Source organism: Trichoplusia ni, unplaced genomic scaffold, assembly GCF_003590095.1.
Source record: "Trichoplusia ni isolate ovarian cell line Hi5 unplaced genomic scaffold, tn1 tig00000182, whole genome shotgun sequence".
In the NCBI taxonomy this organism is placed as follows: domain Eukaryota; kingdom Metazoa; phylum Arthropoda; class Insecta; order Lepidoptera; family Noctuidae; genus Trichoplusia; species Trichoplusia ni.
The window spans coordinates 275,210-417,033 of NW_020799994.1; the positions used below are offsets into that span (position 1 = coordinate 275,210).

General features: G+C 35.9%; 14 protein-coding genes and 1 non-coding gene across 19 annotated transcripts in view; 7 read left to right on the forward strand and 8 right to left on the reverse strand.

Moving 5' to 3' along the window:
• Window positions 1-1,837: 1,837 nt before the first annotated feature.
• Window positions 1,838-3,324, reverse strand: LOC113506973 (phosphatidylinositol N-acetylglucosaminyltransferase subunit P). The gene is made up of 3 exons (XM_026889822.1): window positions 3,048-3,324; window positions 2,582-2,710; window positions 1,838-2,472 (listed from the first exon to the last, which is right to left on the reverse strand). Exon 3 carries the CDS (start codon window positions 2,351-2,353, stop codon window positions 1,871-1,873), a length of 483 nt encoding a protein of 160 aa, XP_026745623.1. The 5' UTR covers window positions 2,354-2,472; window positions 2,582-2,710; window positions 3,048-3,324; the 3' UTR covers window positions 1,838-1,870.
• A 1,788-nt stretch (window positions 3,325-5,112) lies between these two features.
• LOC113506991 (zinc finger BED domain-containing protein 1-like) lies at window positions 5,113-7,253 on the reverse strand. The gene has a single exon (XM_026889840.1). It carries the CDS (start codon window positions 7,061-7,063, stop codon window positions 5,144-5,146), a length of 1,920 nt encoding a protein of 639 aa, XP_026745641.1. The 5' UTR covers window positions 7,064-7,253; the 3' UTR covers window positions 5,113-5,143.
• Window positions 7,254-9,789: 2,536 nt separating this feature from the next.
• On the reverse strand, window positions 9,790-18,410 carry LOC113506981 (vigilin-like). Its single transcript, XM_026889830.1, has 17 exons — window positions 18,370-18,410; window positions 18,223-18,287; window positions 16,769-17,033; window positions 16,088-16,303; window positions 15,798-16,004; window positions 15,470-15,685; window positions 15,160-15,343; window positions 14,944-15,074; window positions 14,547-14,730; window positions 13,515-14,471; window positions 13,152-13,438; window positions 12,491-12,736; window positions 12,258-12,395; window positions 12,053-12,147; window positions 10,976-11,189; window positions 10,658-10,870; window positions 9,790-10,579 (listed from the first exon to the last, which is right to left on the reverse strand). Exons 3-17 carry the CDS (start codon window positions 16,985-16,987, stop codon window positions 10,295-10,297), a joined length of 3,792 nt encoding a protein of 1,263 aa, XP_026745631.1. The 5' UTR covers window positions 16,988-17,033; window positions 18,223-18,287; window positions 18,370-18,410; the 3' UTR covers window positions 9,790-10,294.
• A 418-nt stretch (window positions 18,411-18,828) lies between these two features.
• Window positions 18,829-26,763, forward strand: LOC113506978 (splicing factor 3B subunit 1-like). Its single transcript, XM_026889828.1, has 21 exons — window positions 18,829-19,007; window positions 19,616-19,887; window positions 20,069-20,195; window positions 20,343-20,422; window positions 20,944-21,135; window positions 21,245-21,437; window positions 21,614-21,864; window positions 21,945-22,134; window positions 22,542-22,825; window positions 22,899-23,102; window positions 23,186-23,384; window positions 23,461-23,619; window positions 23,733-24,025; window positions 24,152-24,310; window positions 24,389-24,577; window positions 24,713-24,895; window positions 25,019-25,197; window positions 25,278-25,523; window positions 25,641-25,853; window positions 25,971-26,187; window positions 26,327-26,763. The coding sequence occupies exons 1-21, from the start codon at window positions 18,980-18,982 to the stop codon at window positions 26,483-26,485; spliced, it is 4,017 nt and encodes a 1,338-aa protein (XP_026745629.1). The 5' UTR covers window positions 18,829-18,979; the 3' UTR covers window positions 26,486-26,763.
• LOC113506980 (tectonin beta-propeller repeat-containing protein) lies at window positions 26,758-33,287 on the reverse strand. Its single transcript, XM_026889829.1, has 6 exons — window positions 29,486-33,287; window positions 29,203-29,399; window positions 28,913-29,122; window positions 28,394-28,480; window positions 27,999-28,320; window positions 26,758-27,885 (listed from the first exon to the last, which is right to left on the reverse strand). Exons 1-6 carry the CDS (start codon window positions 32,289-32,291, stop codon window positions 27,704-27,706), a joined length of 3,804 nt encoding a protein of 1,267 aa, XP_026745630.1. The 5' UTR covers window positions 32,292-33,287; the 3' UTR covers window positions 26,758-27,703.
• An 82-nt stretch (window positions 33,288-33,369) lies between these two features.
• On the reverse strand, window positions 33,370-35,116 carry LOC113506983 (mpv17-like protein). Its single transcript, XM_026889832.1, has 4 exons — window positions 34,772-35,116; window positions 34,530-34,663; window positions 34,251-34,382; window positions 33,370-33,923 (listed from the first exon to the last, which is right to left on the reverse strand). The coding sequence occupies exons 1-4, from the start codon at window positions 34,899-34,901 to the stop codon at window positions 33,729-33,731; spliced, it is 591 nt and encodes a 196-aa protein (XP_026745633.1). The 5' UTR covers window positions 34,902-35,116; the 3' UTR covers window positions 33,370-33,728.
• A 414-nt stretch (window positions 35,117-35,530) lies between these two features.
• LOC113506982 (mpv17-like protein) lies at window positions 35,531-37,434 on the reverse strand. The gene is made up of 4 exons (XM_026889831.1): window positions 37,029-37,434; window positions 36,822-36,955; window positions 36,523-36,654; window positions 35,531-36,100 (listed from the first exon to the last, which is right to left on the reverse strand). The coding sequence occupies exons 1-4, from the start codon at window positions 37,159-37,161 to the stop codon at window positions 35,906-35,908; spliced, it is 594 nt and encodes a 197-aa protein (XP_026745632.1). The 5' UTR covers window positions 37,162-37,434; the 3' UTR covers window positions 35,531-35,905.
• A 1,018-nt stretch (window positions 37,435-38,452) lies between these two features.
• Window positions 38,453-46,706, forward strand: LOC113506992 (UPF0505 protein C16orf62). 2 transcript variants are annotated; one of them, XM_026889841.1, is made up of 18 exons: window positions 38,453-38,618; window positions 38,704-38,794; window positions 39,214-39,318; window positions 39,477-39,621; window positions 39,797-39,966; window positions 40,208-40,380; window positions 40,561-40,903; window positions 41,037-41,212; window positions 41,292-41,395; window positions 41,527-41,708; window positions 42,176-42,322; window positions 42,756-42,925; window positions 43,872-44,034; window positions 44,491-44,662; window positions 44,951-45,090; window positions 45,263-45,431; window positions 45,694-45,959; window positions 46,202-46,706. In XM_026889841.1, exons 1-18 carry the CDS (start codon window positions 38,599-38,601, stop codon window positions 46,289-46,291), a joined length of 2,826 nt encoding a protein of 941 aa, XP_026745642.1. In that variant the 5' UTR covers window positions 38,453-38,598; the 3' UTR covers window positions 46,292-46,706. The 2 variants fall into 2 exon arrangements, with proteins under 2 accessions (XP_026745642.1, XP_026745643.1); XM_026889842.1 differs by having other exon boundaries at window positions 39,812-39,966.
• LOC113506993 lies at window positions 46,702-50,075 on the forward strand. Of its 3 annotated transcripts, none has more exons than XM_026889844.1 (3): window positions 46,702-47,502; window positions 47,585-47,687; window positions 47,793-50,075. In XM_026889844.1, the coding sequence occupies exons 1-3, from the start codon at window positions 47,482-47,484 to the stop codon at window positions 49,688-49,690; spliced, it is 2,022 nt and encodes a 673-aa protein (XP_026745645.1). In that variant the 5' UTR covers window positions 46,702-47,481; the 3' UTR covers window positions 49,691-50,075. The 3 variants fall into 3 exon arrangements, with proteins under 3 accessions (XP_026745645.1, XP_026745644.1, XP_026745646.1); XM_026889843.1 differs by having other exon boundaries at window positions 46,702-47,006; XM_026889845.1 differs by having other exon boundaries at window positions 46,702-47,006; window positions 48,312-50,075.
• Window positions 50,076-51,088: 1,013 nt separating this feature from the next.
• LOC113506995 lies at window positions 51,089-55,692 on the forward strand. Of its 2 annotated transcripts, none has more exons than XM_026889846.1 (3): window positions 51,089-51,266; window positions 52,588-52,778; window positions 55,481-55,692. In XM_026889846.1, exons 2-3 carry the CDS (start codon window positions 52,602-52,604, stop codon window positions 55,640-55,642), a joined length of 339 nt encoding a protein of 112 aa, XP_026745647.1. In that variant the 5' UTR covers window positions 51,089-51,266; window positions 52,588-52,601; the 3' UTR covers window positions 55,643-55,692. The 2 variants fall into 2 exon arrangements, with proteins under 2 accessions (XP_026745647.1, XP_026745648.1); XM_026889847.1 differs by lacking the exon at window positions 51,089-51,266 and adding an exon at window positions 51,601-51,706.
• A 192-nt stretch (window positions 55,693-55,884) lies between these two features.
• Window positions 55,885-68,130, reverse strand: LOC113506996 (nipped-B-like protein). Its single transcript, XM_026889848.1, has 26 exons — window positions 67,671-68,130; window positions 66,433-66,601; window positions 65,788-66,356; window positions 64,781-64,989; window positions 64,441-64,672; window positions 64,195-64,356; window positions 63,932-64,119; window positions 63,607-63,848; window positions 62,872-63,094; window positions 62,102-62,338; window positions 61,795-62,013; window positions 61,535-61,717; window positions 60,690-61,454; window positions 60,267-60,587; window positions 60,022-60,160; window positions 59,818-59,942; window positions 59,426-59,660; window positions 59,167-59,321; window positions 58,826-59,090; window positions 58,356-58,546; window positions 57,722-57,918; window positions 57,485-57,608; window positions 57,262-57,408; window positions 56,692-56,885; window positions 56,233-56,410; window positions 55,885-56,153 (listed from the first exon to the last, which is right to left on the reverse strand). Exons 1-26 carry the CDS (start codon window positions 67,735-67,737, stop codon window positions 56,019-56,021), a joined length of 5,871 nt encoding a protein of 1,956 aa, XP_026745649.1. The 5' UTR covers window positions 67,738-68,130; the 3' UTR covers window positions 55,885-56,018.
• A 1,317-nt stretch (window positions 68,131-69,447) lies between these two features.
• LOC113506976 (dehydrogenase/reductase SDR family protein 7-like) lies at window positions 69,448-71,997 on the forward strand. The gene is made up of 6 exons (XM_026889826.1): window positions 69,448-69,779; window positions 69,861-70,010; window positions 70,229-70,372; window positions 70,789-71,008; window positions 71,085-71,330; window positions 71,403-71,997. The coding sequence occupies exons 2-6, from the start codon at window positions 69,873-69,875 to the stop codon at window positions 71,591-71,593; spliced, it is 939 nt and encodes a 312-aa protein (XP_026745627.1). The 5' UTR covers window positions 69,448-69,779; window positions 69,861-69,872; the 3' UTR covers window positions 71,594-71,997.
• LOC113506977 (transmembrane protein 11 homolog, mitochondrial) lies at window positions 71,986-73,362 on the reverse strand. The gene is made up of 3 exons (XM_026889827.1): window positions 73,268-73,362; window positions 72,899-73,119; window positions 71,986-72,626 (listed from the first exon to the last, which is right to left on the reverse strand). The coding sequence occupies exons 1-3, from the start codon at window positions 73,297-73,299 to the stop codon at window positions 72,346-72,348; spliced, it is 534 nt and encodes a 177-aa protein (XP_026745628.1). The 5' UTR covers window positions 73,300-73,362; the 3' UTR covers window positions 71,986-72,345.
• Window positions 73,363-101,801: 28,439 nt separating this feature from the next.
• The window catches only part of LOC113506985, a 98,509-nt gene continuing 58,486 nt past the window's right edge, over window positions 101,802-141,824 (forward strand). The window contains exons 1-27 of the mRNA XM_026889834.1: window positions 101,802-102,189; window positions 118,078-118,139; window positions 118,258-118,459; window positions 118,577-118,681; window positions 118,768-118,884; window positions 119,136-119,267; window positions 119,497-119,612; window positions 119,775-120,024; window positions 120,507-120,772; window positions 120,849-121,584; window positions 121,674-122,846; window positions 122,941-123,150; window positions 123,237-123,530; window positions 123,638-126,625; window positions 126,773-128,152; window positions 128,242-128,433; window positions 128,978-129,160; window positions 129,316-129,447; window positions 129,536-130,256; window positions 130,358-130,533; window positions 130,616-131,524; window positions 131,808-131,945; window positions 132,656-133,429; window positions 134,286-134,429; window positions 134,691-134,765; window positions 134,874-134,954; window positions 135,849-141,824. The exon at window positions 135,849-141,824 is cut by the window's right edge and continues 1,737 nt beyond it. Of these exons, the coding sequence (XP_026745635.1) occupies window positions 118,083-118,139; window positions 118,258-118,459; window positions 118,577-118,681; window positions 118,768-118,884; window positions 119,136-119,267; window positions 119,497-119,612; window positions 119,775-120,024; window positions 120,507-120,772; window positions 120,849-121,584; window positions 121,674-122,846; window positions 122,941-123,150; window positions 123,237-123,530; window positions 123,638-126,625; window positions 126,773-128,152; window positions 128,242-128,433; window positions 128,978-129,160; window positions 129,316-129,447; window positions 129,536-130,256; window positions 130,358-130,533; window positions 130,616-131,524; window positions 131,808-131,945; window positions 132,656-133,429; window positions 134,286-134,429; window positions 134,691-134,765; window positions 134,874-134,954; window positions 135,849-141,824 (17,527 nt within the window). The 5' untranslated portion in view covers window positions 101,802-102,189; window positions 118,078-118,082. The remainder of the gene's footprint in view (window positions 102,190-118,077; window positions 118,140-118,257; window positions 118,460-118,576; window positions 118,682-118,767; window positions 118,885-119,135; window positions 119,268-119,496; window positions 119,613-119,774; window positions 120,025-120,506; window positions 120,773-120,848; window positions 121,585-121,673; window positions 122,847-122,940; window positions 123,151-123,236; window positions 123,531-123,637; window positions 126,626-126,772; window positions 128,153-128,241; window positions 128,434-128,977; window positions 129,161-129,315; window positions 129,448-129,535; window positions 130,257-130,357; window positions 130,534-130,615; window positions 131,525-131,807; window positions 131,946-132,655; window positions 133,430-134,285; window positions 134,430-134,690; window positions 134,766-134,873; window positions 134,955-135,848) is intronic.
• Trnam-cau lies at window positions 128,656-128,728 on the forward strand. Its single transcript has one exon. It is a non-coding gene; the product is annotated as a tRNA-Met (tRNA).

Genomic DNA, 141,824 nt, shown 5'->3' on the forward strand with positions numbered 1-141,824 from the left:
AATTTCTTGTCCTAGGCCTGGCGTTTGTTTTTGTTTTCCGGAGTGAAACGCTAATGACTCTCACACAACTCAAGTCGAAGGCATGGCGTGGAGATAATATCCCCTTCTACTGCTTAAGCCAAAGTCACGGGATCGCTAGCGCATACTCTGCGCGACTCTAGTCCTTTGGACTCCTTCACAAGGGATGATGGACAACGCAACGCACGTTGAGTGCTAGGGTGCCCTCCCCGCCTTCTCAGGCCCGACCTTAAGGCGGCCTACTTGAGAAATTTGACCTTAAGCTTCGATGTTATTCATTAGTTTTTTCGTAGGTCCTAGCTTATTAGTTTCGCAAAGAGTCTTAACGATTTTTAAGCTCAAGGTTCTGAGCAAAATTAATCGGGAAGAAAATTACAGTTCTCACCCTGAGTCCAAACAAAAAGTAGTAAGAGGCTTCCTTTCACCACCACTGCACTGGACTCGATAACTTTTTTGCCATACTGTACTCATCATTAGATTTCTGATCTCAGATTTCTGATCTTAGATTTCAGACGGTTACTTACTTGTTCTTGTTAGAAGCGACCTGCATTTTCTGATATCTCATCTTCTTGCATCCTTAGGAAGGGGATTTTGGTTCTTTAGGTATATTAAAATTATAAGAGTTATAGCAGCGCAGACTTTTATGGGTAGTTGAAAAATCGATTACGCTTTTCCTACCCTGCACGTTTAATAGTGAACTACCTAACTGCCATATTCTAATCACGGAGACAGTTCAAAATAACTCATACTATCTCCTCGCATAATCTTATTGAGAGCAATGTCGACGGTTATTAGAAATGAGTAAAATAATCAGGGCCCGATTTTTTATCTAAATGCTTTGCGTAATGATAACTGATTCATTGTTTTTAGTAAAATTATCGATTTTGGGCCGAAACAACAAACGTTTCGCTAGTATTGCAGTATTTTTATGGCGATGAGAAGTTGGCGTTAATTATGAAGTCAAGATTTCTGCAGTGTCTTTTTGGGCCTACTAGATTTTATTTCAAACTAGCTATGAACGATTCATTCGCGTGGAAAAGCGCCTTTAAAATAAATTGCCGTGATTGTTTGTTATATATGAGCCGATTGTCATGAAACAAACATTAAATATTAAAGCTTACCCCAATACATCAGAGAAAACCAGAATGGAAAAGAGCCGAGTTCACTACTCGGAAAAGCAAAGACAAAAATTGAATATAATATTTATCTTTCCAGATTACAAAGAATATTAGAAATGCGGAATAACTTGTCTCCGATTGTCACGGTCAATTTGATAGGTAAACTACACTTTTTCTGTTATATAAAAATCTCGTATCACATTTTGAACACATTGAATCATCACATTGAACTCTTCCGAAACAGCTAGACCGATTCTCATGAAATTTTATGTGCATATTGGGTAGATCTGAGAATAGGACAACATTTCTTTTTTATGATACGGTATACCCTAGAGCTATTTTTTTCCGGCAAAACATAGTTTGCCGGGACAGTTAATTTTTTAATAATGTCATATTTATATTGACGCAACATCATGCTACATCCCTATAGCCTTTAAGGATACTGATACATTATTAACCGTAAGTCCACCTTCGGGCCGAAGGTAGAAGGTATTGAAAGCTCGTAAAATATTTTTATGGTGTAATAAACGGCTATCAAAAACTTATTTGATTCCTTATCTACGAACGACTATCATGTGTCACTAAAAACATGTATGCATGTTGCGTCGCCTTCATACAATATACATAGGTAGGCTTTTGTTATAATGTTTTAGGGTCCAGCCAATAAATCAGTTCCAATAATGAAGGAAATTAAAATAATATTATAGTAATAAAAGATTTTATTACAAGAGCACCTAATTACTACATTTGTTAAAGTACAATTTCTTACATACAAATCGAATATTCAAATCATGTAGTTGTGGCACCGTATTCTCTTCCAACTCATCATGTGCCGTCACATGACTGTTCTTAGCACATTTGTTTACATCTGTACAAATGCAACTTTTCAGCATATTATTATTGTTCTCTATTCTTTTACATGTATAATGAGAGTGAGAATCACTTATTGTACTTATACTGTTTGTATTAGCAGTTAATATCAAGCCAGAACTGGGATATATTACAAAAGCAAAAATTGTCAATGCTACTAAACACTGTATGGGTATGGCTGTTGACCAATATTTTTGGGGATAATAATAAATGTTGAAATAATGCAAATAGTAGTCAGGAGTGATTGCCCATATGAAATAAATAAATAACATTGTTTTGCTAAATAAATACATGAAAAAACCATATAAAGACCTGGCTGGTGTTGGGGCTGGAGTGTGTTCAGGCATTTTGCTGTTACTTTTTTGTATCACTCAATAGTTCAATTGTTTTTAATACTAGCACTGCATTCTTAATAAAAGCATTCACACCTACTCTAAGTTTTCTAAGATCATCTCCATGAAAGGTTCTGAAACAAATTATTTTTACAATAAATAATTATATTCCTCTGTTATTTCCCATTCTTGTACTAGGGCCAAAAAATAAGCTGGTTTTAACTAGATGTAAGAGCTACTTACATTACTAAGCTTTCAGTTTCCCTAACTAGATTTCTCTTTACTTGGCTTCTTTTCAGCTCTTTGTCAACACTTAACACTTCATAAGCCAATATGGCAGTGTCAACAGAAGGAAAAGGAATAGTCAGACATCTGAAAACAAAGAAATAAGTCCTGTTATACTTTTAAGGCATACTAGTATCAAAATGCAGGCTGGCTCTATTATTGAAATGAAATATTTTGAAGCGGGATCAGATAGCAAAACATTTATATGCTCTCAGTTACTTATAGCTTTAGTACTTTTGGTCAGTATTAATGTGAGAGTAAAAAGCACTCAATAATAGAAATAATAAGTAAGATTCATTTGCGAATTTGATGGATCTAAAACACGTGAGTTTAAAGCTGGTCACTGAGTACAATGAAATAGCATCACAATATTTTACAAAACAAAAAATATTTAGATAAAGTGATATAGTAAAGTCATGCTTACACCTCCATGTTCTAATTATAAATCATGAGATTTCACAATATTCTTATAATTAAAAGCCAAAAACGATGTTTCCTACTTTTGTTGATATGTTATGGTTGATTATAACCTAGAACATATCTGAATTTCAATATCATCTAGAAAGAAAGTTATTTTTTTAAACATATATTCTAAGCAACTGTTAATAAGATAAATGATCACATTAAAATTTAATAAACCACCGTGGGCACTGCAATACATGGGCAAACAATAACCACACAGATATAAAGTCAAATCTGTCAAACATGAAACAAACATTTTGATTCGTCAATCCTTCTCGATTCGAGCACAGAGTAAATAAACTATAATTTGATCCATAAAAAGTGGTTCGCATCAATATAGAATTAAGCTGCGGCCTCATGCAGCCGCTCGACGCTCGTTTGCAGCAAGAAAATATTGAGCTACCTTTGTGGCTGGGAAAAGGTAGAGAGTGAGTGGTGACACGAGTCGACATAAGTGTAGTGCTGCAACGGTTTATAAATTAATTTATATAAATAATGGAATCAGACAAGGTAATGCTCTTATTTCTTTCACATTTATCATTAGCATGGGGTACGAATGGATTGGACCAAATTTATCGCTACAAACGAGCGACGAGCGACTATGTGTCGTAGTAACTTTTCGAGTCGCGGAAAATTTAAAATGGGGTCACGCGACCAGATTTCTCGCTGCAAACGAGCGTCGAGCAGCAGTATGAGGCCGCATATTTAGCGAAAAAAATTAATATGAAATAAAAATGTAAAGGCCGAACTTATTATACAATTTAGTCCACCAGTGAATGATAATTAAGACTTTAAATCACTTTATTCCATCGCCATCGATACCGGAATCAGACAACATTATAAATTAGTTGCAAATAATTAGAGCTTTATAAATGTTTTCAGTATGAGCAGTAATATTGCAAGATATTATTATCATCGCTGATAATTTTACCAGGAACTTGGAAGGATGGATGGTAAAATTGTATAATAAGTTCGGCCTTTACATTTTTATTTCATATTAATTTTTTTCGCTAAATATGCGGCCTCATACTGCTGCTCGACGCTCGTTTGCAGCGAGAAATCTGGTCGCGTGACCCCATTTTAAATTTTCCGCGACTCGAAAAGTTACTACGACACATAGTCGCTCGTCGCTCGTTTGTAGCGATAAATTTGGTCCAATCCATTCGTACCCCATGCTAATGATAAATGTGAAAGAAATAAGAGCATTACCTTGTCTGATTCCATTATTTATATAAATTAATTTATAAACCGTTGCAGCACTACACTTATGTCGACTCGTGTCACCACTCACTCTCTACCTTTTCCCAGCCACAAAGGTAGCTCAATATTTTCTTGCTGCAAACGAGCGTCGAGCGGCTGCATGAGGCCGCAGCTTAATTCTATATTGATGCGAACCACTTTTTATGGATCAAATTATAGTTTATTTACTCTGTGCTCGAATCGAGAAGGATTGACGAATCAAAATGTTTGTTTGTAGTGGTGGGTCGTTAACGATTTTTGGGTTAACGCAACGAAGCCGTTAATTTTATCCTGTTAACCTGTTAAAAAAGCCGTTAACGTTATTAACAGGTTCTCATTAATGTAGCAGATTTGTACCAACGCAGCAGTTAATGGACGAAACTTTGTTCAAATTGAAAAAGGAGTTGATGTTACGTCGCGTACTGCTAAAACTATAACAACGTTTTCGTGTTTTTAAGTTAGCTTGTTTAAGTGACGAGTAAATTTTAAATAATGATTTAAGTCGTCATTTAAATGAAATAAACTTCCCTTCATACTTTTTCCAGGCTTAGGACTGGCTGGCGTAGTGGCGAAAAAAGATATAACATTACCAGGCGTATTTAAAAGTTTAATTCATTTTATGTACAGAATCATTTTATTTTTTTATATACGTAATCATATTAGTTATTTATATTGTTTTATTTCTTGCAATACTTTTTTTACTTTTTTTTTATCATTTTGTGCTATTTTTTATCATGTTTTGTTATTTTTTTTTTCATTTTTTGTATTTTTTTTATCATTTTTTGTTATTTTTTTTTTAATATTTACACAATCTTAATTTTATTTAAACCTATTAGGGTTCATATTCACATTTAAATACATCAATTTTTCGACTTTACTAGTCGTCAATCGTGTCCGGCGCTGATTTATAATAAGTCCAGTTTTTGAGAACATTCGCTCGCATGGTACTGACGTCGCGACGATGTTGCAGTGTTTAATAAATAGTTCTACTAAATTTGGGTACACGTATTTATGGTTTTTCCACCACTCCAAGGGGCAGTTCCATGCACCTGTAATGTTTTTCCTCGGAAGTAATTCGTCCGACAAAAACATATCTACTTCCTTAATAGCCGCAGAGACTGGTGTACCTTGGCTCTGACCTTGGCTTACTATCGAATCGAATATCTCCCAAGGACTTAATTCATCTCTCTCACTAGTATTGGATTCCGGAACGGTTTGTGCAGTATAATTATCTTTTTTGGAAATAATTCCTGCCACTAGGTTTCTAACTTTCTCCTTCGTTCTAACGGCTTCATTCCGATCGGAAAAAGCTTGAATTTTAAATCGGGGGTCCATAAATGTGGCTATTGACAAAGTTCCACTTTGTTCAATATTCTTGAACCTTTCGGTTAGGCCTGATTTCAATAATAGGGCTACATCAGACACTAGGCTTGACAAATCAGGTTTTGCCAATATTTTATTACAGGATTCAATAAGACATCGCGTCATAACAATGACATAGCTTCCTGTTAGATAGTTTTGTGCACTCATCATGCTTGTTACTTCTTCAAACGGTCGTAAAATCTGACAAAGCTGTGACAAGGTAGACCATTCATCATTGGTGATTACTGGCAGGTTTTTATTAACTAACGCTAGCGTCGAACGTACAGCCTCTTGCAATTCTATAAATCTTCGTACCATATAAAAAGTTGAATTCCACCTTGTTTCCACATCTTGTATTAAATGCTTTGGTGTTTGTTGTTGTTGCACTTGATACTTTGAAAGTCTCTCTGAAGAAACAGTACTTCTTTTGTAGTGTGCAACAATTGTCTTAACCTTTTCAATAAGGCCCTTTACCAATACTAGCGCATCATTAACTATTAAATTAAGGGTATGTGCGAAACAACCAAAGTGCTTCCACCCTAAGCCCTCTTTTATTGCTTTGACAACATTTGTCGCATTGTCACTGACCGCGAAATTTATTTTGTCTTTAAGTCCCCAATTATCAATTAATGCACTTATTTCATCGGCAATATTCGTAGCAGTGTGGTTACCAGAAAAATGGCAGCATCCCAATAATACCGTTTTAAATTCTAGGTCTTTTGTAATGTAGTGACCTGTCACAGCAATGTAGCTTTCCGTTACTCGTGACGTCCATAAATCTGTAGTTATACACATAGTCTGTACTTCTTCAGCAACTTGTTTTTTAATAATATGCTCCGTCTGCGTGTAAGCCTCTTGCAACAAAGAATTAGATAAAGTTTTTCGAGTCGGCAATTTATATCCTGGTATCCATTGAGAGTATTTTATAAAAGAGCGTTCTTCTACCAAAGAAAAGGGATGAAATCCATCAATACATAGATCCAGTAAGTCGCGATCAATTTTTTTTTTCTGTTCCAAGCTTATTTTTTTATGAACATATGAGTCCAAAGCCCTTTGTCGCTTTGCAGCTGGTGGTGAATGAGATTGGCTGGATCTAATACTTGGCAAGGCCAAACTAGTACTTGGCTGGTTGGAACATGTAGCAGGCTCACCTTCATTTTCGACAGCGCTTGTTGATTCCGACACTCCTTTTTCCTCGGATACAAGAGACGTAAAAGTAGAAATATGTTTTCTTTTTAAATGACTTCTTAAATTTGAAATCGTTGTCTTATAACTTATTTTTTCCCTACAAATATTACATAAAGCTTTCCCACTCTCACTGTCCTTTTCATAATGACGCCACAATATACTTGTATTTTTACGTGCCGCTGCTGACATTTTGCAAATTAATTAGAATTATTTTACCTTTTAAAACAATTATTTATTTTTGTACACTTAACAATACAAAAACTATATACCTAACAACGTCAAAATAAAAACCATTAATTAACTACAAAACGAAATCTACACTTTCACGAAAATATTAATAAAATCTTTTACATGAATACAACATTATTTATTGTTTATTTTATTCGAATCCTGTTTCGATCAAATCAAATCGTTTATTTGTTATACTTGCAGCTATTCATCCCTACTAATATTATAAATGCGCAATAACTCTGTCTGTCTGTCTGTTACGCTTTCACTTCTAAACCACTGAACTGATTTTAATGAAATTTGGTACAGAGATAGAGTTTACTTTGAGAAAGAACATAGGATAGTTTTCATCCCGGACTTTTGAAGAGTTCTCTTGGGAACGAGATATAACCGACCTCGACGCGGGCAAAAAAAGCTAGTTAAGAATAATGTTCATTCCATAATCAGCCACTTGGGCATATAAATTTTATTGAATATTAATATGATGAAACATAGTATTCTAGTGATTACATATATATATATATAATGTAAATATTTACTTTTTTTCGCTAGCATGTATAAATGTGACATACTTTTTTAAAGTTTAGAGATTTAAGATATTTAAATATTCTCATGAAGTTGACACCTAAATCGTGCAAGCCCACTGATAGGTCCGATCAGTTTCATCTTCTATCTTATTAAACATTTTGTAAACACGATAATAAGAAATTTAAAAGGGGGCTAGCCACTCGCTATCAATGCGATGAATTTCCAATTACCTATTGTGTTGGCAAAATACTTAAGAGAATACGAACAGTGTCATATTTTAATACAATTTACATTGATTCATTGGCAATTGTAAATAGCGCAATCGGGGCCCTGTGTAATGCAAAGTGGTCTGCCGGACACTTACCGGCTAAAAATATCAAAATATCGGAATGGTTTTCTCTCCTTTCCTTATAATCGGGGACCAAACGTCTACTTTTGGCAGACTAACGCGAGATACAACTTGAGTCTACTGTCTAGGCTAACCTAAATGATTTATAATACCAAAAATAACGTCGCTCGATGAAACATTTATAATTTTAAGTATAAAGTATACCTACTTAATTAAGCTTCTATCAATATTTAATCAATTGTTTGGATTATCTCAGCAAAAAATGTAATCAACCATTTTCTTAAGATTTTTTTCCATTTTCCAGATAATTATTTTATAAAATACTAGGTATATGTACCAGTAACATTTACCTACATACTATGTAGACTTCAGTTTACAAGCAAAATATTTGTTTCCAAGTTATCGTGGAGGTAGAGCAGCGTCCCTTACTGGCTATGCATGTTTCTTAATATCGAACAACTTGGAAACAAATATTTTGCTTGTAAACTGAAGTCTACATAGTATGTAGGTAAATGTTACTGGTACATATACCTAGTATTTTATAAAATAATTATCTGGAAAATGGAAAAAAATCTTAAGAAAATGGTTGATTACATTTTTTGCTGAGATAATCCAAACAATTGATTAAATATTGATAGAAGCTTAATTAAGTAGGTATACTTTATACTTAAAATTATAAATGTTTCATCGAGCGACGTTATTTTTGGTATTATAAATCATTTAGGTTAGCCTAGACAGTAGACTCAAGTTGTATCTCGCGTTAGTCTGCCAAAAGTAGACGTTTGGTCCCCGATTATAAGGAAAGGAGAGAAAACCATTCCGATATTTTGATATTTTTAGCCGGTAAGTGTCCGGCAGACCACTTTGCATTACACAGGGCCCCGATTGCGCTATTTACAATTGCCAATGAATCAATGTAAATTGTATTAAAATATGACACTGTTCGTATTCTCTTAAGTATTTTGCCAACACAATAGGTAATTGGAAATTCATCGCATTGATAGCGAGTGGCTAGCCCCCTTTTAAATTTCTTATTATCGTGTTTACAAAATGTTTAATAAGATAGAAGATGAAACTGATCGGACCTATCAGTGGGCTTGCACGATTTAGGTGTCAACTTCATGAGAATATTTAAATATCTTAAATCTCTAAACTTTAAAAAAGTATGTCACATTTATACATGCTAGCGAAAAAAAGTAAATATTTACATTATATATATATATATGTAATCACTAGAATACTATGTTTCATCATATTAATATTCAATAAAATTTATATGCCCAAGTGGCTGATTATGGAATGAACATTATTCTTAACTAGCTTTTTTTGCCCGCGTCGAGGTCGGTTATATCTCGTTCCCAAGAGAACTCTTCAAAAGTCCGGGATGAAAACTATCCTATGTTCTTTCTCAAAGTAAACTCTATCTCTGTACCAAATTTCATTAAAATCAGTTCAGTGGTTTAGAAGTGAAAGCGTAACAGACAGACAGACAGAGTTATTGCGCATTTATAATATTAGTAGGGATGAATAGCTGCAAGTATAACAAATAAACGATTTGATTTGATCGAAACAGGATTCGAATAAAATAAACAATAAATAATGTTGTATTCATGTAAAAGATTTTATTAATATTTTCAAACACAATTTACTATATACACATTATTTTGTAAAAATATTCATTCTTGTCTTATTATTTATTGATTCATTATTTTTATAGGCAACATTATAAACATGATAAAAAATCGTGAAAACTATTATGTATGAAAAATAGAAATTTCATTATAATTTTATTTTAAATAAGTACACGGAATCAGTTTATTATGCATTCTATAAAGATGCATAAATTAAAAATACATCAACGTGTATTTATTATAAATATCAAAGTAAATAACAACTTATTAGAATGGCATTACTCATAGATACATATAATAATAATATTTCATAAAAATAACGAAATAATGTAACCGAATACTTATTACAATAAAAATGGTTCGGCTCAACCTCATATTATTAATAATTCGAAAAGATCGCCATCAACAATGACAAACTTATCGAATAAATCACAAGTAAATCGTTATACAGTAGACTCCTCTATTCCATATTATTATGAGTGAGTACCAGATACATCTGTAAGTTTCAAGATTACATGGATGAATAGCAGATGTCGCAAAGCGAAGACAATGAGACGTGATCAGTCGCATTATCGTCGCGTTGGGACGTTACAGCCGAAATAAAACGCGGCGCACTCCACTTTTACACTATAGGCTTAAAAGTATGCACACATGCGAGTACATAAGGCGAGCTGATTAGCGCAATTAACGGCGCGGGCCCCAGGCGGCGGTGGGCGCGGGCGCGGCGGGTGCGGCAGCCCGCGGGCCCCCCGGCATTGTGGGGAACTCCTGCGTGGACGCCGTGTCGGGCGCGCGCTGCTCCCACGGCCCGCCCTTTACCACGAAGCCGGCAGTGCCGGGCGCGGCGGCCGACGCCGCTGCGGCCGCTCCTGCCGCAGCATTGGCGGCCTCCCGCTCCCCTAACACGTCGCCGAAGTCTCCGAGCGACGGTGCGGCCGGACGCGTGTAACGATCAGCCACGTCCTGCATCTGTTTACGAGTGCAAATAATGTGAATAGGTCTCTTTCATTGTTACATTATTTCGGGTAAAATATTGGCAACACTTACATATTCTTCAGCTAAGTTTAGAAGATGGTCCTTAGCATCAAGTACATTCTCTTCGTCTCCTGTTATAACAACGATGCTGTCGTCACCCTGTTTCGGGAACCGAATATCAACCTTATAGTCATCCATAATACGTCGGATGTTTTTGCCCCTGAGACCAATGAGCCTCCTGTGAACTCGTGGATCGATATCCACCTCTTCGCGGCATTGGTTGTCCTGTATAAAAGATTAGAGTTTATATATGTAATTCGTTTTGAAATAAACATAATATTTTTATTCGAAATACTGAATATTTTATTAGTTACATGAATATGAACTGACCAGTTGATGGACAATAGCCATAATGGCTTCCTTGGCTTGCTGAGCTTTGTCTTCATAACCCTGAATTGTGATTACATCATCATCAGGCTCGCCACGTTTAGGCAAATTTATTTGTACTCCATAATCAGTGCGAATTTTGGTAATAACGGATCCTCCTTTACCAATCACCAAAGGATGGTATTCAGGATCCACTTTGAATTTCAGTTCATAAGACCTAAAAGTAAAATTTTTGGTATTATTATGTTGTTTGTTTATACTGAGTCTGATCTATCATGACCTTTTTGAATGACATGGTTGTCAAAGAACAATTAAGTGACGTGAATTCAATTTTAAGCTCGAACATTTCCCAATTGATTTACTTAATGGACCGAAATAATTTTAGTTTTAAACAAAATACCGCTGGTTTACGTGTGCCATTTTCGAGCAATTAAATTACTACGGCTAATATTAAATAAATAAATGAAGTGGTAATGGCATATTTGGTTTGGTAATCTTTGTGTTTGTTTTAATGTGTTTTTAGGCAAAAAGATACACCACCTTTGTTAACCTTCTTTTCAGTAACAGTAACTGAACTAATTACACTGTAGCTGTTTTTATTTCGTCAAATTTTAATAATTTATTGATGGTAATAATTTACATATTTTATGTATCACGCACATAAGAGACAAAAAAATCCGATATATCTCATTCGAGGACATCAACCAAAAAGGCCAATTTATTGTAGGCAGATTATAAAATGTCAATCCGACCTTATGTAATAATTTTTGTTTTGTTAAAAAATATATATATATTATTGTGTCAATCTATACTTTTAATAATATTATAAAGTTGAAGAGTTTGTTTGTTTGAACGCGCTAATCTCAGGAACTACTGCTTCGAATTGAAAAATTATTTTTGTGTTGAATAGACCATTTATCAAGGAAGGCTATATAACATGACGCTGCGACTAATAGGAGCGAAGATACAATGGAAAATGTGGGAAAAACGGTTCAAGATCTTCTAACCACGTGGACGAAGTCGCGGGCAACAGCTAGTAAACTATAAAGTTAATTAATCGAAAGTTAATCTAAGTCTTACCTGAGAATTCTATCCTCTTTCTCTTTTTCCATGTCAACAATTTTTTCTGTCAGGGCAACTTTGGCTTTCTCAACATTAGTTGGTGTGCCTGTCACCTGTATAATCATAAATTTGAGATATAAACAACATTTTTTTTATAAATCATTTATCATAATTTCTTATACAAACTTAGCATAAAAGACTAACAAATGATTATTTTAATTACCTTAACCAAGTCACTGGTGTCGTCATTTGGTGGGAGCAGAATATGAACATCATAAGTCTGCATCAGTTCTCTTCTCTTCTGTCCAGCAAGCAATCGATGCAGTTCATTCGGAACTTCAACATCAATTGTAATTGGCACCTAATTCAAAGTAAAAGAAATATGTTTTTTAGACAGCACTAGTAAGACATACTAATTTTGTTACAAACAACAAATAAAAACATAAATTACAATACCTGCTCAAGTAGAGCTTTTTTAGCTGCCTCGCAATTTTCTGGGCGGCCAGTAATTCTAATTATATCATTAGGGCCTGGTTCAGAATTATCATCGTCCTTGACAGGCACGTCAGCTCCTTCAGTTGAGTCGCGTTCGGGGAATTTAATTTGGACGTCGTGTTCGGCGGTAATATCCTTGACTTTAGCACCACGGGCCCCCATCACTGTACGATGGTGCCTTTGAGGAATTACACACTCGATAGTCACCTGATAGTAGAAAGTAGAAATCAGTACTTATGTATATTTATATCCAAAAAAATCTCATGTCACCATTTCTGTTACTGTCTGTCACATGTCTACTCTTTTGACATGGATAGACCAATTTTTAAATGCAAAACAGTAGGTCTGTGAATTATCATTTAGGAGTATAAAAATTATGTAACCGACATAATTTTTATACTCCTAAATGATAAGGGCTGTCCATCATGAACAATTTTTTTAAACATTTTTTGTTTTGTACACAAATTTTTCAATACAAATAATGTTTATGGAAAAACAATGTTTGTCAGTTCAATCAGTAATATGATAAAATATAGCACGTTTTGAGTTGCATAAAGTCAATCTCGTATTAAAATATCGAGAAATAAAAGTGTTCTTAGAATACTACTCGATAAATGCGTACCTTAGCTTCCAAATCTTCAATTATTTCGTTGATGCGAATCTTGGCGGCCTCAATGCAGTCCTTCGGTCCCTTGAGCACGACTCGGTCGCTGTTGACGCCCTGGCGCGGGAAGGAGATCTGCACGCCGCCGCAGTCGTCGGCGATGCGGCGTAACACCTCGCCGCGTCGTGCCACGAAGTGGCGGTGATGGCGCGGGGCCACCGACATCTCGCCCTCGGACACGTTGCTGATTTCGGCCACCGCTGACTCTAGCTGCTTGCGGGCTGCCTCAACTTGCTCTTCGCGACCTAGATTATAAATATTTATTAGAAATTACTCATAACAAGTTTGGTCTTTAAATCAAACAGAAAATGCGCAGCTTACCAATAATGAATATAGCTTCCTTATCTTCATCTTTCTCAGTCGGGAAGATGATTCGAGCGCCAGTCTGCTCCCGAATCTTCTTGATGTTTGCACCATTCTTGCCAATCAAGAATTTGTGGTGTTCAGGCTTGGCGCGAACGTGAGCCGTGTGTGACGTCAGTTCACGTTCGGACGCGTGGGCCAATAATTGCTGTTTAGCTTTCTCGACATCTTCGATAGGTCCTTTAATAACAACCTTGTCGCTGTCACTCTCTGCAGGTGGGAACTTAATAAGAACTCCACCACACTCTTCCATAATGGAATGAATAAGTTTGCCACCAGCTCCAATAAGAGAATTGTAATACTTAGGCGCAATAGTGACTTCCTCTGTTACAACATTGGCTTTTTCATTGTGTATCTGTTGAATCCTTTTAACAGCATCTTCAACATTTTCACGTTTACCTCTCACGGTAATAACATCGCTATCATCGCCTTCGGCTGGAAGATCAATCACAGTTTGAGTTTCATCTCGGATTTTCCTTAAATTAGCACCACCTTTGCCGATAATAAACTTGTGGAACTGCTTGAAAATCGGTACTTCTTGGACATAGGAAGACTCCGCTATTTCTTTGATGATCTTGTGCAAATACTTTTCACATCTCTCAATGTCTTCCTGAGGTCCCCTTAACTTGATAGGACTCCTCTTTTGTCCCTGATCGGGCAAGGAAATAAGCACGCGCTCGAACTTCTCACGAAGTTCCTTAATCTTTTCTCCTCGGACTCCAATAAGAGATTTGATGTATCTATGGTCGACATAGACTTCCTTAGTTCTTTCATTTTCCAATTTCATGACCATTTCTCTTAGTTCCCTCTCAGCATCGGCAACTCCTTGATGGCTACCTTCGATGCGAATAATATTGTTGCCTTCGTTTTCAATAATGTTAATAACTACCCCAGTCTCATCCTTCAGTCTATTAACTGTAAATAAAAGGTTACTTGAGTATTTGTATCACAAAATGAAACATAATTGAATTAATTTATTAGTAAACCTACTGTTAGTTCCATTCTTGCCAATAATATGCTTGAAGAATTTGGGATCAACCGACAGTTCGACGTAAGTCAGGGTAGCAAGCAAGTTCTTCACAAAGTCATCTAACTCAACTTGTGCACGTTCCACTTCCTCAGGGGGACCATCAATCTTCACCTTATCTTCAGAGTGAGTTATATCAACATGTACCTGCAGGCAAATTTAAATGTAAATAGAAGCATCTAGAAATGAATATTAAAGATAGACTTGCTATAACTTGAGAACGGCTAAACCAGTATTTGTCTTATTTTAGTCTTGAAATATTTGTATTTGTACCAATTTTTGTCTGCCTTCATCGTCGACGGTTGGGCAGTACGTAGTTCTCCTGTACAGGTAGTCACTTAATAAAGACAATATACTAACCTTTGAGAAGTCTTGAGTTATCTTTTTAATGTTAGAACCATGCTTTCCAATTATATACTTATGGATCCATGTGGGAGCATCAACAGTTGCAGTTTTAACAGAGTTCGCTTTTTCACAGACTTTTGAGAGAGCTGTTAAACAAAAAAAAAATGAAGTGCTAAGACACATTCTATATGTAGGTATAAATATTTTTTTATACAATGACAAGTTATTTACCAAGGCCGATTTTGTTGTGAGGGCCATGTAGAGTGATAGTTCCAGTAGGTGAGTCTGGAGGAGGCATCTCCACAGACACTTCAGTCTCCTTCAAAATCTCTTGGATAGTTGTTCCACGAGCGCCAATTACGTATTTGTGCTGAGATTTGGGTACTTCAACACGCACTGTTGAACATTTCTTGACCTGATAATAAATATTTACTATTAATATTGCATTGCCAAGTAATAAAGATCAATCTTCGAAAGTTGCAATGTATTGTCTGTGGGTAACTCATATAAAAACAGCAAATTTAACAGTAGGTATATTTACCATCTCCTCATAAATTTGCTCGATTTGCGCTTTAGCAGCAAGCACTCCATTTTTCTCGCCAGCAATAACGATCTCATCGCTTTGCGTGGACGCGGGCGGGATGTGAATGCGAGCTCCGGTCTCAGCGCTAAGCGCCGACGCACGCTCGCCGTAAGGGCCCTGGATGAACGGGTGGTAGATCTTCGGGATCTTGATACGCTCCAAAGCTTTGCGCGACTAGAGAATAATAATAATAAATTAAATAAGTGATACTTGCTAACTATCATTTTTAAGGTAAAAAGTCTTGCAAATAAATAATAGTCATAAAAAACTAAATATATATATTCACCTGTTCTTCAGAACAGACTCGGATTTCATGTTCAGCTTTTTCAATGCCCTCCTTGGTGCCAGTTATAGTGATAGTCTCACTAGTGTCTGCAATGCCAGGGACACTGATTTTAGTAGCGGTGACCTTTTCCAATTCCTTCAGCTTTTGGCCTTGTTTTCCTAAGATCCATCGGTGGTGTTCCTTAGGAATGTTAACCTGCTTGCTTGCCTAGAAATAATGAATTTGAATATAAAAATTCGAAATGGCTGTAGTAAATACAAGTTATAGACTTTTTTTCATGTTTCTTGTACCTGTTGTTGGAAGTGGGTCAAGATGAGGCGCCGAGCATCAAGAACAGCACTATGTTTGCCAGTTATCAGAAAAGTCAAACTGCCATCCTTGCTGGTAGATATTTCAATATGGGCGCCGGTATCTTTAGTAATAGATTGACAGGTTCTCAATGACTCGCCTTCGCCGAAAGTGTTAGCATTATCAAGTTTTCTCTCTTCATATGGCACATGGAACACCTAAAAGGAAACCATAATCTTGTACTTCTTCATAATTACTAGCTTGAGATAAATATAATATAATTTAGTTTGATTTCAGTAGTGTCAAAATTGATAAGATAGCTTAAAAATGAAATGTAATTAGACAAATTAGTAGTCTTATAATATTAAAACTTAAAAGAGATATTTTACTTATCAACTCATTTGGTTTTTATTATCTGAAAGAACTGTTATATTATTACAAAACATACTACTTATCAATAGCTATTACTGATTACGTAAGATTTAACGCACATGTGTCGTCCACGTGTACCTACTTTGACTTATGAGTTTAAGTGAAAGTACAAAGTAATGACTTTAAAATAATATAACATTTATACGACGTGTTTTTCCTCTACACAATATGTCAACTTCACATTCGAAAATATGGACTTCTTGACCTATAAATGAGTGTTATCTATAAATTTAATCAAGTTTAATGTTCACCTGGGTATGCAGTGACGATCCAACGCGAAGCTTGTTTGTAGTTTGTTGAATGCTGCGTTGAACCGGCGGCTGCGAGTGCGGCAAAGCCGGGAATAGATCGTCGTATGCGTAAGAAGCATTATTTTCAAAGTTTGCGTTATTCATCTCCTCAACATGCACGGGTATCTCAGAGTGTACAGGAATCATATCGCCAACCATCATGGATTGCTGATGCATCATTTTCGTCCCCTCCAGCAGTCCTTGTTCGCGCCAAGTCGTTACAGTACTAAACAAGTCAAATAGATTACATTTTACTGTTAATGAAGTCAGCTTACACAAATACACACAGTTCTTATTTGCATTGATATATTTGAACAATTGTTTTTAACCTATTCATACTAAACTTGTGCTCATTAAATACATCATTGAATAGAAATTACATTGATTGTACTGTTAAAGTATAATAAAGGACACTGCAATATATTGTGTGGCAAGAATCACAACTGAAAAAACTAGATTATACAATTTTACAGGCTGAAGATACTTAATTAGCTGAATAATATGAAATTAAATAAATACTTAAGTACTACAGCGGGACATTATTTTGTTCTGTGTTATCCGTTACTCATATTCTCAATTCAAATACTAAAATCATAATATAATATTAAAGATTTTTAAAAGAGACAGTTAGATTTGACAGTCCATTTATTACATTAGAAAAATGTCCCCACTGTTTATAAACGCTAAATCAATAAACCTTGCGCTAATCTTAACAATTAGATTAGGCAGATCAACAAGTTATTGAGATTTCAATATGATTAGATTTATGATTATGGTTGCCCAGTGTATTTCAGTAATAATCATAAACTAATCAACAGGAATAATTCATTACATTACATTGATAAATAGAAGTTGAATAAAAAGTTACTTTAATTTTAATATTTAAAGTAGGTATGCAGACTGAAATATCTTTAAGTTGAGTTTCATAAGTAACATGTAGATAAACATTCTTATTACTTCATAACTTCATATTACTCAAAATATCATACCTACAAATAGGATCTAAGGTACAAAATCTAATAAGAATACTGTAATCAGTGAATGGGTAAATAAAACCCTGAATATCACATTATATCATAACAATAAAACTTTGTACATAAGATCACAGTGAAATTGGTAGATGAGTATAGGCATAATTCATATGTTTTATGGTGCACATGTAGAAGAGTGGGTGTTCATACACACTACGATAGCAAATATTTTTGTATGTTGGAGTTAAACTAAGGCGATCTTTCAATACATACACGTGATTACAGAGTCCTTTTAATTGTACCATATATTTGAGTATAACTCTTGTGAAAATAAGTTAAAAAATTAAGACTTCATAAAAATTGGCATCCCGATTTTGATAATACGTGTCACCTTCCAGCACATTTGACGTGGAACTCGTCTTAACAAAATACAAAAACACTCACCGTAAGTACTGTAGCTAATCAACCTGGATGATTATCCTTAAGCCGCCAGGATCGCTTATTTTCTCCTGCGCAGAAATTAACATTAATTAATAAATAACTAATTATTAAAGCAATAAATTTATAATCTACGAACAGACACACACGTACCCAGCTGCAGTAGCGAGAGAAATATGCAGTAATGCACAGACTATAAATGGAATATCTACCGACAATATAATGCATAGACAATTATAAGTGGTAACTACACCTACATAATTTAAAGATTGAATTGGACTTCGATAGACTGAATTGATTGATTGATATTGAATAAATATTGTGTAGGATTAATAACATATCTTTAGAAAAAATCAGTACTTCTGTTACTGAATTCCTTCGTTTGCCACAAAACTTTCAACAACATCATTGTTTTCTTTTCTAATGAATTGTCGGTAAAAGTGTAATATCTTTATCGATTTGTTTAGTAAAGAAGATCACATACATTTCAGGTATACCTACTAGAGTTGAATAAAGGTTGATATTTATTCCGTTGATAAAATCAATTTGCGACTATTTTTAATTTCACAGAAATGTCTATGTCTATGGTAAGACAAAATAAATTTAAAGACTGGCAACATCATCCTATCTTGAAGGAAGGCTAGGTTGTGGATGGCTTGCTAAATAAAATCCACGAATTTACAAAAGATATTGTGAAGAGCATTTACGTGTTTGTACTCAGATTTTGTGATCGCTGAGCTTCTACTCTTTTGACAAATGAATAATGGATAAAATTCCTAGAACTCACGAAGGTAATAATTTCGTTATGTTGTGCCAGCCATATTTTTGTGTGTATAGCCTATTTTGTAATATTTATTGCTTTTTTCGAAACCCACTTTAAAGTATTTATTAACTTCATACACCGACTACATTCAATGTTTTATATGGTTATACTTAACCAGTGCATGAAGTTATTGATTACCACGCCTTATGTGAAGTGGGCTATAAAATGTCAATACTAATGTCACAGTGTTTTTGTTTTCATACTTTTTGCTGATGTTAATTATTCTTTATATAAAGAAATACTGCTAAATAATATAATGAACTATAAAAAATAAGTTGCATAAAAGTTAGTTTTATATCTTAGGTAAATATTGCACTATCGAAACCTAAGTTTGCTTTTACTACGTAAAAACTACATTCTTATCGAGAAAGAAAACGAAGAAAATTGAAACACTGTGTTATACGTTGCAAGTTTTAATAAAGTTTTACAAAGCTCTCACTTTTGCAAGTATGCACTGTGATACAGTTGTACATTTGATGATTTTTCAATTTTACCTATCATTCCTCATTTCATAATTTCAAGTATTTATAGGAGATTTAAATACAGTAATTGTTAATTGTTCTTTCACATTTACAGCTATTGAAGCTCAGATTAGAGAAATCCAATCAAAGAAGAATGAACTGCCAGAAAATGGTGCAAATAAGGGAGTCTCTCTGGGTGAGACGTACTATGATAGTGACATCTATGACAACGCGGGAACGGGTGGGAAGTCCAGATATGATGGTTATGTGACATCTATTGCGGCTAATGATGAAGTAGAAGATGATGATGTTGAAAATGTACCAATCACTCAGAAGAGATCTAGTGGATACACCGCTCCTGCTTCTCTGTTAAATGATATTGCTCAGGTATGGTTTTTTTAAATAAATATTGACAGTTATATCTATTTATGTTTCACTAGTAAGAAACTGGGATAGCATTGCATTAACTTTATTTTTTCATTAATTTAATTCTAATTTCTTGCTTCAACTACCATTTATGTGTTTATTAGACAAACTAACAATATTTTATTCCATTGTTTAATTGTAGACTGATAAAGATTATGACCCTTTTGCTGACAAAAGAAGGCCTACCATCGCTGATAGAGAAGATGAGTATCGTCAAAAAAGGCGAAGGATGATTATATCCCCAGAGAGAACTGACCCATTTGCTGAAGGTATGTAATACTTTATGTAAAACTTTACATATTGTAGATTTTCAAATTTAAACCTTATTGTAGGGAAAATAAAATACTGGATTATCCACTGTAATAAACTTTCCTATTATTATTAGACCCAGTATTTATAACCCTATCTTGTTTTAGGTGGAAAAACTCCTGATGTAGGGTCCAGGACATATACAGAGATTATGAAAGAGCAATACTTGCGGGCGGAAGAAACTGAGGTAAGCTAAATCTTATCTGTAAAATCCTATCATTAGGGCCCGGATCAGTACAATTATACTATTTTCTGTCTTATTTAAAAGTTGGAATGTACCAATTTATTAAAAGTAATGCCAAATATCTGCAAATAAGTTATTGCTTGAATTAACTTGTAACAGCTGACAGCTCAAATTTTCCTTTTAAAGTAGCACAGCAAAACAATGAAAATTCTTGTAACAAACTGTATTTTCATTATATTAGATCAAATGTTGGGAGAATTATACCAAATGCATGCAAGCAGAGTTGGAATATTAGTCTCACCAAGGAGCAGAAACTGATTGATTTCTGAGATGACTAAAAGGTAACTATTAAATAAAACAACAAAGTGTAAATGTCACTGTGGTACACATTCAATATTTAATAAATAATTAAATCTGTTAATATATATCTATTTTCAATTTTCAATAAAGTATTTCATCCGGGCCCCTTTGTTAATTATCAGCAATAATGAAATTGTAAAATTTATAAAAAAATTGTGTTATAGTTACGAAAAAAGTTGTTGGAGAGAGCTAGAGAAGGGACCTTGAAACCAGTAGCCCAGTCTAATGGCGAAACAACAAAACCGGCTGCTAAGCGCAAGGGACGATGGGATCAGAGTTCTGAAGACACACCAGTGGCTAAGAAGACTGTTTCTGCTACACCAACTTCTCAAACAACTCCGTCATGGGATCAAGAGGTAAAATATATTTTATTGTTGTAAAATATTATACCAATTGCTAATCTTACTTGTCTCATATATATAGTTATAACCCTCTTTTTTCAATTATTGTTTTGTTTTTTTATAGAGAGGTGCTTGGGAAGAAACCCCAAGTGCACCTGGCCGTGGTGGCGAAACCCCCGGCGCGACGCCCTCAGCCCGAGTGTGGGACGCCACTCCAGGACATATTACACCTGGTCATGCTACACCTGGCAGAGATACTCCCGCGCAGCACGCCTCTAGACGTAACCGGTGGGATGAGACCCCTAAAACCGATCGAGGTAACCTTTACTTCTTTCATTGATTAATTATAAATGTTGCTCTTATTATCATTTATATGGTATAGAACTCTAAACTCCTAAAAATATCCTATTTGACTGCAACTGACGTGAGAAAAAAAATCGAAACAAACTCAGACCTCACTGTCGCGATACAATAATTTCGATACTGTTTGCAGAGACTCCTGGACATAACAGCGGCTGGGCTGAAACTCCTAGGACAGACCGCGGCACCGGTGTGGACACTATTCAGGAGACGCCAACACCAGGCACTAAGCGCCGCTCGCGCTGGGACGAGACCCCGGGCGCTACGCCGGCCGCCGCCACGCCCACGCCTTCGCACGCTACGCCGTCTCATGCTACACCGTCACACGCTACGCCCTCGCATGCTACGCCTACTCCACATACTCCGATGTTTACTCCGGGAGGAGTAAGTTATCTTTATATTTAATGTTTAATTAATTAATATACAAAATAAAAATATTGACAACTAATATTTGTATTTTCCAGTCTACACCAGTGGGAATAAAAGCGATGGCTATGGCTACTCCAACTCCCGGGCACGTCGCCGCAATGACACCAGAACAGCTGCAGGCCTATCGTTGGGAGAAAGAAATAGACGAGCGTAACAGACCCTACACTGATGAGGAGTTAGATGCCATGTTCCCACCTGGGTACAAGGTTTTACCGCCCCCTGCCGGTATGTACACTTTTATGCGGGACCCTGCTATCTAAGTTGCTATTTAAGACATACTATTTTTAAGGGTTTTACATCATAGTTATTAATACCCACTTTAGTTTCAGGACACATGTATTAGACCATGTGAACGCCATGTGGAAATCTATCGTCGTAAATAAGTGCAATACATGTGTTGTCAAATTTGAAATGATAGACTAATATAAACCCACTCTAAAATACATAATTTCTCTTTCAGATGAATGATGACAATATGGTTTTACAGTCTCATGCCGTCGGATAATCTACCAGATTGAGCTTAATATTTTGTCAGTTGCTGATGTGTACTATGTTATCTGCATGTTTACAATATAGTATTTGTGGCGGCATGTGACTGTAACAATTTGTTAATTTCATGTATTGTTACCCAGGTTATGTTCCGATTCGGACCCCAGCCCGAAAGCTGACCGCAACTCCTACTCCACTGGGTGGTACCCCTATCGGCTTTTTCATGCAGACGGAGGAACTGGGAGGGTCGGCCGCGGCGGCTGCGCGCCTGCTCGACCCGCAGCCCAAGGGTAGCCAGCAACTGCCCTTCATGAAACCAGAAGATGCACAGTACTTTGATAAACTGCTCATTGACGTCGACGAGGACGCTCTCTCCCCGGAAGAACTAAAAGAGAGGAAAATCATGAAATTGCTCCTGAAAATAAAAGTAATTACAATTTTTTTTTTTTTTTGTGTTGTTTAAAAAAAAAGTTTAATATCAATATTTAATTACTTTTCAGAACGGTACACCACCAATGTGCAAAGCTGCACTTCGTCAAATAACGGACAAGGCTCGTGAGTTTGGCGCAGGACCATTATTTAATCAAATTCTTCCGCTACTTATGAGCCCTACTCTGGAGGACCAGGAAAGACATTTACTCGTCAAAGTTATTGACAGGATTCTGTATAAGTTAGATGATCTTGTCCGTCCTTATGTACATAAGGTAAGAACCGCAAATAATAATATGATTATAAAAAAAATGCAATTAATTATAGACTCAAATAAATATATTATTTCTTTTTCCAGATTTTAGTGGTTATTGAACCTTTGCTGATCGACGAAGATTACTACGCGCGTGTTGAAGGTCGAGAAATTATATCAAATTTGGCTAAGGCTGCTGGTCTCGCGACTATGATCTCCACAATGAGACCTGATATTGACAACATAGACGAGTATGTCCGTAACACAACTGCTAGAGCTTTTGCTGTTGTCGCGTCTGCTTTAGGTAAGTAACAAAACAAATCATATTTTTTTTTGTACTGTTGTGGCAATATAAGGCATTAAAATTATTATTTTTTTAGGTATTCCATCACTGCTACCATTCTTAAAGGCCGTGTGCAGGTCGAAAAAATCCTGGCAAGCTAGACACACTGGTATAAAAATTGTGCAGCAAATCGCTATCCTCATGGGCTGTGCTATACTACCGCATTTGAAGTCTTTAGTAGAAATTATTGAACATGGTAAGTTAGATTTTTTTTTTAAGAATGTGTACTGTGCGATCTGCTAAGATAAAATTGTTTTGCAAATACTATTAAAGTGAAAGTAATATAACCTTACAATGACTTGTTCACAGGCTTAGTTGACGAACAACAGAAAGTTCGTACCATCACGGCTTTGGCAAGTGCTGCTCTTGCGGAAGCTGCTACGCCGTACGGTATCGAGTCGTTCGACTCCGTGCTCAAACCTCTCTGGAAGGGTATCAGGACCCACAGAGGAAAGGGTCTGGCCGCCTTTCTTAAGGCCATTGGTTATCTCATCCCACTTATGGATGCTGAATATGCCAACTACTATACTCGTGAAGTGATGCTTATCCTAATTCGTGAGTTCCAGTCTCCTGATGAGGAAATGAAGAAGATTGTATTGAAGGTAAATATTTAAAGGGACAGAAATATAAATTATATTAGTTTGGTGTAATGTACTTAAACCGTTGCTGCGTCGTGTCGCGAGCATAAGACATTTACGTTAATTATGTAATTATTTGTTATCTTTCAGGTAGTGAAACAGTGTTGCGGTACAGATGGTGTGGAACCCCAGTACATTATGGATGAGATTCTACCACACTTCTTTAAACATTTCTGGAACCATCGCATGGCTCTTGATCGCCGTAATTATCGCCAACTCGTAGATACCACAGTAGAAATTGCTAATAAAGTAAGTTCAGAACCCTGAAATCTATTTTTCGTAATTATAAATACTTAATGATTAATCCGTTTTTTTTGTGTCTTACAGGTTGGAGCTTCAGAAATCATTAACAGGATTGTAGATGATCTCAAAGATGATAATGAGCAGTACAGAAAGATGGTAATGGAATCTATTGAAAAGATTCTAGCTAATTTAGGAGCAGCAGACATCGATTCGAAACTCGAGGAAGCTCTTATTGACGGTATACTGTACGCATTCCAAGAACAGACAACTGAGGTAAGATTAACAAGGCTTTTGAATTATAGTCAAGTCCAAAATACAAGTTGTTTTCGAATATATTACATACTTTTTTATGAGATGTATGATTTTTGGTCTTGCTTTATAAGTCAACGTCATTTAACTCTCTTACAGGATGTTGTAATGTTAAACGGATTCGGCACGATCGTGAACCAGCTAGGGAAACGTGTGAAACCGTATCTGCCACAGATCTGCGGTATCATTTTATGGCGCATGAACAATAAGTCTGCGAAGGTCCGTCAACAAGCCGCCGACCTTATTTCACGTATTGCTGTTGTTATGAAGACGTGTCAGGAGGTTAGTACGAGAGTATACTTTAGAAATCATTTTGATTTCTACACTTTTCTATATTTTATCTTTCATTAAGAGTTTAAAAGCACTTTATCGTATCTGCTAAACATTTGTTTTTTTTTTTTTCAGGAAAAACTCATGGGCCATCTTGGCGTCGTACTTTACGAATATCTTGGTGAAGAATATCCAGAAGTACTTGGTTCTATACTCGGGGCATTGAAAGCTATTGTGAATGTCATTGGTATGACGAAAATGACTCCACCCATTAAAGATCTCTTGCCAAGACTTACACCTATTCTTAAGAACAGGTAAGTTATCTAATTATGTTGTATTGTTTATATATTTTTTCAATTTTGTCCACAGCACTAATACAATTTATTTTTTTCAGACACGAAAAAGTACAAGAGAATTGTATTGATTTAGTTGGACGTATTGCTGACAGAGGACCGGAGTTCGTCTCAGCAAGGGAGTGGATGAGAATATGTTTCGAATTGCTTGAGTTGTTAAAGGCACATAAGAAAGCAATCAGAAGAGCGACTGTAAACACGTTTGGTTACATCGCTAAAGCGATTGGACCTCATGACGTATTGGCGACTTTGCTCAACAACTTGAAAGTACAGGAGAGACAGAATCGGTAATTTAAATTTGTTTAACTTAATGCATGTGATTAAGCGTGTTGATTGAATAATTTATTTCAACTCTGCAATGCAGTGCTGACCATAAGTTTTCACCTATATAATTTCCCTTTCAGAGTTTGTACAACAGTGGCCATCGCTATAGTAGCTGAGACTTGCTCGCCATTTACAGTATTACCAGCCCTCATGAACGAGTACAGAGTACCAGAATTGAATGTACAGAATGGTGTACTCAAATCATTATCATTTTTGTTTGAATATATTGGAGAAATGGGCAAGGATTACATTTACGCGGTTTGTCCATTGCTTGAAGACGCTCTTATGGACAGGTATGTTTAACTTTTCGGTTTTCGTTTCAAAATAAATGTTTTTTTTTTATATAGATCAACTAAAATTTTCGAAGTACAAAGATTGAAAAATAATATTAATGACTTTTCTGTACACAGGGATCTGGTCCATAGACAAACAGCTTGTGCGGCTATAAAGCACATGGCGCTGGGTGTGTACGGGTTCGGATGTGAAGACGCTTTAGTGCATCTACTGAATCACGTGTGGCCCAACATTTTTGAAACATCGCCGCATTTAGTTCAAGCCTTCATGGACGCCGTGGAAGGAATGAGAGTCGCGCTTGGTCCTGTTAAAATCCTCCAGTATGCACTCCAAGTACGTTCTCCTCAATCATTAATATACCCACTACTTGCAAACGTGATGCTTTTTTATAACGCTGAATTAAGTAGAAAAAATATAGATCTGTATTTTTGTCAATAAATAAGGTGTTGTTGTAACTTGCTCTCTGTTCCAGGGCCTATTCCACCCCGCAAGAAAAGTACGTGACGTCTATTGGAAAATTTATAACACCTTGTATATTGGAGGGCAGGACGCGTTAGTTGCGGGATATCCCAGAATACAAAACGATCCAAATAATCACTACCTAAGATATGAACTAGATTATTTGCTCTAACTTTATATTTTTTGGATGATGATATGTCATGGAATAGATTTTACTTGTTTCTATTTAAAAATCTTTCACCATAGAACATGAGCCACTACTAATAACAACAATATTGATAATAATATTTGTTTTCGTGTGTGCATAGTATTGTCAAAGTATAGGTCCATAAGACATCAATCCATTAGTAATTAAATAATACAAATGTAAGTATGGCTTTTGCTCTAAGAAAGAACTCCATTTATTCGAAGTAAACCAGGTGTTCAGTTAATAAAAAGGCATTATAATTATATAGCAGTTTTATTTGTATGTACCTTTTAACTTTGCGCAAGATTATTCTTGTGTTATTGATTTACATAAGATTAACGTAAGATACCACTGTGATGACTAGAAAATAAAATCTTTTCACTTAATATATTTATTTCTAAAACGTAAATATGTTTAACAAAAGAATTTGGAATGTAGCTACACAAAAAATATAAAATAACACTAACAAATATCAGTCAGGTTCGAAAATACCGAAATAGTGAAAGATTCAAAAAAAATCTTAGGTACTTTTAGTCTTTACAGGTATTCTACTAAAACAGGATTAAAAAAAAAACCCATCCGATAATTGAAAAAAAAAAAATTCACACTGCATACATTACATATTTATATAGACAGAAAAACTAATACGTATGTATTACACTTTCGTGCGTTATCGAGCGGCAGTTGGAAAATAATTTTACAATGTTAAAGAAACATTATTCACAGAACATGTGTTAAGTCTTACTTGATTATCGAAAGGCTTTCGAACAGCACAGGCTTGATAAGGATATCTATAATACTTGGAGAATAAAAAAATACTAGATCAAAAAGGAATGCCTAGTTGTTTTATAAATTACTAGTGGCAGCAATTCGTGCTACGCCTTTTTTGTTAGAAGTTTAGCAGATGCAATACATATATTTTCTTATAGTAATTACCGATTAGCAGCAATTCGTGACCATAACATATAAGCTGAACAAATTAGACTTATACTTAACATCATAGTAAACGCCATCTAAACTAATTTTATAATACTCTTTCAGTGGCAAGCCATGTCATATAGAAAGATGGCCTCAGCAATGTAATATGGAGTATGAGAAATACGATGCAGAATGAATCAGCGATTTTGTGTGTTCTACATAATATATATTATCATACATACAACTGGGAGATCTGGGAATGGTACTAAGTATTCGAAGATGGTTTTAATGTAAACAATCCCCTCTTGCCGACACATGAACCAGGCTGCCAGACAGCACAGTTTGCCAGGCAGAGCCGATAGGATTCTCAGCAGTTATTCCAAGTCGTCGCTGCAATGTGCCGTCTGAAGTTACTGACCACACTTCGTTGTTTGTAGCTGATACGTGTTTGAATGTCGTTTCACATTCTAAAAAGAAACATATTAGTCTATCATTGTCACCATAGTAAGGATACTTGCATTGTACTTGCCAAAGGCCTACTTTTATTAATAGCTGATTGTAAGCAGAATTTGCTATTTACCTGATAAATACTTCCATTCCTTTCCTTCTTGTTTCTCCTTGGATACCTCCGTCCTTACTGCAATAGTGCCATTCGAGAGTAAAACCCAAGCTGCAGCAGTGGTCAATGACAAAGCCTTAGCGCCAGCACTGGACTTGTGACCATAAGGGTAGTTACATTTCGGAGTTTCGATCAATCTCCAATTACTACCTGACGGATTTTCTTTCGTAATATCTTCTCTGTAATATAGTTCGCCTTTTCGTCCCACTACCCAAACTATATTATTGCAAGTGCTAATAGCTATAAGTGATTGTGGATTGTTTACATGCTCCCAATGAACACCCTACAAGAATTAAGAATAAATATAAAATCCTGCATGACAAACAGTAGTTATGTTATGGGAGACTGTTACTTACTGCGGGCGTTGTGGCGGTAACTCCAGTTCGATAAATCGCATCACCAGCCAAAGTTATCGCCCATACAGATACTTCATCATCATTAGCCTGAAAATTTGAAGGTCGAATTAGAAGATCCCTTTTTTGTTACATCCGTTGCTATATTATTATTATATTTTACTTGTCCGTATCAACTGATACCCCATTCCAATCATGTGTTTGACCCTCGACTATTGTTATGATAAGGCGTATTCATGAATGCACGCTTATCGAATCATGTTTTAAGTAGGTACCTAGTACCTACCTACCAAATGCAGTTATTGTTTACTAAATTAAACACAAAAATACTTTTCTAATTGTCATATTCTCAGGTATACAGGGACCGAAAATCAAGCTGAATTAATGCATGCCTCTACCCAAAGGCATAAATTGCGTCTAAATATGAATATAGGTACATTGAATTAATATCTAAATGAAAACGAAAAAATCTTTTTTCTGGAAACTATTCTTATCATAAAGAATTAGATAATAAATTCTTACCCATAATGAAATATCTAATAACGCGGTGCTTCCTGCTCGAATCCAAGGGCCTTCAGTAATAATTTGGGCTTTTCTGTACCATCGGCGTCGGCGGACACAATCAGTAAATATTTTTTTACCATGATAGGGTGCTGGGAAATCAGTTGCATACTGCCATCCATCAGCATCAACGCCACCAGGCGTATTATAATCGATCATCCATTCTGATATCTGGAAATTATTAAAAAAATGACACGTTCAAAAGTCAAATAGTATTTTAAGAACATAAGTAGCAGAAACATGTTGCATACCCAATGCCAATGACGATTAAGTAATTTAGTATGTTCCCGAGTTCTTTTATGTTTTCCAGTGATGTCGCTCCACATATATCTGTCTGTCGGCAAGCCGGTAGACGTATAGCCGGAAAGAGGATTCCATCTTTGGTTTTCGTATACACAATAAGTTTGAGTATCTGTCATGGAGTTGATGCCTTCTTTGCTCCCTATACCTGCAATTCAGTAAGACATTAGTATCGAAAAGAAATAATAAACTTTAATAAATAATAACATGTCGAAGCATTTATTTTAGATTTACCTTTAAGAATACCTCCTCCCCATCCTCCTGTATACACCCACACTCTGTGATCGTGTGAAATTCCCCAAACGATTCCAATCTGACAAGACTCAACTCTACGCAAATAGCCTCCCATTATTCGCCAGTACATCTCTTCAGATCCAATAATTGCATTTGTTGTGGAGTATTCCATTGTGAATAGTTTTAAAGGTCCTTTTACGGCAACAGATGTAATTGTTTCAGGACTAAGGCGATGTTCAAATGTGCAATATAGTTTTTCGTTCACCAGTATTTTATAAAAATGTATATCACAAATAATAGTTACGATAAATTCTTGTCCAGGTGCTAGTGGTAAATCATGTCTTTCTTCAGTTCCCCAGCTACCAAATATCTTGGTATTACACACTACTGTGTTTTGATCAAATCTTACATTAAAGTGTAGGGGTATTTCAGTTACTTCTGTTTCTATTTTATGTCTCTGCTTTCTTACTTCTGGACCTTCTAAGTTGATGTAAAATCTGCTACATTCATCATTTAAACAGCCTGAGATTTTCAATGTACTTCCAGGGGGGAAGTTATTTTGTAAAGGTGTTGTCAATCCAGAAACTATGTCTTTTCCAAATACTTGAAGTTCTTTGATATATTTTCCATTCTTTTCAGTGTTTAGTTTTGTTGGCATGGGATCCCAATTAAGGACATCTCCTGAGCCAGCTACAGCCCAAACTGAGTTTGGCGATGGTTTACTAGTAAGTCCATTAATTTGTGATGTAATGTCCACTAAAACATTAAACCATTCTTCTTGCTCCATTTCTGATATAAATTGGACTTTAATGATACTATTTTTCTGGCGTGGAACTGTGAGCGTTATTCTAGGGCACCCAGGCTCTGATGTAGTTACCACACTGGTTACTTCTCCTAAGTTTAAAATAAATTTTATGGTACCATCTGGTTGAAAAACAGATAATGTGCCTATATTTTCTAAGTCATGCCAATATAAAGATAAAATACAATCTTCACTGGAATTATTAGTATTAATTAATCTTGATTCACAGCTTCGAGTCCAACCCTTTTCCTCTACTGCTACACCATAGTTAGATAAATCTAAGGTCTGACTAGTGTTTCTAATTTTAAGATCGTCCAAAATCTGGAGTCTCCATTTAGAAGAGAGATCCATGTTAAATGCATTATGAGAATCTGTAAACCAATGGGGCACCTGCATAACATCTACAGAACAGGCTCCAGCTTCTACAAAAGCCCAAGTAGTTTCACAAGTACCCCAAGCTGTTTGACTCACTTCATCATCAAAAAACATTCCTGAATCAACATCAAATACACTACTATCACTGTCTGGCTGGGCTTCCATGCCCACAACTGAGCCGACACTTCGGACAGGGCTCCAAGCTCTAGGATTTTTCAATGTTGTTTCATAACTTTTTCCTGTGTAATCAATGTTTTCCACATTTTCATTTCGTTTTTTATGGGCTTCTTTTGGTTTTATAGGTAATGTGTGTTCAATTGGTGCTGAGTGGGACTCCTCCCAGGAGTTGTGCAAATTAATATTAGATTTTCGTTCTGTAATAGATTCATTGAGCATGGTCAAGCTATGGTGTTTGGCATTAGAAGAAGATGAGACAACACTAGCTGAGCTAGATGTGCGGCTGAGTTGCATGTTAGCTTGCACCATTCTCCATCTTTTACCAGTTTGCTCAGCAGCAGTTATACCACTGCGCCAATAAATGCACTTATCTGAATCACCTATAGCAAACACTTGGTCATTTATACCAACTGATATGTAGCTCATATTTCCTGTAATTTCAAGCCACCCACTTCCCATAGCAGCACCTTCAGAGTTGCCAGCAGTATTTCCATCTATACCTTTTCTAAACCACACTCTAGTGTCAGAACTCACAGCCCAAATAGCATTAAATCCTACAGACAGAGACTGTAGTTTAGTTTCATTTGGAGATTTAACTTCCATCCACGCCTCTCCTGTAGGACAGTCTTTGGTAATACCTTTTCTTACTATAGCTCTTCCTGTCCACAAAAGAGCCCAAACTAGTCCTGAAGGTCCAACTGAGATTTGTTTTATATCACAATTTGGTGGTATGCTAATATTGATCCACTTCAAACCTTCTGGAGATGTTGTACTGACTCCAGCCCTATACATAACTCGGCCTTGTGCAGTTATAGCCCAAACTGATAATGTTCCTGGAGAAGCATATGGGATTTGATTGCCACCAATACTAACATCTATGAAAGGCTCTTGTGTTGGGTCTTTGTGCAAGGGGGCAATAGCACACCATGAGTTCATAGCACTGAACTTTCTATACCTTATCCATTTTCTTCTTCTCACACAAGATTTCCATTGTTTTGTTGGTCCAAATTGTGCTGGAAAATCCACAGCATATGTCCATCCATCATGATCTAGTGGTTGGCCATCTAAAGTGCGCTCCAGTTGCCAATCACCTTCCCATTGCCAAGCCATAGATGGCAATCTAATGCGATCAATAGATCTGTCTTTGGTACCATCTTGGGAAGAAAAGTGATATCTATCAGTAGGGAGAAGCCTTCCACTAAAACCTTCAAGTGGCAACCACCTTTCATTTTCATAAGATTCTTCTTTGACTCTTATAGGTATCTCTAAGCCATGTACATGAAGATAAATTTGTCTGTCTCCTCCTACAGCCCATAGGAAATGTGGAACAGCAGACAATGTTTTGAATTCTAAGCCCAAATACATAAATTCTCTCCAACATGACCCACTTGTTGATAAGGCGTACACTTTTCCTTCATTGTTTATTGAAAACAATAAAGAGTTACTGGACATATTGAGCTGTATTTAATGTGGATAATTAGAGCATAGTAAAGAATCGACAGCACTTAATATTTTAGCTCATCATAGTTTTAAATTAATATTTCGGTATACATATCAGACACCATCTCTTCAGATTTTAAATATTTTTCCTCAAACATGCTTTCTGCTTTCAAGCTAGGTTTGAGTAGCTCGATCAATACATTTTTAGTTTACCTTTTAGTATCTTACCTTACCATTACCGCTTAGTATTTATGGTATAAATAGTGTGTTACAGTATTTATTCAGAGATATGATGATATCTTTATTACAACAAGTCAATTTCATCAATCGTCTGCAATTAGGATCACAATCATAGCAGCTGATGACACTGACATTTCTCAATTTCTGTCAGATCATGACAGACTACAGAGTATACTCTGTCCGTGCTAAGTTGCCCTTTTTGACAGATTGTTAAATTCACCACTATCTGAGGGGCAGTAAGAATCTACTAGTTCTAGTTTAAGTAATATTCGATTTTATGCTTGAACATTATTCGATCGATTTAATGGGTTACAATAATTTTACTTTCAAAAGGTACTACCTGTTTACTAACACGCTGTTATTGTCATTATGAAGTTTAATATAATTTACGGACACATTACCACTCCTGCTAAAAAAAACAACTGTAGGTACTCGTAATTGCTTATAATGTATCATTGATCAAGTGTTACTGGTGCCCTAAAATAACTGAACAAATCAAATTGTTGCAATATTGATAGGTATGATTATACAGGGTCAACAATTTCATACGTTTTTTTAAGTATTAGACAGTTGGCAGCGCTCTTTTCACGACAAATCTATTTTTAGTTGTTTTACAATAGCACGTGTAACCAATTAAGACGTGAACGTATACAGCATTTACTCATTCAACCTTCTAGATATAAATAAGATTTTCATCGTATTTCCTGAAATAATTTCAAGGTGCTTAGTCACATGATCAAGACATTATTTCTCTATTTTCTCCTGAAAACCTTTATAAATATTGAGGAAAAGTTGTATTGAGTATTAATTCTCAATTGCATTTTTTCCTTATTGCAATAAAACAATAAAAAACAGAAAATATATTTTTATTAAATGTCAACAGCAATAATTTACGATTTTATCACACATTTACTTAATACTATTCTTAATTCTATAAAATATACACGATCTTTTCTGCATATTCTTGATTATCAAGAATACAAAAATGTTATTTTTTTGACAAGTATATACCTTACATATATACATAAGAAAAAAAATATCACTTTTTATTTTTATTAACTAACATTGAGATTACTAACATTTATATATCACACATTTTCGAGATGGAATTATTATATAAATTATTGTACTATAATAAATTGCTTTACTAAATGATGCTATAAAATTCGTCTAAAATGTTTAAAAATTGGCTAATTCAAATATATCATTTCATAAAGTTGCTTTTAGCAATTTAACAGGGTTTGTAGTTGATGACACAATGACTTTCTCTTTATCCAAATGTTTCATATATGCAAGGTAGCAAGTCCACACAAGACTACAAAGACTAATAAATGGTACCCTGTTTCTTGGAGGAATGAGACAGAAATTTATCATAGCTATAGCTGGCCATATTGAAACACCCATCTGAAACATTAAAAAAAGCCCATCTGAAAAAGTAAACACAATAGTTCACCAATGTTGTATTCTCCATATACTCACTTGCTCATATCATAGTAATTAAATAACCACATCCAGGGAAGTGAAGGCAAAAATTATTTGTCAATTTAAAAGTATTGGATATTAAATATTCAAAAATATTAAGCTTTGATTAACTGTAGAAAAATGGGTACTTACATAGATTTATGAAAACTTGTGGATTAAAAAAAAAAATCTGGGAATTACCAATAGAGGACCAATGCCTGCCACAAACTTCACACATGATAATATGAAAATACAATACTCAAGTATTACCTTATATGTTGGTAGAAACTTGGCTTCAACTTCAGCAACAGCTTCATTGAAAGGCTTTGATTCTAACAGACTCATGGTAAAGTAGAAGCTGCACATAGCAAATGGTGTGTAGGTTAAAGTTTCAACAAATGTCTGCAACATAAATTTTTTTATTACCTATAACACTTATCAAACATGAAATTATTTTACTATTCATGTAACCATGATACTTTTATTGCAAATATTGTGTAATCTATCATTTGAATTGCATATCATCTATCACTTATTAGGGCATATTACCTTGATTATGCCAGCACGTATCGAGTTTCCAGGCCACATAATATTAGCAATTGTAAGCCAACTATACAAAGTAGGGGCAACATAACAGGAGCCATATAGACCATAGCGGGCACATCTCCACCAGTCATAGTCACCTTTAAAACAGAGTTACATTGAACAATAACAAAAATTAAATGATAAATTAAGACTACTAAATGCAATTTTTTTACACAGGAATTACTTTAAAACGTGAAAATACTCACCAAATTTATTCCTTTCAAATGTTTGCTGAACTAAACTAGATGTGGGCCAAATAACACAATAGGATGCCATTCCTCGTAATAGAGGATATTTCGAGAATGCATTGTATATTTTACTGTAAATTGTAGGCATATCTGAGAGAATTAAAAACAATTGATTATTTCTTATATAAGTTCATAATTCCATAGCAGCTTTAAAAGTCTATAAGGAAACGTCGCTTTACGAGATTTCCTGGTAAAATGCCAACATTACACCTATAAATAAAGTTGACCAACGTAAACCATAATACATCCACGGTAAATTGAAAAACTAAACTACGAGCCTTCCTACAGGCGGGCTGCTACACCACAAGTATACAACACAAATGTCACAATTATTTTGACTGACCGTGAAATGTGAATTGACACTGACAAGTGATATGACATAAACAGCTGACTATGACTTACAAAGTTGCCAGTCTTCAGTTAGTCTTTATATTTTACGACAAAAACTTTTATTAAAATTATTTTGTGAATCTTTGTTTCTTTTAAAGGTTCACAAATAATTATTATTATGGCTATGCTAGAGGCTGTTTTTGATAATGTTCTATCACTTTACTAGAAGATAAAAAAGTAACTTGTAAGGAATTAATACCAATTTTCATCAGCCCAAGAGCAAATTGAAATGTTAATGTCTTAAATTACGCTAGATTTGCTAAATATTTAGTTATTACTTACGTATACCCTATTTACAATGACACGAGAATTAAAAAATTTTAAAGGTTGCGATTGAAACGTCTAATTATGTATTATTGATTAACGTCCATCAAAAGCATCACAAAGACAGTGCAATATAAATATTTTCAGTAATTGATTGTTAAAATTAACTTTTCGAATTCTTGCATTCATAGTTCAGATGATATTTTCTCGTGCCAAAGTGAATAGGATGTAGATGTAATCTTTAAGGACTGCTCATAGTGAATAACATCGCGTAGAATTTGATAAGATTAATAAATGTTTTTTTTTATAAGAGTGCATTTTATTTCAACCTTAAAATCCTTTACCCGTAAAGCAAATAATCACAATAATATTTTTGTCCTTTTCTAGAGAATTATTGAATATTGACCCACTTATAGTAGTTGACCCTGATTCTATGAACTATAAGGTTGCTTTTAGCAATTTGACAGGGTTTGTAGTAGATGACGCAATAACTTTTTCTTTGTCTAAGTGTTTCATATATGCAAGGTAGCATGTCCATAAAAGACTACATACACTAATAAATGGTACCCTGTTTTTTTGAGGAATGAAACAGAAATTTATCATAGCTATAGCCGGCCAGACTGCAACACCCATCTGGAACAAATTTAAGAAAAAAGTTCATTTACATACACTATACACTTAATTCACACAGATTTAATTATTCATCTGCAATTAAAACATACTCATCCAGTGGCGACTCAAACTTTTGAGAATTAAAAAAATATCTCTGTATAACAAAAAATTACATACATGTTTGAGCATTTGTGTAAATTTTTAAATGCAAAGTAATTTAAACTATATTAAAGAATTCAAGCACATTACATCCATAATAAATGAATACATTTGATAACACTTGACATACATTGTTTACAATAGAGTAGATAAAATTTCCTTATCTTGGTTGTTGACAAGTGACTGGCAACCAGGAGAGGATTTTAATGAAGTGAGGCCTCAGAGAGTTTTTTAAAATAATTTGATGATAAAGCTAAATAATAAGACAAATAAATCTCAAGTACCTTGTATGTTGGTAGAAACTTGGCATCAACTTCTGCAATAGCTTCATGGAATGGCTTTGATTCCAGTAGACTCATGATGAAGTAAAAACTACACATACTCAATGGTGCATAGGTAAAAGATTCCGCAATTGTCTGCAATCATAAATGTTTATTTCCTACAAAACTGACCACAACATTATTTTATAAATTACATTTATATAAATATTGTGAAATCAATAGTTTACATTGCATGTCTTTAAGTTCCACTGTTATCAATTATGAGTTTTATATTCTTATCAGTTATATAGAGGGCTTATTACCTTGATTACACCAGCACGTATTGTGTTTCCTGGCCACATAATATTGGCAATTGTAAGCCAACTATACAAAGTAGGTGCAACAAAACAAGACCCATATAGACCATAGCGGGCACATCTCCACCAGTCATAGTCACCTGTAACCAAATTAAAATTAGAGTAAAAAAATTTACACAGAAAACAAAGATATATAAAACATTAAATACTTACCAAATTTATTTCTTTCAAAGGTTTGTTGTACTAAGCTAGATGTGGGCCAAAAAATACTATAGGATGCCATTCCTCGTAGAAGAGGATAGTTTGAGAATACAGTGTAGAGTTTTTTACTGTAGGCTGTAGGCATTTTTGTGAGAGTTAATCTACTTAAAGATAATTGTACATACACATCTACACATTAAAAAGGCACAAGAAAACTTCGTTCTACGAATTTCCTTGTAAAATGTCAACATTACACTTTCAAATGAATTCGACGAAAGTTGGCCATAAATCTTTCACGATAAATTGTTTAACTTAACTACGAACTTACGAAGTACGCTAGCGCACACCACAAAATTACAAATATACGAAGTACAAACTTGAGTTCATAATTGACACTTTGACAGGCACTTTGATAAACAGCTCCTGTCAACAGCTGACAGTGATTCAAAAATTGCCAGTCGTCAGTTTCTTAAATAGGTATTATTTAGTTTAGGAATTAAACAGATACACCCGGCGCGGCGGCGTGCATAAAGAAAAGGAACGATACTTTTGCGTTAACAACAAAAACAAAAACGTTAGCTTTTGCTGATGGTATTGCCGTTGTCGAATTACAGTAATCCAAGGTCAGTTACCGCTATACTAAATTTCATCGAAATCGGTCCAGCCGTTTGTTCGTGAAAGGGTAACAAGACACGCATACAAACACAGTATATATTTATAATATTAGTGTGATATCAGTTTAATCTAAATTTAAATGGGTATATTCGTATTCGGTTAACTGGATGGAATATGTAGGTATAAAACTGGCACATATAATCGTTATGTTTTTTACCGATTTATTGAGTCGCAATGATTTTGTAAAAGCATTACTATGGCTGACAAATCAGGAGTTTTTAACTTTAAATTTTATTTTCCAAAATAACTAGACAACCCTGTCCTCTCTTCTTCTCTTATTCTCTACTAGCTTTTCACCCGCAGCTTCGCCCGCGTCGAGGTCGGTTATATCGTGTTTCCAAGAGAACTCTTCAAAAGTCCGGGATAAAAACTATCCTATGTTCTTTTTCTTTCTCAAGGTCAACTCTATCTCAGTACCAAATTTCATTAAAATCGGATCAGTGGTTTAGACGTGAAAGCGTTACAGACAGAGTTACTTTCGCATTTATAATATTAGTAGGGATTCAGCATGTTTTCATCCTCTGCAGGATAAAATCACTTTTGCACTTTGTTGCACTACCTTCCTTTTAAGGTGTCTCTCGTCCAGTATGCAACCTGGTCTGTCTCACCGCTTTCTTTTTTATCATTAGAAGATAATCATCATATTATTTAATTAAAATATATGTTTTTCCATTTAGACCATAAGTATAAAAAAGCGATTACCGCACTTCAAAAATGTCTGTCAAAAAGCTCGGACAATGGACATTGCATTTACTGTCACTCAAATGTCTAAATTATTTTGACAGTTGTAGTAGTAAATATTTGTTAAAGGTAAAATAAACAGTGCTGTTCTTTTATTCTTGTGATCAGGAGTTAAAACTCCTGTTCTTTCCGTAATTTACATCAGCCAAGTGAACAACTAGTTACAATGCCTGTGTACTATGATTGGTAATTTATTTAATTATTTTTTTTGGAACACCACAGCTCAATTACGTTACCAAAACTAAATTAAACTAGAATCTAATTCTTTCAGGACTTCTGCAAAAAAAGGTAGTCGTAGTAAGCATGTATCTCCTAGTTTTGAGGTGTCTAGCTACCCTTTAAAACCAACAGTCATATCTAGGGTGAGTTTCGTTTACTTCCTGTAATTTTTTGATGAAAATAATTATTATGTATTAACTGTTGCTCGCGACTTCCTCGGCGTGGTTCTAAGATATAAGTAAGAATTTTTTATAGTTTGATTAGTTTTTTAGACTCCACCCCATTTCGGCCCGTATTTGTTAGATATTTCATTATTGCTCTGCTTCTTTTAATCATAGCATGATGGTGGATATAATATATAGCCTTTGTCAATGCAGATACTACAGACATAATGTTTCAAATCAACCAGTAGTTCTTTAATCTGGGGTAATTAAGCATTCTAATTGTGAAAGAGTTTTCGAAATCGATCTAGTAGTTTTTGAGTTTATTCATTACAAACATACATATAAATCTTTCTTCTTTATAATATTAGTGTAGATTAAATTATTGTCACATATTACAGAAAGAACAGTCAACTACCAGTATTATTGATCACATTAACAAATGGAGTTCTGGTTTTGAGGAGGTTGATCCACTATTGAGATTTGAGCAAATGACTTTAGAAGAGGTAAGGTATTATTTTAATAAATAATATATATGAGAATAGACTAAAGATTAAATACTTTTCTCAAAAAAAAAAAAACATTTTTTCAGAATCTAACTTCAAGCAATCCTGAATATTACTTTAACATTATTAATTTACTATTTTAAAATGTTTTTTTTAAGGACTTAAATCCCTTAGAAACAGAAACTACTGAGGGTGTCAATTATTCTAAGGCCTGGGTAACTAGGCGAGCAAGTATCCTCAATAAATACACCACTGGGGAGAAGTTGACTATAGTAAGCAGTTATCTCCCAGGTGGAGAAAAAGGTAGATTAATAAAAATATTACTTTTGAATGTAATGGTTGCTGCAGAGACTTTATCAAGCTAACTCATTTGCTTCTTTATTAAGATGTTTTTCTTACACTTAATTTTTTTTTAATAATATTACAGACTAAAAACTAATCTGAACTTTGTTTTCTTTTTATTTTATTTTATTTTAAGTTAGTACCTTTTCAGCACTTATTAGGCAGGTGTCTAATTTAAATGAAAAAGTGAAACATAGGTTAGAGCAGTTGGACGATTTTGATGAAAGCTCTGTGAGGAAAACCATGGGTCTAAGTCAACAGGAATTTGTCACAAAGATAAACATGCTCAATGATGAAATTAAAAAGGTAGGTTATTACAAAATGTGATTAAGTTGATATTATTTTGTAGGGTTAATTATGTTATTTATAATACTTGGCCAATTTTATAACCCTTATATTAATAATTATAATAGTAAAATAACATAATAATATTCTACAAATATCACCAAGAAACCCAGATACATGATGCATTTTAGTGTGGTGATCTCAACCACTTGGCTATCCTTACAGTCAAGTCATTATTACATATTTTTAATTTTTTTTACAGGCCTGGGAGACCGAGCAGAGAGTAAAGGCTTTTAAAATAGGAATCCAGTGCTCAAAACTGCTGTCTGATATTAGTGTAATGCAGTTCTATCCAAGCAAGTTTATATTAATTACTGATACACTAGACACATTCGGTAATTTAGTCTTCAATCGTCTCAAAGATAAAAGTTTTGGGTAAGCTTACAAATTTATTTTAGTATTTTTTGGTACTTATCGTATTTTATATTAAAATCTATCAAATCTCGACTGTTGACAGATACTGGGCCACTAGGCAGCACTCATTGGAGGAGACTCCTATTTAATACAGTAAAGTAACTTGCAGGTTCGCATTTCAACCTTCAATATCTCTTACAGAAACAATACCCTTGTCAATGTGCACAATATCGATCCGAGGACGGTGCCAGAGTCGGCCAAAGAGACATGCCAGAACTGGATGTACAAAATGGCGTCGATCAGAGAGCTATTACCGCGCTTGTACATGGAGATGGCTTTGTTAAAATGCTACGTGTTTATTTCTAAGGATGAGATCAAACCGGCCATAGCGAGGCTCACAACTATGATTAGAGGGATTGGGAATCCTTTGGTAGCTGCCTATTTAAGAGTGTATTTATGTCACAATGCTTCTAAACTATTAAGTAAAGGCAGTGAAGAATATTTTTACAGTAATTTGACAGAGTCTCTGGAAGAGTATCAGCAGGTAATCATTGTATTGCATTCAGAATTTTTAACCAGATTCCATTAATATTGGAATTGTAACAAAAAATATTGATTTTGAACCTTGTTTACACTTAGTTATGAACAAAAAAAAGTTATTTTTTATAATTTTTCAGATATTCTTGCCCGCAATGAAAAAGAAATATGAATCACAATTACTCACTCAAGACAAGTATTTAAATCTTTATGTACCAGCCCTTGACTGGTTATTATTTGGTGCACTTAACTCTAATAAATGTAAAAGCGATCTTTTAGATGAATATTTACAGCGTTGTGAACACATAGAAAACAGGCAAGTACTACATACTTTGGCTTGCTAGGAAAATTTCGTTCACGAACATATTCGAAATTCATTGTTTCTTTTGTTTTAGCGAGTTATTCCTGAGCTGTCTCGTATCTGCTTTTGACTCACCAACTGTTATTAAGAGAGCACCCAAAATATTGGAAATGGTTCAAAGTAATGCTGATAAAATGGGTAATAAATCAGAATTATTATATCTATTACGTATTTCTAGTAACGAGAAGAATCGTAAAAAAACAGCTAGCTTATTGCAAAGTTAAATATACCTTAATAGAGTCCTCATAAAGTTCTTTTTCATATTTCAGTGCTGATGAATGAAGTCTTGACGTCACTGGGTGAGCACTTGTGCAAAACTGAGAACTACCGCCAGGTGGCGTCGGAATCGTTGATACAGACGTGGTGGAAAATAGCGAGCGGCATGAAATCAACCAACCATTTCTTACAAGTCCTGGAATCGTGGTTACAGTTTGCTTGTACTAATTTATCGGTAATAAGACACTTTAAATTTAAATACTTAATAAAACAATGAAATCAATGCAAACCGGCAAATGCCATAAGACATACTAAATTTATTTAGTAACTATCAAATATTCACAGATTCGGTATCGCAATCCTTACAAATGTGAAATTCATACCAAGCATTGTCGGCACATGAATTTCTTTTTATTTTATTTCAAAAGCTAAAATCTTTTAATCAGGTCCACTAAGAAGCGTTTTTCTAAAGTCAAAGTCAACATTGGACAAGACAGCTGATTTGAATATTCTAAAACAGTTAGAGATAGTCAGGACATCATCAGTGATACTGTATACGCCATTACAACCAGGGCCGGATTTAGGGGAGGGCAACCGTGGCCTCCACAATAGAGAGGGAGAGAAAAAGGTCGATAAACCCATAGGTCTCTGGGCCCCTACATCGGGCCCTGATTACAACACTCACATATTTTCCTTTCTCAGACTCAACATGTCAATGTAATACTGCGTGGTACAATTCGGTACATGGTCAAATGCGGTAAGCCCGCAGATGAGTTCTCTGGGAACTTCCAGTTTGTCGTCAAGCGGATGCTGAAATCCATTCCTGATGTAGAAGAACTGTTTCTAATGGTAAGTTGCATGCAATATTGATGACGAGACGAAAGTATGAGGTTGGAACAATTGCTATAGGCTAAGTTAGTTTTCATGAATAATGTTATAATGGCAGGTATACCTTTCAAAGTACCGGTGTAGTACTCGTAATTGCAGTACAAATTGGCTCTATTTTAGGCAATGTTTTTGTAAGTTTGTGTGTGAAAGTACAAGAATTTTATTTGCAAAATATTTGCTGGTTCTTTTACCATTAAATCAAATTTTCTTTTTTTGGTCACCCTACCTATTTATTTCTCTTTAGGTAAACTTTATGTCGCCCGTTTGGAACTTGACCGGTTTTTTATTTATTTTTAAATACTGTTAATGACGCGATAAGATACTAAACGCTAAACAAGGTATGTATTTGGCATAGTAATATTAAATTTTCTTAAATTGATTTCTTGTTGTACAGGATGCATTTATGCCTTTGTTGGAGTTAGTACAGACGTCTAGTGCTCGAACCATGATGGCTAAAACAGTGCTCTCCATATTCTTTACGAGATACAACTCCGTGCACATCGAGGACCACATCGTCATCTCAAGTTTGATGAGGCTTTGCACCATTCTGCACGACTCTATCAAGTATTAATCATTTTTATCAATAGTCAGCAAAATAAGTCGATAAAAAATCAGATTCTTATTTGGTATTCGAGTTCCACTTTAACTTGCGAAATATCAATTTTGGTAAACTAATTTGTGACTAAGTAAATTATATCTTGTTTATTGACTTTTTTGCCGACTGCAGTATTATTGTTTGCATGCACTTAAATATTTGCAGCTGTTTCCCTTGCATAATAAACATGTCGAGTGAGTATTTAAACCATAATTTTGAGCGAAAATAGCTGAGCAATTAACTGCATTGCCAAACGTATGCATTATGTTATTTTGCATATAATTTCGGCCTTTATTTATGAAAGTTAATTTTAGCCTTCATTAAAAAATTAAGACAAAGTCCTTGTTTATTTAGTATGACGTCACAAGCTTGGTAACTGATGTATCATGTAATATGCTAACCTAGAATACTGAAAATTCTATAACCCAGTCTCTGATCATTTATTTCAGTCTCAATAAACAAAATACACTAGTTATGCTCACTTTTGGCAATAATCCAATTACGTTTGAAACTCGGTTAGAAGTCTCAGACATCAATCGTTTTTTATTAAAAATTCTGAATGCTCACTAAATATTTAGGTTATTTTGGCTAGTGCGCCGTAAGTCCGCCGTATTGCAGTAAGAGTGGATCAATGTTTGTGATCGTAAAAAAAGCGCGATCTTAAATTTATAGATTAAAGATCTTAGCTAATATACTAAATATGTAATATAGCAGTATAAATATAGTATATAAATGGAATCACTTGTTTTGTAATCTAAAGTTTCGCGCCTTTTTAGGCTTACGAGAAATATACATTTTTTTATAAGCACGAATGTTTACAAATTTCTTCAAATATTGCGTTTTTAATCATTGAAAGAAGACAAAAGGCTCTGTCTGCTATGTGGTTTTACTACAGGTTGTCTATGTGTATTTCAGTGCTGTGACAGTTGAAGATGAGAGTAAAATATGCGGGGAATTGATAAACAAGTTCATACAGGCTGTTACCTACCAAGACAACCTCGAGAGGCAATTGAACTTCTACGTCGAGTGTCGATCTTCTTTCATTAAACTTGACACAGTGCTCATTACGTTGGTGCATGTAAGTATAAAACACTGTTCAATTCAAATTGGACTGCACGGATAGCTGAGTGGTTAAGGTCGCCAAGCCAAACCCAATGAGCACGACGTGTCGCGTAGGACAAGCATTTGTGTGATTCACGAATGGATGCTTGTCTTTTTGCATGAGATTTGAATGTTTGTGAAAACCCCCGCGACACAAGGATTTAAATCCTTAGAGCGGGAGTAGTTTTTTTTGTTAATTAAAATTTGCCTCTTCGATATAAAAGTAAATATCATGTTCAATGTTACACAGTTCCGCCTATGATTACCGCCGTCAAACTAGCTGTTGCTTTCGGCTTTGCCTATCCAGTAATCTTTGCTTTAATCTAATTTCAACACAAATAACAGATATTAAAGCGTTGTTTGTTATGTCAAAATTGTACCTGACGTATTTTAATTACATTGGGTTTATCTATATATTTTTCGTATTGTATAGGCTGTAAATGGCCTGTCCGCTCGCGCCAGCCCGGCCCGCGGCAAGTGGCTGCAGCGCGCGTGCGCGGCGTACTGCTTCGTCACCGTCCCGTCCCTGCACTGCACCCTCACCAAGACACAGCTGTACCTGCTGTCAGGACAAGTCGCGCTCCTCAATAACTGTATTGGACAAGGTTTGTAACAAGATAATTTGCAAAATGTATTTTTAAACTGGCAAATGAAATAGACCAGACAGAGTGGAAGAATCTAAGGGAGGCCTTTGCCCTGCAGTGGGACAGTAACGGCTGAAAAAAAAAGAAAAAAAAATACATTTAGCCTGAGGCTACACGAGAAGTGTCACCTAAAATCATAAAAAAAAATGTACACCCTCTTGAAATTTGCAACTTAATGCCTTAAGATAAGAATACTTATAAATGTTTCTTGCGTAACTTATAATTGATTGATTTATTCATTTAAAATAGCTGAAGCTAACTTCAAGGCTCTAATCGGCTTGATCCCTGATATACCGGATTATATATTAGAAGACGGACAGAAGAAGCCAACCCACGTCAAAGTCGGAGGGATTTTGTCTGATTTCTTGTCTACATTACTATTATTACCAGTAAGTTGCTATCTTATTTCATAATTCAAATGTCATTTGGTTTAAATTTAAAGTTTAAAACCTTCTCATCCATTTTAGTTTGTCGTCCTCTCAAATGCAATATGTACCTAGTACTTCCTTATAGCGCTGTCTTACTCTTCAAACATATAAGGAATACTTATGATGATTTTAGGATAACGTAGACAGCAACTGTAAAGCGTACATTTTGAGTGGGTTTATCAAAACGATGGAGAGGATACATTGGAAGAAGACAGAGCCGCTGTACTACAGCACACTGCTGCGCACGCTCGACCTCCTCTGTGAAATGACGCAAGAACATTATGCTCACCAAATTGAGTCTGGTGAGGTTATATACCTTTAAACCTTTTTTAAGTGTCCATGTACATACTAACAAAAATGTTGGATAGAATTGTAACAAATAGCATATAACATAAACTAAAACGTTTCTCGCCTTCAAACAGACTTGCTTTAGATGCATAGATCTCATGATATAAGTGACAAGTCTCTTTTAGCTATTATAGTTCATTTTTTTCACTTGTTATGATTTTATGTTTCCTCGAAGTATAATCTTCAGAGCAATACGCAGATATAATTTATTTCTAGTGCTATCAAATGACAAACTGTATGGCGGAGACTCGGAGTTCATAGACGTGTTAGAAAAATACAATACAAACATATGCCAGGAATTGCTAGTAGTGCTAAAGGCGCTCGGAGATAACAAGGAGACGAAGAAACAATACAATTTGGCGCTAGAACTGTTCTGGAGAGTCGTGCGCCGCGGGGACCTGCAACAACGACCGATGATGAGTCTCGCAGCCAACCTGTGGATGTTGGCGCAAAAAGTACAAGACTCCAATAACAAACTCGCCGTAAGTATAATAATAATGTAAATAAATATTGTACATAGTATAAGAACATAAGTTAAAAACTGTCCCAGCGCAAAATTCTCTTGCTTGAATGTACTTAGTTTCAAAGGCAAAAATTGTGTAAAGTGTCTTTAATGAAAATATCTACATAGATGTGTCCAACACCGAATTAAATATAAGTAGGCATTTACCTAATGTGTAGATTTTATTTTTAGTAATATTTTTATTGTTTTATGTTGTTTCAGAAAGCAATATTGTCAGCTCTACAAGCGGACAACAGTTCACAGAGTCGTCAGTTACTCCAAAAGTTAGAGGAAGGCGTTAAAAATACGTAAATAAAGTTACGTATTTTTTTTTTAATCCTTATTAACGTAATTTCTACCTTTATTAACGTGAAATTTACTCGTTCATTAAACTTAGATTTGTAATTCGTGTAATACAACAATTTGTTTAAGTAATGTTTTTTTCTGTCATTCTTAGTTTTTTATTCCAGTCGAGTTGAAGTGAAATTAGTCCGGCGGCGGCTAATTTCGAAAGATCTGTACTAAATATTTATTTTGTTTGTCGCCATGTTATCGCTCGCTGTAATTTTATCAGAATGTTGTAAATATATTAAATTATACTTATGTTATTACATTATAATTACGTTATGTATAAGTTATTGTTGAATCATTCCATGTTTTTAGACTCTTATGCATTATATATTAATATGTAACTGCTAGAATTATTATAACATTTTACAGGACAAAAGTGAGGTTTTTTTTATTTTTCTTAAAAGCCAGTTGCGGTTACGGATCTTTTTATCTCATATAACATAAATCGCGGTTTTGATTATTTAAACCAATCACAATGGTTGCCAAACTATAATTATCTATTTATTGAACGAATCCAGATTGTATATTATATAAACAAGAGTTACAAATCAGTCATTGTCTGTATTAAAAAATATATATTTTTCGTTTATTTTCCTATTCATTTTAGATGCCAATTATGAAAACAAAAAAATATATTTTAAGAGACGTATTTAAAAGCAGCTTCTTGATCTCTATTGTAAGTATATGGTTGAAAAAAAATTTCCGTAAACGGAGAAAACTATTCCTCCATATACGAAAATTTCAGACGAATAGTTAGAGAACTAGATTTTAAATATTAACATAATACGCATAGTTATATGATAAAGAGAACGCATTCAATTCGCTAAAATAAATACGTCTCGTAAGTGTTCGAGATATGGCGACGGCTACAGTCGTAGCAGCTGAGCAGGCGAGCGGGCAGCGGCCGCCGCGAGTGACCCCAACAGTTGGTCGCCGGATGGAGTAAGCGGACATTGTCCGGCAAGACACGCTTGACTGGTGCGCGCTCTGTTGCACCGATCTTTCACCTTCGCAATATTGACGCCTATAAAACCTTGTCATTTCAATAATGTGAAGTTACTTTCATTCCACCACAAACGAAGAATACAACTCCACCGTCTGAAAAGCAATTTACATTTAAGTATCTCAATTGGGTGAAAACCCATTTCAAAATGTCCAAACTTGGCTGTTTGGTAGGAAATTACATTATTCTTGTTCTGTTTTATATTGGACCCCGATCCAATAAAACTATTTTTAATTTTATCTTGTTTGCAGTTTTTAGTCTGGGCGGTATGTGAAGGATTGGTTACCAGTGAACAACAAAATGGATTTGTGCAACCATTGGATTTCGGACCAATCTTTAACTCTGGAGATTCGGGTTAGTACTGTAGTTGTGTAATTCAATTTAGTGGGCAACCACGTCACTCACGCTGTTAACTGCACGCTGTAATATACTATAACTAAGTATATATCATATTTTCAGGGGTTTCTACGCTGGCCTCAAAGCCTATTGCGGCACCCTTACTAAAAGTAGATAAGAACCAATATCCCCAATTATTTGACACTGTTGTCAGTAGTTCCATCGATTCCCTACAAACTCGAGTAGCGCCTAAACATAATGCATTTTCTGCTGAAAACTTTGGTTTCAATCCTATTGCCAGTCAAAGCTTTTTGCCACCGGGCAGACCTGCTAAATTAGTCGCACAACCCAAGCAACGTCAAAGCCAGCATCATCCAATACCTATCGGTCAGCAGCTTGGTCCCTTGAGATACGATATCCGCACCGTACACGACGCTGATTATAAAGTTTACAAACCCGAAGAACAAGAGGAACAAGGAGAAGAAATATTATCTGCTTTGAAAAAAAATCCTAGTGTAGCTGCTTATTTCAAACCCTCGCAGACTAATGTGGAAGTAGCTCATCCATTAAACTATCGCAAAGAAGAGCTAAATGAAAATATTGAAATCGAACAAAATTACAAGCCAAACGATTATATTCCAGGGCCATCTCGTATTCGACGATACACCAACGGAAGGCAAAGAGATAATCTAAAGAAGAGCAGTGATGAGGAAGATCCTTATGATTACAGCGTTGATTATTCGTCAAAGCCTAAGGCTTTCGACAGCGAATTGTACAGTAGCGCTTATAAAGAGCAAAAGGACCCTAACAAGGATTATGAATACCCTGGATACGATTCTGGATATGACCACAAGGAATATGAAAGAATAAAAGAATTGTCAGAAAAACAGGCTGCGGAAATAAAACAAAATCCTGGCAATTGTAAAGAAGTTAAAAAAGACGGTATGACCTGCACGACCTGCAAGGACCCAAAGACTGGGGGAAACTTTGAGTCGTGTTCCTATGTAGCCGAACCTAAAAATAATAAATATGCTTATTCCAAAGAAAGAAAATTTGATAGCAATGATGAGCCTGAAGAAGCTGAAGCACCAGCAAATGATAAACCAGCAAAAAAATCTGAAAGATATGAACAAGCTGATGACAGCAGTGAACACTCAAATAGTAAATACTCGAAGCCAGCTTCGGAATCCAGTACAGAAGATGATTCAAAAGAAAAATATAAATCATACTACATCCATAATTCTAAACCCACCCCAAGCGAAGCTTTACGAGCGGCAGAAGACAAACAGAGCTCCGAAGAAGAGGAAGATAGTCCCCGAAGAAGCAAGTCCAGTTATGATTATAAAAAAGCTCTGCCTGGCTTTTATACTGACAATGAGCCCAAAAAAGACGTTGAACATGTGCTAGCGGAGTTTAAGAAAAAAGATAGATCGTCTTGTAAGAAAGTTCAGAAAAACGGAATGACATGCTACCAGTGCATTGATAAAAATGGCCAGAAGAATGAAGAATGTATGTTCGTTTCAGAATCTGCTCCTAAGCGCAGCCACTTAGCCTATCAAGAACTAAAAGAGTTCACATCTAGACCAGCAACGCTAGACCAAGGAAACGAGGGTGCTGAAAGCAAAACTGTCACGACCAGTGCTCCCCCAGCGCAAAAGTCAGCTGCTTATGTAGTGGACGCTAACACATATGGCAAGAAATTAAAGCGGAAGAAAGCATCACAAACACCAGTTGCTGCCGCAATCAACCCAATCGTCAGTGCTGTGAAGCCAGTGCCCGTAGCTGTTAATGCACGCAAAACCAAGAGAAGTGTCGAGTCCGACGTTGAGGAGAAGGCCAAGATAATTGATGAGACAGAGGTAGCGCCTCCAGAAGAGTTTGCCGGAAGTGATTCTAAAGGAGCTTTTTGGGCTGAAACGATGCCGAGATACAGCGCTAGTTTAGGTGTCACTCTGCCTGAGTACATGCTGTCAAGGTCAGAGCACGAAATTTCGTTTGATGAAACTGTCGCGAGCGCGTAAAACTAATCTAAGGCCTGATTTGTTAGCCAATAAACTCAGTATTAGTAGAGCGTGTCGGTTGTACAACGCTTTAGATAAAAGCTGAACAAAAGGTAACAACGGGTATTGTTGCGTAATAGTAAAATAAGATTTCACAGACTGACGCGTTGCGAGTCAAATATGAAAAACAAATGTATCCGCAGCCGACCCAAACTAACACAAATTTATTGGTAATGTTTCCGTTGGCTATTATAATATAATTAGGAATGTACGGTTTTCCGTGGATACGATCATTTAAGATGTATTGACGAACTTTGTACACGATGACTGTTCATTTTATCTCAATAAGTTACGTTGTTAACTAGTTATAGATGTTATGAAATTATTAAATTTGATTGTTACTTTACAGGAATGTTTTTTTTCAATTCATTGATAAATTAAATTAAAGGTTTTGTGGTTTCCCTTTCCTTAATAGTAGTTCACGTTGTACCTGTGAAAAAAAGAAAGAAACTCAAATCAATCATTTATTAAAAATGATCTCAACAGGTAGAGCGATTTGTTTCATAAATCATTTTTGTAACTAAACCTCTAATGGATATTATCTATCAGTAACGCTCAAAATAGGTAATGGTAAAAGAAAAGCGGTAAATATTTTTGAGTAGGTACCTACCTATTAAGTAAAACACTGAGATTTAAGAGATTTATTTATCTTTATTGAAAAAGTGAAATCATCGTAGTTTTTCGATGGTGGCGTCTGGCTGTGACCTTAAGGTCGCAATATAATATTGAAGCCATACTGTATTACTATACTCTTTGATTGAAGCAGTAACCTGTCACTTAATACCAGCTAATTTGCATGGTAACGGTATCGTTGTCATTTTTAATTGTGAAAGATACGGTAAAAAGCTAATTCGAAATTTGTGTGCAAGGATGTTGCAAAGATAAAATCATAATTACGCAAAAAAACAAATTGAAATACACATAAACCTATACGTTTTGATCTCAAGTCAACCACTCACTTTATCTTTTAAATAAAAGTAAGTTAGTCTGAGTATAATATTAATTATCTAGAGAATATACTATGTAGACTCATTAAAAGTTACTACAAATTATCAAAGAAGCCTTTCCTTATCTAGTTACCTACCTGCCATCCTTTCTTAACGGTCGCTTTAGTTTCAGTTCAGCAAAAAATAACTGCCTACTTACTTACATAGACCTAATTAGGTAGGTATCCTATATAGGCGTCTAAACTGTATTGTCGGGTCACAATTGTTGGCATGTTATTCGGTCAGTGTCCTAGATGTCAATACTGGTTTAATGTTTCTATTTTTACTGGTAATTGTCCAAGATATGTACGTCACTAAGGAACAGAATCGCTCGCTAAGCACAAGCAGGCCTCCCGACTTCGGAAGAAAGTAATTAATTTCAGTCGTATTCTAGTCATACAGCTGTACAGTGTTCTGGGTGTCTGTTCTCTCTCTTTGTATATTTAAAGACGAATACGATTGGAAGCCAATAATAAAATTGTAGATACATCTCGTTTGTTTTGTGTAGTGAACGCGCTATAAGATAGCGCGCCGGTTTCTATCGAGTTTGTGTAAGTAATTTTATTTCACTGTTTAAAATGTGATAGAAACGTCAAAGTTTGTTATGATAAACATTTAAATTATATTTATTTCTTTTTCTTACATAATTTCTTCGTTGGTATAATTATGGGTATAAGTGTAAAAAATTGCGTTCGTAATTTTAAGTGTAAATATTTCATTAGATTCGTCATCGTTTTCCTATTAAAACTCAATTAAAATAGATATGTAAATATTTGATAAAATAAACTTTTAATATGCACTATAGTGATATCAAAATTGGTGCCAAACAATATAAACAATAGTTCGGAACTTTACCGATACAAAGAATGTCGGAGTCGACTACCGATGTCGAAAAAAACATATTTGTCGTTGTGCCAAAAAGTCAATTGAATAAAAAAACTGGGCTGTATTATTGCGCAGCGATTTTCATCAGAGGCTCACTGTGCTGGCTGTAAGATTTATTTTTATCGTATTTGAACCAACGTCAGACGTATACAAAGGCTACTGCGTTCATTCTAATAATACCCATGCACTACTGTTTTATTTATATAAAACAAGATCAATTGGTCAATTTAAATGAAATGTCTCCTATTTTTACACTTATACACTTTGAATATAAGTCCATGTGTAGGTAGGAGTAGGTACCTATGCCTACAATTCAAACTTGTTAATACCATTCTAGATGTAAGGCCCAGACCGATGTATTGTTTAGGATATAAGTAGAAGTCATTAAATTTTGTGCTTTCCATATAATTTTAAGCTTTCGTATAAAAAATAATAATGAGGTAGATAATTAAAATACAATGTTAAAAACTTTCATATTATTTACTTATACTCACTACCACAACTGTATGTTTTGGTGGCGCTTTTGTGTGAGAGTCAAAATGGCGTGTGTAAAAAAGGACCTCAAATAAATAGAGAAACACACTTGATCAGTTGGATAGTTCCTGAGAAATAAAACAACCCATTTTGATTTTGACTCTCACGCTTTTGTTTATCCGGTAGTGACAAGCCTACTTGAAAGTTATAATTTACTAGATTTTGCCCGCGTTCTCGCCCTCGCATAGGTATCGCAGCCAAATGTAGCCACATGCTACAAGCTTCGAGTACAAGCTATTCTTATACCAAATTTCATCAAAAACGACTGAGCGTCATGGACATGAAAGTACAGTATGCAAACATTCGCATTCATACCATTTTCAATTAAGTTTATCTTATTACCTATTCCTACAACTAGGCTTACCTATTAGGTACCACTTTTGTCATTTAGTAATTTAACGCAATTTTACACAAGAATAAAAAAAACAATATAGAAAATATTTCTAACTTCAGGCTAGACTATAAAAATGAGTGCTGTAGAAGAATTCGAGGAGGATCAATATGTGGACGTAAACTCGTTGCCGCTAAGGCCACCACAGCGGCTTCTGCCCGCGGAGCGGCCGACGCGGCGTCCGTGGCACCCAGTCATGTGGGACAGCTCCATCATTGGTATCCCACCACCAGAGCACAAGGATTCAGACGAGGTACGTGACAAATTGGTTCTCCCTTAGTTTTTGTTAAGGCTACAGGTTTTTTGGAATAGAGAGCGTTTCATAGGTTGTCTTTAAAGCAGTCGTATTGACCGCTTTAAGGTACCGACTTACTTCCTTTGTACCCTATTCAATAGGGCATTAGAGATGTAAACAAAACATAAAATTAGGTAACGATCAAAACTTAGAATATAATGAGAATTAAAAAGAAGTATACCTCACATGCTGACAACTATGCATTAATTATAGCTGCTAAAAGGTTACCCTCCTTCAACGAAATAGGATAAAGGTAGCCTTAATGAGTTAATAGGTTTAAAAAATCGAAATACCCACGTTTTTAAATGTCACTTCATTCAATAATTATCGAAATCGGTCCAGCTGTTTTATAGTTGTAAATTGCATTCTCATCGGGTTTGAAGCTACCTAAAAAATTTCATCCTGCTAGCTTATCCGAAAGTGACTGAAAATTGAATTACAAAAATCCAACCGGAACGACAAACAAACAAACAAGTAAGCGTATAAAAACGTGGGAAAAACTTAGTTGCATTTTTTAAGTTACTACTTCCAGATATTTTTCTCAAAATTTATGTTATTCCTTGAGTTTCTCGTTTATTAAATTGTTTGTTTTGTTGACTTTTTTAGTGAATATCCGTTACATTAGTATCATTTTAAAACGGGTACCGTAATAACAAACAATCAAAATAGAAAAAAGTTTGAGAATCTTTGCTTTCTTTGTTTAGATATTTTCTTATGTTAACGTGAATAGGGATGAGTAAACTGTAGTATTTTTAAGAAAGGTAGTGTACACGGAGCAGACTGCTTCTATAGCTCGTTGTACTTCACGGTCCGTATAATTAGTTACTCAGACGGATGGCGCAGTGAGCATCCACGTGTATACTGCAGTTTAACATTAATTTATTGCTTTGTCTAGTAGCGGACTATCACTGACCAAGTTCGAAATCATAACTGCTCAATGGCAGTTCCAGCCTATTGATGATGACTACTCAATAAATTGCGTTTAACTTTAGAGCAGACAAAAAGTACAAAGGTACAGGTAGAAGGATTTCGGTTAGGTCCGGAACTAGTCGGGCTTACCCCCCTTATTCATCATCTCAGCCTATTGCCGTCCACTGCTGAACGTAGGCCTCCCCCAAAAAGCGCCAACCCCCGTTATTAAATAAATCATAATGAATCCTTTGGCAGTTGGTAAATTGGCGCTTGTTTGTAGACTTTTGTTGCTGACCATACAGGAGACATAGCAGCCTAATTAATGATTTCGACTCAAGCCAATATTGTGGCAAGCACAATAAGCACATGTTATTGACACACTAGATTTAAATCAGCAGTTGCGATCATGTCAATAATATAGATATCATACTCGTACGAACGGCGTCCGATGATTGACTTCATTCTTGACTATTGGGGCGGCGGCGCAAAGAAACGTGATGTGTCTATGTCGTAAACCCAAGTCTGGCTGATTGCCATGTTTTTCAAATATCTGAATAAAATTATGAACATTAATTTTCACGTTAAAGGAATACTGACGGAGAACATTTTATAAATGTACCTACCGAAGAGATAACTCAAACTGACAAGTAACGTGTTGTTTTTTTTAGCGTTTTAGTAGATACGTATGTACGAAGCAAAGCGGGCCAAACATTTAGTACGCACTGAATTTTATTATCATTTAACAAAATATAGAACAACTAGCTTTTCGCCCGCGTCGAGGTCGGTTATATCGCGTTTCCAAGAGAACTCTTCAAAAGTCAGGGATAAAAACATCCTATGTTCCTTCTCAAGGTCAATTCTATCTCTGTACCAAATTTCATTAAAATCAGTTCACTGGTTTAGACGTGAAAGCGTAACAGACAGACAGACGTACAGACAGACAGAGTTACTTTCGCATTTATAATATTAGTAGGGACTAGTAGGGATTGGTTTATTGTGTCTCGAAAACTACTAACCTAGGAAGGCGCCAGTAGTTTTTATATACCTAATCTGCATCATTGTTCATCATTCGATAGCACACCATTTTTTTCTATTTAGGCATAATGCGGCTAAATAAATTTTATCAACAGGAAACGCCTTTATGTATGTATTGACGTTAATAAAACTGCCATGACGTACAGCGATTTAAAATACCCGTTGCGCAGTGAGATATACATACATGCACTCCCATCTTTTACAAATTCTTTTCAACTTGATTTTCAATGAGAGATAGGTACGTTATTAGATTCCGTAATCAATATTCCCTTTAATTTATAAGCCCTTGGCGAAAAAATAATATTATAATAGGGTAAATATTTGCTCAATCACTAAAGCAACGTTTTGAAGACTAATTGGGCAACTGCAGAACCATGTTTTCAAAAAGAAACTCAGGAAATGGTTGGAATAACTATGTTGAATTCACTTTTAGATTAAAAATATTGCTACGCTAATAGCACACAATATTTTAGGAGTTTGCTGCAGCGAAAAAGATTAAATAAAAAATAACTGTATGTCAGAATTAAAATCGCTTTAATGTTACATTTTAAGAAATTATAATAAAAATATATACACATAAATCACATGTTTATGTTGCGTAAAATATTGTTTTAATTACAAAACATTGTGTACTATTAATATAGCATGTTTTAACTGGATTTAAAAGGACGTCGATCAGTTTTCAGTCTCAAATAATGTATTTTCCATTCCAGCCGCAGCCAGAGGGCAGAGAGTACCCGCACAAGCAACGCATACGTAACCTTCGGAGACTCATCGCCGACGGCAAGGTGAAGCCTACTCCAGAGACACTAATATTTTTCCTTTGTAATAAATTCGCAGTTTCTGAAGATAGGGAAAAGAAGGTCCATGTTTAATATAAGGTGCACGGCGAAAGCTTCAAGTATTAATTTTATGTATAATGTAACCGTATTATATAATTTTGGTTTTGTACTCTGAAAAATGTAAATATAAAATGATATTTTTAAAGTTGCGTTATCACTTTAATACCCTTAACATTGAAATATGTACAAATATAACACATCGATCGATCGGACACCGTCGCGACTGTTCGAGCCGAGCCGGGTCGGGGGGCGGGGCGGACTTGCAAAGACTCGAGGCGGAGTAGGTACATATACTTTATATTCTCATAAAAATTATCTACACACAAGACTTTTAATATAAAAACAAAATCGAGTTTCTCAAATACAACTTATATAAAGAAGTCGGGCGTGGGCGGTGTGGCACCTAGCGCTAGGTGGCGGGCGGCGGCGCGGCGGGCGCGGCGGCGCCGGGCGAGCCCCCCGCGCCCGCCGCGCTGCCGCCGCCCCCGCCCTGCTCCTCGTCCTCCTCCTCCTCGGGGTCGAACTTCAGCATCAGCTGCTTGAACTGCCAAGTAAAAACGAACGAGTCAGTAACATAGCACAATTCGAGGGTAATGCAGAGTCAATAAGGCGCCAAGCCTTACCTCGAGATAGTCATCGACGAGTCGCCGCCTGCCACGCTCGTCTAGTTCGTCAGCCGTGCGATCCTCGTCTAGTAACTGTGCAATCGTTGCTTTCGGCTCAAAGATAGGCGCGTGACGTCGCGACACTGCCTTCTCATAAACCTTCACGTTCTCCGACGGAGAGTATTGATTGATTTTCCTGAAAATTGGCATACATATTTTTAAACAAAGATTGCAATTACAGCGAAAAGAAAACAAAAAGAGAAACCAAAGATATAGCTGTGTTTAGAAAGTTATTTAAAAGAAAATCTAAGTTTATTATTTTTTGTGACGTAATAATGTTAAGTTGAGAAAAGGTATTTAAAATGTACCCAAGATTTTATTGGGGGTTGAGTCCACAATCTTTGAACATTTCCACTGATTTAGACAATAAGTTTAGATTTTAGTTTAATTAACTGTATAGAATAGTGAAACATTTACGCGTCAGTGAAGCCGTAGAGCTGCTTGAGATGTTGCTTGAGCACGAGCAGCAGCAGACAGCCCCGCGCCTGGCGCATGGCGTCGCGCAGCGGCCGCGTGCTGTCGGGCAGCTGCGCCAGCAAGCTCTCCGCTTCCTCGTCATCCTCCTCCTCGTCTAAGGGCTCCTTCTCCTCCGTACTTGGTTTATTTAAACCCTACAACATAAGAATGTAAACTTGCATTGTTAATTCCGAATGTATGATAAAGATTGTCTTTAACGCCTAAAATAACTAAACTTTATTGCTGCGGTAACCTGCAGCTAGACAGAAAACGGGGTATAAGTTGGTAATTATACTCCGAACCTTACTGAATATCCAGTTTAGTTACCTTTTATAGTAAAGAGGTAACTAAACTGGATATTTAGTTTAATTCATGCGTATAGATGGCTAAAAACGTAACAATAGCAGAATAGCAGAACTTAACTTGTGTTTAAATATTTGATCAAAAAGTCAGTTCATCTAGTAATCAATCTTAAGTTCATTCATATAAGGTTTTCATAAAGTAACTTGATTGGACTTTCGATTTTCTCACCTCACGAAAAAGCTGCAATAAATTCGATCCTGATGTCGAAATAATGATATCAATGTGATGTATAATAAATAATGGTTCATCTTGAACTTGGAATGGAAAGTAGCTCAAATTATCCGCCAGGTACAACATTTGATCCAATGGAGCAGTCTGAAAAAAAAACTAATATTAGACGAGATATCACAAAATAAATAAAAATTGAAATTAAATTAAATTCAACACTTACAGAAACGTCATCAAACTGCTTGAGTAACGACAAGACCAAAGCGCGTCGCTGTGGCCGCGTATTACGCAGTAATGAGTAAAGGAAACCATTGAGGGCAGTTGGCAACTCATCCTGGTCTTTTTTCCTAAAAGAAAAATGTACTTGGTTATTTTGACAAAAAATATCTTTAAAAATCTTTGTCATGGTACTCAGAAATTGATAAACAATATGATTACAAATTGTTGTAACTCCAATTACCTGAATCCTCGTATAACTCCTTCATTGGCATTCACTTGCAGAATCTTTTGTAACTGATATGAGAGCTTAATACCCAGCTGTGCCTTCATGTGAATGAAGCCAGGATACTTCTTGTCAATCTCTTGTAAATGCTTATCAGCTGTGTGAGACACCGTTACTTCCAGGTCTGTACTCATGCATATCAAATATGGAACAATCTAAAACAGAACATCATACACGATCAAAACATCATAGAAATGTTTAAAAATGATAAAATTTCTAGAATGCAGATTCTTTCTATACTCTAAAATATTTTAATAATCATAAGACGATGTATTGTGCAATAAAAATAAAGGATTTACACTATGAACCAAAATAAATAGCGATTATGCGTAATATATTTTTTGGACTATTTAAAGAACTATAATTTGTTTTACATTTAAAACTATATTAAACTAAACTTACTTAATTATAGACAAAAAAAATAAAGGTATACAATGCAATCTGAATGAGAAGTAAATAGATTTGAATCTGAATTTGAAACTAAAGCAAAGTACTATTTTGTTTTTATACTCAATAATTTTCTTCAGTATCCTAGGTATAAGATAGTGTTCAAAATATGAACATGTAATAATTGTAGTAGGAGTGTGCGTACCTGTACAGGATGCACGAGTCCCTGCGCGAGCACGAGCTGCACGACCTTCATGGCGCTGGAGCGGACCACGGTGCTCGGGTGCAGGAACGAGCCCAGGATCTCCTTCAGGTACAGCTGGATCACCGTCGACGCCATGCCCGACGACACGTCGCCCATCTCCTTGAGATTCTCGTGTTTTGACCTCTTTGACCCTATTGAAACACACCAGATATATTAAGTTCGATTTGTATTTTATTAAGCGACTCCCGCATTAAGGCATTTAATCCTTGTGTCGCGGCGGTTATCACACATTCAAGTCATATGCACAAAGACGCCCAGACCCCGCGCAGTCAGTTCTAACTCTTGTATTGTATGTGACCTATCAGATGGAGCTAAATATCGATAGCCTAGTTTTCGACTTTGCGTATAGTGGTCAGCAGCGATATTGCGACGACGGCAAAAATTTGAATAAATTTGAAATAACTACTTACATTCTTTGTCTTGTCTAATCATCCTCTGCTCTTCTTCTTGTAAGTACATTTCAATATTTCTGAGGACGTCCGCTTTCATCTCTACTGGGGCCAAGTCTGACGTGAGCAGCTGATGGTAGAACTCTTTGAGTTCGGGACGCAACATGAACTCGTAGTGCCGCACACACACAGAACCTAAAGCTTTGAGCGTATGCGAAACGAAATCTTCATCCTCGAGACCAACGAAAAACATTAACGTTGAGAAAATTTGTTCTTTTATATCTCCCTAGAAAAAAAAAAAAAGTGCGTTACAAATAGATTTATCACAATCACACTTTATTTTCTCATTATATTGTACTTACAGGCAATCCTTCTATAACCGTAGATTCGGTGAAATCAAAGTACCGCAACAGTAAACCTACAATAAATAACGCACGACGAAAGTAAGGTCTTGAATGCAAGCCTCTAGTCATCTCAGGATTCCGCTGCCAACAATGCTTCCATTGAAGAAGTACACCTAAAACATAATGTCAAAATAAAAAATCAAGCCATATGAATAACATGCGATTTTTTTAAAAATTTTACTACTTTAATAGTATTGTTATCTTTTAGGAAACTCACCGTGGTATTTATTAAAAACATCCCTAATAAGTTTGTAGTTGTGCGTGAGATTGTTAACAATAGCAGCGAGGCAGGCGATGCAGGAGGCTATAACTAGTTGTCCGCGTTGCAGGATGAGCTTGACGGCGTCTTCCTCTAGCTGCGCGAGGAACACCTCGCTCGGGTGCTCCATCAGCGGGACCACCAGCTCTAGCGTCGACGCGACCGTCGACATTATCTGCTGCTCATACTGGTTCTGAAAGCAGGGTGGACCACATTTAACTATCATCTTTTTATCGCATAACAATTAGAACAGACCGCAACAAAGAATATATAAATTTTACTCCGTTGGGTAACTATAAACTGTACATAGTTAAATTATACATTACCCATGAAACTACGATAATACATACCTGACACTTTAAACTGAGGTATGGCTGCATAGTTAATGCATGGTTCACTAACAATTGAGGCCTAATTTTCGCAAACAAATGCAATGTGGAGAGACAAGCTAAAATTCGCTGCGACGAACCAGTCCCTGAAAAAACAGTTAATGAATATTCATCCTTTCCCCAGTGGTACTTGTTAAACATAGACAATAACTTTAAATTAGTTACCATCAGCGCTTGTTTCCTCTAACTGAAGTAAATTCTCAATGAGACAGTCTACTATTTGCTGGCAAGCTAACAACAGCGATTTAGGTGGTTGGTATATAATTTTAGTCGAATCATCTTTATCTTCCTTAGGTTTGAACAACTAAAACAAACGGACATTATCTTAATACTGTTGATAGATGACAATTTATTCTATAAGATAGAGATTAATCTGTGTGTACATGCATTAATTTAAAGAATATACTCACACTAGTCAACAATTGCTGAAACCATTCAAGACCTATGTCTCTGGAAGATATAACAACATCTGTGATGTTCAACACCTTCCTGGTGAGCGGGTCGGCGGTGGCGGCTGTTATGTCGAGCGCCCCCGGCCGCGTCGTGTTCGCACACGGACTAAACCACATGTTTTGGAACACTTCCATCACTAATTTTCTTATACCTTCTTCATCATTTACTCTCCTAATCATCTTCACACAAATCTCAGGTATTTTCGGAAATTCTGGGCACTCTATACAGATGTCTTTTAGAATTTTTATAACACGTTTACGCACCGATACACCAGTGTCCTAGAAGATGGAACATTAGGCATAAATATATGACTTTAAATCACTTAACACATTTTGCGCCGATTGAATAGCACTGCTAATTATTTACTTTAATTCACTCACCAATATTCTATTTGAGAGCATTCCATAATATTTATCAATGAGGTCAGGTCTGCTGAGCACGAACTTTCCTACGAGATCAACGGCAGCTTCTCGCACTGCCGTGGACTGATCAAGAAATGATCGGTTTACCCCGATCTGCATGTCAGGCCGCGCCAGTACTGCCGGGTCGGCTTCTACTATCATCGCAAGGCACTTCATCGCCTTTGTACGAATAGCTATTGTATTTTCACATAAAATAACAAGAATTTTCCTTAAGTATCTGTCAAAGCTTTGAGAAAACGACCTCTTTGAGGCCAAGTATTGCGAGATTAATTCTGCTCCACTATAATCAATGTATGATTGCATCACTTGCACTTGAGTTCCACCTTGGTACCGAAACGGTCGTATTTTTTCAAGAAAGAAATGCTTTCGCCGTTCTATTGTTTTAAACTTCTCCGCCGATATAAGGGCACTAGTGGCGAGTTTTTTGTCAGCCTTGGATTCCTTAACGCGACGTCCATCATCATCACTATCATCGTCCGGTTCAGACTCCTCCTCACTCGATTCATCCTTGATGTAGCGTTTCTTCGATTTGTTTTTTGGTCTCTTAGTCGGAGATGTACTTTTCGGCTGAACTACCATGTCCCTATACCACTGAGTGATGTAAAAATGACGAGCACAGTTCCAGGCTTGATCTTTCTGCCCATTAATAGCGAGGTAGTCCAGCAATACCCTCTGTAAGAATTCTGTCCTCTCTTCGTCTTCATCTAGCCCCGAAGTGGTATTCTACAGGAAAAAAAACAAGTTTAGAAGAAGTTTGAAAGTAGCAAGACAAGCAGAAAAGCCGAAGAACAAGTCGTAGTAACCTGAGTCTGATTGCCGTCTTTTTCCTCTTCGGCGCGGATGTCTCTGACCACAGCGTCCATGGTAGCCAGCTTGGCTCGCGAGAGCACACTGTCCCGCCGCAGACGAGCCGCTACTAACCCTAAGTACTCCAGCGATGCAACACGAACCGACATCTCCATCGATTTATCTGACATGTACTTTACCTAAGAAAAAAAACAATTAGTATCGAAAAGAGTTCCATACGTACACGGCTACATCTACTTGAAATAGTATTACATACCAACATAGTTCCAAGTAGACTCAGCAGCAGTTCAGTAGCAGGCCACTCTGGCTTATTCACTGTGGTGAGTAAATCGTGTACGAAATTTTCGAACAATGGCCTGAAGTCGATCTCTTCATTGCGACTCCGGCACTTGTTCAGGAATGACGTGAGGAATGTACCGCCTACACTAATTGCTGCTTCGTATTTAGATATTATCATAAGGTCTTTATCTACACCCTGCAAAGTAATACATGGTTTAGTCGATCAGGCTGAAGAACTCTTACCACAGTAAAATCCTAGTAATTAAGACAAAGTTTAAACTTACTTTTTTACTGTCAGAAGCCTCAGGGTCCTTATCCTTATCTTGCGACTTGCACAATGTTTCCGGCAGCGTAACAACACACTGCACTAGTTGCAGAACTAATGCCGTCAACATTTGGATTTGTTGATTTGAACTTAGTTGGAAGGATCTCAAGTTATGTTTAGAGCTCGGTATGCGAGCTATCGACGCTAATATATCTTCTAACAAGAGACGACGATGTTGTTCGTACTTCGTAAATATCTGAAATAAATATTTATTATGAATCAAATATAATTAAATTAGTTTTAACCCACGACGCAAAAAGTGTCAAAGTTTGACTTGTTTGTCTGCCGGTCCGTGGTATCATAGCTCACGGATTGAGCGATTTCAATTATTGTGTATTAAAGGTGAATTAGGTGACGGTTCTTTTTTGTAAATAATCGCTAGAGTGTTAAAGTTGTAGGGGGTAAAAGTGGGGAAAAATGACAGAGTGCCTGCAAATATTCTTGATTGGGGGGTGCACATTTAAGTGCACTTCAATGTGCACTGAAATGGAGATGATTTGTCACATTGGTTAATGTTTTTTGTTCATATTAACTAAGTCCAATCAAACTTAGTGAAAAGAAAGGAAAATCTTGAATTATACTAAAAACTTGCTGCATGTCAATACACAAGGCATTTAAATCTCTTTGGGAGTTCCTAAATTTGAGTTTTACCGTCGGTTTTTTGCTGGCTCTGCATGATGAAAATGTTCTAAATTATCGAGCATTACGAATAACTGGGATGTGACTCACCGTAGTTACGAGTTTGAGCGCACTAAGCTGCAGCTCACTAACGTTCTCGACGAAGAAGGGCGAGACGCCGACGGTGGAGGCGTGCAGCACGGTGGTGTCGGTGAGGTGGTGCGCCGCGAACAGCTCGGCCAGCAGCGTCACGGACTCGTGCGCGTGCGTGTACAGCTCGCGCGTGGCGCGCCCGCCGCCCGCGCCCGCGCCCGCGCCGCCGCCGCCGCCCGAGCTGCGCCGCGCCGTGCTGCCCGCGCCGCCGCCGCGACGCTTGCGCCCGTCCACTGCGCACAACGTACTCACTGTACTCATAGCTCGGTCACTAATCAATGAGATGTACCACGATGATCCCAGGCATATATCAATGAAATGGCAATCGCCTACGTATTCAGAGAACCCTTTTATGGGATCCTTATTTTAAGAACGGTAAAAATTATGATCGATCAGAATCAAAGTTATATAGCATTTCGTTGAGCTTTCAATCAAATAAAATCTAATCAATGATGCAAAACTTACTGGGTGATTCTCAAGAAAAAAGCAACAAAAGTTAAGAACGTAATTATCCAAATTATTAAAGGAACTGTAGTGTTTAAATATTAATATTCTACGCCGTCTATTAATAGTCGTAGTACTAGATAAAAAATAACATTTAATGAACAATTTACACTATAAGTGTGGGGATAATGACATTCTTAAGTTATATTAGTTTTTCCCTGACAATTACCCAACTATTACAATAGTTACTTACCTTTCTTCTTAGAAGTACTCTGAATGCTATACACGGGATCGTAAACACAATAAATTGTGTTGTTGAGTTGGAATTTTATGAACATTATTATCCTATCTATAACATCTTCTAGAAATATGCGTTTCGGCATATTAGGGGAGGTCATTACGTATAGGGACGTAAGACATGCATCCGATGCACACATGACCCTCTCTAATGCCGACTCCATCCATATTTGTCGCATTTCCTCACTGTCCTCCTGTAGAGACAAAATATGGTTGTAAGTGTAACACTTCGCGTATACGCTTATCTAGGTTTTAACGTAAAAATTTAATTACTTACTGGGTCACTGACTAAAGACATTTTCTCAGCCGCCCTGATATTTTTCTCCAATATGTTTAATAATCGAACTAATCTGTCTGCAGGTATAGCTTCCATAGCACCAAGATTTTTTAGTTTTGCTGCTTCTGAACATAGTTCCTGCAGCTGATAACGCGGCAGTAGTAGTTCTTCAGGTATGTCTGTGCCCTCTGTAACCAAATATTTATTTAATAATGGCTATTAAATAAATTTATTAGGTACTAAATGGTTTGTTTTTTTCTTACCCATTTCGTCGGTAATTAGTATATCATCGTCAATAGCTTCGAATACTGATTCAATCAATTTATTGAAGCGCTGGTACGTATTTGTCTCCATTAATTCATCTACAGATAACATTTCTAGCACAGGTACTAATCTTCGTTCTACCTTCCGTAGTTTCGGCCGCACTGAAAAGATAGCAAAAGTTATCATTGATAAGTTTAGCTCTGTATTAACGTGGACATGTTATTTAGCTTTTGGTTTATACATACCTATAGCAGCTTCAGCCTCTTCCCTTTTACTAGCTTCTTCATGTTTCCTCTTAACAGCTTCCCAATTTTTCTCTCTAGCTATATCTATCGCCTCTCTTTCTTTATCTACAGTATTGTTACCACTATTCGCCTTTGCTTTCAGTGGCATGTTATCATCAGAATCTGATTCTAGAGTACTATTTTTCCTTGATCTATCTTCAGTTCCAAACTCATGCTTTTTTAACAATCCCTCCTAAAAATATATGAAGTGTAAAGTAACATGAATTATGTGGTTTTATTAAGTCGCAAATGTTGATCAGTGTTATGAGCTTAAAAATAACTTGAAGATTGGTATACTTACGGATAAACGACCAAGTTTCACAACAGGGTATCTGTTATTCAAGACTGAACTTTTATTAGGATCCTGCTTGTCTGTGTTACTATTTTGAGCTTGTTGTTGAAGCGCGTACGGCGCTCCCATCGACGGCTGAGGCACTTGCGGCTCTTGACGTAATGGCGAAGGCGCCACACTAGCTTGTGCTGGTGATTGCCCTGTCCTTACATTACCATCTAAAAATATAAGGGAGAATATTATTAGACCCTTGTAGATCTTATTGGACAATTGAAAATATCCCATCTTTGTAATAAATATTTGGCCTGCATAATTCCGATCAATGAATATTGGTAAACCAAAATATAGCATATTTAAAGATTTATTTTAGGTATAGGTCTTTTTATTTAATCCTTTTTTTCTCATATCAAGTATGCCTTTTAATATTCACGTCTTAATAAATAAACATTGTTAAATTTATCAAATAAACCATTAAAAAGAAATCACAATTACAATCAGATTTTGCTACAAACACATCTTTATAAATTATTTACATAATCAATAAATCATTTCATTTAAAAATAAGTACCAATATAACATCACAAAATAGGAAATAGAGTAATGAAGTTATACAAATTATGTATAAAAACATTTAAGATGGTGATCATTTCCATATATATAAGCAGGAGGTTAAGCATTAGTCATTAAAACGAAATTAATGTACATTTTTTAAGGTACTTAAAAATAGTAAACAATCTTATTGTGTCCTTTATACAAGAACATATTAAATAAATAATCAATTTATTTATGTTGTCTCTTTGATTTGATCTTCATTGTTGTTTTAAATAGCTTTTTAAAAGCAATTTATTATTGAACTTCTTTAGTTGAATTTTTAGACAAAAAGACATAGCAAGATTGTTAGTAAGTACATAAACGAATGGAGTATTAATACATGCCGAAATATAATTGTATATTAGCATAACTTTTAACATACTGAATTAAGTCATTTCACAATTAGTGATTGAATCTATTTATACCTTGCTCAAATGCCTTCTCTTGTAATTGCATAAGTAATCTCTGTTGATCAGGTTGGTTTCCGGGAGACATTGAAAGTGGATCCTTATCATCACCCAAATTAGTACCATAATTCCTACCGTCTTGTACTAAACTATTAAAAAACCCCCCATTTTGTGGATTTGAACAGGATGTGTTCGACAAAGGGCTTGGATACATATTGGAAGAGTTTCCACTGTTCCAAATGGGGGATACACTGTTATGTGCAGTGTTATTTATTTGGTTTCCCGGCCTGGCTTGTGAGGGGGGAGAGCCCATGTTTACATGGGGTGATGATTGACTGGGGGTAGCAAGTGACTGTTGGTTGGGAACAGATGCTGTTCCATGAGTTGATGGACTTGATGGCACAGCATTAGGAGACATTCCATTGAACTTATTATGTGGGAGAAAGGTGGAAGTGCTCCAATGGGTCCTTGGTGGTGGTTGCTCAAAGACATTGGGGTTTACATTTATGATTGCTCTCAATAGTTCTGGTAGAGGTTGTGGAGATGGAGGATTTGATGTGTTTGCCATGTTATCATCTTTTAAATCTCTGAAAAAAAAAATATTGATTTAAATATTTAGATGAACAAGACTCAATTTAAAAGCATTTAAAACAATATATTTACATGTGCGATACTGAGGTCTGCATAAGGGACTGTAGTAGCAGCGACACTAAATTGTCATCGCGCGTTGCAAGCAAGATGGCCGCCTCTTCAGCAACACGCGGATGAAATAACTGGGATTTGTTGTTGAGTGTAGAGGGCAGCGGAGCAGGTAGTGGTAACACTGGTAATACTAAAACAAAAAAACAATAACATTTCAATCATAAGCCATCCTAAAATTACAAGTACAATAAAATTTAAAATATTTATATTTCTGTACAGTCCAATCAAAATTATTATCTCTAAAAAAGCAATAATCATTCCAATAAAAATATTTGTTAGTCCATACAAGTTGTGATCAGCTAGCTAGTTTAATGGAAGGATTAAACCACTTTTTTATTTACTCCTTTTCTCAAGTTATTATATTAAGCACAGAAGAGATAGCTATATAGAACTTGACTACGTAATCATGCCAATCATTAAATTATTATTCAGTTCTTATTGGTATACCGTTTTATTATTTGATTGTATCTCAGTGGTGTATTTAATTATGATTATCTTTAAAGTATGCAAAACACTTGAATTTGAGTATGACTATATGCTTACAATATCAGACAGTTTACATGCTTTGACATAAAGACTTAAAAATAATAATAATATTTATGTTTTTTAAATAAACAAGTGATTTCTAGTTTAATAGTTCTGAAATGATATAAAATTAGCATACAAGTATATCTTGTTTAATGAGATGATAATTTCACAGTTTCATACTAAAATAGTAAAGAAAACTTTCAACATTTAATTGTAATTTGAGTTTTTATTTGCAATAATATCCTTTATTTACATCTTATTAGAAAATGTAAAAGGTCCAATTTAATTTACAACTCTATAGGAAAGTTCTCACTGCAAGAGGTCTTTGACCTGTAGATGGCCAGTTACAGGCTAGTATAATTATTATCATCATATTTAAATCCTAGGCATCATTATAGGTTTTCTGTAACCTAATAATTTATAGGTTTTTTAATCCAGTTGCTAAACTTGTGGACATTTGTTATCAAATACCAATAAATTTTAACTTTAATAAGGTTACTTCGTTTTTTTTATGGTTGTTATGGTCTAATGTATACACAACACTGAATAGATTCAGTGATACACAATAAGCATTCAACTAGGTAAAAGTCTGATGAACTAAGAATATATAACTGTTTTATAATGTAAATGCTAGTTGTCAGATGTACTCATAATGTAGCTCACATACTTACAGTCTGTCAAGCTGGCTACTCCTGCTAATGTTGTAATAGGGACACTTGGAATATCCCTTTCATTCATCTTGATTAAACAATTTATTTTCTCAGGCCCACTAATATTTTCCTAGAAGTTAAAAAGAAAGCCTTTGCTGTGGTACTATAAAACACACCATACAAAATTGTTTGCGTAGTCGTAGTTTCCATCATCATTTTACTTTCCACTCACGTAACACTTAGCACAAGAAATGTCCAACATACTCTATTGGCAATTTAATATAACGTAGCGTTTCACGAATTATTAAAGTAACATCAAATCTGAAGATTGTTGTGAAAATGGGGCAGCCGTCAATTTGATGCTTTGTTGTGCGTTGTGCATCAAAACGAAGGTCAGCGCATCTGTACGACACTCCCATCAAAAAGTATGGAAACTAGTTGGTCTGGCACTAAATCATTTTTCGATTAATATGTAGCAAATACTCACTGAAACATTATGTTAACTATGTCTAATTTATTTATCCAGGACAAATCAAACATAATCCCAACATTTAGATAATCAAGAAATTATGAATTGGTGTTGCCAGTACACAAAACTTTTCACCACATGACGCCAAAAATATTTTTAGTGCTGTGACCATAGATAAAACGCAAGAAAATTGCGTGGAAAAGCTGTTTTGTTTTGCGATCATGATCATCTTTTTTTAGTTGTAATAGAACACTTGAAATAACACCATAATTTAAATTCAAATAGTGGGTGCATATGAATAAAATGGCTGTAAAGTTTTCTGTAAATATTAAGTTGGCTGTCGCCTTTTTCTTGCCCCATTTGAACTACGGTTATTTTTAATAATGATGAGCCTTATAGGACTCCAAGACGCGTTTTAACATCGATTTCCGTCTAGCCAAGATTCAAACACTACACTTTCCTAATACTACAGCGAGATTGAGTTAACACCGTGAACGAATCAAATGGTAAGGCATAGCGAACTTTTTTATGAGAATGTAAACATGGAAAATCTAGACATTTATTTAAGCCAAATTAAAGTTACAGACTCCAAGTACTTAAGTACTTATGATATAATTTTAAATAAAAACATTAAAGCTTTGTCAATAGGCTCCTATTGTTATAAAATCATTAATTGATATTTCCCATGTAAGAAGTCAATGTAAAATAATAAAGTGCTTACGTACGGAAAAAGTAATCAGGGAAGTGGCATAAGGCAATTTAAATACAATGAGCATGAAATTGGCTCCATTCACCAAGGTTTGGGAAGCCTTAGAAGAGATAACGGCGAAATTTTTTGGGTTAAGAATTTCGCTCCCACAATGCAAGATATCGCGAACGCATAGGAAAAAGGCGGGATCTTAAATGTTAAGGTTTTTTATTAGAAGCCAGAAATATTATTTTTAAAGCATATACTCATGTCCGTATTCATATGTGGGTTCAGCCAATTTTCTATAACCAAGATTAACAAAATAGTATCAGGTATCTCGAAAAAAACATGCCATCATAAATTAATGTAAATAAATCGCAAAATATGCTTAAACCCGTGGTCCACAATAGGCCTGTTTATGCATTTGAATTACCGCACTAAGAGTACCCCACTTCTTTTTCTATTTCAGTCTTAATTTACTTACAATTAATTATACGGTCCAAAAAGTGACCAGGCCAAAAGAGGCATCATTCATTTGTATGATAATAGAATTATGTGCAAGTAAGACTTTTTTAGACAAAGAAATTGCTTGTTTCTGCGTTAAAATTTAGATCACTATCGAATATAGATTTGAGTATGATATTTACCTTTTTAGACCGGAACGGAATTTCAGAATTCTATTCAAAGATGTTTCAGTAACACCCTGTTCCCGTCACATAATCTGTCAGTGTCAAACGGCCTGAAACGGTCTATTGACAAAAACGGGCTTTCATTTAGGTCATTAACAGTGTTTTGATAGCAGTGATAATGAAATAATAAACTCGTCTCTATTATAGATTTATTATCACTAGAACAAAGTTATTCCAGGAATTAGCATCAGAACCCAGAAAGTGTTTACAGCACCCGAATTACGGTCTGCATTTTATTCCCGGTGTTTGAGTGTCGACTTTTGACCGGTTAAGTGATCCAAAAGGTATTTTAATCATTATAAGTTTAGTATATTAGTAACATATTATGATTAAAACAACTCTCTATTGCTCATTTAAAATTACAGGTTGATACTGCCATGAAGTTGCCTAGCAATGCAGTTCAGTCACTTTCTTGGTACTTTAAGTACGTTGGTATACCGTTGGCGACTTGGGTAGCGATGTGTAAATTATTTGATTGCGTTTCAAAAAGGCGGCGAAGGGCTCTGCAGGGCAAGGTAACCCATCTGAAAATTATCTTGAACATTATTCCAGTGTTTTCTGTCGACTTGATTGTAAACTTGTTTCTATAAGAGAAAGCTTCTTGCCACACATGCATTTTCATACTTATTAAAGAAACAAAAAGTTAAATAGTTTACCTAACTAAATGTAGGTATTTAATGATCTGTAATTTTATTAATTTCCATTGTAATCCTTCTCAAAACTTATATTTCAGGTGGTTGTTATAACTGGTGCTAGTTCTGGAATAGGAGAAGCCCTAGCCCATGCATTTTATGAACAAGGAAGCAAAGTTGTTTTGGCTGCGCGTAGGAAGCCAGAGTTAGAAAGAGTAAAGCAAGAACTTATGTCAAAAAATGTGGTATGTCTTTATTAAAGTTATCATACAAAAATATTTGAAATAAATAATAATACATGTTTGACATTATGATGGAATTTTCCTCATACTTGTACCTTTGACATTGACTCTGCCATGTATACAGTAATAGATATAGTATGTACAGTATGTCAGTATTATATGTACTTTGATCATTAGATATCCAATCCAATCATAAATAATTCCCTATCTGATAGTTGGAACCAAAGTCTAATGAATGACTTATGTATGTATCCAGATTAGAGATGGATTAGACTATGAGTACTACAACTAATGAAATCATTGTTGTAGTTTATCTACTCATACATACTACACAACCAATTGCTCATAACATTTATTTGGTCAAAAGCAAAACATTTTATTTATTACTGTCATGGTTGACCTTATGGTGTTATTTTCAGTCTATTCCTACTTTGGAACCTCTAGTATTGGAACTGGACCTAGCAAACTATGAACATTTGGATTCTTTTGTAAACAATGTTTATAAAGCATGTGGCCATATTGACATCCTAATCAACAATGGTGGTGTCTCACACCGTGGCTCTATATTGGATACTAAAGTTGAAGTTGATAAGAAAATTATGGCAATTAACTACTTTGGATCTGTATCATTGACAAAAGGTAAAATTAACTTTTGTTTTTCTGTAATTAAAGAAAATGTTAGACACATTAAAAGTGAATAAATTTTTTGTTTTAGAATGTTTACCTAAAATGGTAGAGCGCAAGACTGGACATATTGTGTTTGTTAGTTCAGTTCAGGGTCTGATAGCTATACCGGGGCGATCTGCATATGCTGCCTCAAAGCATGCCATGCAAGCATTTGGTGATTCCCTACGAGCTGAAATGCACCAACATAATATCAATGTGACAGTTGTGAGTCCTGGGTATATAAAGACAGCTATATCTTTGAATGCTTACACAGGATCAGGTGATGCTCACGGAGGTAAGCCAATTTAAGCTAGTGTTTATTATTGTTTCTCTTGAAATATGGGCTTAAGTGATTTTATTGTTCTAGTTATGGATACCAGTACTGCTGCTGGCTTCACACCTGAGTATGCTGCTGACAAGATTCTTGATGGAATTGTTACAAAAAAGAAAGATTTCATTATTAGTCAGATTGTACCTAGTCTGGCTATAACTTTGAGGCATTCCATACCATCCCTATATCATTGGGTGATGGCAAGAAGGGCAACTAAAACTAATTAAAAAAATGCTTGAGGTAAAAATTCATGTAAAAGAACAAATACATACGAACAATTTGAACCTAAGATGTATATTTTCTTTAGTTCTACCTGTAGTAATATTTGACAAAGGCTTACTGAATAAATGATACTCATTTTCTTTATTGGCATGCACAGTTAGTTTTTTTTATATATATCATACAGAACTTATTTAGTTGCCACCTTTGTTTAATTTTAGAAAACATTGCATATGTTATTGTTTTAAAGTTTTAACTGCATTTTATCACTAAGGTGTTGTAGTGATTTTAATTTGTAAATGGTTGTTGTTTAAAGTAGGCTTCCAGGCTGAAAAAAGGATAAGGATATTATTGTGGATTACTTGATATAAGTTTAAATTGTTACACAAATAAAAATCGATTTCAAACTGCATTTTTATTATATTTTTATGATAACAGTGAGGATATTTTATTTCAGCAATCACTGTTAACTTAGCTTTGTAACAAAATCCTCCAATAAACCACTATCACATTTGATTAACTAAAAAGCATCCTTATATTACAAGAAAATATCTTTTGTACAGGCATTTTAAACTAATTCTACCATTAACTTTATAACATTTTTACACTGCATCCTACAACAAATTATATAATTACATTAGTAGACTTCATAAAAACAACTTATTTAGAAAGAAATAATAGTTTTTATGCTTTTCGATAGAGCATTATGCAACTTCCTAATTTAAGCTTAATGCCAATGCAATGCTAGCTGCAGACTATATTATTTAAAAATGTTATACAGTCTCCATAAGCATATTGTGGCAGCAGTTACAGACACAGTGGTATGTAACGTTATTTTTCTCTTATTGTCTGTGTGTACAAGTACAACAGGTGATGCAGACGTTAGATCACTTAACATGGGTAATGTTGACAAATGCCGACGGTCCTTTTCTTCTTGATATTTGCAGCATGGATCCCACTGCCAGGATAGTGTGTAACAACCAGCACAAAGAACAGAAACAATGCCGAAAGGAGCACAGGCGAGTGAACTCCATGCCAGACCTGAAATTATTGATTTTAGTTTTTTTAGTTTTCTACCAAATTATTGAATTAACATTTATAATGAAGGCAACTTGAATGATTATAAATACAAGTAATACGTTTTTTATTTCCTTTGTTTAAAATATTAATTGTACCGTGAGTAAAAGATCAACAATCAATATTTGTTTATTTTTATAATTTATACCCTTTAAAGTAGTAAAGGTAAAATAATACTTTGAAGTTTTAATCCTTTTTTCTCCTTTGTTTTCAATAATGCAAAAATACATACAGACCTGATGCAATGCCACAGAGTCCACTGTAAACAGAAACCTTATGCAAGAGGTTCCCTACATAAATCCACCGAGCTGTTTCTTCTCCAAGTGGTTCTGGCTCAATTACAATAACGCTAACGCCGGCCTCCAGTGCTCTTTCCAATTCCATTTCAAATTTAATGTGAGCATTTTCACTATCATAAACTTCTCTTATGATCGCAACACTGGATGGCTTTAGATCTCTATAAACAAATCACGGTTATGTAATAATGAGACCCCATTATAAATGGCGTTACAAAATGAGTATGTAATGGTTTACAAAACATTTCTAACATAGATATTTAACAAATAAAACACAGATTTTGGTAATTTCATTTAGTATTTACAAACCTGTCACTTTCATCAGCCGCCATTTTATACATAGACAATAAATAAAACTGATATGTAGCATAAACGGACGAGATGCGTAAATGGTAAACTTAAATATTAAGTAAAATTATCTTTAAAGTTTCTTAAGTTCGTGTACATTTTCGCGTTTCTTGATTAAATTATTTTTTTTTTGATTATATATATTTTTCTACACAGCTACTTAACGAAAATAAATAATAAAAATACTACATTTTTCGAATCTCGATTTAAACAATATTCTATAATATAATAAAAGTAATTACTTAATTGGAGTTATAAATAATAAAAAGGAGTTATAGATTTTAATGCTGTGAAAATCTATATACTTATTATTAGTAGTTTATATCTATAACAGTGTAAGGTAGTCGTTTTTATAGCCTTTCATGAAAACAGTTATTTATTAACTATACATTCAATACAGGAATATTATGGTAGATCTAAAATAATTTAAAATAATCTGAGGACTGTCATTTTAAACGTAAAGAATTTCTTGTGCCTTTGTACCCAACCTTCTAAGAAGACTTATTGCAAAGAGTATAGTAATACAGTATGGTGGATTATTGTATCAATTGGGCTGGGCTGACACTTTGGGCCAGCACTAAAAACGTCTAAGATTTATTTTTTGCTCAACTTTAGCTATTTCATGTATTAGTAGTTAGATAGTGAATAAAAGCCAAAAACTTACTAATAAGCATTGTGCACATTTTTATTGAGTATTTTTACTTACATTTTAAAGCTTGTGATTAGGTACTTGTTGAAATTGTAATAATTCCAAATCCGAAGATAATGGTACGTTAATAGATAAAATAATCATCATTAGATGTCTGTTTCGGTGCTCCTTATGCATTTTGGCACTTCTTATTATCTTCCCTTTGACCATTAGTACCATATAAGGCTGCTTATAAAGATACCGACCCAAGAAATAAGTTTAACGTTTAATCATACACAGTTCCTTACAATTTGTGGAAATTTTTAATCGTAGAACTAATAACTTCTTTAGTGCCTTAGTATTTCATACTGTTGCTGGTGTTTAGGGAGTATGGCGCATGCAACTGAATTATACTACGATTATATCGTTGTGAATTGAGTAGCACCTTTTAAACACGCTAAGAAGTCGCACGCAACCTCTTTTAATGTCTACTTTATTAAAGAATATAATGAAACATCTTCTCACGCAAGTACCTAGCTTGAATTCAAAGTAAGAACGTCTAGCTAAAGTTTTATGTCCCGATTACCATGAAATAAGAAAAATGTTATAAACCCAAATTATTATCTACTAGCCTACTGGTGCCCGCGACTTCGTCCGCGTGGTTAGAAGATATAAGTTATGATTCATACCTGCCCTGTTTTTTTCACATTTTCCATACTATCTTCGCTCCTATTAGTCGCAGCATAATGGTTTATAGACTAAAGCCTTCCTCGATGAATGGTCTAGTCAACACAAGAAGAATTTTTCAATTTGGACCAGTAGTTAATGAGATTAGCGCGTTCAAACAAACTCTTCAGCTTTATATATTAGTACAGATTAAGTTGCGTTACCTACTTACCTAAATAATATTTGTATGGTCAAAGAAATTGTTAGGTTCAATTCACACCGAAAGACCTCCGTTAATATTTAATCTGATATCTATACGTGAATCAGAAGAAGGCAAAGGCGCTAACAACGCACCGCTTCTGTTTTAATAGTGCTTGACCCTTAGAATTTAAAATCAATTTAGTTTAAGCAGTTGTGACTCGAGCGTACGGGCTTATGATGCTACATCTTACAATAATGTTAATTGTAGTTATCTCAGAATACAAGTAGGAAAAAATGGGTTAATTTTACAGATACTATGGTTGAATGCTATGAAAGATTTTGTTTCGTTTGCCCTTTAGCTGAAATTAATGTGCTTGAGCACTGATTCAAATGACTTTGCGTGATTGTTCAAGCTTACATAATATATTAAACTTATCTATTAACTTTAATGAGCATCTATAGGGTTGTAAACTTAATTTTACTTTCGTGATAAGTAAAAAAAAGATATTAAAAATTTCCTAAAAATATGAATTCCTATTAGTCAAAGTATTTCCCTCCACTTAAGATTGTCGCCCACAACAGCCGTTCTAAAATCCGCTTGCCTGTTTAGGAAAAGGTGAATGTTGCAAAACCTTTACATACAAGCGAAAGGGAATTAATCCAATAACGTAGACTTGCCATTTGAATCTCTATCCTCAACGCGTAGAGTTTAAATTAAGTTCATAATTGCACGTGACATTCGACTTACTATGTATACTTTATTTATGTTGGTTAGTGTTGAGATACCTACTTAAAAGGCGTGTGTGGGTGCAAGGCTGACCTTATAGGTGCTACCCACAGTCTTCGCTAAACATTTAGAATGATTTCCCTGACATCCCACACTCGGTTGCTATTATCACCATAAATGATTTAACATTAAAAAACATTATGGGTAGGTACCTACCAACCAACCACATTCTAACTGAATTTTGTTTCTTTCAAGAGAAAGACTGGTACCCAATTTGTATTGATTAATACAAAAGTGGTATTGTAACAGATTACAGATCATTAAGTATGACACAATAGACAATGTAGTTGCAGAACGAGAGGCATGACTCAGATAGATTACAATCTCTCATATCACGAACCTTGCCTTGCCTGCCTTTTACTCTGTAGCATTCAACCGTTTTTAGTAATTATCCTAAAAATATATCTCGGGTGTATCGTATAGTGTAACTAGAAGAAAATAACAAATCAAAAAGTAATTTACGATTTTTTTTTTCTTAATGGGAGCTTATTTGTTCCTGAAAACATACTAGCACATTTTAAAATAGGAATTTTTCGATAGTGTTTTGTTTTGAGAAATAGGCTGCATGATTAAGGCCTACGAGCACGACTTCCATTTAATAAGCTGTCCACTAAATCGGCAAAGAAATCACGGTCCCTGAAACAATTGGTGAAAGTTGTGTCTTTCGATGAGTCTCTCTTTGGATTTAAGTTTGATATAAGAGGGGCTTAGAAAGGTAAGAGTATCGTACCGGAAATGCTGAACGGGTAAGGTTTGCAGGAAGTAGGTACATGTACTATGAAGAACAGACGAACAGAGCTCGATTGTATGGGAGGCAATATGAATGCCGAAAATTACGTTAAAGACATCCATATGTTCACCCATTTCGATCAGATTTCACTCTGATGCATGGCAATGCGCATTTACACACAGTTCGGAGGACCAGAGAGTGCTTAAGCAATGGAATACATCCAGGTCTTGTCGTGACCTGTAAAATTGCTAGGCGAAGTATCGGCAACCAAACAACTGAAAGACTTGTTAGTATACTGGGAGCTTAATTACTATTAAAAAAAAAAAAAAACCATGTACGGCACGGGTTGCTTTGACTTTTTTGATGTGTGTATTATTAAGTTACTTTAAGGTTTTATCGTCTATGGCTACTTTACACCATGAGGGATGGTTATAGAAATAGCTAAATACCTAAGAGCCTAGACCTAGGAAATACCTAACTTAAACAATGAATTGATACTTGAACTATTAATAGGAAGATAAGTATTTGAGCGGTCACGGCCCCATCTATTTCAGGAGCGTAAACACACATTGTCAGTTTAAGATAAGTCCATTATTTCAGGATTTATCTTGACATGTTATCTTCCGCGTATGACATAATGATTGAATAGAGACAATTTTTTCCCAGACATGCTATCGTTTTCACTTTTTCTTTCTTACTTGAATTTGAATAGGAATAGACTGTTCTAAAGCATTTACATGTCGGTCACATAACAAAGACAATACAAGACAGTATCTTACAATTTGTGTGTTCTTTGAAACTTTTGCTTCTTTCTTTTATTATTTTTGTGCTGAGTTAGTACTTATATTATTTTCTTATTCTGTACTAATAATAAGTTCACTCGTAAACCATATCAAAATGTTAGATAATGTATATTTATAGTATTTAGATTCAATAACAGTAAATAAAATGTATATATCTATACATTGAATGAATTTCCTCTATGAATTTCCGGCGAAGAAAACATTTAATACGAAAAAAATTAAAGGGTAAACTACTCTTAACATTTATTTTGTTGTTCGATTCTCAGACCACCATTCATCACTAAAATTCATGGCACCCGGTCAAGCCATTTTTGAGGAGTTGAACTTCAAACACCACGACACGAGAATTTTATTAAGATTATCTGTTATAGGTACGGTTAAAACATTAGTAAAAAGAAGTTTAAAGACGGACTCGAATTTCCATTAATACTTATCAGAAATTCGGGTCATACGACATGATAAAAATAGCGTTTAAAATTAAGTTCAGATAGATAGACATAGGGGTACCTGGGATACTAAGAAAGTAAAGTACCTAATCTTTTTTTAACTCAGTAGGCTTTTTCGACAAACCTCTCATAGCTTTGAGACCTTTTTTTGCCTCTTCTTATGTAATTACTGTTCTATTCAGACTTCAATAAATTACAATAAGAAGATACTAATTAAGCCTCACCTTTAGTTTTACCGGTAATAGGTAGGTTCTATGTTTATCTAACGACTCCAAGTTACGATCTTTGAACTTTGCCAATGTCATTGCCATCCTCAAACCCTGACTCTTACCTCCAACTTCTAAAACAGCAAATGTGGAAAAGAGACGCAGCTTTACAGCGTTTATTGCTCTTTTTCTTTTTACGAAGGTTTTGTATTAGAGACGGTGATCGGCCAGTCAAAATATTGTGGTAAAACTGTATTTGCCGTTATTGCTATCAATATGGTGGAACTTTCTGGATCTTTTGTAAGGTTTTCGTTCGTTTCAAATAATTGGAAAGATCTCAGTTTATGGGTTCTTTACTGAGTCCTTGTTTAGTCAAAAAATGAATAAGGTTTTACAGCTTTTTTCGCACCGGATTTCGTCTCCTGACTTAGTGGCACAAAAGACATGCTTCATTCTATTATTATTAGATAGGTTTACATGTGCACATAGTTATATTCTTATTGAATGTAGGCGTCTTGAAGCGATTACCTCATATAGAAAATGAAATATTAGAAAGTAGAACTATAGATATTGGAGATCTGTACAAATATTGAATGTTCCCAATAAAACACCTGATTCATCAAATTCGTCGTTCACCCGGCTAACTTGTTGTAACAACCGCTTTTCAAATTATGCATATACTTAATTGTTGCTAAATAGTTACATTACGTATGCTTCGCTCTAATTTCGTAGGATCTGTTGTACCTATCTATATTGAACCACTACTAACCCACCGAGATCCCACCGGTGCATTAGCGAGTCCAAGAGCCATGTGTGTAAATGTTTTATTGCTGTTACTCAATGTGAAAACACATAATAATAATTGTTTGAATTGAATGAGACAAAGTAAATTACTCAAAAATGTTTTGAATATCACTCATTTTGGCAGTTGCGACGCAAGTGGTGTTATACATGATTTCATTTTAGTATATTGCTCTACATTTTCTATTTGTATAATGGAAAATGTATAAATATGTTGATAAATGACGTGACTCTAGATTGAATTTGAACATTTCTCTTTTCGTTCCGTTCTCTGTTTTTGCCTGGTAGGTACCTATAGCGTTGTTTTTTATTAAGGTGCAAGTTAACAAGCACTTTAAAAGATTATCTGATTCAGCATTATAAAAAATAAAAACAGTAATTATTCATATCATTATTTTTATCTTTTTTTTTACACAAGATAACAATTATTATTTCAATTTTATATAATGTTTTATTAGGTAAACTTGTTTTTTTTTCTGCAATAATTATAATTACTGTGCAGTCAGCCCCTTATATTGACTAAGCACTAAACACAGGCCAAGGTACCGTTTAATGATGCAATTGGTAACTAGGCACTGAATACATATATTATAAGTACAATTAAAGAGATTTCCCGACTGAAATAGTTGAACATTGCATTGTTTCTGTAGAACGGTTCCAAGACGGTGGTTTACCATGCTCAAGTATGGTATGGCCCCCATTGTGGATGGTCCGTGATCGAACGGGCGCGGGTAATGAACCCGAGCATCCGCGGGATTCACGACCAAGCAGCGCGCCGGCCGCGCGCTTCCGCCGCGCCGAGCCACCGCCGCGCCACCGCCGCGCACCGCCGCCGCACCGACTCACCTCGTGCTCACGAATTCATAGCTCCTTCGGGCAACACACCACATTGTCTATTTCTGCGCTTGTTTTGTTTTAGTTCGATGAATAAAATGTTTGATACATACCAGGGTGGCATCATCATGAAGAATACTCCTTCTATTTATAACGAGTTATAACTAACATGGTAGTTATGGCTAGTATAAAATGAATATCTTTGCTATTTATTATCTCGGATCATAGAATTGATAGACTTATTAAAGCATTATATAATTAGCATCGTAAAGTTTCTTATTGAGTAGAATTGCTTTAAATATACCCGTACATTAAAGATCTAGGTATTCAATAACAGTACTTATGTTAGGTACGTCAAGAAATGAAAGTAGATTTGAACAATAATCTCCATGTTTTAGTAGAGATATTATCTACTGTAAACAGATTTTGCATGAATGTGAAGTGCAAGAATTTCAATCGTTTTCCACTTACAATACAGAAATATCTTCGAGACCAACCATCAGCTGATGACACTAGGAAAATACATAAGTTTATTGAACGTGATCGTCGGTCGCACACTCACAACGGTCGGGGGCAACATCGTAGCATAGCAAAGTCAATAATAATGTGTTGTCGAGTTGAATGTCATCGCAATAAGCAGCGCAGCGGGCGAGTTCTCTTGGGAAGCCTCTCCACTCGCCTATTAATAGAAAATAAAATAACTTTACATTAAAAACAGATATTTTCTGCGTTTGATTATATTTTCAGGGTATTTTATTTTAACTTGATGATTGTAGCATGTGCTAGGCGTTTGAAGTGGTTTATAACAAAACATTAAGGTCTTAAAAATATAAGCATGTCATTTAAAACCCCTAATTTATAAGGCAATCGAGTTTTGGAGATGGCCAAAATAATTTGAGTATAACCTAATTTGAGTATAACTGTTTATAGTTATTTTTTTTTGGCAATTCCTTCTATAAATAGCAGCAATATGAGAAGCAAACATAAAGACACCGCCGAAGAAAGGAAATATTCACTTTTACAGTTCAGTAAATAATAACTTCTCTTCTAAGAGCCACTGACATGAAGACCTCATGTCAGTGGCTCTTAGAAGATAATACAGTATTTTTTTCCACAGTCTTCGGCCGCAACCTGTCCAACCAACAATGGCACAGTGCCGCGCAGACGCCGTAGGGACCCTTTCTGAATAATAATTAGTATTTAAATATTCAACAATCGAGAAAGAGAATTTCGTTATTGCCAACTGATGTATCTAAAGGTATTGTCATTTATTGTGTCTTCGGCACGTGGTAAATCGACTTCATGTAACTCTTTTCTTATTGGTGCAATAAAAAACCAGTTAGACCTGTAGGATTTTAACTTTCAGTTTTTTTCCATTTGCATTTGTATTGTACGTTTCTTCTTCACGTCTTACTTTGCCTTCGGAGACTCACTCTTACTATCGATAGTTTGTGGGAGGTAAACGTTGTGAAAAGGATCTCGGGTTGAATAACCATAAAAAAGCTATATTGGTGTAACAATATGTTATGCGTTAAGGTACCTAAAACTTTTTCAGCGATTTTAAGTATTGAGCGTAGGTTTTCATTTATTCTGATTTTCCTTATAGCTTGAAGAACTTGAGCATAATTGACAAGACCGCAACATTAGCGAACATGAGTTTGCCGAACACTATGTAGGTAATGTAAATATTATCCAAAGTGGACTTATTCGTTACAAGGTAAATTAGATGCGGACACTTCGTTACATTATCCTATTAATACATGTCGATCATCTTCAACTGTGAATATCATCTAAGATGGAAGTTTGCTCTTCAGTTTGATCTAAACGTGAGCAGCCGAAGGTTCTAAAGCTGTTTTTGGTATTCTATTTGCTTAGGTCTAACATAAATGCTTATTATTAAATGTCACCAGATCAATGACTTCTTTAATGGCCTAATCAACATTAAAGCAGGTAATATATTTAATGGTTATTCGAATCTGCGTGGGTGACCCTAAATTTGGAATAAATGTCATGCCAATGTTTTGTTTTGTCATTAAAGATTGCGCATTGCAAAACGCTTCTAGTAATTCTATACTACTTCTCTTCTATTCGATTCTACTTCTAATAATTAATTTCTAGATTGCTAAGAAATATTATTAATTTTATATACATTAAATATAAATAAATAAGTCCTAATTAATAGCTCCTTTATCGCCTTCTAAGATAAATATTCTCTTAATGCACAGAAAAAAAACAACATTCAGTCCCTCGGCACGCTGTCATTCAACAAAACGTTGTCGGCCACCAAAAAAAAAAAACAAATGAAGCATGTTTATATTTTCCTAAACTATAAGTTATTAGCTGGAACTTCCGTATCAAATCGTTTGATGTGAGAAACGTAATTTTGATACATACATGTATCTTATCGTAATAGATTTATTGGTCCCTAAAGGAGGTAGCGGCTCACTTGCTGAGCGGTTACCGTTAGAGCAGTAGCCTCGCAGGCAATAGGGCCGGAAGCAGCCATATCCTGGGCAATGCCACGGACGGAATGGACGTTTGCATATAGTCAGTGAGTAATACGTTCCTACTTGTGTAGATAACGCAGGCTCTATCTTAGGTAGTTTAGAGATGTAAGACCGTTTTCCTTAAATAAAAAATAATAGTTTTTTATTTGCTAAAGTGCACAGCAGCGATACACTTGTACATCAACGCCAAGTTTGTTACCAATTTGTTAAATATTGTTATCTGGCAGTGTGTTACAATAATTTATATTCCGCACCTTATTTTACTGATTTTAAGAAATTTGCATAGCTACATACTAAGGTATTCAGGTAATGTTATTGCCAATACAGCAGTCGGTCATGATTTCCTGTCTTCTTTAAACATACAATATTGTGAGGCGTTGTCATGACGTGCGTCAGTCACCGAACTGCCCCTCCGCCCCCCTTCCCCGCCTCCCCCTCGGTACCCTCTGCCCGCCACGGTCACCGAGCACTGTGACCTTTCGCTGAATATCTCATAATATTACGTAATTCACGCTACCATATTGGACAGGATTAACGTGACTTCATTCTTAATTATATCTTAGCAATTAATGTCCAATGTTGGAGGCATTGATGATTTCATCAGGTTGTTTTAAAAGAGCAAATGATTTTTTAATATATACACATTTAACATCCATGACAGATATACTTATTAAATTTTCTAAATCTGCACATGCACTCAAGCTACACAATTAGTAAGATTACTTTTCTTAATTCTCTTTTAGTTCCTATTGCGCTAAAGTTGCTGATATAAGGTGTCGTTTTTATTACTATCGTAATCATTAAGAACAGTCTATTTCGGTTTTACTTAGATCTTTATTCCCTTTTACGTAAATCGTTAATTAACGCATCTCTTGGGCACTAACTTGGACATAAGTGGCATCCCTACAAAGCCAAACTAGCAAGTATCTATAATTATTTGATGATTGCTATCGTAACCAAGAAATGGATTATTATTGATAGAATTACGTCGTATCTTTTATCTACTTTCTATCATACTCGCCGCGTTCTTCAAGATGAATTATTATCGGTTGATTAAAGTACCGCTGAGACAATCTTGGGATAAAATCTGTTCGGCTGTGGACTGTAATCCAGTTTCCCAATAGTAACTCTATTGTTGTGTGACGGATTCGGTATTTTATTCATTATTCTGTAGCGAGTGGTGCTCCGCGGCGTAACGCTCACAGCGCTCCAATAAAAGAGTTCAACGGGATCAATTATTGAAAGGTTCAATAATTAACAAACACTTTATAATTCGTTTTATATACCTCATATGCCTTCATAGGTAAGTTATTCATAAGTAGTATTCTAAAATATAAGGTAGCAATCGTGTATTAGTTAGCCAGGTAATAAAAAGGACTTTATTTAACCTTAAATTATTTTTTATAACTTGATCCTCTCAGAGTGTCGGCCTCAAGTCGTTAAGTGTACAGATTTACTCTGAAGGAAAGTCGTGCTCGGGCCACTTAATCCTGCTGTTCCTTTTTTATAAACGAGCTCTTTGTAGGCGCTTAAACCTATAAATACAGATTAATATGTGCTTTTCTAGGGTTACAATATTAAGAAGATTGAAATAGGCGTCTTTATATCGGCATTTTAATGTGACTTACTTGTTCAGACCTCGTAATATAATGCATTTTATAACGTTACAGAAGTATAATGTGTATTTTTAACCGATATCAAAAGGAGGAGGTTCTAAATTCGGCCGATTTACCTACTTATATTTTGTACACTTTTGGCTTCGAGATTTCTGACACGAGTTTGACTCTATGAACATTATTGTTTATTTAAAACTGTTATTAGAAGTTACATCTCCGCTTCAGTCATTACAGAGCTGATATTTTAACGTAATTTGTCATTCAGTGCAGTTTTCGTTATAAGTGCTGATAGTTTTTAAGTTAGTTTAATTTTTCCTACAATAATTAATCATGTAAAATAATGCATACATGTAATGTAAGATAACAAACAGAAGATTCAGGAAGTTAAGTTGTTAGAACGCAATAATTATTGCAGTTGTAACATGACTCAAGACTCTTTTTTTTCTACGGGCGCAAAGTTGAGATGGCAGTCAAATTAACAATTGTTGAAAGCCACATCAATAGGAACGCAAAATATAAAACATGCCACAAAAACACTACTCTAATAGGCATTTGTTTTTTAAGAGCTATTGCAATGGCTTTAATTATTAGACCTTTTTACACAGACTTCTTGTAAATGATGCGTTTTCGTTGGAAACTGATGAAATAAAAACCCTTTATTTTACCCTTGATTCCTTTTCTGATTCCCTTTCAGAATCAGTTTTCGGTGTTAACTTTTTAAAAACTCTTCTTTTATACGAAGAGACCGTAAAATTTGCAACACTTTGTGGCTCAGAAAGGCGTTTATCAGAAGTTGAATCGAACAAAATGAAGAATGTAATTAATAAGTTTGGAAGCAATAAAAAATAACGATGAAATTAGAAAGGAACTGTATGATTAAATAGACATATATTGCGAATCCCAGTTAACATTTAATTTCAATGTTTATTAGTTGGTCTCCTTATTGATACCCTTTTTAAATTATAACTATGAGATTGTAGGTGCCAGTACTGATGTATTTCTAAATAAAAGAAACCTTAAATAGTAGTGTTATTTATTATCTTACAAAACACTATTTTATCGTCAACGTCGACTATTAATGGTTTCGACAGTAAGAGTACGTCATAAATAACGCAGTTAAAACTCTTCTCTTTTGTTATGTTCGTAATATACCTAAATGCAATTTTGTAGTATCTGATATGATAGACGAAGTATGATCTTACATTATAAAATATACAACAATACATTAGAACTACACGGTACCCGAAAGTCTGCAGTGTTTTAACACTACATTTGTAGACAGGATAATACTGGTTTAAAAGAATCCAAAATCACGCGTGCATTTAACTTACCATTGCGGAGCCGAGTATTTTTATTTTCATTTTTGAGGTTCCGGTTCTTTAACAACTTGTGCTTTTTATTTATGAAATTGTGAGCATACCGACATAATCTTCACACCTCGACGCCGTCGCCGCGGGCAACCTGAGGAGCATGAAGATATTTTTTGTTCACAAAAATATGTGAAGACGCACGTAGAGGGTATAAAACAGGTAGGTAAATAGACTCGTATGGTTATATTTGAAGCTACCGCAAGCAATTATGAAGTCAAGTGGCATGTTATAGTAGTTCATTGTGATCTAAAATGTGTCAATTCAAGTAGAGCAAGCGATTAGGGACAGAAGGCGCGACGGCGCGGCGGCGGTGCTCTGACACGGTCAACTGCTTGTTGTTTAGCCACAGTCTCCAATACTCACAGAAGTCGTACCATCTGCTCAAATACGCGATCAATGAACTCTCCAAATGTCTGCAAATTACAGAAACTGGTCCTTTTTATGTTTGTATTTTGAACGTTACCCACACGTTGCGGTAAAATTGGATGAAAAAAATATTATAACATGTTTTTATTTCCGAATGTTCGATTGAAGTATTTAATTGTTTTATTTTATGTTGGTAGCCAATTAAGCAGTGGCTTTTTTAAATGCGTGCTATTTTGGTATTGAAAATGACTGATCGTCCAGCGCTGACATGTGAAAGTTTTAAGAAAAGGTTAAACGCAAACGTTACAAGATTTAAGTAGGTGAATGGCAGGCAATTAACCACGCCGCCGGTCTTTTTTTTCACAATTGTTTTCACGTTCGCACATCCTTAAAGTAACGCATAATTGAGTTTTCTTTTCTTTTGCGTGAAATATAAATACACAAGTATTTGGTTTTGTCACAATTGGACAACGTATTCAATGAAACTGTACGTGTTAAGATTTTTTATGGAACAAATATGTGTCAAGCAGGAGGATGACGTGATTCAAAGACGTATTTAAATGTCAAGTAGTAATATTGTCGCATAAAAATATATATTTATTTAATAAGACAAACATACTTCATACTGAGAGATCGGGATAAAAAACAAGTACATGAGAGTCATATATTTTTAACTAGCTGTTGCCCGCGACTTCGTCTACGTGGTTAGAAGATATGAGTTATGACTTTTTCTTCGCTCCTATTGGTCGCAGCGTGATGATATATAGCCTAAAACCTTCCTCGATGAATGGTCTATTCAACACAAAAATATTTTTTCAATTTGAACCAGTAGTTCCTGAGATTAGCGCGTTTAAACAAACAATCAAACAAACATTATATATTAGTATATATGTAGATGCAAACGATATCTTCGCTACGTTTCATCGATTTTTAATTTCTCGCGCGGAGATTTTAATATTACGATAACTCATTACCTATTAACTTTTTTGGCGTAGTGTAAAAGGCAATTTTGTTCTATATTACATGCATAATATATCTAACTTATTTATTTGGATAAGGATTAATACTGTATTGTTAAAAATAGATTCGTAAATAACCCATAATTTTACTGTATTAAGAAAACACATAAAAATGGTTATTGTGGGTTATCCTTGGAAGATAGACATATACCACCGCGGACTTTTTTGTAGATCCATTAAAGAGGTACAAACCCGCCATACATTGTTTTGTTGTAACTCAAAAGGTTTTGGCAGCGTTCTCGAGGAAAGCTCTCGAATGGCTTAATTTTTTCCGACATGTTTAACTAATATCGATGTAATATTGTCAGTTTACACAAAACCTAAACTTATTATACACTAAAACCTTCCTCAAGAATTGTTCTATCTATTGTTGAAAACCGCATAAAAATCCGTTCAGTACTTTTCTAGTTTATCGCGAACAGACAGACAGACAGACAGACAGACAGACGCGGCGGGGGACTTTGTTTTATAATATGTAAGGATAATCAAGCAAGATTATAAATTAAATATGAAAACTTTTATTACCTAGGATGTTGAAGCTCTAACAATAAACCTGTAAGTAATCATGAAGTAACCATCACATTCTGCAGTAATTGGTAATTATGTTCATACATATTCATTGATACATCATTGGTTCCATAACGTTTCATCATTGTACATACAATGAAGAGACATAGTCATGCCTATTTTCCTCGTCACGTTGTTTTTCAGCCATAGACTTAAAGCTGACGTCCTCGCATGCTGCAATGCAGTAAAGTCTTTTGATTTACGATGCGTAAGCATCAGCCAACTCCTTGACCCTACGTGCCGTCAGTATTTCTAGTAATGGCTGTTCTTTTAACTAACATTGTAATTGTTTTTACAACCCATTATTTACAAGTCGCACTGAAAAATGTTTTGTAATGAACTGCTTGCAAATAGTGCGTTAATTGACGAGGTACTTTTAGTTAACGACAACATTGTATAAAAACCTAGATTTTATGGTCGCTGACGCCAAAGTCAAACAGAGTTACGGCAACCTTATATTGTAGTTGAAAAAGTAGTAAAGACAACTGAAATGACTAATATAAAATTGTAAATAGCTGAGAATAATATGTCCACAACTATTGAAATAAAAATATGAGTTTCGCAAAACACCATTTTGTGTATGCTTTCACAATAATAAGTAAACCAAGTCAATGTACCTAGTTAAGCTTATTTGGACGGGCGACAGCCAACAGGCTACGAAATAGCGGTCGAGGTCCTTCACACACTCGCACATAGACCACAGACTGTGTATAGTGTGACTTGTGTGGTGAATCAAACCATTTCTTATTGATTTGTCTGTAGCCTTGCGACTTCGCCATCGTTTGCTCTGGTGATATCATCATGTTTAACTTGTCGAGGAGTCGTGAAGTCGTGGCTTCTGCTCCGTTCCTGTACCTACACTTTATTCTCATTACTAACAGGCTGATGCCACCATACTGTCATCTAGATTTATTAGATGATCATGCAATTCGATAAAAAATAGGTACTTTATATACTGTAATTACTTTGATGGATGTGGAAGCATAACGCATCGAAGCTTAAGGATTTTTTGCTTGTGTATTTATTTATAGGAAATTGTTATATTTGATTGGCAAGGTTTCAATAAAAAATATAATGTCCGTATTAGCTGAAGTAACTATTCTATCATTCAATATCTAATAGTAATATTTTGTTGTTTAAATTATTTCTAAGTCTACTGCAATACATCAGTCATTGTATCTAGCGTGTAATTTTGGTAATCTATTATTTTTCATGATCGTAGCTAGACTGCTTTTTGCTTCTACGTAAAAAGGGAGTGTATGAAGCTACTTTATTCTAAATCCTTTATTATTATACTTTATTCCATTTCGTGTTAATTATTATTTTTGATGACATGGAAAGTTACACTGCCTGGATCACGAGTCGAGTAATAAGAGGACCATACTTTAGATATACCATTGGAATCAGATTTAAAAATAGTAGGGATCTACACAGCCTACACGGGCGACGATAGCGAAGCGATTGAATTTACATAAAGATCGTAAATTACACGAATAAGATAATATTTGTAAGCCGAGTGTAAGTTGGTATGTGAGATAAATATCGCGATGCGTTCGCGACACCCTGAGTGGGGTCAAACTCTGCTGCGGAATCTACTCAGGGTGATTTTCTACTGTAATGAGTGTCTCGTTGTGCGGAATGTTGACGACTGTTATTGCCTGAGCATGCAGATCTGATGCGATTGCTCGACCAGTAACAAGCGCATTAAAATATTTATTAGCGTATAAATAGCCTTCATTTGTTGTTTTATTTAGTATCTGCTTTCATGAATAGTCTATTAGAATTCTATAGAATTTTACATATTGATTGTTGTTTTATGATGTTAACGCATTTCTTTGAGGAGGTATTTTGATAGCTGGCAGGTTAAGGATGTGTCTAAAGTATCACAATTATCGATGTTCACGGATATTGCATTGAGCTTGAAAAACGTAAGCGCTCATGCACGAAGCATACTTAATTTAGGCTAGTTACGTGTTAAACAGTGTTCTTAAGATTGAGGTACTATAATTAGTGGCAAAAAGCTGACAGTCATCACGTAGCATAATATTTAATATCTGAGCCTAATTTCAAGAGTTTTTACAGCGTCGTGTGGAACGGAACGAATTCATATTTTATTGTTGGGAGCAGCGAAGCGCGAGACGCTGATGTCATGCTTAAAATGCATGATATGTAAAGCTAACATAAAGTTGACGTTACCCATGCTGTGGTTTCCAAGAAATTATATTAAAACTGACGCTTTGATTTTTCCTATTACTTGCTCAGTTAAAAGGAATGTATTTACTTTTGCTTTGAGCGGAGATAGCACATAACTGGTTTCAAAACGACTTTTTTTTACTAGGCCGGAAGACAAAAGAAATTCTATATCTGTGATGACTTCAGTTCACTCTTGTCTCAAGCAAAACAATATGTCCAAGGTACGAAGCAAGTAAAATAACGATTATAATATTTGCACCGGTTAACATTTCGCAAAAATGATGTGAGTAAAAACAAAGTGGTTTTAAATTAATTAGCAACAACTTTAAGAACATTATTTATATTGTTGCTCAATAAATTCATACATAGAGCAGCTTCTGTTGTTTACATCTTTTTGTAACTATTTTTGGAATAAGCTTTTTGTCATTAGTCCCAGTGTGAGTAGCGTTATTTTGTGGAGTTATCTTACTTTGTGCAGAAAAACACGTATTCACAGCTTGGTCTCACACAGTTCGCTCGAATTAGGAGGTGTTCGTTTTGTTTCCACATAATCTTTTTCTCATCATGGCAGGCTGTGAACATTTCCTCAATATGAGCAGGCTAATGATAGCTGCAATAAAAGGTTAATGGAGGAATTGCTCTAGTCACAGCACTCACTGCGCTTAGAAGACTGCCTTTGATCGCATTTTTTATGGAGGTATATAGAAGGATTCGTTTTACGATTTCCACGGGTGGGAAAAGGGTAGCCTAGCCTTTGCGGGTAACCACAGCAGGCTCTGAAATTGGCGCTGGATAAGCAATTTTGTATTATTGCTTCTTTATCACAGAATATCAGCAAATGAAAGTTATTTACGGATACGGAGAGTAAAACTATAATAAAAGGCGGGTTTTCCCAACTAGAAACAAAACACTTGGTTTGCTTGACTCTTACTTATGTAAAATTATATACTCAATAGGAAAAACCGTCTATGCATGCATAATTAATATTAGGCTGTAGCTCACTTATTCATCCTTTTGCTAACATAATGTGATTTGGTTAAAAAATGTTAACCGATTTCAATTTGTTCAGATAAGATATAGTACAATCAGTCTATTAATGACGTACAATTATATTACAAAGCTTTTCAGTATTATGTCATCAAGCAAACTTGATTCCAAGCAGGCATATAAAATTGAATATAAAAGTGTATGTGAACAGAATAATGATTATTTATTATCGAGTGCAATTAATTTCCACTGCGTACTATAACAAGTGTGATTATTTTCTCATCCTTAATGACGACGACGTGATCTCATCACGTATGAACTTAAATTGTGAGGAATATAAAATGCGTTTCTACATAGTGTTGTGGTAACTTATAGGAGTTAAGTGGAATTACGTGTAGGCTAAGGCTGTGATCAGAAGGCCGTACGGGAACCTCGGATTAGATGGATACTGTGTATTTTTTATGTGAGCTTTTAGTATTATGCAAAGTGGGAGGGGCATTGGAAAGGATGCGGCGCTGTCGCGTGAGAATTCATCTCGCAGAAATCTCGCCCGGCCTGTCGCGCGCCGACACCGTGCTGCTTCTATGCCAGACTAGACTAATTACGGACAGATTGCATCGGTCATTGCACCGCACTCGGCAAGGCTTATGCATACAACCTGGAACTATAAATAGGTTTATATTTATTGCCCTGGAGTATAGGAACTTGAGTTTTGGTCGTATGAGTCGTTCGAAAAGATGGGTTTTACAGGTTTCTATTCGATATCTAAGATTCCATCAGATGTTTATTGAAGACGTTATGTCATTTTAACATATATCTAAACTGGTGTTGATGCACTTGTTTACCTATAACTTTTTATCACTCATCTGACGAGTATAACTAGTTTTAACATTAAATGCTCAGATCATCATAATAACTTCTTGTATTATTCTTAAGCATTCCAATTATTGTATGTGACCTTTGTTTTAGTTTTTGCAGGATTTACGAATGATGTCTTCGGTGACAACCTTGACCGTTTGGTATTACCTCGAAAATTCCGCTAATGAATAACTAATGTTAGCGACAGTCACACGGCTGTAATTTCGGCTTGCATGTAATACGCAAAGTTTTCCATTAGGTAGATATTTTTTGCAAACCTTGTTGCGTCATTTTATTAAGTATATAATTTATATTTACTGTAAAAAGAAACAATTTGCGTTATGAAATTCAATAAGCAAAATAAACGCAGGCCATTCAATATAAAAAGACACTTTCAACAATCGTGTTCTGGTTATACGTTTTAATTAATTTTATTACTTTACATTAAACATAAGATGGAAAACAGGTAGACATATTGTAAAATTTAAGAAATGTATCTCGTCCAAGTGGCGGTCGTCTTTGCTTAAGTATGTTACCGGTTCGTCCGAGAGCATTGCGTAAGCGGCGGTTTCGACAGCGAGCGCAGGCGCGGGCGGATATAGCACGGGGCCGCTCTTTCGTAGCCCACTCCTACACTCGGCTGTTTGAACAGCACTGCGTACACCACTTGCTAAACGCTTAAGCAAACGGACCGCAACCTCAGCGTAATCGTCCGCTCATGTTATCGATATTCTTAAGTATTGTGCCTCACTAACGTATGTATGTTAGCGCCTTGTATTTTAATGTATTAGGCGATAAACAACCTGATATAGTGGTGAATACAAAGTTGCTTTTTAGATATGATTATATCCAAATCGTTTGAGTTAATAAACGAATAAAATATCGTTCATGAATTAAGTAATTAGGTAGATGTTTTTATAATGTGCCGTAGCCATTTATCTGCAATTAGTGTAATAAGGTTTTTCTTGTTATACTTAGTCATAACAGCAATACATGCGGTCATCTTTAGAAACCGCAAGCGAATGTCGTTGCTAACATCGCACCGTAGGTATACATATTGTATTAATTTTGCCCACACTGCCAACTTCCAAGATCTGTGTATTGTTGAGCGACGCCTTGAGTAATCCGTCGAGGTCTTCGGATGATCTCATTCTTTTGGAGACCTTCTCATATGATTGAATTTCAATTAGTTTTGATTCAATACTTGTGTAGGATTACAAGAGGCTTGCAGTTAACTAGTGGCAGTTAGACCAATAATTGTAATTGATTGCATGCAGCTACGGCTAATTACGTAGGTATGGTCATCAGCCCAAGGTTTGCGGACTTTACGATAAAAAATAAACCTAAAGAAAAGAAATAAATGAAACTGCAAAAACATATTACGACTAATTGTTATTCAAATATTTATAAAATAAAATATCTATATTATAATAGGATATTATATAAACAACCGATTAGAATTTATTGGTGGAAGATAAGTTAGCAGACAAAAAACATGTGACAGTCAATCGAGAATTTCTCAAGGCAGAGGGCCAGCGCCGGCGCGTGGTTCCAGGAATGTTAGAGGACGCGTCGCGCCTGAGAACATCGCAACGTTCGCTCTGCAGCCTCGCCCACCGACAATGCCGTGTGGAATTGAATGAGAACTTGCACACTTATAACAAATACAGAGTGGCTTAAACAACTTCGCTTATAGCATATGTATTTATGCGTCGTCGCGTCTCAAACCCTTTTTTTGAGATATGCAATTCGTATAAGATAAATAAGACAGGCGCACATACCCATCTAGACAAACATTTACGACCGGATCGACTGGCCGACGTTTTTGGCTCTTTACTAAACACCTATCGAATAATAAGTAAAACCAGTTGAAGCAGTGACATCACCTTCCTGTAGTGCAAGAGGCCGCGTCCTTTGCGGATCATGAACATCTAAACGCAACTTTAATTACTTGCCGCCGAGTTATTACTTAACGAGGGATTAGGATAATATGGAATTACTAACAACCGGCTTAACCTCAGTATGCAATTTATCTTTTTAGAAATGTAGAGCACGAAAATATACCTACTCGATTCATATTTTATAAAATTGATCAACTTAATGAACGAATGCTAGTGAACTTGACAAATTAAATAATTTGCTTGAAAGGTGGTTAATTTATTCAGGTCCATTATCTTTATTTAAGACCAGACCATGAGAAACCAACAGTTCACGAATGAAAAAAAAGTTTGGTTTTAAAATATACAAGACAAACAAAACTGATTATAACATCAACAATACGAAGAGATAGGATGTAGCGTCCATTGTGTATTTTAAGGTTTTGTAACAATGCATGCTACGGATGAATTGCGCCTACCCATCTAACTCGTTTATGCAAGCTTCACTACTTATGTACTGACCCTTAACTAACATAGAATACGTTGGGGCATTTATAGAAAAAATACAATACAGCTAGTACAAATCACATGGAGTTTTATGCTCAATTTACATGAATTCTTAAGATCACTTAATCATAGTCCGGTATAGGTAATTCTATGTTTAGGTTTTAAATGCATAGATCGGTTTAAAATGATTTTAGTAGATAATAGTCTCGTCAAGACACTTACTCGACTTAGAATTATATTCGTAATATACTAAGGGTCGACAAATGTGTAAGGTATATCTACTGGTAATTAAATTCAATAAGACTTTTGCAGTATTTCACGCTTCCATCTGCCCTTGCGGGAAAATACCTGCGAACGTTGAAGTACTCTACCTGTACGTGTAGTGCAGTGAACCTTAAACATTGTGTGCATATGGGATACCTGAATAGCCCTCACCACTAACGTCTGTAATAAACACCGCTTATCAGTACTGCTAATATGATTTACAGCCCCTACAAGATGTAGTAGCAAAAAGAAGGGCAATTGATGTCGCAGGCTATAAACTTTCTTCGCTCTAAAAGCTATTACTTACACAAAAACTTTTTGCAATAAATAATTATTCTCTATTCAAACAGATAAAAAAAAATGATAAAATATCTTTATGTCAATTTTATGCTAGATGTTTTTGACAATTGCATTCTTTATTGTCCTGTATAACTTGTTAATTAGAAGAATCTTTAGAACATAGGATTTATTGTACTCAAAATACTGGTTCAGGTTTGTATACTGCAATTTCTTAAAAGAAGTGTATGTATTGAAACATAACCGCATACTTCAGCACCCCTCGGGGTTCAATGCCCCCGCATTGAGTTGTTTTTTTAATAGTTGTCAGTCAAAGTTAGTTCGTCGGGCTTAAGCGTTTGTGAGTAGAGTGCGACATCTTTGGTATCTAGACTAAGTTGTCGGCTACGGTCTGTGGATCAACAAGATGGCGGTTGGGATGGCCGGGGACTCGCGCGAGGGACGGGGGTGGCCGGGCAGGTCTGCGGCGCCGCCCGTATCGGCCCTGACTCTGAGCCCGAGCTCTATTTTTAGCGCTGTGTCACCGTTCGTTTGCGCTCGCGCCCGACTCGCCCATGCGAATAAAGCCTTACCTACAGCAGTGGTTGAAGCATTACCATTAAAATAGGAGGTATCCTAACAATGCGCGGCAAGTGCTTTCAACTTGGTAATTATGTGTACCTGGAACGAATGCTCTTAGTAATTTTCAAGTATTTTGAGGAACGAGCTCCTTATAGAGTCCTTATGTTTTGTTATTATAGTTAGTGCAAGTTTGTTAATTACGTTTTCAAGTTATTTTGTTCATCACATAAGTCCGTCTCGTTGAAACATTAATGAGTCATGTCAAGCAAGAGCCGAGCATTAGAAGAGGTGTATTTTTTATTCAAATCACGAGTAACGTTGTATGTAACAGTAAGTCGAGCGTCATGATGTCATCGGCATGTGATGGGCTGTGCCCTTTTGTAGATGCAGTGTTATGTAACAACACACATGTATGTACATACGTGTTTGTGCACTATGCTCGTGTTATGATACTAAGCTATCGCGGTGTGGAGTAGCACCGCACTGATTCGCAGCCCGTTGTCCACAGTTTATCAATTTGTTACGTACATTACGGTTCCTCCACAAGTATCGTGTTATTGTTGTTTAACGCCGTTATAAAAGTTTTAGTGTCGTTAAGTAATTTTCTTTGAATTTCTCATACGTCTTAAAGACGGATGTGTGATGAGAAGTTATTTTATTACTTGAACGTACACAATAGTAGCCTGGGAGGCCATAGAAATATTTGCCCTTCCTCTCTTTTAAACAATGGTGTATAATGACCTTAGTTTGTTCCTCCAAACTCGTTCTTTACAGCTGCTTAGCTTTTTCGTTGGAGTTTTAGACTCCCGCCGGCTCGTCAAGGTTATTCGGGAATCGAACTGAAAACCAGTTCGCTCGAATCGAACTCCCTTAGTCTTAGTGTACGCGTTGAAAGCCATAAAAAAGTAAATCATTTACGTTTGGGAAAATAATCTACACTGAATAATAGTGTCATGAATTTCGAATTCGAAATCGATTACTCACACGAGCTGCGAAATGACATAGTGAAGTAACAGTATATCGAGCGTAGATTGACGTTGTTTGTCAAGGCTTTCCATAGCGGGTGTAGTGCACACCTACGCGGGCCGCGGCAGGCTGCGGTGTCGCCTGCTGATGTCGGCACTTGCCGCTCCCCGCACCCACGCGGGCGCCGAGGACTCTGCCCACGGCCCTGCATTATTACACAATGTTTTAAGATTTTTTGCAATATCTTGAGTTTTTGTCGAAACTGTAATTTTAATTGCATAGTAACTCAATGTGTAAATGAACAACTGAACTCCTTCAACAACACAACACTTAATATTTATCAAATTTAATTTACAATCGATTACTTCTTAACCTTAAGTATCCCTTGTTATTGGCATGTGATATGAATTCAGTTTGAGGGAACCGTGCGCAAACCTGAAGCGCTGATGATGTCACACCGTTACATCAACAAACCTGCTTTAGAACGGATATTCTACCCTAGACCTTAGGAATGTTAAGTCATTATGTCAATATTTAATTATATTATGTACTTTTATATTTAATATGAACATTTTTTACTATGGTTTTCAAATAGATTTTCCTCAAAAAGGTACAATCCTGCAACAATCAAATTTATAGTAACTTTGTAATTATTTATTCCACGTCCAGCGTTTGTATACGGCTACTTTTACACGTAATGTATTCTATCAGTCTTTCTTTGCGTAATCTGTTACATGTCAAACTTCTAAAGGACGAACAAGAAGCTAAAGAGATGATCTAATCTTCAACTTGGCTCGCTAGTAATTATCCTGAAATGAAAACCATTTATTTCCTTAATCGATTCTACATATATATATTTGTATTTCGATACCGCTCTGGAGAGATTTAATGAACTCAATTGACTGTATAAATCAATATGAAGCTTTTATGGTAGTCGATGTGAACTTTATTTGGGTGTGCCAATCAATTTTTTAGAGATTGTTGGTAACTATGACTACGTTTATACGAATAAATTACTGTTGACTCACAAGTCACTGATTAATATTTTATAAGTCCTTTCAGATTGCTTTTGTCGACAAAACGAATATACAAGTTTCCTATTTCATACAACACCTCCATTTATTAATATGAATCAGAGGCTATTTACCATTTCCAACGAATATAGAGTTATCCGGTTGTTGAGACTTCAAAGACGGACGATTTGTAAAAAGTTGACTGCCTTGATATTTGGATGGTAACATTATAAAATGTCACAGCGTTGTGACGAGTTGTTTGCGCCGCAGGAGTTGGACGAGCGATGTGTTACAAAACTACATTCGGAGAAAGCTGTAGTCGTCTGGCGAAATCACACCCACAGCGCATGTGCCAAATCTTTCGGCGAACCCCTCTCTGCATAATACATATATGGTAACTGAAACATACGGCCCAGTAAAAGTTGTTTTTGCTTGCAAACAAAATACTTATCGGTACCAAGGAGATATCTACCTACTAGCTTCATATAAGAATAGATTTATTTAATCTGATCACGTTTGCAATAAATTGGTTACTAAAACGTTTACGACTTGATCTGTCTGATTAGAAAATATTAATTTCTAGAACTATGGTACAGTAATGGTACCTATTTTTCTTTGAGTTCTTTCGAGTTTTAGTCAACTTAGATGTAGGTATGTTTTCTGTTATCATACGGCATCTATTTAAAACAGCTTCCCTTTTTTTAAATCCTTTCTCGAATTTTCGATTACGATAAGCTTTGAGACTTAATATCATTTAATATCCTATATTCTTAAGGATAAGAAATGTACTTAGTGAAATAGATGGTCAGCTTTTCAGAAGACCGGTTTCTCGCATACATCTATAATGTACGATCACATATGTGTTCCTAGAACAGGTAGGCATCAGAGTAATGTTGTACTCCCACATTCCTCTCATGATGGTATTAAGTTGCATGTAATGGGGAGCAAACTTATTGCTATTTACCGCAATTTGAGACTTCGACAGTTACTATGGTTTTCTTATGTTAAAACTAAACGAGTCTTACCTGAAAGCGAACAAGTCTCGAAGTCTTCTTAATCTGAAATTATTAGACATCTTTTGCATAATCGTAATTAACTATGGCCATGGCTTTGATCGCGTGTTAACTCTTATAACAGTTTCGGAACACATCACGCGAGTTGTTATGAGCACTCATAATCTCGAAAAGGTCTTCTTAAAGCATGTTATTGTTGCTGTAACGTTACGTTTGGGAAAAACAATGAAATAAATGTCTAAGTGGCAGTTTATTGCCTGTTCGATATTTTTATGAGAATAAGGCCAAGTAAGCTTAGGATTTGAATAAACTACGACCCTGCAGTATAACAAATTTAACTTTAAGGCGTTGGGTTTTCAATGCCATGTTCAAGACACACGCTTACAAAAGCTTTGTTAAGAGTATCTAGATAGAGAGAAAAGCTGGGTCAAAGGGCATTAACTTATGTAAATAACCCTCGAAACTGAAGTGTTTGGTGAAGTTTTTGCAAAAGAAAAGTTGATTTGAAAAGAATCCTAAGACTGAATTAGAGTTTACTTAATGTTTAATGTTTAGTTATTAGTAAACGGGTGCTTACTTTCTCATAATATACTATGGCGTTGTATTCGTTCCTAGATAAGAAATGATTTGCTTGACTAATAATTATAGACGTAAACTCAACAGTGCATTGCTGGCATTGTTAGGATCGTTTTAATTAAACATATTTAAATAGTAAGATGGAAGAGGTACGCACATAATATGCATTTACAAATTGTTTGGTGATTTCAACCGTTGGGTTGGGTACGTATCGTGAAACTAAAACGGTAACGTCACGAATTACTGTTGTGGCTGGAAATCATATGTTAGCGGTGTATTACAACGACATGGCATAGCGTTACGTGAGGAGTATGGACACGTATGCGAGGCAACCTTGTGCGATGGCGGGCCACGATTGCGATGCCGAGCCGACCGTGACACTGACGCGGGTTATGATAATGACTTGTATACGAACTATTGTCGAGTTTCGGTGTAAATATGTAGTTAGAAGTCGGCGTCTGCCCTCTGAGTGTGAGTACCTCGGCGACCGTTATCCGGTCACCGCTACGCCGCCGCCGCCGCCGCCGCCGCCGCCACCGCGCGCTGCTGCCGACCCGGGGGAAGTCACTATAACATTCAAGCTTAGCTTTGGAATTAGAAACAAGAACGGTTTGGTTTGTACTCACTGGAACACCAACATTATTACGACTGCGGCTGCGCATAATTATTATGTTACATTAACATATTTTAGAGCTTTCCGTTTCAATCGAAATTTTGTCTGATTCTTGGAGCTGTTGTAGGTCAGAATAAAGAAAAACTCCACATAAGTAGCCTCGTTCATAAATAGTTTGATTTCATAATTGAAGCGACATCGCATGTTAGCTCCGTTATAAAATTAATTCTCGGTACACAACCGACGTTTAGTTAGATACATGATACCTGATATCGGCAGTTTACAGCATCATTCCGTATAGACGCTCAAGTTTATTGCCGCTGGGCAGTAAAGGTATTTTCTTTAATAAGTAGAAGCCAATTACCTTTTGAAACAATTAACTCGATTGCGGCAATACAACAGGAAATGATGGTTCACCCGGAGTAGCGGTGAGCGGGAACGACAGTGGCGTACCAGAGACATTCCGAACACAGCCGCGGAGTGGAGCCACGGAGCGACGAACTCGCTCAAATTTATTACGTGTCATATTTTATTTGTTTTATGATTGTCGTGTACGTAAATGTAATAAAAAATGACGTCTTTTTACCTTATGCTTAACTTGTAGATTCAGTTCAAGTTAATGAATAAGTACTGAACATATATTTGCAATTTCTAAGTTTAGTGGAGATACGAAGTAGTGGACTATACGCAGATTGACAAAAAATACACACAATAATAATTAGCTATTTTGAATGACATTTATGTCTTTACCCTGTGTCCTAACGCCAGCCGTAGAAATTGCAATCTACATCGAGAAAATAAAGAGTAACACAATAATAACCGCAGCTCAGATGACTGGTTTCCTTTATTTAAGAAGCATCTGTTATTCTCGGTATCGGTGCAGTGAAGATCAGCGATGAACGATATCTTGTGTTCCCGAGACCTCCCGTTTGATATATTCTCACGAATTTCATGTTATACGGAGGTATAAATCAATATTATCTGTATTCCGCCTCAGATGACCTCTTCAATAAGGGAATAAAATACCTTATTTATGCTCTTGTTCTCCTATTAAGTAATGCTGCAATTTCGTAACTTAATATTAAAATTACTTCATTGACTATTCAGACAAAAGTTGTGAATGTAGAGTTATGAATATATTTAAATTCACCCGATGGTAACTGGTTTTCTTTATAATCCTTAAAATAGTTTTAATTTTAAAGTCACCTCTAATACTAGCGAGATATTTCGACTCACAACAGAATATGTATTGTAAATGATCATAAATATGAATATAAACTCGTTAGAGGTCACCGAACGACGTTCTATGAGTTTGTCGCATTGATTAGCGACCACTAGTGTTAATTTTAAGTGGTTTTTTCAATGAATGGATTTATTTTAGCTTTTTTAATATCAGCAAAGATTGTATGAATCTAATGCTTTAGCTGAGTGTAAAGATAAAAGAAAGTTACCAATAAAATACGAAATTTGAAAGTCATATCCGATTAAAGCTCATAAAACAAACAAAACCTTACAGGCAATGCGATTCTTAATGTTCGAAAATAAAATTTTAGGACTATATAATGTTGTACCGAAACTGGTTTTGAATTGTTAATATATTGTAAAATATTGTCTATATGACACGTTGACAAAGTCGTCTTAAATGTCACTTGACTAGTTCACTCGCCTTTAAGAGTTCTTATTTAAACGTACAAACGTTTTCTAGGTAATCTGATGTCAGCAATTACGAAACTAGTACAGGGATAATATAAGATTTTATCTATCTTTAAGTGACCGCACCTATTTTTACTAATATTATAGGTAATTTATTCAAATATTCATATTAAAAAAAACTCGCATAAGCTTAATAATAAAAAAAATATTGCCTAAAACCTGAATGTAAAAAAACGAATTAAGGCTTTTCTGTGGTTTTAATTAGTTTTTCTATACTCTAATTTACTTTGTAAAACGCATTATTATATCTGGAAAACTTCATTTCAAACAAATCAATTTTTGCAGCTGTAAAGAGGATGTGAATTAGATCGCGCGCGTCGATGTCTAATATATGGGTCAAAGAAATGTTTTGAACTTTAAATATTTTTTTTACATAATGTTGGAAAATCATATTTTTTTTAATATTAAACATTCACAAACGAACAATCACAAGCATGATTGAATTTATTTGTACCAAAATAAAGATAATCAGTGCATTTTATTACGAAGTAATTGGATTATAAAATTAATTACCGCACGATTACCTTAGATACCACGATTACGATTATATTAGAATTTTATTTATCAAGAACCTTTACCGAGATAATCCTAAAGTAAGTATATAACATACCAATAAAGTTCTTTGATCGTAAATACTTATCCGTATAATGTTATCAGTCTTTTTGCTGAAAATAGATGCATATAATCAATTTCTAATAGATGGTGAATGAAATAATTGCAATAATCCATACAAAAGTGAAAACAGCCGGCAGGCATACGGCCGCGCATCTGATGTTTAACTTTTTGTTTTAATGTAATGACATATTACCGACGGTTGCGTTATTTTGTATTCAATTTTGCTTTTATCGAGTGCCTTTGAATAACATCACCAGAGGCGTATTCTCCGGACAATCGAATTGTAGAGCCATTACTGCGATTGTGTTTTTCAATGGTCCTATAAAAATAGATGTAATTGGTCATGTGAAAAAAACGAAGAACGCTTATTGAGCCCCGCGCCGACTCAGCCCGCCTTCTGACCGCGACGAGGATGTTAATAGCCACACAGAAGCTACACTTTTTATATTTCTTAGATAGACTCAGCAGGAATGTGTGCTGTGATTGAATTTATACACATTTCAACTGAGGGCCGCAAAGGATCTGACTTGGTAGAGCTAATGATGTGATATCAAATGCTTTGAGGATTCACTTTGGTAATTAACTTGTAAAAGTAGTGGACAGTTATATGTTTGTACATGAATTTACAACACTTTTTATAATACATAAAGCAAGTCAGACACAGAAAGTTCGAGAAATTAAATCAAAATTGTTACTACGCCCTTGTATTCTAATCGTCGACCTTTATGGCGGAGGGCTACATGGGTGCCTGTCTTTTTGCAATAGTGGGCGAACGGGTTTGGTGCTCGCTTTATCGCCCTTGCAGGCTTTAGTATACGGTGCAGATAGAGCAGGGCTGCAAAAGCTCGGCCATTGGGAACGCGTTCCAGAGTGAGGTTGCAGCGGGCGCGGGGCGGGAGCGGCGCGCGGCGCGAGGGGAGCCGCGCAACCTGCGCGGGCGCCGCAGCCTGCGACTTTGCGTTCAGTCATTGTCCGACCAACATCTCGGTCGTACGTCCTAACACCGACCGGCGTTGTCGCTACTTCATTCGTCGTACGAGTGCCCGTTAAACGAACGGTTTACTCCGACCCTTGGAGTGTAGGTGCAGTGCAAAGTGATAGTGTGTTTCTAGCTATACAACATAAAAGTGTATCGCTAACAAGTATTACTGTCTGCGCTGTGTGGCGAGTTCCACGGAGTTGCCTAACGGCTGTTCGCCTGCCGGCGAGGGAAGGCGGATCGTATCTACCGGGAGGAATGAGCCCCGTACATCACAGCACCCGCACTCACCGATGATCTCAAGGTTGGTTCACATCACCGCACTGACATCATGGCACCGGCACGCATCATGCACTGTCGCAAGCTGTTCGCACGACACGACCCCACGACCGCGCTCGCATTCTATCTACACTCTATTCTGATCTCATTCCAATAACTTAACATTCATTTTAGCTTATTCGTGTTCAACTCTGTGAAACGTTCACTTGCCTACTTCTGTGTTATTGTTCACAGTTTATATAATTAATGAGGAACTCACTGCTCTTTTTTCTCTCATTAACATTTTATTAGACTCTAATTGGGCATAACTGTTCATTCTTAAATATACTGTCACTGTTTACATAAAATAATGATTATTAATGACATACCATACTGAAGTATACTTTTATCATAAAATGTAACGAGAATCGTTTAGAATTCTGAAGTCTCGGTTAGCTTTTTACCGGAATGGAAATTTGTAGTCTTAACAAGTTAGGGTTGTCTTTTGAATCGTGCTGCACGATTATGCCTGAGATTGAAGGAGGGTATACTTTTTTAATAAAAAAAATGTATATATTTCTTGGAAATAATATTACTAGTCGTGTTTTTAAACAATAAAAATAATTATTATTTTTACATCCTGCGAGTTTAATTAAACGCTAATTACTTTTGAATACTGTTAAAATATGTCAATAGCGGTTTTTGCATTATGGCATTGCTAGGCAAAGAGAATCTAATTAGGATGAAGTATGGTATGGCGGCAGCATGTGAGTTTAGCGAGCAAAGCAAGCACGTAACGGCAGCAGCCGGTTATGGAAACCGATGGAATCAGTGTACTTAATGCAAATAGATTCAGATGTAAACGGTTGCTATTTTGAATAACTAATTACGTTTTTTTTTATATAAGGCTTAACTACATCATTAAAAAGCTGCAAAAATCATTACTCCCATTCTCAAGCAGTCAGTTGTAAGGCGCAACGATATTTTGAAGTTTTACCTTAATGCCTTCCACGAAAATAAAGCCTGCTAACACGTTTCTCGATACCAAGCATTCCGTTTACATTCATTGCGCGTGCCACAAACATTTAAAAGGGGTTGTTACATAAAATTTGTACTACATCGGAACTTATCGGTGACAGTACGAATTGCAAAACCAGAAAGTTTCACTGTATGGCGCTTTATTGCTCTTACGTGGCGGCGGTCTTAGGGTTGGCAACAATGTTATTAGACATACCGTCGAGAAAAAAATGTTATTTAGTAAAAGTATTGTTTTTACGAACGAGTGGTGTATTAAACTAGTTGAAATCTCTACATGAGTCAAATTTGTATCCAATGAACGTCAATATTGTATTATGAAGCTTCTGGATGACATACAAAAGTAAAAAAAAAACTATAAACCAATACAGGACATTAATATCAGTATTTCATTAAGATGGTTTTGCTCTCAATACATTTTTAGTACTTCCTTTTAATGCATATTGAGTTACATTATACTTTAGCCTCAAAATATTGAATTCACACTCATTTTCATAGATTAGGTAACGTCGAACAATTTTAACAGATAAATTAACGATTAATAAATACTCCTATTAATTAAAATTAACCATCAACTAAGCTTGACCACTCATCATGTAAAATCTAGACAGTAGACAGTGAAAGTCGAAAAGCATGTGTACTTTAGTTTTTGTGCGATGACTTAACATATAGGTATGTTGATAGAAAACAGAACTTGTCTGAGATCTGCGAATTATCCAATTTGAGAACTTACTGGATACGTGAAAGTTCAAAAAAGACATCCTCCTAAAGATATTTCTGATATTCCTAACTTAGCGTGGAATGAAAATATATCAGTTGAAATGATCAATAATATTAGTGCTTGCTTAGAAGCAAGTGGAGATATGAGAAAAAGTAATTCCCCTTTTCCTTCACTAGAAAACCTACACTCAAAATACGACTAAAATTGTATTGTTTCTGCATAGTGAAGTCATTTTTCTCAACAATTCCTTATTTTAAAGCACATTTCCCGACATTGTCTATCACAAACTCATCATATGACAGGTTTACATACAAGTTAAAGGCCGAGCCCTGGGCAAAGGTTGCCATATTAGGGTAAGCTGATTTACCTCAGCCGCATCCGGTGCACCGACATTACGCCTTGTTATGCAATCATGCATGGCTGTGCTCGAGTTAGGCCAAGTAGGAATACTGAAACCTCATGTGTCCAATATATCTCATGTTGTTCTACCATTATATTCCTGTTCTTATGTTTCTCGAGCTTCTCAGTACTGACTACTTTATGAACGTTGTTATTATAATTTGTTGTATGAAGGGCTTAATCTGGAGTTAAAAAGTTCGTTACAAATTTATCATTTTGGAAAGGGTTAAAAATGTTATGTTAAATTTCCATTTTTGCACCGAAAACATTGTAAGTTTTTATAATATTCTCACTACTAATAGGTAAAAAAAGATCAATTAAGCTAACAGGCTTTTAGAGGTTGTTTTTTAATCGATGCTCATGGACCTTCTTAATTCGAGAAAAATAAAATAAACAAACAGAATATAACATGCAAGCCACACCCAGTTAACGTCTTCAATGTCCACTTGTTTGAGGTGTCTTATTTCTTAGTACCTACTAGACAGAATCGAGAGAAAACATGTTTGATTTAATGTGACCAACATTTATTTAACAAGTCTATTAATGATTAAATTAGCCCGCACAAAACATTCTTTTAGTTTTTTCCTGGTGCGGACAGCTTTTTGTGTCAAAAAGAAGTTCTTTGGCTATCTGCAAATGATTGTGAGTTCCCATTATATTATTATTTGCAAATATTTTTTCTCGATACGTTCATGGTGCATTACTGAACAATAAACTTGAAGTCAAGATCGTGACATGGGTTTCACAGTTATTAGGATACCAAAACCGGACTTCCTCTCAAAAGTTAAACCAACAAATATTGGTAGACCCGCTTAACTGATTCGTTCTTCTCAAATATGTATTTAAAGTCAAACCAAAGATTTCATAATTTGAGCTCTAGTTGGCTTGAGAACTCAATGCCAGCTTTGGTACATACGGATATGCAACTTTCACTAAAAGAAGCCTTTTTCTGGCATTCGTGTGAAAATTGCATAACTTTCATTATGAGCAATGACTAACGTTTTAATATTATCACTAGCTAATTTTGTTGTTGGATGTGTGGTGATATTATTTAAAATAGGTAGAAAATTCAATTTGGCGATTAAATCACTGTGACACACATGACGTGGTCGACAGCCTTGGTCATAGCTTTACATATATGAATATTTAGCCAACAATGCAGCATTATAAGCACGTTTTCTCCGAGTCTTGTATTGTGGCTTGTTTGAAAACTATTGCCAGTCTTGAATTTTTCGCTTTGTTTAAATGTAAGAACGGCGTGACAAGTTGCCATGGTGATAGAGTTTCTAAAATTAGCTTCAATTAATGGTTTTATGTGTTGCGTGTATAGTTTTTTCGTCTTCACGCCTGTGTAGGCTTGTTCCTATTGGCGGGTATTAATTGCTTGACCGCTTGTCTTACTTACTGTACGCATATTTAAAACCATACAATGTATTTCCCTTGGAAAAAGTATAGAACTCAATGACGAATGTAACGTTTCTGCTTGTTTCGTAATAACAGTGAGTGAAAGAATCTGTTTAAGTGAAGATGCTCAAACTTTGCTGCTCAAAAGTTTGTGTGAATAGCAACCCTGTGCAAGGACTGCGTACAACATGTCGCTCTAAAGTGTCATGCCGTCTTTCTCATTTTCAAATAAAATGTAAATACCTACATAATATAGATTTCAGAACGTTGATTTACAGTAGTTTTTGCATGCGGCTGTTAATCCGCTGTTTCCTAAATAAATTATAGCTAATCAACGTGACCGTTAAATTACGTTTCTCCCGAGTTTGCCAGTCAGATACGCAATAAGGTACTTTGATGGATCTAATGCAAGATTAACAATCACTGCTGATTTCTTTTCTCAAAACATTTTAAATTGAATACCTAGTTATTCAGTAATTTGACAAGCAACGGTATAAAACCTGTGAGAATCCTTTTACAATTATCTACTGGCCCGCTCTAGAATTTTATATGAATATTCCAAGCTATAAAATATATTTTAATCAACTTAATACTGGCGGGAATAAACAACGTCGGGAGATAAATCACTAAAGGTTTTTATAGCGAACTAATTACTTAGATACGTGAGTAAGACAACGGAATTATACGTCAGATTTGATATCGTTATTACATCGCCGCGGTAGCGCCTACTTGGCCTTATATAAAGTCAAAGCACTTTAATTTACTGACATCTTGTCAGCGTCGACTCATCACTGACAAGTCATTATAAGACCGAGTTGCTAAAATCATTTTTTTTTTGCGTAAAAATAAGTTGCAAAACTAGGCTGGCGTCATTAAATTCAAAATAAAGAGCTTATTATTAGCAGCGGTATTAAAATATAACAATTAAGATGAAAAAGATATAAATACATAAACATTAACCCACAGTGTGGTGAGAATATCGCTAGCGCAGCAGGTAAAAATTATTAAATTTACAATAGTTGCAGTTCATTAGCCCTCGGCCTATTGCATTAATTATTCGCGTGGGTTATTGTTGAGAAGGATAGTGAGTTAGTGAGAACAGTAACAAAGGCCCAGCATGAGTAGACGAGGCTGCACCCGAGCGTAGCGCCTCCTTCAAGGCCCCTTTGTTCTTAATGCAATATATTCCCACCGAGCGGTAATTGTAATCAGTAGATCAAAACGTTTTTATTCTACGTTTCGAAATAGATACCTCTAACTTTATTTTACTATTTATTATATTATTCACATGTTTCAAACAAAGTACTTATTACTTTGAAATAGCGCTGTTTCAATTAAATTCTAATTCGCGCTCAACCGTGCTTAAGTCAAGCGTTTTTTAACACAAAACACGCAAGTTTATATCTTTATCTTAGGTAAACATTGTGGAAAAGCAGACTTTATATTTACGATTAGAAAATCATCATTGTAGCGTATTTGCGAAAGTAAAACTTTCTTGATTTTAGTAAAGTAATGTCTATGTGTAAAATTAAATGTGTGATAGAGATGAGTTCTAATGTTTCAATAATGCGTTGGGATAGTCCCTGGAGAACCTCGTCTCGGCATTGTATACGCAGGTGGCGCCATATTAGTTGCGCGGGGCTCAGCGCACCTGTCGCCGCGCGCCCGCGTCGCCTGCCCGCCCGGCCGCGCCGCCGACATTGGCCCGTTATGTCATTCAGTAATACAACTATAATGTACGGTCCTAACTCATCCTATATTCTCACGCGAGAACACATCAATATCCCATTGCCTGTGAGAAATTGTGTATCTACCAACCCATTAAGTTAGTACCACATGTGACTGAGAAATTCTTTCTATTATACCAAGCTTTCCTGATAATTCTATACCTTTGACATTTTCTGTATAGAAACACACGCATATCTGAGTATATTTATGCGTTATTGTTGTGTCTCAGATTAAATGGCGAATAATACATTTTGTTTAAAATTAAAAGTAGTATTTGAGGGTCAAAAAGTTTTTAGTGGTAGGCTATTAAGTTAATAAATACAATTAAGTAATATGATTAACAAAATAACGTGCATTTACGTGGTTTTTATTTTGCACTAACTTGATAAACTTGATTTCCTCAAGAAACCCTGCTTAATTATAATTAGATAATTGTTGATAAGGATTTTATAGTAGGTATTATGACTGCACGGATAGCCGAGTGGTTGAGGTCACCACACCAAACCCACTGGATCCACGAATGCATGTTCTGAGTCTGGGTGTCTTTGTGCATGTGATTTGTATGTTTTTAAATCCCCCGCGACACAAGGATTAAATTCCTTACTGTGGAAGTTGTTTTTAAAAAAGAAAGGAAACCGAAGAAAAAATATTAACATTGAACGTATAGGTAATTTTGATGAATTTAGCATTTGCAGAAAGCAATTAAAAATACCATATAAATTTATGATTTAAAATCTATAGAAATTGACCGGTAAAGCATAATAAAATAATGTATGGAAACGCTATTTCGTAACTGTTAAGTAAAATAAGCGACACCCAGTACCGACCACTTTCAAACCAGTCGTCGGAGACTGAGAGTCTGAAAACGTAATAAACCAAAACATTGTACAGTATTCCGGAATCGATAAAGTTTATAATAATTATGTTTTATTCGTGTGTCACGTTAAGTGCGTTTATATGACATATTGCGATAATAAGTGGATAATCGAGTCTACTTGTGACAGCCGGTTCAAACATAGTGTCCGTTTCACTGGTCAGATGTGATACATTCATTATTATATTACATTCTATATCTTCAACCGACTTCGAAAGCAGAGGTTCTCAATCCGTCCCTATTTCGTTTTTTTATGTTCCTTACCTTAGAATTTCGGACTGGATTGGAACCGATTTTGTTGATTCTTTTTTTATTAGGTAAAAAAAAAACATCGGATTTCGCTTGGTAGTTTTTATTTTAAGACGTATATATGGTTTTGTTGTTAGAAAATATTACTTTTCAAATAGCCTGCTTTTGATCTTTCTACTGCGCGAAAGTCTCCCTTGTCCTAGAAAACCTCGCTTCTTTTTGAAATATATGGCATGCGTCCCTCATATGTGATAAGATTATCATTATTATGTTGTATTAAGTTTAAAATATATCTGTTTGTCCGATAAAACGGACCAGTAAGCGAAGACTTATATGTGAACTGAAATTAAGATATCATATGTACAATGTATTGTTGGTAGCCATAACATGTTTATGTAAGGTTCAATATACAAAATAGCTTTTAAACAACGCTTTACCTAATTAGCGATAAAACTTCAGTTAATTAAATTGTATTTAGAAATATTAATGACAGAAAATAGCACGTAGACGACACAAAAACAAACTTAACTGTACTTTATATTTCAATTAATTTGTTCCGTGTTTATAAAGTGCAACCTTAATAGAGTCAGGATTAAAATGGCAATAAAACACAAGGTTACGAAAATAATTTAAAATTGAGTATTAAAAGTTATTGTCTTTATACAATAATAAAATGATAAATAAGTATCTAGTTAATTCGGATAAGTTGGATTGTCACTAATAATATAAAAAGAAAAATATGCATTATTTACAAAGCGTCAAAAAAGATATCCTCATCCCTGCCAAAGTCGGGAAACGTGCCCAGAAGGCTGGCTGCATTGCCACGTTGTATGGCAATGCTAATTCTTTGGGCAAAATATAGACCAGCCTTCTGATCACGTGTAGAGTCGACCAAACGCTTTGCGAGTTATTTATAAAGAACTAATAATAGATTATTACTGTAATTTATATTTAAGATTGCTCAAGTAAAATATACATTACAGTTATCACGTCAAGAAATAGTAGCATTTGATTTGTTGTAAATCAGACACAACACATGTTCGTTGCAAACACATGACCACAACAAGTCATTGTTATATTATTTATAAGTTTCTATGATGTAACTGTTCCTTAAAATAAATAAAATAAAGTAAAAACATTAAAAAAGTTAAAAAAAGTTAGACTTTATTAAAAAAAGATACACTTATTATAATGTTTGACAAGAGGTCTCGAGTCTTAAAAGTCAGTCTATTTACTGTACGTCACTTTTACTGACATTATTAGAGAAACATTTTGTGTGTATGAATATTTGTTATTCTTCGTCGTTCTCTTCATCGGCTGACGCTCTGAAAATAACTCTTAGGATCGAACTCTTGAACGAGAATGAATTCTTAGACGTTTTGAGTTTAAATTAGATCCTCAGATGATAAATAGAAAGCTTCAAAGTATGATGACCGCAGATCGCCGAGACGGTCTCTTATCGTGACTGAAGTATTTAACGTCAATATTTCTTTTACAATATGCATTCTACTAATCATGGCTTTCTTTTAGTGGTTTAAACGAAGACTTTCAATAGTCTTTTGTTTATTTTAGGAGTAAAAAAGCATATGAAGGAATGAAAATATAGAGCCTTTCCTTAAACTTCGTTGGTTAATTGACTAGAATTAAAAATATTGTGTTATTGATAGTTTAAACAGATTTCTTAGAGCCATATCTCAGAACCACTAAATGACCATCTAAGGTAATATGGCGATTGCTCGGTATATTACGTAAGTACATTATTATGTTATGCTAATTATCTGTTTACTCATTGAGCTACAGACCTTATACCGCTCTGTTTCGATTAGAAATGTAAATTATTTTGTTTTATGCTTAGGTGTTAGAATCTCAATTTAATTAAAGTAGAGCCTACTCGCAAAGAACGTTAAGAAAATCTGTTAATTTTGATAATTGTTAAGACCTAGGGGCTATGTATTATTATTGCAGTTTATTACATAGGTTTTATTATTGCAGAAGTGAAAGCGTGACAGCGCGTTACATTGCGTAGAGCAGCATCTCTTTCATTATTACGCCTGTCTTACTTGAACTTATGAGGTAGTGGGTTACCCTACAGACAATTATAAAGGGACTGGATTGGATGTTCGTTCCTTTTAGTGGTTTTTAATTACTTAATAATAGTGTAGTTTGATTGTTAACAAATGGTACCTGACCGACAGTTCCAAGTTTTGTGTAGAATAAAACACAAAATAAAGTTTTCTGTGTGTTTTTTCTACATATCCAAAATAATATTATTTTTCTCAAAATATAACCATTAACTTTTAATAATGGAATAAATACTGGCTGGTGTTTTAAATACCTTACCAGAACTAAAATAAAACTGAATTGTCTATTATATGATTGACATTTCGACCTATGACTGCGCTATGAGATACTCAACCTCTTCCTTCATTAAATGTTGTGGAAGGCGAACTAATGGAAATATTATCTTAATGACATCTCCATAACTGTGCTTCTAGCGGCGTTGGACTGACACATTTAACACAAGTCTTAATACCCATTCTGTTAAGAGTTATAGATGTTTCACAGGTAGTATCTAAAACGTTAGTTAAAACATAATCTGATAGATAGGGAGATAAGTTTATTGATTCTTCATTTAAATACATGTAAAAGAAAATGTCACATTAATTTGTGTTGTTGTCGTGTGCAGGTATTTTTATTGTACGTATTAAACCTATATACACATGTACATAGTTTTAAATGTCAACTATAACGTATTATGTAACGTACTTTAAAGTATTTTTGGGTGTAGCTTGAGACGTCAAGTTACCGGAAGGCTTTCAATGTCATAGTACACGTAGGATGGGGAGTTACATACAAAAATCGTAATTATACATTGTCAAGTGCTGAATGAATCACTAATAATATAATGTACAATAGCATATACGGTAGGGGACTTATGTAAATTACTTAATTATTTATCGCAATGTGTAGGTTTGCTACGAATGTCGTTTAAGCAGTCAATATACATAATCGATTTCCGGGATGTCGAATTTATAAGTCTTGCCACCTAACTTGTTAATATTAACTCGGTATCTTAGTCATCGAAGCATTATTGCACATTTTATTGTATATTTATGTTGCATAGCATTCCATTAATGTATTATTGAAGCCGTAGGCACTGTTTTAGCTGGTTATATTCAAGTATGAATATTATTTCATACCCGTCTTACCTTTTTCAAAGTAAGCAGTTGTTTTTTGTCATAACTGTATTTCAAATGGATTTTATAGTAATGCTTTGATCATGGCTGGAATTAATATAGTAGCACCTTATGCTCCTTATAATCTAGCTCTATATATCAATGCTTCTCGTGTAAATAATACCATACTTGCGCAAATTCTCTGAACAGCCGAAATTATAACTGCCGTCGATTTTGTAAGAACAAAAAGTTAAAAGGATGCTGTTTCAAGTGATTAAATCGTGACATAAGTTCAGTGCATTTTGGTGTGAGTGCGGTGCGCGGCGTTAGAAATGGTCTCGCGGCCGCGGTCGCTCCACTTGTCCGCCGACCGTCCCTCGGGCAGAGCCGGGCTCTGTCGTCGAAGGTTATTTAGTATGCTCGCCGCGCGCCCGTCGCCACTCGCCGCCGCCGCCGGAACTCAGCCAACCTAACCGCTCTTTCTCCTTTAATAGATGCTATCAATACAAGCACGATGTGCTGTCACGTAGACCGACGGCGGTAAATTTTATAAGTGGATTTTAAGTCAATTAATATTTAAAAAGCTTGACTCAGCTCTGGAAAGGTCAACTTATATAATTAATGGTATATAATTTTCATTTTAAAAATATCATTTTAATAATATCTATATGTCAAAATTACCTACGTAAAAATTAAGCGAATTCAAACACAACACAATGCCAAATATTTACATTTCTAGTATCACCCGGATCCGGGTTGTCAGAGCTATGTAAAAACTACTTGATTCAAGTAGACGTAGGTAATGTTGCTACTGGTATTATATCAAAGGTATCCATCTTAACGATTGCATGTGTTAATTACGTACCCGTTTGAGTAATGAGTAATCGTGACGCGAATATGTGACCAACGACAATGTAAACTTGCGATTCCGTTGCTGTTGTAACAGGTGGAATATACCGCTAGTGTTACTACTAGTACCGTACACAATAATACGCGCGGCATTCGTTCCAATCGATTATTATCGATAATACCAATGCAATTTGTGCTGAGTACTGCTCCGCTATCGATATCTAGCAAAGCACAGTCTACAGATACGGTAGAGCTGCTAAGAGCGCTTGCAACAATGTCTTAGTATCACACAGACGTTCTTGATCACGTCTGCATAAGTATAGGTGATTGCTCAGAGTTCAGAGTAGCAGCTGGATGCATCTGACCTCTATGAATTAGATATCCGCTGCCGATGAAATTCAGCCCCAGAGCATCGAAATTGCTCATAGATGGAAGTGTATTAGCTGCGGCTGCCATGATTACATTATATTATTTGCCTGATTTTAATCTCTAAATATTGCTTTCAGAGTACTAAAAATCGCTGCTTTACTTTCGTTCTGCCTGGCAGCTAAGCGTAAATAAAAAACGTAGAGAAAGTTTCAGGATTAATAAAATGTGAACTGAGAGTTATATTTGTGTGGGATTTAAACACAGACATCGTAGTCGGGTATCCTATTATGTTAACCATGATTCACATCTGAGAAATTTTAACACAATGGAATCACTCGATGAACTTCATTACTTTGGTGAACAAAAAACAATCAGGTTTTGCAATTGAACACGGTTTTTATAAGCTTCGAAGGTAAGGGTATTTCTATAATTATATTAAATAACCTGTTTTGTTTATCTGTGTGGTATATTGAACCTGTCAATCTACGTAAAAAATTTAGATGATTGTCTTAGGCAGAAGAACAATAAAACGTGAACTATACTTATGTACCCGTTTGCCATTGACGAATGAAGTTGACGAGATACCTACAGTAATCAGATATGGAATTGTTTGTGAGGAGAGAAACTGCGTAGAGGCATTGTTCTTTCTCAGCCCACTTTCAGTACGAGTGAAGTACACCGAGTTGGCAAGCGCTACGTGAAAGTGAATGGCGCAAGCGGGCTCGCGGACGCATTTTACGCCCGATTTGATACCACATTCGTACACGCGAACCCACATGGCCGCTTGCAACTTCGTTCGTGACGTAAGGCTTGATACTTACCGTGCGCATATTATTACGGCGGATGTAGACTGATGTGTGCTCAATTATCGTTATTGGTACTCAATATTTCACTTTCATTAATTGGCCTGAGGCGTTATAAAATGTTTGCAAGATAAAATCCTTAGAAAGCCGTTGATTTAAAAAAGGTACCCAAGAGGCTTAAATATTATTTGTCGCTACAATCATTTTCATGTCGTACGATTAAAATAGATTTCACACATTTTATTCATGCATGTGTAGTATGTTATTCCCGATACGCTTAAGCCGGTTTTTAGCTAACGTCATTTGCGTCATCCTTTTTTATTTCGTTCGCCGTTAAGAGGTGTTATTTAATTAAACTAACAGTCTTTGTTTTTTATTTACCTTTAATATCTTCGGCAATTATAGACAATTTTAAGATTTATTGTTCATTGCCGCTTTTAAGTGCATCAGTAAAAACCAATTCAATAAATAGTGCTGGATTTGTTTCAGTCTAAACGGCATCTCATGGATTTGATTTAAATCTTTAGGTAAATCTTTTAAGACTCAAAGATTTCTGAAATTATTTTATTGAGTATGTTCTACGCACGGGGAATGTAACAACCGTAGCGAAAATTTCTTTAGGTTCGTTTATTTGGCAAAAACATTCTAGTAGCAACTGAGTGCGTACTCAATCGATTTGAGTCGAACTCAGTGACCATACAGAAGAGAAGGTCAAAGCGTAGTGAGAAGTATGTCACAGTATGTCTCACTGTCGTAGTATGCCAAATGCTCAATATGTCGGGACAATGCAAAAGGAAATTGAATAAAACTGGGCGCGAATAATGTTTAATAAGGCAAAAAGATTTATTCACGTTAAGTTTACAATACTTTCATGTCTATTAATAAAATTGACTGACTAAAACATGATTAAAACACACGCGTTCACAGCGACACGCAAAGTGTGCTGACTATTTTTAATCGATTTGACAGTTTTAGCCTATTAATTAGAATTGTTAAGTTACATAGACTAGATCACCAAAGATATACCACTTTAAAGAGACACAGGTCAAAACTTAAGACTTGATTTTAAATAAAAAAAATACTGAATGATACATATGATCTTTTCTACTGGCTTACTTAGGTACCAGATAACAAAGTAATTGCTAGTAACACCATGTTTATTTGATACCTATAAAGTATGCTTCAAAATGCGCATAGTGATTATTGTATTAGTGCCATCCATTCATAGAAGCCTACGCATGAAACAGGCACAAGGGAACTAATGCCCAACGTAAACTGTCGATAATAAAACAAACGTTTGTCGCGAAGAACTTTAACGTGTCAAGGCTAACGGTTATTGAAAACAATATTAATGCTTGTTCGGCCTTAGCGGGGTAATAACAGTTTGAACGTAATTTGTGACACCATCTACAAAGCCTTGTCATCATTCCTCTGGCTATTTCTGTAAGTAATCCGCCTAGACATGTCAAGTGGGTAATGTTTTGAGCACTTTATGTCGATGGGAGTCGCGGCTCAACTCTAATTACTATTCATGTGGCCGTTCATTCAAATTAATTCATAGGTTTAATGTTATTTTATAGATAACTAGCTGTTGCCCGCGACTTCGTCCACGTGATCGATTGTATCTTCGCTCCTATTAGTCGCAGCGTGATGTTATATAGCCTATAGCCTTCCTTGATAAATGGTCTATACAACACAAAAAGAATTTTTCAATTCGAACCAGTAGTTCCTGAGATTAGCGCGTTCAAACAAACAAACAAACAAACAAACAAACTCTTCAGCTTTATATATTAGTATAGAGTATAGATGAGGTAAAGGTATTTTTTATTGCGACTTGATTTCGTTACCGTGTAAAAAGTAGATAAGTGTTGAGTATTGTATGCCATAATATTTAACCTGGTTTTAGAATACATATTCGGTGTAGATCGGGTGCTGCTTAAAATAACCTCATATGAATATAAAATAACATGTTACCGGTACCTATTAGGCCTTGAAATCTGACGTAGGTTGTGTCACTAGGCGATATCGTAAGCTATTGATTCGGTTATAATAATATTACCTTGTGATAGTGAATAAACTCAAGAAATCTTTAAAACTTATGCACTTAATTCTATAACAACACAACAAGAAGGAAAATCGCTAAACTTGTAACATCAAGCGAACAGTACTTATGTCTGTGTGGCTATCAATAACCCACATAATACTTGCAACTTATGGTTAGTTCGTGCCTAATGCGTTCACTTATGGCAATAATTGTTTTTGTCACTAACTACGAATAATAAGGTGCGTGTAAATGACGAGTGCAGTGGCTGTGACAACTGGCACAACGATATTCGCGGTGCGGTCCGTGCTTAGGTGAAGTGCAAATATACTCATAAATTGGCATGCAACGCGTTGAACACGCAACGTCGCCGTCGTTAAAACCAGCGCCAACTTACAATAGATAGTGCAATAAGTATGTACAATGTATTTGCTGATCTTACACCTATTTAAAGTTCGTCAGTGCGGTACAGACAAGACAAGTAGGTAAATGACAATATACCGCTCACACAGTTATATGACCTCGCAAAACAGCCTTCGCCTTTGTCGTTGCTGTAATTATAATCGAAAACTTGCTATATTGGTGTTCTACTCTAACTAATAGCTTTTTAAGTATTTTAAGTAATAAGTAGGTGTTATCCATATCTGAACCATTATTTATCTCTACAATTATTTCTGCACAACAATATCTTGAATCTACTATATTTATGCGGAACATGTTTTGTCTTATTTGTTTCCTTAAAATCGACTGGATTATTGGATTATATAATATTCTCTACTTAGGTAATAAATTTTTAAACAGTAAAATAAACAAAAATGTTTATTCATTGGGAAGCAATGAATAAACATTTTTCTTAGAGACTGAATAAATTTTGACTACAAATAAACAACATTAATTGGAGTGATTCATTATTATTTTTTATTTATTTCTTCTCTGAATAAAACAGTAAACAACCTTGCGTTTGTTGTTTCGTACAATGCTTTAAGTAACATAATTTTGAAAAGGAAGTGTTTGTTTCTTTTCAAGCACTGTTTGGCGTGGACCTTAACTTTTGCATTTGTAGAGTCAATGTCAGTGGAGAATTTCCGTTACGAGGTGCTCAGCGAATGTACTCATTGTTCTAAATATTTAACTAAGTTATCTAAATATGTTTACTCTATTGACTTACATAAAGAAAGACCTCTCGTTACTTTTTATCACATAGTATAGGTGTGTAAAATAATCATTACCACCAACCACATAGGTTGGTAATAGGCAAGTGACAAATATGATACAATTTATAATTTTAACGTATTTAAAAAGTTTTATTTTAATGATATATATTTTTTGAAATACACCTTAATTATATTTGCAACTTAAAAGAATAGCTTTTTATTTTTAATGTAATTTTTTTAAGTGCCAGAAGTTTGCAAGCTTTATTTAAAAACATGGTGTATAATGTTTTATATTTTCGACTTTAAATTATACTTGTGTTTATAACCAAGGCCGTAAGACAAATTTTCCCAATTTTACTTGTCAATAACTGAGACACGACTTTATGATGTCACGATGTATTGCTAAAAATGCCTTTAACATTCCATTACAATAGACGTATCTGAAATGTGGCCTTATTTAATACATACATTAGTAGAGACACGTATTGCAAATGTATGTAGATATATTGCACTTAATGTAACTTTTACTTTTAAAGATCACGCATTGGTTATTTAGTAATCACCCTTGCTGAAACTTTGTACCTACACTTTGTTGTTTTTGGTCGTATGCATTTTATAAGTCAACGAATTTCGCTCGTATTCATTTAAGTAGCAAACGAATTCATCCTTCATTTTGAAACTTTAGTTCCACCCCTATTTTTATCGTTTGGATTCATATTCCCGCCTCACATATACAATGCGCGGTGCTGAATAACTCGTTAATTTATGTCAATAATTTAAATAAACCTTTTTTCCACATTTAATTTTGGCTCACTATAGAATAACATGTAAATTCTAGTTAAATAGTAATAAAATTGGCTGGCTGTTTAAAAATTCTTTAATAATCGTATTTTTGAAGTAAACGCTTCATAGGAACCAAGTAGGTAATACCTGTATATTTCGTTTAGTTTATAGTTCGAATCCAGATTCTTGATCTGTATTTGCCATCATTAGATTATCTTTAATGTCCGATTCGGTCTAGCTAGCGAGTCAGTTTTTTCGAAATCAAATAAATCTTGCGTCTTTTTGATCTATACTTTTTGTAAACATTTGTTGATTGTTTTTGACTAACGTTATTTTCTTTTTGTTACAGAGACAATGTATATAGACACCTTACCGCTCGTGGTTTGGACGCTCTTAGTCACAACGACAAATGTGAGTAATAAATATAAGTTTTTTTTCCTACCAGTAATTTATGCTGGCACTACATTTGCCTGTAAATATTTAAAACTCTGGATGATCTATTGCCGAACTGTGTCTAATGTCTTTTCAGGTAGCGACACAAAGCCAATATGGAATAGGTTTAGGAATAAAACGAGAAGTATTTTTCTTAAATTTAGAAGACGGCTATTTTGGCTGTCAAGTAAACGAATCGACACAAATATTACAATTATATGAATTATCAAAGTTATGCGACGGTGTCAAGGATTGCTATAAGGGATCCGACGAACTCAAATTAGAGTTGAAATGTACAGGTTAGTACTAATCTTAAGCTATTTAAATTCAGCAGACATATAAGGAGTAAAATGAAAAGTAGCATGTTGTGCAAATATCATACTTTTAATCATTCTTACGATTATTAACGTTTTTAGATGATTGTACCAAAGAAGATGGCGCCCAATGTATAAATGGTCGTTGTCTAAACGGGGTGTGCCATTGTAATGATGGTTTCGGTGGATGTAACTGCCAGGAACCAGGTCAGTGCCTCATTTATTATTATGAATATGAGTCAATAATTTTAAATGTGCATACTTAAGTTTACTTTCCTGTTGTTTGCTTTTAGATGTAAATGAATGCAAAGAAAGGCCATGCGATGTTTTTGCTCACTGTACGAACACGGTCGGCAGTTTCCAGTGTTCGTGTTTCCCAGGCTACGAAGGCGACGGTTTCTCTTGTAGAGGTACGAACTTATTGTTTGGTATTTTTTTACTAAAATGGTTACAACTGTAAATGTAAAACTGATAGGTATCCACTAGTCGAGAAAAAAAAACAAAATCCTTGATTAAAATAATGCACATAAATAAAATTACTCCAAACAAGCAGATACTACTATAAAAGTTTTAATTTTAACTTCGGTAACGAGAGCCAGCCTCCGGATCTGGCTTTTACGACTAGTTGTTCAATAAAACTATACATTATGCACATTCGCAGATATAAATGAGTGTGAAGACCCGGCGGTAGCTTCGCGATGCGTCGAGAACGCTGAGTGCTGCAACCTGCCAGCTCATTTCATTTGCAAGTGTAATCGAGGCTTCGAAGGCGATGGCGAAGAAGAATGCAGGGGTACTCAATACTTTATACTTGGTTCATAATTGGAATACATTCTTCTGAATACTCATAAAGAAGGATATAAGTCTGTATATCAGTCATTCTTTAAAAAAAAATAAACGGAGCATGAGTTTTAACCATGAACTTTGAGTTTTTGGTCGTAAGAGTATCAATTTCCAATTATTTATAGTACTCTTATATTCCATACCATAAGAATACAAGTAAAAGTGAGCATTATTTGTAGATATTGATGAATGCCGACGACCTGGAGCCTGTGGAGCCAACGCTGTGTGTCAAAACTATCCAGGAAACTACACATGCGCATGCCAAGCTGGCTATACTGGGAATGCATTCGATGGTGTAAGTTCACTCGACGTTGCGTATAGCTCTAGTTCTCGTCAAAACGTTTACTTCCGCATCTTAAAGTATAATTTTATGCATGAATTTGTAAATTGCTTCAACATTATGACAAAAACAGGATGCACTTGAAAGTGTATTATTGATTGTTTATTTGATACGTAGTGCGTTGATATCAATGAATGCGAGAGCGAAGTGAGCTGCGGCCCGGGTGCTAAGTGTCGCAACGTGGAGGGTGGCTACGAGTGCAGCTGTCCGCCAGGCTATGAGGGCGACCCTCGCGTCGGCTGTCGCGACCAGGACGAATGCGCACGGGCTTCTTGTGGCATTGGTGCTCTCTGTGAAAATCTTCCCGGCGCTTTTCGCTGTGTGTGCCCACCAGGTTTCGAAGGCAATCCAGACGTGCAGTGTATCGGTAAGCTTTTGTCTAAAACGCCAGTAGGTGTGACCTGAACCTAACATGTTTTCATTTTCTGTGGTCTAACGCTTTGTGACACTTACCTTAACCTATTCGCGTTTAACGAATCGAGCCAAACACTACCGGACTTGGACGCTCGGTAGCTTCACGCTTCTACTAATCTAAACGGTTATAACGTTTAAAACATAAAAAAAGAATTTTCAGTGAGTTTCGACACCTGTGTGGTCCGCAAAATTATACATTTTCTGTGATCACTCTTCTGCGAACTTTTATTTTTTCAGCATTTTGGGACGTTAAACCGAACAACGTTCTGACATTTTTCATTTTCCTCTTGTCTCTCGTCGTTTTCTCTGTCGCCTTTTGAGTCGTCTATGTGTCTATTACTTACTCTTCGTAGTGGCTGTCGGAGTATTTTCTACGTGCATGGGTTTTGGACCCGCTGCAAATGTAATTAGACGTTGCGTTATTTGTTACACCAGACGTGGATGAATGTAAGAGTAGCGAAGCAGTGTGCAGCGAAAATGCTTTGTGTACGAACACCCTCGGCAGCTTCGTGTGTACATGCAAGCCAGAATATACAGGCGATGCGCGGGTGACGGGAGGATGCCGTGATATCGACGAGTGTGAAACACTTGAACATCCTTGTGGTACATACGCCATATGTGAAAATGCTTCTCCCGGATACAACTGTGTTTGTCCACAAGGATATAGAGCTAAACCAGATGCCCAAATCGCGTGCGAGCAGGTAATATTGATATTAGATTTGGTAGATTATTAAGTTATATTACAGTGTAACTTTACTAAACCGCCAAAATTTTCAGGTCGACGTAAATACATTGTGTAAATCAAACTTTGACTGTACCAATAACGCAGAATGCATAGAGAATCAATGTTTTTGTAAGGAAGGATTTGATGCTCGAGGATCTGCTTGTTTCGATGTCGACGAATGTGCTAAAAACACTTCTATCTGTGGGGATAATGCTTTGTGTATCAACACACCAGGAACATTTAACTGCGAATGCGTTAATGGCTTCGTTGGAGCTCCTCCATCGGTGCCATGTCGCGCCCCATGTGAGGATGTGAAATGCGGTGAACACGCTTATTGTAAGCCAGAGGGCATAGAGGCATATTGTGTCTGTGAAGATGGCTGGACTTTTGACCCAACAGATATAGCAGCAGGTTGTATAGATGTCAATGAGTGTGACACGTCGGTTGGACCTGTCGGGCGCTGTGGTAATAATGCCCGTTGCAGTAATACTCTTGGAAGCTTTTCTTGTCAATGCCCAGAGGGGTATACCGGCGATGCTTACAAACAGTGTGTCGATATAGACGAGTGTCAAATAGACAGCGCATGTGGAGCTGGAGCAGATTGTATTAATCAAGATGGTTCATATAACTGTGAGTGTCCAGAAGGGACAATACCTGATCCAGATCCTAGGGTACGCTGTGTAGAAATACTATCCTGTAAAAACGATAACGACTGTCCTGGAAATGCAGTGTGTGACCCGAATTCTAGATGCTTGTGTCCAGAACCCAATGTTGGAAACGAATGTAGACGTAAGTACAATGTTTCAATTTGTCGTTACTTAATGCTAGTAGCATTCAAGTAGTACATATATGTTTAATATTTTATTTTATTTTTACAGATCCTTGCGAAGCTTTGCAATGCGGTAGTAATTCAGAGTGTTTATTAAATGACCAGATTGCACAATGTACGTGCAGGAGCGGATTTGCCGGTGACCCATCATCTGCTACGGGTTGCCAAGATATAAATGAATGTATTGACGAGCCTTGTGGTACTGGAGCAGTTTGCAAAAACTTGCCCGGACGTTTTCTTTGTGAATGTCCTGGTACATTTACCGGTGATCCTTATGTCGGCGGTTGTATACCAGGCAAAATGCCGATTGAATGTAGCAATACTAATCCTTGCCCTCAGGGAGAACAATGTATTTTACACGATGGAGAAAATGTTTGCGTTTGTACACAAGGATTTTCTAGAAGTAAAGAAACTGGACTTTGTGAAGATATAAATGAATGTACACACCATGGAAGATCTCCTTGTGGTTTGAATGCTATTTGCAAGAACTTGCCAGGCAGTTATGAATGCAAATGTCCTTCAGAGTACAGTGGCAATCCTTACAACGTCTGTGAATTGTGCAGCGACATAACATGTCAATGCCAGCCACCTTACAGAGTAGTCGATGGAAATTGTGTACTCTCTGGTTGTACAAAAGATAATAAATGCGGCAAAGGTGCAGAATGTATTATAATATCTGATGGAGTTAGCTATTGTGCCTGCCCAGTTGGTTTCTCACAAACTGCTGAAGGGTCATGTGAAGATATAAACGAATGCACATCTGGGCAGTCAGCTTGTGGATTTGGAGCAGAATGTGTAAATACAATTGGCTCTTTCACATGCAGGTGTCCCCCGGGCTACAGTCAAGATTCTATTTCTGGACATTGTACTTTAAATCAAAAGCGGTGTATAAGTGATTCTGACTGCTTTCCAAACGAAAAATGTATCCAACCTGGGCAATGTGTGTGTCCACCACCATTTTATTTAGATGTTACTGACGGGCAAAAGTGTAAAAGTCCTTGTGAAAGATTTACATGCGGAATTAATTCTAAATGTACACCAAGTGACCCTCCTCGATGTATGTGCATGACAGGGTACGAAGGAGACCCCTATACAGGATGTACGAACATTAATGAGTGCCACAGCGCCCCGTGTGCGTTTGGTGCTATTTGCCACGATCAGAAAGGTGGCTATCGATGTAAATGTCCACCAAACATGGTTGGAGATCCTTATAAAAGCGGATGTAAGTATAAATAGTATTGTGTTATTAAAAAAGTAATAAACGTGCAAAGTAATTAATTGTTTGTTTTTGTTATTAATATTTTTATGTGTCCTAGGTTCCATCGAGGAAATACCATCAGAGAAGCGGTTATGCACTGTAGATGAGGATTGTGCCAATACCCTCGCATGCTTGAATAGTTCCTGCTTGTCACCATGTACTAGTATTTCTTGTGGGCCAAACGCATTTTGTGAAGTAGACGATCATGCTGCTGGGTGTCGTTGTAATCCAGGTTACACTAAACCAGAGGGTGGCAAATGCGTCTCGGGTATGTTGTTTACGATACCTTGATCATTATAAATTAGTCCATTAAGTTAATTTTGAAGTATATTTGACAAATAAAATGATTTTCAGGATGCGACACATATTCATGCGCGTCTGGCGCTCAGTGCATTATATCAAAGACTGGCCCAACTTGCGTTTGTCCAGAAGGTATGGTTGGAAATCCATTCCCTGGGGGCGCTTGCAGAAGAGATACTTGTGGACCTGGTATACCATGTGAGGAGCCGTTGATGTGTGTGGCTGGTCGTTGCAGACAGCGCTGTGATGGTGTTGTATGTGGTGTTGGTGCTTCATGTGATGAGAACAGTGGCAGATGTGTGTGCAATGCCTTTTTCATTGGAAACCCAGACTTACTTTGCATGCCACGTAAGTTACTTTCTTTTAATCACTGTATTAAACATTTATTGATTTGATTGATTGATTTATATTTATTGATATCTAAATACTTACTAATTAAGTTTCTTCTATTGCAGCCATATCTCCTCCAGCATGTGAACCCGGATGTGGGGAAAATGCACACTGCTTTTACGGTCAAACCAATACTTGTAAATGTGATAAAGGCTTTACTGGAAATCCTTACAAGAAGTGTCTACCACGAAGACAAATAACATGTGCTAAAGCTTCTTGTGGGCTTAATGCAGTGTGTCAACAAACTAGATCTCATGTTGAATGTTTATGCCCACCCGGGTATGTAGGAAACCCTAACATACAATGTATGGACATAGATGAATGTGGCAGTAAACCTTGTGCAGAAAACGCTATATGCATAAATACGCCTGGAAGTTTCAGTTGCATATGTAAGAGCCGATATGTAGGTAATCCTTATGAATTATGCTCTCAAGTTACCATTTCAAAATGCGCTGATGGAAATATTTGCACATGCTCCCGTAATGCAACATGTCCTGAAGGATATATCTGTGAAAAATCTAAATGTGTTGATGTTTGTCGTAAGATGATGTGTGGCCCAAAATCGATCTGTGAAGAAGGTAGTTGTCATTGCCTCCCTGGGCATACCGGCAATCCTAATGATTTACAAAGAGGATGTATACCTGACAACAAGTGTATGGTGGACGGAGACTGCAAAGATTCGGAAATATGTTTCCAAGTAGCGAAAACTGTTCGTAAGTGCGTTGATTCCTGTAGTAAACTACAATGTGGGCCAAACTCACTCTGCATTGGTGCAAACCATCAGGCTCATTGCATCTGCGCAGAAGGCTATATAGGAAAACCAACAGACGTAAAAACCGGTTGCCATTTGCTTGTAAAGGAACCTGATGAAATGGAATGCAATGAAAATAGTGATTGTACCGAACCTCAAGTTTGTATTTCAATAGATAACACGGCAAGGCGTTGCATAGACGTGTGCTCAACAATAGCATGTGGTGCTAATGAAATATGCAGCGTTATAGAAAATAATCCCAGATGCGAATGTAGAGAAGGCTTTCTATGGAACCCAGTTAATTCTAATTGTGAACAACCAACAACTCCGAATTGTAATTCAGATAATGATTGCGATGATAATCAATCCTGTCAAAAAGATGTCCTGGGAGTTAACAAATGTGAAGACAGCTGTGCCCTGTTCACTTGCCCTCAAAATTCTAAATGTATAACAAAAAGTCATAAAAGTCAATGTGAATGTTTAAGTGGTTTTGCTGGAAATCCTAATGATCGAGATGGTTGTATAGCTATTAACAAAAATCAATGCTCAGATGACGTTCAATGTCGAGAAAATGAAGTATGTAAACTTGTAGGAGACGTTAGAAAATGTATTTCTGCATGCCACCAAAAAATCTGTGGCCCTAATGCTGTCTGCGTTACTAACAACCACATTGCAAAATGTCAGTGCCCATCGGGTCCGTTTACAGGAAATCCGAATGATTTAGAAAAGGGATGCCAATCCGTACCATGCATTTATAACGCAGACTGTCTTTCTAATGAATTATGTAACCGTATGACACACAGATGCATGAGTGCTTGTGGAGAAGACTCGTGCGGTGATAATGCCGTTTGTATTGCTGAAAATCATAAAGCAAGTTGCCAATGTCCTAATGGATTCAAACCTGATCCTATTCCTGAAGTCAATTGTAGAAAGATCGAAGTTTGCAATCCGAATCCTTGCCATTCTACAGCTATTTGCGAGCCAAGACGTTCATCATATGTATGTCGATGCCCTACAGGCTTTTTAGAGGATCGTAATGGTGGGTGCAGGAAGCAAGATGAGTGCACGACAGGCGATGAAGACTGTCCATTGGAAACAGCATGCGTCAATGGACATTGTGTAAACCCTTGCGATGGTGCTTGTGGTATTAACTCGCTGTGTAAAGTAGTAAACAGAAAAGCTATTTGTGTATGTCCTGATGGTTACGAAAATATGAAAGGAAATGCATGTAAGAAAAAGTTATTGGTTTGTAATAGTGAATCAGATTGCAACGGAGATATTTGTTCAAATGGACAGTGCTTTACAACTTGCATAAATTCAACTCAGTGCGATCCTGGAGATTCATGTGTGAAAAATTTCTGCGTTATACAATGCACAAAGCACGCACAATGTGGGATAGGACAAGCTTGTGTTGCAGGACAATGTTTGATCGGTTGCAGAACTCAAGAAGACTGCCCTAGCGAAGAGGCCTGTGTCAATAATAAGTGCGTCAATCCATGCCTATCAACGAGAGCTTGTGGTCCAAATGCGATTTGTTCGAGAATTAATCATAATACCAAATGTGAATGTCCTCTCGGATTTCAAGGTACTCCAACACCTCAACAGGGATGTGTTAGAAAGCCAAGTTCATGTGCGAGAACAGCTGAGTGTCCTCCTGACCACATGTGTATTGGATATCTATGCCAAGTACCCTGTCAAGATAATTCTGGATGTGCTATTGGCGAAAAATGTAATGATAACAGATGCCACAAAATTTGTCATTCGAGCAGTAACTGTTTACATGGAGAGCATTGCAGTTCTGGCGTATGTATTCCTGGTTGCAAAACTGATTCCGACTGCTTAAACAATCAGTTGTGTAAATCATCCGAATGTCAGTGCCTTCCAGGTTTTGAACTAACCAGCGATGAATGCACAAATATAAATGAATGTCTTAAAAATCCTTGCCATCCATCGGCCCAATGTGCAGATACGCCAGGTTCTTATAAGTGTGTATGTCCAGTTGGAGCTATCGGTGATCCATATGCAAGTGGTTGTTTATTGCCAAATCAATGCAGAAATGACAATCAATGTGAAGACTCACTTGCCTGTATAAGAGGAAAATGTTCAAATCCTTGTCAAACAAAAACTTGTGGTATAAATGCATTGTGCTCAGTAGAAAAACATAGAGTCACATGTACCTGCGAAAAAGGTTTCTTAGGAAATCCATTTGACAAAAAGATTGGTTGCTTCAAGGTGGAATGTATAGAGGATCCTGATTGTTCTACAGACAAATTCTGCAACACAAGAAATAACAAGTGTTCTGGTGAGTAAAACATTTTTTTTTCTATGTGATAAAAGTAACGAGTATTTAATTTTATTATAAGTCAAAATTATTTCATAGTTAAATAGTAAAGCAGTTACTCCATGTAAATGACGGTGATCGCTCTTAATAAAATCGTTTTATTTACAGATAAGTGCGAGGATTCTGCGTGTCTAGGTGGTACGTGTACTATAGAAGATCATAAACCAATATGCACTTGCCCAACAGGATACGATTTGGCGAACAATGTTTGTGAGGATATAAATGAATGTTTAAACAATCCATGCCCTTTGAATGCAAATTGCTTAAACAGCCGCGGATCTTATTCGTGCAGCTGTGTCAATGGAACAATATTAGATTCAAGTTCAGGAAACTGTAGAATGCCCGGAGAATGCTTTTCCGATGATAGTTGTTCCGACAAAACAAAATGTAGTGATAACCATTGCATTGATCCCTGTGAGAAGTCATCGCCATGCGGAGTAAATGCGGAATGTACCGTTACAAAACATAATCCTGTATGTGAATGTCCTCCTGATAGTCAAGGCGATCCCTACAAAGTGTGCACGAAATTTGAATGTACTAAAGACAGTGATTGTTCATCGGAAGAAGCGTGCGTTAACTATAAATGCAAAAATTCATGTAGCATACCGAGGGCATGTGGAAGAAATGCTGAGTGCCTATCTAGAAATCACATAGGCCATTGTACGTGTGCATCTGGATATACTGGAGATCCCGTACTCGGTTGTGTCCCTATTCAATATTGCACAGATGACAGTAGATGCTCTTCAGGAACTAAGTGCGTCGATAATTTATGCGTAGGCTTATGTAAAAATTCAAGGGATTGCTTAAATGACCAATTGTGCATCCAAGATACATGTCGCATAACCTGTGACTCTAACAGCACCTGCCCAGATTTCCAATTCTGTTTAAACAGAATTTGCACTAAAGAAGTCCAGTGCCTAGCAAACGAAGATTGCGATGATGATGAAAGGTGTACTGTTGGGAGAAAAGGTGTACCACAGTGTGTTAAAGTGTGTGAGCGACACCCATGTGGTAGACAAGCAGTATGTATCGGTAAAAATCATCAACCAACCTGCTCTTGTGCTCCTGAATTTTTCGGTGATCCTTTACAAGGATGTAAAAGAAAGGAATGTGAAACAGATTCACAATGTTCTGAAGATAAACAATGCCACCAAAATATGTGTAAAATTGCATGTCTCGTCGAAAATACGTGCGGAGAAAATTCTATATGTTCATCAGAAAAACACCGTCATGTGTGTTACTGTCAACCTGGTTACACTGGAGATCCGATAAAAGGATGCCTTAAAATCAACAGATGTGCATCTAATCCTTGTGGTAATGGTGCCGAGTGTAAAAATTTGAGGGATCGCGCTCAATGTTCTTGCCCGCCTGGTTACGTTGGAAATCCCTACGAGGAAGGTTGCCGCAAAGCTCAGGAATGCAGGTTTAATAGAGATTGTCCCACAGTAGCTCGTTGTACTGTTGTAGATGGAATTCGTAAATGCACAGGTTAGCTTATGTTTTCTATTAACCCACTTTACCTCTCTTCTCCTATAAAGGTTACAATGTAAACCTATAATTTTAATCTATTATTGTAGATGCGTGTGAATCCGTTAAATGTGGTGCAAATGCCGAATGCACAGCTGCACGTCACTTGGGTCAATGTAAATGTAAGAATGGATACGTCGGAAATCCTACCAGCGATAAAGGTTGTCGTCTGCGTGAAATATCGTGCAAGCTTCGTAGTGATTGTGGTGAAGATCAGTATTGTCACAAAGGTCTATGTAAAGGTAAGAGAAGTTCTCTCTTATTATTTTTATTAAAGTAATTCGCATTTTTTTTTTTGTAAATGAAGTCGAAATAAACTCATTTTTTTTAATTGGTATAACAAGCAACAAACTTTTAATTTTTCAAGCATGAAAAAAGCGCTAAGTGCGAAAAATACAGAGATAAATATCGTTGATCGACTTCATAGAAGAATGTATTTCTTGAATTAGGTACAAATGTCACCAGCCTCGGTAGCGCAGTAGGCAGCGCGTAAGTCTCATAATCTTAAGGTCGTGAGTTCGATCCTCACCCGGGGCATATTTTTTGCAAGCTGCGTTGTGTTGTAGTCCTATCAATAATATTTTTGAATTCTATAAAGATATTTTGTGATAATTTTCAGAAACACTAGCCCTAAAACTTTGTACATTGTAGCTTTTCACATGTACTTACAATAATTATTGTACACATCTTGCACACATGTACAATTGTACACATACTATAAAATCTTGTTAATCTGTATAAACTTAAAACCGGTAATAGCAATATTAACCAAATCAAATGTTTTAGGCTTATGTCTCGTAGACGAAGAATGTGGAACGAGTGAAAAGTGTTCAAATGGTCAATGTATCAACCCGTGCCAAATGGAAAAAACGTGTGGACTGAACGCTATGTGCCGAATCGATAACCACGTAGTCCAATGCAGCTGTCCTAACAGTTTTACAGGCAACCAAGATATTGAGTGTGTCAGAAGTAAGTAATGTATTATTTTGATAGTTTTTCTACAAAGTTTCATCTTTCCATTGGTGTAGTTTGCATATGTTATAATTTACAGCCAAAATACGTGAGGTATTCATGTTTTTTTAGTGGCGAAAACATTCGGTGTATAATTTTTAAATTTTTTTTAGTGCCAAGGTTATGCGGTTCCGCGGGAGAGTGCGAAGACGATTACATGTGTCAAGATTCTATGTGTGTCCCTCAGTGTAAGGCAGATGAAGAATGTGCTTTAAATGAACGATGTACTAAAGGCGCTTGTTTGTGTAAGTTTTCGTATTATTTCTAAGTATTTAGATTATGCGCTGCAACCAATCATTTAAAATAATTATAAATATTATTTTTATTTTACAGTAACCTGCCGCGTAGATAATGACTGTTTCTTGGGACATATATGTTTGGGACACAGTTGTCAGTATGGATGTAGGCACGATGAAGATTGTGGACCCGATGAATTCTGCAAAAACAATGTATGCCAAAACCCGTGTGATAATGACATAAACCCATGTGGGCCCAACGCCGCTTGCTCTGTCACGGAACGAAAAGCTTCTTGTACGTGTCTAGAGGGATTAATACCTAATCCGACACCTAATATTGGATGCGTGCGCGCCCCATCCCTGAATTGCCACATGCATACGGACTGTGCAACCGGATGGAGATGTGAAGACGATCGCTGTCGCCCTACTTGTACCGCTGATGGCTCTCAATGCCTACAGGGAGAACGATGTGATTCGGGCGTCTGTCGCTACGCTTGCACTTCAGACGAACAATGTTCGGACGAGGAAGTATGCGATGGTCGTATCTGTGTCACAGGCTGCAGATCAAATTCTGACTGCTCAAATCAACTTGCATGCTTATCTGGACAGTGTGTTGATCCCTGTACTGAACCAGCTACCTGTGGAGCGAACGCTTTATGTACAGCCAAAGATCACCTACCCGTATGCACATGCCCGCCAACATTATATGGAGATCCTAAAGCCGTTTGTAGAAGAACAATGTCACCTTGCGATTCAAACAAGAATTGTCTTGATGGGTTTAACTGCTATGGTGGAACATGTCATCCTTCATGCAGAAGGTGAGAAAATACTTACTGTTATGATTATATTATCCACATAAAAAGGCTGTTTTTTTTACATTTTCTTAACTTGATATTAACACAATAATTTTATATTTCAGCGATAGCGTTTGCTTGTCAAACGAAAAATGCATTCGGGGCATATGTAGAGTAGTTTGCAACAGTGATGAAGCCTGTAGTGAAGGATACATTTGTGAAAACAGGATTTGTAAACAAGGTTGTCGTGACGATAACGCTTGTGATGTTAACCAAGCATGCTTAAAAGGACAATGCAAAGGTAAAATATCAATTCGTTTATTACATAGTGTGTTGTATTGTGATAAATTACTTTATTTATGTATTTTTCTATTTTTGTGCAGATCCCTGCAGTCAAAATGCAGTCTGCGGTATTTGCTCTGATTGCAAAGTTCAAAATCATCGCGCTCAATGCAGTTGCAACAGCAATTATACTGGAAATCCTGTTGTTGAATGCAAGAAGAAAACCATGCTATGCGACGGATTTTGTCCTTGCGACGACAGTGGCTATTGTGTTTCACTATGTGAAGCTGACACCGATTGTTCATGCGGCGAGAAATGCTTGAATGGGGGATGTAGAACTGTTTGTTCTGTTAGAAATAAATGCCCTGAGAGACAAATATGTCTTCAAAATGTCTGTATACCTGGATGTAATCACGATGCTCATTGTGGAGACGATATGGTATGTTCCTCAAAACGTTGTATAAAAGCATGCCAAGAAGGAACTTGTGGCAAAGATGCTGCTTGCTTTGCTGTGCGCCACCGAGCTATATGTAAGTGTCCAAGTGGATACACTGGTGATCCTGCTGAACAATGTAAAGCCTATGAATGTGCCCAAAAAGAAGACTGCGACGCTGACGAAGAATGCGCTGACGGCAAATGTAAAAATATATGTTTAGGAGCGTGTGGTGTCAACGCCATTTGTCGATCAGTAAACGGAAATCCTGAATGCTCATGCCCTCCAAATTTCATTGGAAATGCTAAAGTGGAATGTTCTAAGCCGGCAGCTGGCAGTTGCTTGAGAAATCCCTGCGGGTTGAGTGCACGCTGTCGTGACTTAGAAGATGGTAATTACGAGTGCACGTGCCCTCCTAACTGCGCCGGTAATCCCAACAAACAGTGCTTCTGTGGAGCCATGGAGCCTTGTGCCTTTAAATCATGTGGAACCAACGCACAATGTCATATCGGAGCTAAAGGCGAAGCGCAATGTTTCTGCCCACGAAACTATCCTAACGGTGACCCCAACATAGAATGTAAGTAACTGTTCGAACACAATGTGTCTGACCGTTATGTGTTGTTGTATATCCATATGATTTGATTTAGGATTTAAAACAAAAAAATATTCATCATATTTATTTTTAATTTCTCGTGTGAATGCTTGGGATATCGTTCATTATAATGTACAATGCAATACTTACGATTACTTTTATGAAAGAATGTTATGTCGTAGGTACAGATACCGTGAATAAGTACATATTATTTAAATTAATGAGTAAATTATTTTTACATTCAGACTTTCAATGACTTCTCTTACAGGTGCCCAGGAACGAAGTGTTGTTGATTGTAGAACCACAGGTTGTGGTATTAATGGGGAATGTTTAAGAGAAGGCGCAGAATTTGTTTGTAGATGTATTCCCGGCACAGAAGGACAGGCCGATGTTGAATGCCACACCAGTGAGTAAAAATGACAGTATTTTTTTCGTGTCGACACCATGTAAAAATGCACTTTATACAGTATAATCTGTATCTCACAGTTGCGTCCTATCATTTAATTGAGTTAGGCGAACTCATGATTGAAAGTAGATATCATGGTCGGTAATATTTACAACTGTAATATATCTAATTTATTTCAATATTAGGTATTTACCACATTTTTGTATATACAAGTGGTATCTTAATGGGATAAGTTCATTTATCGATAACGGCATGGGTGCCAAAGGAGGTTTAAAATTTTCATCATGCCAATCCAAAGTTAAGGAGTAAAAAGGTTTAATGAGTTTTATTTAATTTATAGCATACATATATACATCCTTGGGAACCCTCATGTTAAAAGAATGATTCTAATTATATATATCTAGTAAATAAATACTTTAGTACAAATATGTTTTCCATTATAATATTGATGTTGGAACATATCTGTACTTAACAGTATGTTTAATTAGTGGAAGCATTCTCACCGTTCGTGCTTAAGTTATCAAATCGTCAGTAACATTTTGTTCGGCTTCATGTACATATCGCTTGTATTATAATATTCCGTTATATACATATCTCTGGTCATAAACTGTCAGTTTCAAAAAGCATGCACTGTCTCGTGAGAAAGTTTCCTCTTCGCGGCTGAAGGTACCGCTCTTTCGACTCTGCTTTCTTCTTTCACATCTTCCTAGGTATCGAATGTACGAGCGACAAGGATTGCCCAGTAGACAGAGCGTGTTTGAGCTTGCACTGCGTGGACCCTTGCACGGTGCGTGGTGTGTGTGGAGAAGACGCTCTCTGTGTGCCTCTGATGCACAAAGCTCAGTGTACGTGCCCTCAGTGCTACGTGGGACAGCCGCGCGTCGCATGCCGCATAGATCCGACTTGCAAACCCTCTGCCGAACATAATGCCACATTTACTTGTTCTGACACTAAAGCCTGTCCATCGAAATTAGCATGTGATCTAAGCACTAATTTATGTCGTAACCCATGCATGGGATACCAAAATTGTCGACGTAATCAAAAATGTGAAGTGCGAGATCATAGACCGATTTGTGTATGTCGAAATGGATTTGCTTTAAATGAAAAGGGTGAATTGACTTGCGCACCAGAACACGCAGAGTGTACAAGAGACGAACAGTGTCCGTCTAATGCGGCCTGCCGTAATTCCAAGTGTGTGAATCCCTGCCAAGCGTCTGTGGAGCCCATGTGTCCAAAGGGTAAACAATGTGAAGTAGTTGATCACCGCGCCATGTGTGTATGTGTCGAAGAATGTAACCCATCGCTATCGATTTGCTTAAGAGACAGTGGATGTCCGAGCAATTTAGCATGCAAAGACTTCCAATGTAAAGACCCTTGTAAAGGCGCTTGTGGTGGTGCTCCGTGCTCAGTAGAAGATCACCACCCTGTTTGCAAGTTTTGTCCTATTGGATTCACACACGATGAAAAACATGGCTGCACTAAAGGTAAATTTATAGTGACTACAAAGTTCCAATATTAGTGTACCTACCATTTAGTATATTAGCGTCTTATATGAATCTTAATAATCTTGTTGTTCTTCATTATTACAGGATTTTTATAGTTTCTACTTTATGTCTTCATGCAGTTTCTTTTCTATCTTTGTTTTCTATTGTTTCTAGCATGTTCATATTTATCTTACTCCACAGTATGAACTCCTTCTGCATCAGGTAGAATTTTCTTGCATGCTATTTATATTGTAGTGTACATATCAATTATAAAATTAATTTCACACTCATTTTGGTAATGGATGCTCTAATTAAATTTACTTTTAACGCTTTTAACGCTTTGGCATTAATACGATATGCAACAAAACCGCCACGAGACAGAGTTTGCAGAATTATTTAGAATGCCTTCTACACCCTACTTATGTACGTATTTATTATATTAATGTGTTATTCAAAAAATATTTGTTTATTTTTTAATAAATTAGGCAACTTCCCAATTCTAGGAAAAAAATGTTATTGCATTTTTCCTGGCTCTTACTGACATCTTGTCCCAAAAAACCTTTTATTACGGTAACTTCTTTTTTTACTTTATATCCTCATATAATGTAACTTATTGTTTAAATATAATACGAAGAAGCATAAGGACCATTAAATAAGTTGAATGTCTTAAAAATGTTATGTCAGACTTTTAAGTATTAGTGTCACCACACAGATTTTTCCAGCTTCTACTGTATTGACAGAAATTATAGCTTTCCGATCTTCAAAATTATTTCGCAGTGCTACGAAAAATGTAGTCGAATGAAGAATTGAAATGTGAGTTTATTATAGTTTTTCAAGTGCGTTGTTTGATGTACAGCCACAGAGTGCGGCGGTCATGAGCACTGCGCTCCTACACTGGCGTGTGTCGGAGGCCGGTGTGCCGACCCCTGCGCGCGCGGCGGTCCCTGTCTTAATGGCGATCACTGCGCCGTTGTCGACCATCAACCTGTTTGCTCTAAAGGTATTTTATTTTGACTTAATATAGTAAACAGGCACTTATCGCAAAAATTATTAATTTTTTCAACATTTTGCTTGTTATGCTTGAACTAAAGCTATTCTTTTCGAAATTAACTTAATACCTTACGCTTTATAATATTATCTTTTAAAATAATGTTATATTATTTTAAAATTCATGGTATCTATTCTTAGTTTACATTCAATATAAAGTATAAAACAAAATATGATGTATTCCTTATGTATTCATAAAATAAATTTATTTCAGTATGCCAGTGTCAAAAGTCATCTGACTGTGCGAGATATCCAAACACATTCTGCGACGGTTGTGCATGCGTTCGAGGTAAGTTTATACTACATACAATTTCTTGTATAGTAAAGTAACTAAGTATATGATGATAGTATATTCATAGTGTTTGGGCTTACTGATAATGCTACGTCCTTTTCACAGAAGAAAGACATCCGCAAACAAACTGTGCGCACTGCCGACCTGGCGTCCCCTGCGATCCATTTTCTGGTGCCTGCATGGAAAGTAAGTGCACTGTATATACATTGAATAAATCAAATGCTAAATACTTATAATGTTAACTTTGCTAATTTACATAAAGTTGAGCTAACTGTGATTGTGATACAATACTTACTTGTATTTACGTTATGATACAGTATTCTGTGCCTTTCGTAAGTGCTATTTTCACATAATTGACGTTTCGTAGACTATAGCTGTAATACTAGCAAGTCTGCAACTACTATTATTTTTATTATGTGAATAGCAAAACTAACTCCAGATGAACTGGTCATTGCTATAATTTTAGTATATCTACCATTTGTCCGATAAAACGCCACAAAGTACTGGCTACGATATCTCGGCAGACCCGACAGGCAATATTTTATGCGATATGTACATACTCCGAAACACTTTGGGACAGTGTAAGTTTCACAGGACTATTATTTAAATAGAAAATAAACGCCTTTAGGCTTAAAGACCGCAATGATAAATATATTAAAAAAAAGTATTAGGTACAATATCTCTGTCCTATATAGTTATACTATATTATTTTATAATTAAGTATTAGTCGACTTTATAACGGTTACTACTTTTGAATATTTATCTACCTATACTTCTCTACACTTGTAGTTGGTCGTTTAAGCCTAAAATCGTTTGAACTTTACTTTTGTCTTCCTTTTCTATCTGATACTTTGTAGATCTGGGCAGTAGTTCTTATTGTAGATAGATTTTTCTTATGAACTCGTATTTATGCTTGTACGTAATCTATAGTCTTCTTGTTTTATACTTTATCTTTCTTTGCCTTTTGTAGAAACTTAACGGATAATTTATGTTCGTAAAATTTCAAGTGTAGTTTGTTTAAAGATTAAAATTTATCGTATAATATAATTAATTAATGGTATTGTACATTCCCATTAACAGATGGAACTTATGTCCCACTAACCGAAACCACTACCACATCTGGAGGAAAAAGTGAATCTGCCACTACTATAGACATGACTACAACTAATGACCAAGTATCGCAGACTGTTTCTGAAAATAATGATTCCCCCTTTACGACTCCTAACCCAATAACTACCAATGACCAAACTACTGACACTATACCGCGTACTTCAAGCGTAATATCAACAACATCTCGCGAAATTGATACCACAAGTACCGTAACTGATAGTGGCGTTATAGATATCACAAAATCTACGACTGAAATGACAGATACTCCTGTCGATTTTACTACACTGACGTCAACAAACTTCAGTAGTTCAGATGTTTTAGAAAGTTCTAGTTTAAGTACCACAACGTTATCACAAATTGATCAAACCATTTCGAAACTCAATGAAGTAGATAGAATTAGTACCGTTAAAATAAATGAACAATCGCCGCACCCAACGGAGAGTATTGCTTTAAATACTTCATTGTATAGTACTACACCTACATCTGATATATATACTAAAACACAATCTACTGGTAGTGACGGTATGGTAACTAGTACTACTGATTCAAAACTATCTACAAAGACTGGTCATAAAATGACGGAATCAAATTTGATCTCCACAGATATTAATCATAACGTAGCTACTACGCAAATTACTACACCCTATACAAATGTAGACGACTATCAATCATCAATTGATTCTGATGTTCTTTTGCAAAGTAGTAGTACAATCCATGTGGAAAGTACTATAAAGCCTTTCACTAAAAAAACGTTGGAAACAAATAATGCAACAGCATCGGTTGAAAATAAAAACACTAAAACCCCAGAAAATCAAAGAAAACTTAATAGTAATTATACAGGAATTACCTTAATACAGGACGAACCACAAATAAATATAACTACTTCTATTTCATTTTTAAGTACAAATTCTCCTACTTCTACAACAGACAAAGGTCTAGTAATACATAATATGGAAAAGGGTTATGATGAAAATAAAACTACTCCAGTAGGGTCTAAAGCAACAAAATACCCGACTGAATTTACTCAAACCACACAAATAACTGGCGAAAATACAGGTACCGTAACCCACACAACTACTGGTTATTCATATAGCGCAACGAAATCGATGTCAACTAGCGATTCAACTGATTCGATAACAACACAGTATAACACGCAATCGGAATCTTTGAATACGATGACGACATTGCCGATGGAATTAACCCCACGATTGACATCTGCCAGCTCAACTGATATGGAAACGGTGAATCCAATTGATTTGGAAAAAACATTAGGAGGAGAAAATACAGTATTCAGAAGCACAACTTCAACAGAAATATTAATAGAGGAGTACTCGACGACTTCTGGTATTGATAGTGAAACACCAGTTCAACATTTGATTCCTGGAGAAATGACTTCTGTCCGTCCTGCCGATACAGACATACCGTATATCATTGATACTACAACGAAAACAATACAAGAACCAGACATGCTCACGGCTCCTAGTACTATAGGAGTAGTAACAAATGTTGAAGCAGTTACGAAACCTTATACAGTGACTGAATATGTAACAGATCGTTTTATCAACAACGAACCAGACCCAACAGTGACATCATTATCAGATTCTAAAGTTGATGAATCTATTACTTTACCGGCTACTTTTACTGAATCAGTTAATCTTGAAAATACATTACAAACAACATATAAAATACCAGAAAAAACAGTTATCGCAACAACTTCTAAAGAAATTATCGACATTGAGGCGAAAACTACAGTTAAAGTTCCAAATGTTGATGGTGCTACCACTACATACATACCTCGCGGAGATATGGGTACAACTGAGTCTCTAAAATACAATGATTTAACACCCGTTACTGAAGGAGGTATCGATTCATCAATGACAACAGATCAAAGGTCATTAAGTACTAATACCGTCATTAATGGAGATGATGTTACCTTACCCTCTGTAAGCGATAAGGATCCCATTACAATAGATACGATGAAACGTGAAGGTGTTGTGACTTCAGCAACTGTAACAGATATTGTCTCGTCTACTTTTGTACCAGAAATAAGAACAGATACACCTGGTACGGTCGAATATAAAGATGATATTACAACTCCTTCTTTCACAGAAGGAGGGTTATATACACTTAGTACAGTAAAATATAGAGATAATGTTAGCCCTGTAGCTGTAACAGACGAATTATTGGCTCGAACAGACTCTAATATATATGGAAAACAAACACATTCTACTGTCACAGATATCAATTTAGGAACGACAAACTCTGTTAAATACGGCGCAGATGAAATTCCAACATCTGTAACAACAGACACTGAGCTAAATAAAAAAGACACTCAAACTTTGGTAACGGATGATAGATTAGTTACTACTGAAACGATGCAATATAGCGATGGTAAAACTGCTACCGTTGTAACAAATCCTATATTAAGTACAACAGAAACGGTTAGACAAGAAGATGAAGTAACTGGTTCGCCTGTGACAAATGTGGAAGAAGTGACCCAATATCGAGACGATTTAACAACAATACGTTTCACAGATAGTAAAACAGTTACGCCGGAAATAACGAGTAGCGATAACAGTGACACAACCGCCGTTGTCACTTTTACAACAGGATTACCGAGGTATACGGACGATTTAACTAGTTTACCAGAAGTGACAGAAGGTGCATCAGTCACAAAATATGAGGAAGAAAAAGCCACTGTTCCAAATGGTGATGACGTTACTACTTCTTATATAACAGATGGTAGATCAGTTCCAACGACCACCGATAAAAATACGCGTGTAACTTCAGAGTTTGTAACAGATCAAAAGATAGCCACTACCAATACAGAAAAGTATATAGATGAATTAAGTACTGCCTCCGCTATAGACAACGGTGCCGCAACTACAGAAACTAAAAAATCGGAAAATTCAACACCCTATTCTGTGACAGACAACATACTAAGTTTTGATACAACTATATATGAACATGATTTAGCCACTAATTCTGTAACAGAGGGATCAGCAATTAAAACGCACGGAGTGGAATATGGTGATGATAAATCTGTGAAAGATGATAGGTCTAATACTATAAAAAACGTTACTAATATAACTCCAACATCGATAGCAGGTACATCATATACCACGGACGCAGTAAAATATGATGACGACGTTACTTTTACAACAAGTACTATTGAACTTGGAGATATTGTTACCACAACCTCTAAAATAGATAAGCAATATGGAGGAGTAACAGTAAAATATGATCTCGATGCAACTCCTACATCTACAGTAGGTGATAAAGCGGGTACCACACTTAGTGAGAAAGTTACAATTGTCACACCTACTTCATTAACAGATAACAAATTAGGTAGTAAAAACACCGTCACAGATGTAGATGATGATTTTGCGACTTCTGTAACAGAAGGTTTATCAATTTCCACGGATGGAAAAAAAGTTCCAACTACCACCTTGAAATATGGTGCTGGTGAAACTTCTGCGTTTGCAACAGAAGATTTATCTTCTCCTACAAATACAGAAAAATATGGTCAGGATCGAACTACCACTCCTGTTACAACCAATTATGCGGTTACCACTGAAACCGTAAAATATGGTGGTGATGTAACTGCGGGTTATGTAACAGATGGTAGATCGCCTACAACAGTTACCGATAAATATGACACATTCACGCCTACTTTCATACCAGATAGTAAAACAGTAACTATGGAGACCGAGACGGCCAAGGATGAAATCACTACCACGTATATAATTGATAGTGAAACAAATATTACAGGCACTAAGAAGTATGTTACAGACCCGACTTCGTCTCCCACAACAGACAGTAGCTTAGATAGTTCAACAGACGAAATGGTAATTGGTGACGTTGTAACAGCTTCATCTGTAACAGATGTCAAATCGGCTACAGAAGTGAACCCAATGACACCCATGTCTGTAGCAGTCGGCAGATCTAGTACTACAGAGCCTGGAAAATATAGTGATGAAATAACTACCACTCACGGAACAGATGGCAACACAATAATCAAAGTAACTGAAAAGTATGATGCTGATGTAACTCCTACATATGTAACAGATAGCAAAGAAGACAGTACAAACACTTTGATACATGGCGATGGTTCTACCTCTTTTGTAACAGAAGGTTACCTAACTACGACACACTCCGAGAAATATGGTATTACTACTTCATCTGGGACAGATGAAAGCACTCCTTTAATTACAACGAATAATTATTCTACCGATAAACCTCCTCCTCCATCTGTTTCTGTATCGAGTGATAGATCAGCCACTACAGACACCGTGCAATATGGAACAGTCACACCCACTTCTGTAAACGGCATCATTACAGATGGACTGACCGTTGTGACAGAGAGTAAACCAGTTTTAGATCCCAAGCAGTACGGTGCCGACGTAACTGCTGCATCTATAACAGACAGCAACTTAAGTAGTGCGAGCACTGCACTTTATGAAGATCATGTATCTACTTCTGTAACAAGAAGCAAACCAATTACAACAGACACAGGTAACGATGGTGCCGATTTAACACCTGCAACAGGTGGAAAGTCGATTGGTAACGATACTGGGAAATACAAACTTGACCTCTCTACCTCCACTGTAACGTATGGAAGCTCAGTTACGACAACCACCATAAAATTGGATGCCAATGTTACTCCACCTTCATTTACTGATGGTAGAATGGGTACTTCTGTCACCGAACAATTGGAAATAGTCACACAAACATCTGTGACAGATGGCAGGTCGGTTACTGGAGACACTGTAAAATATGATGATGAAGCTACTCAACCTATAACAGATAGTAACGAAAACGTTACACCAACTGTTATTACAGATAACGGGTTCGAAACTATAGGTACTGAAAAATATGGGCTCGATCTTACTACTGCCACTTACACAGTAACAGACATTAACGATAAGAAACGTGTTACTACTAGTACACCTGCAGGTGCCTCCATATCAGTTGACACCGTAAAATACGGCATAACTACAGATTCTGAGTCAGACGATAGCACAGCTTTTGCGGATAATGAACGAAAAACGACCAAGAATTATGGAACAGTCACATCCACTCTTATAACAGAAAACCCATTAGGAGCAACAAACACAGTGAAATATGACGATGATAAGTTTCCGGATTCCGTAACACAGAGTGAATCAATTACATCAGGTTCAGTGATATATGATAAGGATCTTACAAAATCTACCATTATTGCAAATATACCTACTACTAAAACAGAAACAGAAACGGAAAGTACAAATGCCGTGGAATATAGTATTGACGATACGACTACCACATCTGCAACAGATAGCAAATTAAAAGAAAATAGGACCGATACCACTGCCGCGTCTATAACGGACGATAAATCAGTAACAACAGAATCCACAAATTATAGTGTTACACACACTACTATAATAGATGGTGAATTGGCAGCCACAGGCGGTAAATATGGACTTATGTCGTCAACCTCTGCTACAGATAGTATAACTGACACAACTGTAGTTATAAATGAACAAAAACACGTTACCCCTACGTCTATAACAGGATATCTTACAACAGATGCTGAAAACTATAGTGATGATGTCAGGACCACCTCTGTAAATGACGATTCAATTGTTACAACGGTAAATGTGCAATACGTTAACGATTTACATTCCACATATGTAACAGGAAGTGAATTTCCTACGACGGATACCGACAGATACGAAAATGTTACACCCGCATCTGTAACAGATGGCATATCAGCCAGAACAGATAGCTTGAACGTAAACGACGCTAATTTAACAGGAATATACAGTAAAACAGCTACCACAGAATATTTGAAATTAACAGACGCTACTGCTCCAGTGGCTAAAACAGAACTTTTTGAATTTACATCTCCTCAATCGTTGACTTTAGATATAAATACAACAACGCCAAAATACGTGGAAACCACCA

Excerpts from the sequence above, each read along its gene's own strand:
- LOC113506982 (XM_026889831.1), bottom strand. The coding sequence starts at position 37,161 with ATGCCTACAGCCTACAGTAAAAAACTCTACACTGTATTCTCAAACTAT. Across the intron at positions 36,655-36,821 it reads TACGTGCTGGTGTAATCAAG|ACAATTGCGGAATCTTTTAC; the intron begins GTAATAAGCCCT and ends TTATGATTGCAG. Across the intron at positions 36,101-36,522 it reads AGTTTCTACCAACATACAAG|ATGGGTGTTGCAGTCTGGCC; the intron begins GTACTTGAGATT and ends AATTTGTTCCAG.
- LOC113506976 (XM_026889826.1), top strand. The coding sequence starts at position 69,873 with ATGAAGTTGCCTAGCAATGCAGTTCAGTCACTTTCTTGGTACTTTAAG. Across the intron at positions 70,373-70,788 it reads AACTTATGTCAAAAAATGTG|TCTATTCCTACTTTGGAACC; the intron begins GTATGTCTTTAT and ends TGTTATTTTCAG. Across the intron at positions 71,331-71,402 it reads ATCAGGTGATGCTCACGGAG|TTATGGATACCAGTACTGCT; the intron begins GTAAGCCAATTT and ends TTATTGTTCTAG.
- LOC113506977 (XM_026889827.1), bottom strand. The coding sequence starts at position 73,299 with ATGTATAAAATGGCGGCTGATGAAAGTGACAG. Across the intron at positions 73,120-73,267 it reads GCGGCTGATGAAAGTGACAG|AGATCTAAAGCCATCCAGTG; the intron begins GTTTGTAAATAC and ends ATTTGTTTATAG. Across the intron at positions 72,627-72,898 it reads ACTCTGTGGCATTGCATCAG|GTCTGGCATGGAGTTCACTC; the intron begins GTCTGTATGTAT and ends CAATAATTTCAG.
- LOC113506978 (XM_026889828.1), top strand. The coding sequence starts at position 18,980 with ATGGATAAAATTCCTAGAACTCACGAAG. Across the intron at positions 19,008-19,615 it reads AATTCCTAGAACTCACGAAG|CTATTGAAGCTCAGATTAGA; the intron begins GTAATAATTTCG and ends TCACATTTACAG. Across the intron at positions 23,620-23,732 it reads AGTAGAAATTATTGAACATG|GCTTAGTTGACGAACAACAG; the intron begins GTAAGTTAGATT and ends ACTTGTTCACAG.
- LOC113506991 (XM_026889840.1), bottom strand. The coding sequence starts at position 7,063 with ATGTCAGCAGCGGCACGTAAAAATACAAGTATATTGTGGCGTCATTAT.
- LOC113506993 (XM_026889843.1), top strand. The coding sequence starts at position 46,938 with ATGCCAATTATGAAAACAAAAAAATATATTTTAAGAGACGTATTTAAA. Across the intron at positions 47,007-47,584 it reads GCAGCTTCTTGATCTCTATT|TTTTTAGTCTGGGCGGTATG; the intron begins GTAAGTATATGG and ends TCTTGTTTGCAG. Across the intron at positions 47,688-47,792 it reads CTTTAACTCTGGAGATTCGG|GGGTTTCTACGCTGGCCTCA; the intron begins GTTAGTACTGTA and ends TCATATTTTCAG.
- LOC113506992 (XM_026889841.1), top strand. The coding sequence starts at position 38,599 with ATGCCTGTGTACTATGATTG. Across the intron at positions 45,432-45,693 it reads TGCTCACCAAATTGAGTCTG|TGCTATCAAATGACAAACTG; the intron begins GTGAGGTTATAT and ends ATTTATTTCTAG. Across the intron at positions 45,960-46,201 it reads ACTCCAATAACAAACTCGCC|AAAGCAATATTGTCAGCTCT; the intron begins GTAAGTATAATA and ends ATGTTGTTTCAG.
- LOC113506995 (XM_026889846.1), top strand. The coding sequence starts at position 52,602 with ATGAGTGCTGTAGAAGAATTCGAGGAGGATCAATATGTGGACGTAAAC. Across the intron at positions 52,779-55,480 it reads AGCACAAGGATTCAGACGAG|CCGCAGCCAGAGGGCAGAGA; the intron begins GTACGTGACAAA and ends TTTCCATTCCAG.
- LOC113506996 (XM_026889848.1), bottom strand. The coding sequence starts at position 67,737 with ATGAATGAAAGGGATATTCCAAGTGTCCCTATTACAACATTAGCAGGA. Across the intron at positions 64,357-64,440 it reads AGAGGCTGAAGCTGCTATAG|TGCGGCCGAAACTACGGAAG; the intron begins GTATGTATAAAC and ends CTATCTTTTCAG. Across the intron at positions 63,095-63,606 it reads ACTTCTAAGAAGAAAGGTAA|CTCGGGCGGCGGCGGCGGCG; the intron begins GTAACTATTGTA and ends GGCGCGGCGCAG.
- LOC113506980 (XM_026889829.1), bottom strand. The coding sequence starts at position 32,291 with ATGTCCAGTAACTCTTTATTGTTTTCAATAAACAATGAAGGAAAAGTG. Across the intron at positions 29,400-29,485 it reads GGGAGGAGGTATTCTTAAAG|GTATAGGGAGCAAAGAAGGC; the intron begins GTAAATCTAAAA and ends ACTGAATTGCAG. Across the intron at positions 28,321-28,393 it reads TTACCGCCACAACGCCCGCA|GGTGTTCATTGGGAGCATGT; the intron begins GTAAGTAACAGT and ends TAATTCTTGTAG.
- LOC113506981 (XM_026889830.1), bottom strand. The coding sequence starts at position 16,987 with ATGATGCATCAGCAATCCATGATGGTTGGCGATATGATTCCTGTACAC. Across the intron at positions 12,737-13,151 it reads TTGAAGATTTGGAAGCTAAG|GTGACTATCGAGTGTGTAAT; the intron begins GTACGCATTTAT and ends TTCTACTATCAG. Across the intron at positions 11,190-12,052 it reads AAAGAGGATAGAATTCTCAG|GTCTTATGAACTGAAATTCA; the intron begins GTAAGACTTAGA and ends TTTTACTTTTAG.
- LOC113506973 (XM_026889822.1), bottom strand. The coding sequence starts at position 2,353 with ATGCCTGAACACACTCCAGCCCCAACACCAGCCAGGTCTTTATATGGT.
- LOC113506983 (XM_026889832.1), bottom strand. The coding sequence starts at position 34,901 with ATGCCTACAATTTACAGTAAAATATACAATGCATTCTCGAAATATCCT. Across the intron at positions 34,664-34,771 it reads ATTTGAAAGGAATAAATTTG|GTGACTATGACTGGTGGAGA; the intron begins GTGAGTATTTTC and ends TCTGTTTTAAAG. Across the intron at positions 34,383-34,529 it reads TACGTGCTGGCATAATCAAG|ACATTTGTTGAAACTTTAAC; the intron begins GTAATATGCCCT and ends TTTATGTTGCAG.